The following is a 137,343-nucleotide window of genomic DNA, read 5'->3' as shown; positions in this document are numbered from 1 at the left end:
GCAGGATGACTGAGACAGGCTATTACATCACACCACAACAGAGATGAACCCTTTGGGCGGTGGGAGCAGCATGCTGGCCCAAGAACGTGAAGAAGACGGGCAGAGTGGGAGCTCCAAGGTGGAGGGGTGAGCCCTGAGCAGCCAGGGATGGTGGCAGTGGGAGGAAAGGTGCATTCCCTGGTGGAGGTGGAGGGCCCCTCTAGCAAACCACCTATTGCTCCAAGCACTACCCCCTGAACCTGACCATGAACTTCTTCCACCAATTTTCAAGCCCATCCTTCCTAGGAATCCCACTAATCCTCATCTCAATAACATTCCCAGCTCTCTTGCCACCCTCCCTAGACAATCCATGAATTACTAACCCTCCAGCTATGGTTTATCAACCTAGTCACAAAACAGCAAATAATACCCCTAGACAAAAAAAGGACACAAAAGAGCCCTAATTTTAACATCCCTCATAATCTTCCTCCTACTCATTAACCCTCTAGGACTGCTACCCTACACATTCACCCCAACCACCCAACTATCTATAAACTGAGCCCTAGCTTTCTTCCTGTGACTAGCCACCCTCCTAACAGGACTGCAAAACCAACCCTCTGCCTCACCAGGCCCCCTCCTGCCAGAAGGCACTCCACCCCACTAATCCCAGCCCTAATCCTAATGGAAACAACAAGCCTGCTTAGCACTGCATGTACCCCTAACAGCCAACCTCGCAGCAGGCCACCTCCTCATCCACCACTGAGGGTGTCCTGTCCTGTGCCACGTGTTTGGGACCCATCTCAGGACACCCTGGTGGCATCCCCTCCTGCTTTGGGAGGTGCCAGTGTTGTGGTGCGATGTAATAGCCTGTCCCAGCTATCCCAGTTCCTTCCCCAGGTGTGCCAATACCCTCTCCCTTCCCCTCCCTTGCCCCTGCTGACCACTGTCTGTCAATCCTGGCATTCCAGAAAGGGCATCGTGTGGTTGGTGAAGTTCAAAAGACGCCTCTCAGCCCGGGGGACATTGGGCCATCCAGGTGTCCTTTGTCCCTTTGTCCCTCCCCTCCTGTCCCTGCTTGGTGGCTCCCCACCCCTTCCCTGCCCCTCTCCCCGGGGTTCAAAGGAGCAGCAGCCACGGGCTCAGGGAGTTCTGCTGGAGCTGCTGCTGCATTCAGAGGCCTGTGGGCCAGGATAAAGCTCTGGATCCAAACCCTCCATCAGAACCGACTCCTTTCCTTCACCATGGCCTTAGAGCTTCTCCACCAAGGTAAAGCTGAGCTCCTGCAAGCCTGGGCTGGTCTCCATGCACCCAGCTGCAGCATCCAGCTGGCCAAAGGTGTCTCTGGGGTAAAACACCACAGTTGCTGCTTTTTGGTCAAGCAGCAAGGGCCAGACAAGGCAAGGCACATCCCATCTGGCTATATTGGTATTTAATTTCAATATGCCAGGGTTGCAGATCCCGGGGCAGGGCTCGGTGGAGGCAGTGCTGTGTGTTTGCCAGGCTCCCCTGGCACTGGCAGCAAGGGGGGCTGCTCTCAGCCTGGGTGCTGCTGGCTGATGGCAAGATGCCTTTTACAGCACCGGACACATGTGGAGATTACTCTCCTTAACAGACATGGGTACCTCTGGGAACTTGAGGTCCCTTTTTATCCCCCTCTCAAATACGTATGTGTACAATTTCACAATAGGTTCATACATATTCATTTTTACTAATTTAACGTGACATTTGATGCTAGTTTTTCTTTATCAGAAAGAGTTCCTAGGTCAGGTTCACCTGCTCTCACAGCAGTCTCTCTGTCCCCCCCATCTCTGTCCTTCACTGAAGCAGTTTCCCTGAGCCTAGGCTTTGCAGTCGGGCTAAACAGCTATGTTTTATAACCACAGACTCAAAGATGTGCATTTCACCTAAATCAAAATGGATTTCTCCTCTGGAGAATTTCTGCTCTGTCTCAGAACCGTCATCAGGAGCAAACCCTCATTATGTGCCGGGGAAGAGGGTTGCCAAGGCAGAGGAGGGTTTCCCAGGGCTTGCAGAGGCAGGCAGGGCAGCTGGCACCCGCAGGCTGGGTGCCCCAGGGTGCAGCTGCTGCTCTTGTTCTGCAGGGCAGCTCCCTGCTCTTCATGCCCAACGTGCTCAAGGTGTACCTGGAGAACGGGCAGACCAAGGCGTTCCGGTTTGAGAGGAGCACCACGGTGAAGGTAAGGAGCTCTGCAGGCTGCTCCCAGCAGCCCAGCCCGACCCATCAGCTGCAGGCAGGGCCCTTGCAGCCCCCAGCTGCACTGACCACTGCTGGCTGGGCTGGGCTCTCTGAGCTCCAGCCTCATTCTGCACTGTAGGGATGCTCCCCTCTGCAGACACAAGAGCTGATTCAGCCCCTCAGGTGACAGAGCAGCCCACAGGGAGTGATCCTCCTGAACAAAGGCTGATCTTCTCTCAGATCACTCCCCTGAAAACACAATGCTGCTCTGCAGAGCCCTTTCCATAACTGCTGTGCTTGGACACAGCCTTGCACACCTCCAGCTTTTCTGGCCTGAGCATTGGAGCTGCTCAGGGTTTATGTTGGATGTGGTAGGATTTGGCCAGGGCCAGTGACTGGAGGTCATTAATTACTTAAAGGGCACGTGGTGTCCTGCACAGAGCAGATGCTGTCAGGGACACTCACGATGGACAGACATTCTGGGGCTATCAGGCTGAAAGTATATTAAAGGGAAGCACAAAGAGATTTCATTTATCATGCAGTGAAAACTTTCCTCAGAAAAGGAGGAGTTTGTCTAGCTCCTTCAAGCTTCACAAAAACATTGTGGTCTCTCAGGCAAGTAAGTGTCTGCAAGTCTTCTGACTTGCAGGGTCTAGAAAAATAAAACACTGAAATAAAGCAAGGAGGTGGAAAGGAAAGGAGAGTTGTAAAGAGATATTTGAATGCCTGTCCCCAAGGGTTTAATTTCTAAAGGATGGATTTGCTCTTTGTGTTGAGTTGCTCAGCTCTGACATGGAATAAATTTTCCCAGTTTTTAAAGCAGCCCTCACAATTGCCCTCCAGAAATATCTAAATGAGTGAAATGCTTCCCAAGTTAGGTGTTTCCTGAAATTCCTCTGTGTTTTGAGACATCCTGGCTTAAAACTGAGGTGAGTCAAACATTTATGCTTGCCTCAAAAGGCTGGAGTGAGCCCAAGGGCTTCTGTTTCAATTTGTGCTCAGTCAAGCCTGAGGTGATATTTTCTTCTTGCCAAAACTATGCCTTGTTACTTCCATAACAGATAGAATATTGACAGAATTCTCTATTGAGAATTGACAGAATTCTCTATTACAAAGTGAAACACCAGTTTCAGTCAGATGCAGTAGGATTTTTACAGTTACGGTCTCAAATTCTTGTTTATTGGAGAGAAGTGTTCTCCACAAGTTCTTTTTAGTTTTTTTTTCACAAATCACAGACTGATTTGGGTTGGAAGGGACCTTAGAGACCATCCAGTTCCAACCTCCTACCTTGGGCAGGGACACCTCTCACTTGCTTCAGGTCCTGTCCAGCCTGGCCTTGGACACTTCCAGGGATCCAAAATGTTGCAGAGTTCTAGAAAGCAAGAGTGGCAAACACAGCAAACACCTGGGGTTTTTCTGTCACTCGGGGGTGGCAGAAAGTGCTCAACACCACCCAAAGCTGTGAGAGTGAGGCAGCTCAGGACAGGCAGTTCCAGAGATGGGTTTGGTACCTGTGACACCGTGGGGTCTGCAGCTTGCCCACCTTGTCCTGGGGTCATGGTGCTCTGCCTGTGCGTGCCCCCGCAGCTCTGCAGGCTGGGGTCAGGCAGTGGCAGCCCTGCAGCAGTGCTGGGCCCCAGCTGAGCTCTGTGTGGCCCTGTGCCCTGCCAGGACATCGTGCTGACCCTGCAGGAGAAGCTGTCCATCCGCAGCATCGCCCACTTCGCCCTGGTGCTGGAGGAGCAGTACAACCTGGCCAAGATCCACCTGCTGCACGAGGAGGAGCTCATTGCACAGGTGAGCAGGGCCCCGTGTGTCCCACAGCCCCACTGGAGAGAGGGCAGTGAGGGCACAGGGGTCACCAGAGGGGTGAGCCCTTGTCCCCAGTGCTGCCATCCACCTCTGCCATGGTGTTCACACCCCACAGCCTGGGGAAGGCACTTTGGGAGCAGCCCGAGTGCCCCCTCACACACAGCAGCATCCCTGGGCTGGCGCTGCCTGGAGAGCAGTGGTGGTGACACCCTTTGTGCCACCTGCCACGTCAGCCCATCTGCAGAGGGCTGCTTGAGCCTTGGGCAGCTTTCAGGCAGCTGTGCATGACCTCTGTGCTCACAGCTCCCTGGGCAGCCAGAGCATCCACCCCAGCAGGGGCCACTGGGTTAAATCTAGTTCTGAGCCAGCCCCTGTGTCCTGTGAGCCCCTGGGATGCTGCTGCCCCAGGGGTGCCTGCTCAGCTGCCCCAGCTCCCTGCTGCTGGGTTTGTTGGGTGGCAGCCACTGCAGAGGGTCCATGGGGTCACACAGGGTGGGAAGGCACACACAGGTATCATCCAGCTCCAGTCCTGCCTCAGGGGCTGGTGCTGTCACAGCACCGAAGCGCTGAGGATTTCTGCTGGGCAGGATGTGCCCAGAATGAAATGTGCTGATGGAAAACTCAGAGTCTTGACGTTGTGCTGGCATTACAGGGATGATTCGGGTCTGTTTAGGGCTGCTGCGTCTCGTGACTGCGCTCCGAAGCAGAGCAGGCTGCCCCTTCCCCTGCTGTTCTCACACAGCCCCTGAGCCTCTGTCCTGCTGACACTGAGAGTGTTTGGGATCAGTGGGTGTTTAAATGAGGCCTTGCTGCCAAAGGGCTCCTGGGCTACTGCAGGCAGAAGAAAAAAACAGATGAAGAATCAGAGATAAAGTTACAATCACGAGCCTTGCCTCCTTGTGTTTGTTCAGGACAATCTGCACGGTTCCCTTGCCCGTGGGGTTAACATTCCTGTGGGTTTGCAGAGCAAAGGCTCATTGTGCACTCTGGAGGGAGGGATGGTGGTGTGTGTAGGAGCATCAGGGGTTTAGGATGGTCGGGATGGATGGAGAGGAGAGATCTCTGAGGCCAGGGCTTGGAATTTGTGTTTATTGCAAAGGGCCTGGGTGCAGGGCCCTGCTGGGAGCTGCCAGCCACAGCTCAGAGCAGTAAAGAGAAGCAGAGAGGATGAGAGAGAGAGAGGATAAGAGGGTAAGAGAGCACGGTTCCCATTCCAATACCATAAATCTTCTTCTGTGTTGAATATTCTAACTCCCACTAACCAATCCAGTGCAACATACAAATCCTACAGCATTTCCATACAGCCTATAAGAATCATTACATTACCATACTGTGCTACATTTTAAACCCTACAAACTCCTCTTTGGGCCCCTTCTGCTGAGCTGGCAGGGTCTGCTCTGACCCTTGGAGCTGTCTGCAAGCAGAGGGTGTTGTTCCATCAAAAGGGGATCACCTTCAGTGGCCACACCATTGTTTTCCAGTTGTTCAGTAACTGAGGGATCTCAAAGCTTGCTTTGCATTTCAATCTCGCTTATAGTTTCCATATTCTCAAAATCTTTTGCCAGACAAATCATATTTATAAGGCTTTCCTGTTTCATCTTCCCCATCAGAGAGACACCCTCTCTCTCTTGCAGGTGGTCCAGAAAAGAGACTCTCACGACTACCGCTGCCTCTTCAGGGTGTGCTTTGTCCCCAGGGACCCCTTGGACCTCCTGCAGGAAGATCCAGTGGCCTTTGAGTATCTGTACCTGCAGGTGACACTGGGGTGTTCCGTGCTTGGGAATCCCTCCTCAGCCCATCCTCATTTGTGCCTTAAACCAGAGAGTGCCTCAGACTGGCTCAGCTGCATGGAAATGCAGAGTGTGACGGTGCTCACAGGGGTTCTTGGATGAGGGAAGAGACAAGGATCTGACTCCATGTTTCAGAAGGCTTGATTTATTATTTTATGATATATATTACATTAATACTATACTAAAAGAATAGAAGAAAAGGTTTCATCAGAAGGCTAGCTAAGAATAGAAAGGAATGATAACAAAAGCTTGTGTCTCGGACAGAGAGTCCAAGCCAGCTGTGCTGTGATTGGCCATTAATTAGAAACAACCACATGAGACCAATCACAGATGCACCTGTTGCATTCCACAGCAGCAGATAACCATTGTTTACATTTTGTTCCTGAGGCCTCTCAGCTTCTCAGGAGGAAAAATCCTAAGGAAGGGATTTTCCATAAAAGATGTCTGCAACAGCAGAGCACTTAAAATCAGGGCATTTCGATTCAATTTGCCTTGAACTCTTAAACAGCTGGTGTGTCTGGCTGGGGGTGTCCTTAGCTGGCTGTGTGGTGCTGTGCTGCGCTGGCAGCCCTGTTCTGCGTGCCTGCTGCGCTGACTGTGCTGTGTTTGCCCCAGAGCTGCAGCGACGTGCTCCAGGAGAGGTTTGCAGTGGAGATGAAGTGCAGCGTGGCCCTGCGCCTGGCTGCCCTGCACATCCAGGAGAGGATCTCTGCCTGTGCCCAGCCCCAGAAGGTGTCCCTGAAGTACATAGAGTGAGTGCCCGCAGCTCCCTGCTCCCCTGCCACTGACCCCAGGGACAGCAGCACAGCCCCAAAGGGGGGCTCAGCTGCTGCTTGGCCCCTGTTCAGCTCTGCACAGGGGGCCAGAGGGGACTGAGCCCCTTGGCTGGGCAGGGTGGCCTTGGGGGCCTCCCTGTCCTCAACCCCTGAAGGGCTACTGGTATAGGTGATATAGAGACTTCATCATCAGAAGGTGATAAGACACTTTATTATTAAGAGACACTTTATTATTAGAAGTCTACAGTTTTTGTAGAAATAATGGTGTATGAAAAGACACTTTATTATTAGAAATTTGATCGTTTTTTACAGAAATAATGGTGGATTTAAGACTTGATTGGCTTTTAGGATTTTTTTTTTTACACTATTGGTGAACTATTAATAGTACTCTCTGGAGAATCATATTTATAGACAATGGTGACAGAAAGAGACATAACAATGGCTTGAAGTCTTTCTTCTAAGTTTCCCACAGCTTCTACACAGCTTCCCAGGATTTTCCTGGGAGAACCATGTTTCTCTCTGTTCAGAGGGTACGTAGTTACTGCAAACCCCCTGACCTGCCTGACTAGTGCAGGCGGTGAGCTCCTGCGTGTGTCCCGAGGCACAGGGAGGGCCTTCTCTGTCACAGGGCCAGGCCCTTGAAGCTGCAGGTCTCTCAGGCAGTGATGGTTACCCAAGCTGCTCCTGCCAGTATTGATTGCAGTGTCTGCAGAGATTGCAGTGTCTGCTGTAATCACCAGCCTTGCACAGCCAGCACATCTCTGCGTCCGCCAGAAGCAGGCCACAAACGCCTCCTCTGGGCAGTGTGGAGTACTGGGATCTGTGGGGAAACCACCAAAAAATGCTTTCAGAAGGGGCAGGTGTGCTGTGCCGCACGTTGGTGCTCCTGGACTGCTCCTGCTGCACAGAGACCCTGCTCTAGGCAGCAGTGATGAGCTCCTTGTTAATTACCAGGCGCTGGTGTGGTGACCAGGTTAATTACCGGCACTGGCTGCCTGGTGTGCAGCCAGATGTGCCCAGCTGTGTGCAGGGAGGGGCAGCTGCACTGCTCTCACCCCACAGGTGTTTAATGCCTGCGCTGAGTAAACTCCAGCAGCACTCCTGGCCCACGTTTTGGGGGCAGGAAACAATCTGCTGCACTGTCAGAATCTGCTCACCCAAGCAAGGTGCACGCAAGGACAGACTCTCCATCCTGGGGACGGTGAGGGGAGATGGGGACTGCCCTGCTCATGCAGGTTGTGAGCTCCCTCCTGTGCAGCCATGTGAAAATGGCCATTCTGCACCGCAGTGCACACTGTGCAGTCCCACCCTGATCCCCTGGCAGGGGCAGGTAGCAGTGAATTCCAGGGGGTGCCACAGCCCCCCAGGGCTGCCTGGTGCCTCTGCCCTGCCCTGTGCTGTGGGCTCAGCGTGGCTGGGACCCCCTGTGCTCCCTTCCCTCTTCCTGCCAGGAGGGACTGGGGAATCGAGAACTTCATCTCGCCCACCTTGCTGCGGAACATGCGAGGCAAGGACATCAAGAAAGCCATCAGCTACCACCTGAAGAGGAACCAGGTGCTGCTGGACCCTCGGCAGAAGGTAGGGTGTGATCCCCAGGTCAGGTGTGCCCTCCCTGCGGCTGTTTTCTGCCCTCACACTCCCTGATCTCCCTGTGCTGTGCTTGCTGTGGGGTGTGTGGGGGGCTCCATGGGCACCTCTGCTGGCACACTGAGCTGGCTGTGCTGGTCACAGGCTGTGTGCCTGCTGCAGCTGCATGCAGAGCCTGTTTCTCACCCTGTTTCCTCTCCTGCCCACCAAGCACGCACTGAACGCAGTCCAGGTGCGCCTCAGCTACCTGCAGATCCTGGGGGAGCTGAAGATGTACAGCGGGATGATCTTCAATGCCACCATGATGGTAGGAGCTCTTTGTGAGCGGGATTTTCAGTGCCACCATGATGGTGGGAGCTGGTTGTGTGTGGGATTGCCTTGGGCACACAGTCCCAGTGGCCACACTGCCTTTCCCTGCCCTGAGGTGCCATGGTGGCTGTTGGTGAGCAGCTGTGCTGGAGGAAATCAGTTTAATTCCACTGAAGTGTCGATGGCACAGACCAGGCTACAGAGCAGTTTTGCATTTTTTCTGACTGGAAGCTGTCACTCTTGCTCTTCAGATAAACCCTGTCTATCCTTTGTGTGGTATAAAGTACTTGGGAAATCTGGGTGGGCTTCAAATTCTCGAGAAAATACTGGAAAGCCTTAAACCTCACTGTAAAAAAGAACTCTTCCCTTTTTACGAGAGGTTTCTTGGTTTGCTGATTTTTCTGCCTGTCCCCAGCTGGGTCTGTGCTGAGCTGCAGAGCACAAGCTGTGTCACACAGGGAGCTGAGCAATGCTGGGGGGCACCCACAGGTCACATTAATGCTAAACTTTACACCTACATGCAAATTGAACAATTTCTGCCCGGTTATATGTGCGTTAATTCATTTTTCATTAAGTGTCTCACCCTAACAAAAAGCACTGATGTATCTTCCAAGCCCAGAAACGTCTTTGTGGAGTTTCTGCCCTGCAGCAGGTCTCGCTGGGTCCATATGGGGACACCTGGGCTGCCAGGTGACAGGACTGAGAGTGCCCACCTGCTGCCAGCCCCATCACTGGGTCTGCCAGGTGGCTGCTGCACCCCTGGGGCCACGGGAGGCTGCTGTCCCTGTGTGGGGAGAGGGCAGGGAGAGGGCTCCTGTGGGAGGGGGTCAGTGCTGGGAGCCCACGGGAGCTCGGGGGGCCAAGGGGGCCCTGCCAGCACAGGTGAGGGGTCCCTGCCCAGGTGTAACCGTGTCCCTCAGCTGCAGGACAGGGAGTCGTACGTGGCGCTGCTGGTGGGCGCCAGGCACGGCGTGAGCCAGATCGTGAACAGCAAGCTGAACATCGCCAGCAGCCTGGCCGAGTTCCCCAGCATCAGCAGGGTGGAGCTCAGCGAGGACTCGGAGCGAGTCAGCACCGTCAAGATCTACCTGCAGGACCTGAAGGTGAGCACCTGAGGGGTCACCTGCACCATCAGCTCTCCTCAGAGGCCGGGGGAGTTCTCAGAATCTCTGCTGCTCACAATCACTCCAACATGTGTTAGAAAGTCTCTGTTCCCAGCCTGGCACTCAAAGAAGGAGTCAGAGCTCTTCATTTCTCAGTCTCAAGGTTGTTTATTGTTCCTTATCTATAAAATCCTTTCTCCTGTCCTGCCCAGGTCTGCTCAGCAGGACAGTCAGAGGCACTCTGCCTGCCCCAGGGAGGTGTTATCTTTTTATACTAAAAACTACGTGTACAATATTTACAGTGACTTCCCAATACCTGTCACCTATGTTAGACACTGAGCTTCTACTTTAAACCAATCCAAAAGTGCCAACATCACCCAGAAGATGGAGGCCAAGAAGAAGAAGGAAAAAGGACAACGCACGCCCAAATTCTTCCATCTCAGGTCCCCAAGCGCCCATTCTAAAAACCTCAAAAATCTATTTTTCACCCCATGACAAACTATTATTCTACTTAAACTTTTTTGACTTGGAATCCTTCATATAAAGGCCGGTAATTGTTATTTCCAAGGGCTAAATCAAAGGCACAGGGGTCTGGGGCTCTGTGCCAAGGTCTCTGAGCCCCTTGGGCAGGGGCTTGAGCCATCCAGGGCAGCCAGAGGAATGTCCTGGGTTCCCACAGGCAGTCACCAGGGTAAAAGGCTTAGAACACACTCAGCAGGGAAAGCTTGTAGGAAGAACCACAATAATTACTAGAGAGACACAATTCTTCCTGCTGAGGAAAAGTGGTTTTTTCCTCCATCAGTGAGACACAGCAAAGGCACAAAAGGCGAGAAAAATAAATTTCTCTTCTTTGTGCCTCCTTGTATGAGACAGAGGGGGTGCCTTGTCCTTGTGCAGCCTGTTCCTGCTGACTGTGGTACAATGTTTGTTTATTCTAATCTTCTTTACTCTTTTCTCCCCCACACCTCCGAAAATAAACCAAAAAAAAGGTGCTTACTCTGCTGCTGGAGTCGAACAGTGCAAAGGACCTCGTCTGCCTCATTGCTGGCTACTACAGGCTCCTTGTGGATGCAAACGCCTCCATATTCACCTGGGGAGACAAAAACCAGCAGCTGCACCGCGTGTCAGCTGAGGAAGGTTCATAAAAGCAGCCTTTTTGTGACGCAGGTGGGGAGGAATGGGTGGATGGCCCAGTTCCTGGAGCGGCAGCCCGGGGCTGTGTGGTGGCGCCTGTGCTTGTTTGAGGCTGGACCCGATGGTCTCAGAGGGCTTTTCCGTGGTTCAGGGAGAGCTGCAGGCTCGTGGGCACCAAGGCTTGGGGCTCAGCTGGGCTGGCAGCTCTGGGGGCTGGAGAGCAGCTCCCTCTGTCCGTGCCCTGAGCTGCTCTGGGCTGAGAGCACCCGCCGCTCCCTCTGTCCGTGCCCTGCTGGCCGGGGGCTGGCGGGGTCCGATCGCCCCGGTCCCGCGGGTCAGGCTCTGCCCGAGCCCTGCGCACCCAGCCCGGGCTGAGCGGCTCGTTTACACCGCAGGCTATGAATCCCGAGCCTGCAGCGACTCCGAGGATTCCTGTGAGCCGGACTCGTGCTCGGAGCGGCGCCCGGGGAGCCCCGCGGCGAGCGGCGGCGCGGCGGGGCCGGCGAGCCCCGCGGCCCCGGGGCGAGCGGCGACACGGGCACCGACAGCGCCTCCGAGGCCTCCGACTCGGCCAACACCGAGAGCCGCGGCTTCAGGACCAGCGGCTCCAGCGACTCCGTGGATGCGCTGGAGGAGGATGAGGCGGACGCGCGCTCTTCCTCCCGGCCGGGGCTGCTGCGGTTCTGCACGCCGACCGTGCGGGGAGATGAGCGGCTCCGGCAGCAGCTTCTCGCCGGTGACGCGCCGCGGGCAGCCCCGCCGGCACCGGCAGCGACACCGGCACCGGCAGCGGGGACTATTTGTGCTTGCTGCCGGTGCGGCCGGGGCAGGGCGAGGGTCCGGCCCGGCAGCCCGAGGGGAGCGCCGCGGGCGGCCGCGGCCCGTGCCCCGGAGCATCCCCGCGGGCAGCCCGGGGCACGGCGCGCCCGCCCCGCCGGGGCCAGCGGGACACGGCGAGCCCGTCCTGCGGCCGCCGCCGGGATTCGCCGACTCCAGCTCCGAGGAGGAGTTCTACGATGCTGCGGACCGGCTCAGCCCTCCGGCAGGTAAAGCCACGGCGGGGACGCGGGTCCTGCTGCAGGGCTGGGCTGCGGGGCTGCCTCCGCTGCCGTCCGTCCCGCTGGGCGCTCCCCTGCCCGCTCCTGGAGCTTCTGCGGGGCTTTGGAAGGACCTTTGAAGCCCCTGCAGGCCGCTCCGCAGCACCCTTACAGCGACATTGCAGGGGATTTATTATCACGTGCAAACACACGGTGCTGGGAAAAGTCAGTTTTCGGAGGAGTGGCATTCTGGAATCTCCCAAACCTGTAAAGCATTGTCACAGGAACCCCCGAGATCAAAGGTCGTGCTCAGGCCAGAGGCTGGGTTCAGAGCTGGGTCAAGGATTCCCGGGGCTGGGCAGCTCCCTGACCATTGTTTGCTCTCAGAAATGGGAGTATTCCTGTTCCTGGAGTAATCAGCTCTTTCAGTATTAACAGAACCTCCTAAGAATGTAATTCATGCCGTTACAACAGTTTTGGCTTTGATACTAATGTGCAGTCACTGTTCTGTGTTCAAGCAAAGCTGTCACTGTGGAAATTGTTACCACCTAAAAATCCAGCTGGGGCCCTCTGGCCATGTTTCTGTTTGGTGATGTGCCTACAGCTGTGGGCAGTGCTCGCCTGGGGCTGCTGCTGTCCCCAGATTCACCCCACACCTGCCTTCAGGTGGAGCTGCTCCCTCATCCCCCGCCCCTGTGCCACACACCCAGGCTCTGCCTTTTCCTGACATCCCACTCCACGTGGGTACCTGAGCACGAGAGATCGTTTCCTTGTGCCCTCGGGAACCAGGAATTGCTGCTGGACTTTTGTGCCTGTGGTTCCAAGGCTGTGGCAGGAGCTTTTTGGGCCCACTGTGTAGGCGTGAGGGTATTCTGCTGCCCGGGATTACTTCCTGATTTCCGTGTTTTTCTTGCCATCAGGCTATGATACAGCATCCTGGGAGGGCACGGAGAGATCCTCCTGCATCCCAAAGAGGCTGAGGTGGTACAGCTTGGGGGAGAACCCCTCGGCGAGGCAGAAACACGGCCAGGAGAGGGAGCTGACCTGCAGCAAGAGCCTGAGGAAGAGAAGATCCTTCCTGAAAACTGATTACACCTCACAAGTCAGCTTCCCTGCAGCTGTCCCAGGCTCCCCACAGCGCTGCTGCTCCTGGCCACCCGCTCAGCCCTCGGCAGAGGACACGGGGAAGGGCGTGGGGAGGGGGATTCCTGCAGCCCCCCGGGCCCAGAGGGACACTGCTGGCACAGAGCCCTGCTCTGCTCCGAGGGACACGCAGCCTGACACCACGGGGACAAAGTCGGTGATGGAATGGCTGGTTTCCTCCCTTCTGGACGCTCAGCCTGCTGGTGGCCAGGGTGGGGAGGAGGACAGCAGCCTGCAGCCACAACACGCCCCTTTGCCATCCCTGGAGCCCCCTCCCAGCTGTCCCAGTGGAGCTGCCCAGGAGCGCTGCCCAGGGGAGGCAGATCCCGGGTGTGTGAGCGAGGAGAGCCCTGTGCCCAGCGCGGGCTGGCAGGGCCCGGGGCTGCGGGAGGAGCGGGGTGAGGTGGTGCCTGCCCAGCACAGGGCCAGCGCTGTGCCCTCTGCTGCTCTGTGCCGCTCCGACAAGCTCGTGCCTCTGCCACCGGCTCCTGTGCCTAGCACTGCCCCTCCCCAGGAGCTGGCCCAGGGGCAGGGGCTGCTCCCGGCCAGGGTGGAGCCTCCCCTGGCTCCCTGTCGGGAGAGCAAAGCTGATGGCCAGAGCTCTGTCACTGGCAAGGGCGGTGCTGATGGCAAGGGCTGTGCCCACGGTCAGGGCTGTGCTGATGGTCAGCTCCATGCTGACAGCCAGGAGCCGTGGTGATGGTCAGTGCCATGGTGAGGGTCAGCTCCATGCTGACAGCCAGGGCCGTGCCGATGGTCAATGCCATGCCAATGGTCAGGGCAGTGCCAGTGGTCAGTGCCATGCCCCTGGTCAGTGCCATGGTGGCAGCCAGGGCAGTGCCAGCAGCAGCTGTGAGGGGGCCGTGTCCCGGGCCAGGGGCTGGCAGGGGGTGAGCGGGCAGACCCTGCTGAGGGTGCACGGGGGGCACACAGAGTTCCCAGACACAGCCCAGCTCCTGGCAGGCTGCAGCAGTGCCCCGGGGGCCCTCACCCACCTCTCCTGGCTGGCACTGGGGGTGAGGACAGCCCCCGTGCCACACAGCCCCGGGGCACACAGCCTGCAGGACAGGGCCAATGCCCCCCTTGAGCCCCCGGGCTGTGTGATGCCCAGCGGGTGCAGGGGGGCCGGTGCAGGTAGCAGGAAGGTGCCCGCGTCCCCTGCAGCAGGAGCAGGCTGTGCCGGGGCGCTGGTGGGCAGCTCGGGGCCGGGCGCAGGGCAGCCGGGAGGCGCAGGGATTGGGGCTCAGCAGCAGCCACAGCCTGCTCAGGCTCCCCTTCCCCGGGGGCAGGCGGCAGGGCTGGGCCGGGGCTCCTGCCTGCCTCCACCTGCAGGGCTCTCCGTCTCCTCGGTCCCCGCTCCCCCGGGGAAAGGAGCAGGAGACCACGGGGCTGTAAAACACCCGTTCCCCTGTTTTAACCCCGAGCAGGGTGAGCAGAGCCCTCTGCCCCCCATCCCTGCCCAGCCCTCCCCAGCATCACGGGGACTGGAGGGCTGCGGCTGCCACCTGCCCTACATCAGCTGCTTCCCGCAGCCCCACAACCAGGGGGAGGGTGAAACCAGCCCCCCCAGCTGCCAGAGCCCCTCACCTGCCCCCCCTCCGGCAGCTACAGCCTTGCCGGGACCGCCGGCAGTGGTTTGTGCGTTGCTGGGGTCAGGGCAGGGCCGGACCCGCACCTCCGAGCGCTCGGGCAGCTGAAGGAGCAGGCGTGGGCGAGCCCTGCGGATCTCTCGCGCTTCCTGGCCTACACCGTGGAGCTGCAGGAGGTCGTGGGGAAGCTCTGTGGGAACCAGGACACCCACCTGCACCACCAGTGTGCGGAGCAGGGGGCGGAGAGCAAGGGGGCCCTGGGCTGTGCTTCCCAGGACCTGCTGTCCAGCTGCCAGGCGCTGCTGAGCACGGAGCAGCCTCTCCCCGAGGTGCAGTGTGCCCTGAGAGCCACCTTCGACCGCCTGGTGCAGCTGGCAGTGACCTGCTTCCAGGTGACACACTGCCGGCGGTGCGGGCAGCGCCAGCAGGAGCTGGGAGCTGCGCTGGGGGCTGTGGTGGGCACCTACCAGCAGCTGGTGCAGGCCCTGCAGCAGCAGCTGCACGGGCAGGTGTGCCCCGAGCTGGGCACCAAGCTGCTGGCCCGCCAGCACACGGCCCTGGCCGCTGCCATCCTCTGCCTCCTGCAGCAGTTCAGGGCGTCCCCGAGGCTGTGACGGGCACACGGGGGCACTGGGGGGGACAGGGCCAGGTGTGTGCCCTCTGCCCACCTCAGGCTGTGCCCCAGGCGTTGTTTAGCCCAGGATGGCCGTGCCCACACCTTGTGTCAGGGCTCCCCAGGAGCAGCCGTGCCCCAGGTGCCCTTGGAGCCCTTCAGTGCGTGTGTCCTGCCCAGGGCTCGTCCCACGGGCTGTGCAGGTGGTCAGGCTCACCGTGTTCTCTCAGCTGCCTCTGCCACGCGTGGGGAAGAGCCCGTCAGCCTGCCTTTCACTCACGCTGCCCCCAGGCAGGCTCTGCGCTAAAGGGACACCGAACCCCACCCAGCCCGAATGTGATGGAGCCCGGGTGGCTTTCTCCACCTTGGTGGCCGAGGGAACACAGCGATTCCAGCCGCTTTTCCTCAGCCGTGCCGGCCGTGCAGGGTGTGCTGCTGCGCCTGCTGCCCCGCGGTGCCTGCGGCAGCCCCGGCGAGAGCGGCGCCGGCCGCGGGCAGGGCCGTGCAGGGACCGTGGGGGCTCCCCGGCCGGGAGCAGCCCCGTGGCTCCGCCGCAGGGGCCGCCCAGCCCGGGCAGGGGAGGGTGGCTGTGCCGCCCCGCGGGGCACCGGGCAGCGAGGGCAGAGCCGGTCCCGCCTGCTCTGACCCAGCCCGGGGATCCTGGGGGGTGGCTCCTCTCCCCACGGAGCTGCGGGGGTCTGCACTCGGCAGCTGAGGGTGGGCACGGTGGGCTCGAGTGATGGCAGCACCTCTGCCCAGGCACGGTGGGGACAGGGCTGTCCCCTGGCTCGGGGACACTGACGGGGATCATCTCCACACCCAGCTGGCCAAGAGCCCCCAGGGCTCCGCACAGAAACACTCGGAGCCCTGCGGTGGCTTAGCCTCAGCCTAACCCTGGCTCGGGTTAAAGCTCAGAGCTGGGTGAAACGCCCCTGCTCCTGCACACCCCTGTCACACACACCCAGACACGAGCCCCGGGCTGTGAAAGGGTTTGCTGTGAGACAGGAATGAAAACACATAACCAAACTTACCTCAGATGACCTGCAGGTCCTGCTGCCACTGGCCACGAGGCTTCAGGGCTCCTGTGGCAGCAGTGGCTGAGGTAATGCGTCAGCTCAGCTGCACCAAACACACTCCTGCTGCGGCCTGGCACCTGACCCTGCTCTGTGCAGGGCACAGCCAGGCCCAGGTGCCTCCCAGCAGGGACACGGGGCTCAGGGCACTGGTGTGCCAGCTGTGACGAGGCACCACCCATCAGCAGGGACACAATGGGGATCTAAACCTTTTATTTTACATTAGATGCGTACAACTAGCCAAAGGCTTCGACAACCCACCAAGTGTCAGTGGGTTTAAGCTGCTGGGCCACGGTGCCCTTGGGAGCTGCTCCCCATCCCGCCTTCTCCTGCAGGAGCAGCACTCTCCCGTCCCGTGGCAGGGCCTCTCCCTTGCCCAAAAGCTTTGCAACCCCTACTGCACCTTACTCTGTTTCAACGAAATGCAGAAAACACCCTAAAGCTCTCCTCCCCACCTCAGAACAAGCGTGGGTGCAGGAGTCACAAACGAACAGCTGCAAAGAAGCAAAGAACTGAATTTGTCAGTTTTCACTTGATCCCGGGCTCCTCCTTCCTGCTCGGGGGCACGGCCATGTCCAGCACCGCAGTCCTGAGGTAGAAGGTATTGCTCCAACGAGGTCCTGCTGCAAACAGCTGTCTGCTGTGCACGGTCACGCTGGTGCTTCCTGCCTGTGCAGCTCCGCTCCATGAAATAAAGCATTTCCTTGGGCAGCAGTGGTGCTCCGGGGTGTCTGCACCTGATCCGCTGTGTCCGGGAGGACGTAGCCCTTCCCCGAGGAAACCCCAGCCCTCAGGGCTGCCGGCCAGCTCCGTGTCTCGTAGAAGGTGCACAGGACATCAAACACTGTCAGGGCACAGAGGTGTTGGTCACACACGTGTTGTGACAGTGCTGCCAGCACTCCACACACCCACCAAACACGAGGGAGGTGATGGCAGCTGGCCCTGTGTGAGCCCCCAGTGCCCCCAGCCCCCTGTGAGCCCCCTGCCCCCTGTGTGAGCCCCCAGCCCCTGTGTGAGCCCCCAGTGCCATGTGTGAGCCCCCAGCCCCGTGTGGGCCCCCAGCCCCATGTGAGCCCCCAGTGTTCTGTGAGCCCCCAACCCCCTGTAAGAGCCCCCAGCCCTCTGTGTGAGCCCCCAGCCCCCCGTGTGAGGCCCCAGCCCCTGTGAGCCCCCAGTGCCATGTGTGAGCCCCCAGCCCCCTGTGAGGCCCCAGCCCCTGGGTGAGCCCCCATCCCCTGTGTGAGCCCCCAGCCCCCTGTGACCCCCAGCCCCAGCAGCCCCTCACCCTGGTTGATGGCCAGTGTCTCGGAGTGGTAGTTCCTGGAGTTGGGCGCTCTCACCATGTACTCGCGGATGGGAAGCCGGGCAGTCTGCAGGCGCTGCTCCCGCGCCTTCTGCAGGGTCAGCTGCTGCAGGGACACACGGACATGCGGACACACGGCCTCACACGCGGCCCGAGGGGCCAACGAGACACACCTGCCCCAGGGCTCGAGCAAAACCTGCCCCGGGGCTCACACTGGTGCTGCTGCAGCCTCTCCGGGCTCGCTGCCGGCTCCAGGCAGAATTTGAGGGAAATGGGCCAGGGGAGGCAGGCAGAGCAGCGGGATGTGCCTGCTGACGGGGCAGGCACCACGCACCTTGTGAATGCTCTCGTCCACCAGCCCTCCCAGCACGTACACCTTGCTCGGGTCGATGTCTTGCAGCACTGCAAAGAGCAGCAGTGACCCCACAGCACAGCTCTCCCAGCACAGCCCTCCCAAGGACAGCCCTGGGCAGAGCCTCCTCGCCTCAGGGGCAGCAGCCTGGGGCACACAGGTCCCATCAGCACAGATTTAGCACCAGATCCAAGCACACAGTATGGCTCATGCCATATGAGACAGCCCAGTGAGGAACAACTTGCCTGAAGCATGGAATGGCCTCAAACAGAAATTTCTAAAAGTCAGCCTTTTGCCCTGGCTCTTCCCTTCCTAAAGTGAAACACTTACCATTCTCAGAGTCAGGAGTGAGATAAACAATGGCCTCCAAAGGAAACAGGTCCAGGTAACTCTCTGGAGTTGTATCCATCTCGAAAACACAAGACAGAGTGAAGCAGCCCGTTAGCCTGAGGCACAGCTGCCAGAACAAAGCCCCCTCCCAGACACAGAGACATCCCAGCACTGACACTGCTGCTTTGGACACACAGACTGCTAAAGGTCCTGTAGATCCTACAGATCTCCAGTGACCTGGGGTTTTTCTTTTCCAAATGGACAATGTTTCTGTCCTAGGCACTGATCAACACACCTAACAACCCCATTACATTCTCTCCTCATCAGAAGTTCTCGGGGTGCTTTGAGACAGGGAGAGCAGCAACAACTGACTATTGTACACAAGATGCAGAGCCCGGGGCTGGGCTGTGCCCGACCCCGCGGCCAGAGCCTCACCAGGTACCGCTCGAAGCCGTCGTTCATGCGGAAGCACTGCTCGTAGATGGGCGTCCCGGCCGCGAACCCGGTCAGGCACAGCCAGAAGGGCCGGGCGGCGCGGCGGTTCGCCCCGTAGAGCCGCCGGATCTGCGAGGCCAGGCGGCCGCTCTCCTGGGGACACGGCGGCACGGTGACCGGGGCTGGGCTGCGGGATCACTGCCGAACTCGGCCACACGGCAGCGGCAGGCTCGGGGCGGCTCCGCCGGGCCCCGCGGCAGGGACCGGCACACGCGGAGGGAGGGGCAGCGTGTCCAGGACCCCCGAGCAGCCCCCAGAACCCCCGAGCAGCCCCGGGACCCCCGAGCAGCCCCGGGACCCCCCGAGCAGCCCCGGGACCCCCCGAGCAGCCCCCGGGACCCCCGAGCAGCCCAGAACCCCCCGAGCAGCCCCAGAACCCCCGAGCAGCCTGTCGGGACCCCCGCACCTTCTCGCTCATGCCGCCGCCCACGCCGAGGTCCACGCAGAGCCGCGGCCCCGCCGCCCGCGCCCGCAGCAGCCGCTCCGTGGCCAGGGCGGCCGGGACCCTCCCGCGGCGCAGGGACGGCGGCCCGGGCCCGCCGGGGCCGCTGCCGAGCGCCGCTCCCGGGCCGTCCCCGTCCGCCGCTGCCCGCCGTGCCCGGCGGCGCTGCCGCTCCTGCCGCCGCTTCCCGCGCCGGGCGGCGAGAACCCGCTGCCAGCGCCGCCGCTTCCGCAGCGCGTTCCTCTGCGGGGAGCGGGCACCGAGCTCAGCGGGGCCGGGGCGCTCCGAGCACCGAGCACCGAGCCCGGAACCGAGCCCGGTTCCGCCGCACGCACCGGCACCGAGCCCGGTCCCGCCGCACGCACCGAGCACCGAGCCCCGGTCCCGCCGCACGCACCGAGCACCGAGCCCGGTCCCGCCGCACGCACCGAGCACGGCTCCTCCGCGTCGCCCGCCCGCCCCGCGCTGGGATCGCCCACGGCCGAGGGCTCGATCCGCAGCAGCCGCAGCGCCTCCGCCACCACCGCCGCCTCCGCCTCGCTCGCCGCCACCAGCACCGCCGGCTCCGTGCCCGCCGCCCCGGCCTCCATCGCGCCGCCGGCGCGGAAGGGGCGGGCTCGGGGCGGGCTCGGGGCGGTCTGTCCGTCCCCCCGCGCTGCAGCGCCGCCCCCGCGGGCCGATCGTGTCCCCGGTGGCGCCGTGCCCGTTCTCCCGCCCAGCGGGTCGGCTCCGGTGCCGCTCCGTGCCGCTCTCCGTTCCCTGCTTGTTTGTCGCCGTGCGGAGTCACCAGCTCACACAACAGACGCCACCGGCCGGGTCAGCTGAGGACAGCTTCCCAGGGATGCTCCTCCATCGTGCACCCCTGCTTTGTATATTTGAATTATTTTATCGTTATTCTTCCTTTTCTGTCCCATTGTACTGTGCCTATGCAGACAGGCGTAAGCAGATGGAATTTGGATAACTATTGGCGTCTGGATAGGCAATGAATCACAAAAAATTACTTCTGATTTGGAAAAAGTGAACGAATTGCGTGACCAGCACAACCTTCTGGCTGGAACTGCAGGAAGCCGAGTGCCTGCTGGCTGGCCAGGTCATGAGCAGCAGCCCCCAGACAGCTCTGGAAATCTGCACGCCCACTCTGTGGTGTCAGGCTCAGTGTCTGAAATGGGGAGTGTAAAGGGAGGGGACACAAATCAAAGCTGACCCAGCTGTGACCTGCTGTCCTGGCTGCAGGCACGGCAGGAGATGGAGAGCCCTTGTCAGGGTCAGCAGTGCCAGCAGCAGCCACAGGCTCCACAGAGGATCAGCATCACCCTCCCCCTGAGAGCAGGGCAGGGAACCCAGCCCAGGGCACACCAGGGTGTCCAGGCAGGCCCAGTGCTGGGTGCTGGGGGACACAGGACAGATCAGGGACTCTGGACCGGGTTGACATCAGAGACTTGATAACAGGATGCCTTGGCAAAAGCAAAAGAACTTTGAAAATTAGACCTGTATTGCAAGGAGATTCAATCAAACAGGTTTACTGGAAAAAGAAAATCCCATCGAACCCTGCAGGCCAGAGATGCTGTTATTTGCATAAGTTTGTGTCTGTGACTGTGACCCACTCACTGCAGCACACATTGCTGGTCTCCCTAAGACAGCACATAAACATTTGTGTGTGGGGACGCTGGGGGCATCCCCTAGGCCCCTAGGACAGAAGCAGCGTCCCCAAAAGCTGTCATACCTTGGTTTTGGGCACAGGATTGCCCTGTCCCTGTGTCTGTGCCTGTGTCCCGGAGCTGCTCCCTCCCCATTCCCTGGTCTTTGCCCTGCCCTGACACCAGGGTCACCTGGCCCTGGGGACAGACAGACCTGGACCCTGCACGAGTGTGTGCCTGGGAGCTGCTCACCTCCCTGCACGGCTGCAGCAATCAAACACCTGTGGTACCATGCAAGGCCCTTTGTGCTGCCTTAGCTGGGCTTTAGCAGCAGCTGTGGGGGCTGAAACATCAGGATAAAAAAATCCCACAGGAATGGATTCTGATCACCGTAGTGCACAGGACAGGATTCTGATCACCATGTCCCACAGTAAAGATTCTGATCACCGTCAGTGTCCCACAGTAAATGATTCTGATCACCGTCAGTGTCCCACAGTGACATGGGATTCTGATACAGTTCCACAGGACATGGGATTCTGATCACCGTCAGTGTCCCACAGTGAATGGGATTGATCACCATGTCCCACAGGAATGGATTCTGATCACCATGTCCACAGTGAATGGGATGATCACCATGCCCACATTCCCAATGTCACAGTGAAATGGGATTCTGATCACCATGAATGTCCCACAGTGAAATGGGATTCTGATCATCATGAATGTCCCACAGTGAATGGGATTCTGATCACCATGTCCCACAGTGAAATGGGATTCTGATCACCGTCAGTGTCCCACAGTAAATGGGATTCTGATCACCATGAATGTCCCACAGTGAAATGGGATTCTGATCACCATGTCCCACAGTGAAATGGGATTCTGATCACCGTCAGTGTCCCACAGTGAATGGGATTCTGATCACCATGAATGTCCCACAGTGAATGGGATTCTGATCACCATGTCCCACAGTAAATGGGATTCTGATCACCGTCAGTGTCCCACAGTGAAAGGGATTCTGATCACTGTCATTGTCCCACAGTGAATGGGATTCTGATCACCATGAATGTCCCACAGTACATGGGATTCTGATCACCATGTCCCACAGTGACATGGGATTCTGATCACCATCAGTGTCCCACAGTAAATGGGATTCTGATCACCATCAGTGTCCCACAGTGACATGGGATTCTGATCATCATGAATGTCCCACAGTAAATGGGATTCTGATCACTGTCAGTGTCCCACAGTGACATGGGATTCTGATCACTGTCAGTGTCCCACAGTAAATGGGATTCTGATCACCGTCAGTGTCCCACAGTGAATGGGATTCTGATCACCATGTCCCACAGTAAATGGGATTCTGATCACCGTCAGTGTCCCACAGTGAAAGGGATTCTGATCACTGTCAGTGTCCCACAGTGAATGGGATTCTGATCACCATGAATGTCCCACAGTGAATGGGATTCTGATCACCATGTCCCACAGTGAAATGGGATTCTGATCACCATGTCCCACAGTGAAATGGGATTCTGATCACCGTCAGTGTCCCACAGTGAAATGGGATTCTGATCACCATGTCCCACAGTGAAATGGGATTCTGATCACCATGTCCCACAGTGACATGGGATTCTGATCACCGTCAGTGTCCCACAGTGACATGGGATTCTGATCACCATGTCCCACAGTGAATGGGATTCTGATCACCATGTCCCACAGTGAATGGGATTCTGATCACCACGAATGTCCCACAGTGAAATGGGATTCTGATCACCGTGTCAGTGTCCCCACCTCTCTCCATCACCCACAGCCCAGCACACACCTGTGTGGCATTCACATTCTCTGAAAAATCCCTTCGCCCAGGATTTTTCTCCTGGGAAGCTGAGAGCCCTCAGAGAAAAGGAAAACAATTCTTATCTCATTTGCTTCTCCTGTGCTGTGCTCATGTGGAATGTGTTTGGAGATTGTTTACCCACAGGTGATTGTTCCATTGGATTCTGCTGGGAGTTGTTTTCACTCTTTGGCCAATCAGGGCCAAGCTGTGTCAGGGCTCTGGAGAGAGTCACGAGTTTTCATTATTATCTTTTTAGCACTCAGTAAGTATCCTTTCTGTATTCTTTAGTATAGTTTAGTATACTGTTCTTTAATATAATACAGTATTATAAAGTAATAAATTAGCCTTCTGAGAACATGGAGTCAGATTCATCATTCCTGCCTTCGTTGGGCATTCCCTGCAAATAAAACACACCTGGCTGGCTGCAAACCCCTTCCAACACACCTGGCTGGCACTGAGGAGGCTGCACTGGCTGCAAACCCCGTCCTGCCCACGGGATAGGGCTGGAAGTGCTGGAAGTGCTGGAAGTGGTGTCTCTGCAGGATGGGGTTCCCTGAGGCAGGGGGCTGTGTTCCACTCACGAGGTTAGCTGCAACACTGACCCATCTTTTGTTTCTTTGAAAATGCCAATCACTTGCTTTTAAAGTTTTAAAAGTTTAATAGCAATAAAATGGTTATAGAAATAGTAATACAATTAGAGTAATAATAATTGGGACAATTTGAATTAGGACAACATGAGATAATAAAAACAAAGAGTTACAGATGGTTCGGGTATCTTTTTCTGGGCAAAATAAGCCCAAAAAAGACCCACGTTAACAGAGGATTAACCCTTAAAAGCAACAGCCTGTTGCATATTCGTACACCTCATCCATGATGCATAAATTCCATTCAAACACAGGATTCTGTCTGGGCACTGTCAGCTTCTTCCTCTCAATCCTGATTAAGAATGGCTGAGCAAGGCAGAAGAAGTTAGTTTATCCTGATAATGGAGCATAAATTCTCTTTCTCTGATAGATTCAGGTGTCCTGTGGCTGCTATCTCACTGTGAGTCCTTTCTTTAAAAAAGTATCCTACATAGCATAGTTTCTATTTTAACATTTTGTTATAATCTACAACTATATTTAACACACTACTTAAGAGAATTAATACAGCATCGGTTTCTAACACAACACATATAATTCTCATTTGTATATTTGCAAAAAGCCAATCATACAATACTCATTTTTCACAGTTTCGTAGCAGAGCGCCTGTGTTAGCGTGGGGCACCCTCAGGAGCACATTGCAGGAGCACATTTCACGCTCCCCACAAGGGCTCTGCTGAGAAAGCCCCGAGCTTTAACACCCGCTCTGTGCTCGTGCCCTGTTTCCCATGAACAGCTGGGCTCCAAGCAGCTCCCAGCACCCCTGAACACTCTGGGGCTCCTCCTGGCCCCACACCCTGCCCTGGCAGCCCCTCTCCCTGTGACTGGGCACGTCCCTGCGGTCACCAGGGTCAGGGCCCCAGGAATGAGGCAGACACAAGAGCGAGCTGGCAATTTGGAGGCAAAAGTGGTCGGTAGTAGATGGGCAGTGAAAACTTTGGGCTAAGAGCCAGGGTAACACGCAAGGGACAAAGAATGTTTTGAAGGAAACTGAGTTTGTCTGTAGGGGACAGAAGGAACATTTTGGGGATGAGACAGTCACAGTGGCATTCCCATCATGAAACAGACCCCAGAGTGTGGGAAATGGATTTGTAGTGTTCTCAAAGCCTGACAGAAGGCTCACACAGTGTGCAAACTTTGAGACAAGAAATGCTGGCTTGGAAATGCCATGGAATGAACAGACATTGCTGAGAGAGAAATGGAGCTAGAAACAAGTTTCAAAGGGTGGCCTTGTAAATGAGATACTTTGGAGAAACAGAACTGTGAAAGATGCACTGTAGTGACACCCACAAGGGGTGATTTTAGCTAATTGGCTTTAAGGCATTTACAGCATGGTGTGGCTAAAGCTGGCAGGCCAAGAAACTCTTACAGTGTATTGTAATTAGGAAATAGTTGGCTTCTGATTGTGATGGAGTGAATTATAACATCTGTACTGTCTCACCCTTCAAATGAGACTGAAAATGGAATCAAAGTTTTTAAAACACCTCTCAGTTGCCCCATCTCTGGGTCAGGAAAAGGCATTGTCCAGCACCACAGGAGGGGCTGCTCCTGCCCTGGGGCTGTGACAGACCCTGTCCCGCACCTTCCAGCAGGAGCAGACCAGAGAGGCCTCTCCCGACTCCTCTCTGCCATTCAGGGTTCAGTAGCAGCTTCCACACTCTCAGGAGACGCTGTTTAAAAAACACATTGATATTTATGAAAATATTATGTCAGTTATGTTTATATAAACTTAAGCAGAAATATTCACAGTCCACTGAAGCAGTGGTTTTTGTGGTGAGGAGGGACCTTGACCTTCTCTGGGTAGCTCTGGAATAAACCTGGCGCTAATCGTCTTTAGGAGAGCACAGGGTGCTGGGGCTGGAGGGGCTGTGCCCATGGAGGGCTCGTTCTGGGGCACAGCCCCCATCCACACCCCGTCCTAGACTGCAAGATAAATGTGTGTGTTCTATTCCCATCTGTCAGAGCTGGGGCAGTGCTGTTCTTGGGGCACTTTTCTTTATCTCTGCCACAGCCAATCCTCCCTGCAGGAGATCTCTGCTGTCCATGGGCCATTAATTATTAATTACCTTCTGTCCATGGCCACTGAGTGTCCCTGCAGGGCTGATCCAATTCCAGCATCCCATGGGGAGATGCTGCGCCCAGGGGAGGAGCCAAGCATTCCTACCTGGATCCAATCTGAGCTTTGGGACACCCCAGCAGCCTTTGCCCCCTGCATTGCCAGAGGAGCAGCTTTCTGCTGCCCTGCATTGCCAGAGGGAGCCCAGGCCCATCTGCAGCAGCCCTGGAGCTGCAGAGGAAAACACCCCCCTTGTGCAGGATCCCTGCTGCAGCAGCAGCACAGCTGGCACTGCAGGAGGGCTGAGCCCCCATGGGATGGGGCTGTGACACCCCCTGACACACAGGGGGCAGGGCAGGGTCTGACCCTGGCAGTGCTGGTTTTGTGTATTTTTATTTTTCCTAGTACAGAACTGTTATCTCCATTCCCATATCTTTGCCTGAGAGCCCCTTAATTTCAAAATTACAGTAATTCAGAGGGAGGGGGTTTGCATTTTCTGTTCAGTTCAGCTTGGCTCGGCTGCATTTAGTTCTGTTTGGTCCGGCTCGGCTCAGCTCAGCTCCGTTCAGTTTGGCTTGGTTCCGTTCAGTTCAGCTTGGTTTGGTTCGGCTTGGTTCCATTTGGCTCTGCTTGGCTCGGTTCGGTTCAGCTCAGCTCAGCTCGGTCGGCTCGGCACGGTTGGCCCGGCTCAGTTCGGCTCAGTTCGGCTCGGTGTCGGTTCGGCTCGGTGTCGGTCCGGTCCGGTCCGGTCCGGTCCGGTCCGGTCCGGTCCGGTCCGGTCCGGTGCCATCTCCCGGTGCCGCTCCGAGCGGGGCGGGCCCTGAGGCACAGCGCTTATGTAGGGCGGTGAGCACGGGACTGCATGGGCGGGGCCCGGGGCGGGGCCGCGCAGGCGCAGTGTCGCTCCTGCACGACAGGGGCGGGGCCCGGGGCGGGGCCGCGCAGGCGCAGTGCGGCGGGGCGGCCGGCAGGGGGCGGACGCGGGCGGGCGCTGCCGCCGCCGCCATGAGCACGGGCCCGGGGCCGGAGCCGGGCCCTCAGGCAGCCCCGAGCCGGGCCCGGAGCCGCAGCCCCGCAGCCACGCCGACCCCGCCGACACCGGGCCTGCCGCCCCCGGCGGCCTCTTCGCCTGGCTGCGCGGGCGCTGCCTGGGTCGCGGGGCCGCCGTGGACCCGGCGCGGGACACGTTCGGCGCCATGACCGGGCTGTACGGCGCCATCCAGCCCGCCGACTCCGTGTCCCTCAGCACCCGCACGCACGGCGCCGTCTTCAACCTCGAGTACTCGCCCGACGGGTAGGTGTGCCGGATCCGGGGGCGGCGTGCCGCGGCTCCCCGCCAGGTGTGCCCGGGGTCCCCGACAGGTGTGCCCCGGATCCCCGCCCAGGTGTGCCCGCCCAGGTGTGCCCGGGGTCCCGAGGCGCAGGGCCTGTTCTGGTGCCTAGGTGTCATCGCTGTCTGCATCAGCAGCCCCCTTGGGCTGTGCTTTAAAGGACTCGGGCACGCACCTGGTGTCAGGTGTCCTGCTGTGCCCCTCCCACCTCACCTGAACTGGGGCCTCTCCCTGTCCAGGAGGAGGGGCCCAGGGGTGACAATCCTGCTCCAGCTGCTTCCAGGGGTGCCCTGGTGGTGATAAATCTGTACTTTGCAAGGTTTTAGTGAAAAAACCCCACTGCTTTGCAGATAAACCTTCGATCCAGTGTCACCTTTCCTGTCTCAGAGCCCCTGGAAGGTGTGGGCAGAGGCAGCAGGTGACGCAGGTGGAGGGCAGGACCCGCCGCAAACGTGGGGTTTTGTGTTGTGCTCCCCGCAGCTCCGTGCTGACCGTGGCCTGTGAACAGACTGAGGTCCTGCTCTTTGACCCAATCTCTTCAAAGCACATCAAGACTCTCTCTGAAGCTCACGAGGACTGTGTCAACAACATCAGGTGGGTCGGGAGGGACCTTCTGGCACAGCTCAGCCTATGCTTAGGCATTGCAGTTTAGATCTTACTCTTTCTTGGAATAGAGCTGGGAATAGCAGGAGCAAACTCTAAATCCATCACTGTTTTTATCATATGGTATTTTTCCTTTTAAATTCAGGGGCTTTAAGTTGTTCTGGTAATAGATTTTGAGGTATGATTTTAAGCTATCTTCTAACAATATTCCAGCTGCTCTTCATATTCTCAAAGCAAAAAAAGCCCACTGCAAAACCCCAAACCAACAACCAACTACACAGCAGCAAAAAAGCTTCAACCAAGAACTAAACCCAAACAAAAAACCCCAAGAAAACTGTAGAACATTCTGAGTATTTTCACTCAGAAGAGCCAAATATGATGTGGGGTGCTGTGTCCATCAGATAAGTTGATGTTTTTCACAAGCTGGTTGTCCTTTTTACAAAGCACTGATGTTTTACATCAGCTGGGCATCTGTCAGGAAAGCTGCATTAAAACGTGTGTCTGTGTGACACAGAGGAGCTCCCTCTGTCCTGCGCAGTTTCTCAGCATTGCCTGGAGCCTTGCTCAGGTCAGTGAGCAGGACTGCAGGCACTGCAGGGGTTCCTTGTGGTCAGCACCAAAACTGCTTCCTGTTTACCAAAGTTTGGGATTTTTTCCTTGACAGTTGGTTGCTGTTGCTGTGGTGTAGCTCTGGCCCTAAAGGATTTTTAGTGGGTGTTTTTTGGATGGGTGTCTTGTTCCTTTTACCTCAGGCAGGGCTTTTCTTGGTGGAGTGCCTTCACCAAATGAATTCCAAACATGAGCCAGCGTGCCCTGTCCTTCTGAAACTGAAGGCATGCCTGAGTTCCAGTGGTGCTCACCTTTCGTCTGCAAACTCAGTGGTTCCATCCATTAATTTTCTCACTGAACCGAGTAATTTGTGTTGGTGTGTGCTCAAACAAGGCCTCATCCTCACTCAGCGTGTTTGGAAAGCCTTGCATTTGCCTCAGGAAGCTCTAGGCTGTGTTTATTCCGTTGATTTCCCAGCTGTGCTGCTGCCAGCCCCTGCGAGCTGAGTGCTGTGCGGAGGGGGAACAGGCTGAGTTACTGTGGGGCTCTGTCTGAGCACCTGCTCCTCTGCTGGTTTGGCTCTTGTGTGGCTGGCACACAATTCATTGGCACACAGACCCCTAAAAAACCCCAAACCAAACTTGTGCTGCGCCTCTGTGTTTGCTCCAGAGGCATTGCTAGTTCATACCCCAGCAGTTCTGCTTGCAGTGCAGCTGCTGCTGGTGCGTGCTCTGTGCCAGGTTCAGAGGGGTTTGTTTGGGCTGCCCTGCTCTCTCTGTGCTGAATTCAGAGAGGGTTTGGGGCTGCTCTCTCTGTGCTGGCTTGTTCAGAGGGGTTTGTTTGGGCTGCCCTGCTCTGTCTGTGCTGAATTCAGAGGGGGTTTGGGCTGCTGTCTGTGTTTTGGCTGGTTCAGAGGGGTTTGTTTGGGCTGCTCTCTCTGTGCTGGGTAGTTCAGAGGGGTTTGTTTTGGCTGCTCTGGTATCTCTGTGCCCTGGCTAGTTCAGAGGGGTTTGGGCTGCTCTGGTGTCTCTGTGCTGAGTTCACAGAAGGTTTCTTTGGAGCTGTTCTCTCTGTGCTGAGTTGGGGCTGCTCTGGTGTCTCTGTGCTGAGTTCAGAGGGGGTTTGGGCTGCTCTGGTGTCTCTGTGCTGAGTTCAGAGGGGGTTTGGGCTGCTCTGGTGTCTCTGTGCCGAGTTCAGAGGGGGTTTGTGCTGCTCTGGTGTCTCTGTGCTGAGTTCACAGAGGGTTTGTTTGGGGCTGCTCTCTCTGTGCTGAGTTGGGGCTGCTCTGGTGTCTCTGAGCTGAGTTCAGAGGGGGTTTGGGCTGCTGTCTGGGTTTTGGCTAGTTTGGCTGGTTCAGAGGGGTTTGTTTGGGCTGCTCTCTCTGTGCTGGGTAGTTCAGAGTGGTTTGTTTTGGCTGCTCTGGTGTCTCTGTGTTGAGTTCACAGAGGGTTTGTTTGGAGCTGTTCTCTCTGTGCTGAGTTGGGGCTGCTCTGGTGTCTCTGTGCTGAGTTCAGAGGGGGTTTGGAGCTGTTTTCTCTGTGCTGGCCTGCTGCCCTGAGGGCGCCCTGAGCTGTTCCCTCCTGGCAGGTTCCTGGATAACCGTCTGTTCGCCACGTGCTCCGACGACACCACCATCGCGCTCTGGGACCTGAGGAAGCTCAACACCAAAGTGTGCACGCTGCACGGCCACACCAGCTGGGTGAAGAACATCGAGTACGACACCAACACCAGGCTGCTGGTCACCTCGGGCTTCGATGGCAACGTCATCATCTGGGACATCAACAGGTATGGGGCTGGGCTGCGCCGTGGACGCTGTGCAGCACACCAGCACAGGTGCAACGGCACAGGTACCACCAGCACAGGTGCACCAGGCAGTGCCTGCCTCCCAGAGTGGGGCTGCACTGTGCTCTGAAACACTGGGACCACTTTATAGCCATTGCTGAGGTGTGAAAATTGCCAAGCACTTGTTTTTAAAATTTTAAAAGTTTAATAGTAATAAAATGGTTATAAATATAGTAATATAATTAGAGTAAAAATAATTTGGTCAGTTTGGATTAGGACAATATGAGACAAAAAAAACAAAGAGTTATGGACAGTCCGGGTACCTCTTTCTGGGCAAAATAAGCCCCAAATAAGACCCACGCTAACAGAGGATTAACCCTTAAAAGCAACAGCCTGCTGCATATTCATACACCTCATCCATGATGCATAAATTCCATTCAAACACAGATTCTGCCTGAGCAGTGTCAGCTTCTTCCTCTGAATCCTGACAGCTCTTCAGAGCTGAGTGAGGCAGGAAGAAGTTAGTTTATCCTGATAATGGGGCAATAAATTCTCTTTCTCTGAAAGATTCAGGTGTCCTGTGGCTGCTATCTCATTGCCAGTCCTTTCTTTAGAAGAAAAGTATCTTACATAGCAAAGGTTCTATTTTAACATTATGTTATAGCCTACAACTATATTTAACACACTACTTAAGAGAATTAATACAGCATCACTTTCTGACACAACACATGTAATATTCACTGTAATATTTGTCAAAAGCCAATCATAAAATATGCATTTTTTACAAACAGCTTGCATTGCCTCTCTGGCAACAGTAAATGGCTAGAAAGGAGCCTCTTGCCACGTGCCAGAACACAGTTCTTCGTTCTAGAGAAGGTTCTGTCCTCATTGCTGTAGTTGTGGGAGGATGTGACTTCACCCATTCCATTAAAAAGTAGGATAAAGACAGTGCTTTACAAAAGGGTTTTGGGGTGAACAAAATGAATGATGCTGGACACACCCTGGACCCTTGTGGACACAGTCAGGGCTTCGAGTGCAGCTGCCCACAGCCCCTCCTTGCTTGTCGTGCTGTCCAGGTGCACAGAGGATGGATGTCCCCACAAGAAGTTTTTTCACACCCGTTTTCTGATGCGGATGAGGCTGACACCAGACTGTTCCAAAATGCTGATCTCCACCTCCTCTGGTTACCTTCTGATTTTGCACGACCTTGACCTAAACAAGTCTTTAGAGGTTGGCAGCTACCCCATTTTACGGGCCAGGAGGAACACGTCGAGCTCAGGTGAGTGCTGGAGAGGCGTGGCAGGGCGTGTGCTGTGGGCTGCTCTGTGGGGTGCTCCTGGGCAACAGCCCACCTGTGCAGGGACACCTGTGGGCTCACCTGTCTGTGTGTTTGCAGACATCACGTCGTCAGGCTCCTCTGGCCCTCGAGCTGTGGGCTCACCCTGCCACCAGAACAACTCAGGGCCGCCCTCTGAGAAAACCCTGTCACGGCCCTCCCAGCGAGAAGGTAGGAACAGATCACTAAAGAAAAATAGAAACGAAAGTAAACCCTGGGCTTTGATTTACTGTATCCAAAAGAGGCCAGGGTACAATAGTGAAGATCTGCTTTTTTGTCCTGTGGTTTTTTAAGGATGGTGTTGCTGAGACTTGTATTAAACTAATCAAATCTCATTGCACACCAGAGCCTGGGGACCTAATCAGGTTTTATGTCTGAGAAATCTAGGAAAAGTAACAAGATCTGTATTTTATGTTAGTATGTTGTTGTTTCATGGAGGTGGTCCCTTTTCCTTGTGTTTTTCCGTGAACAAAGTTTGTGTGAATGGTCTTTCAGGGAGAAATCCAGAGAATCAGCGTGGATTTGGCAAATGGGTGAACACTTTGTGCATCCCTTGTAAATTGAAAGAATGTAATGGTAATTTTGAGCTACTCGTGGTAGTGAGATGCTGAAGCATACTGGTGAGAGGAGGTTTACCTGGATGCCAGGGAGTGATTTACCTGGGGCTGAGGGGAAGAAGGGAGAAAAGCTGCAAGCTGTGAGCAAGTGATGGGAGGAATTTGGAGGGCACATCATACAAGTTTGAGAATCAGCAAATCTTATAAGAACCTCACTCTTTAGATTTTGCTGTAATACCAATGAGGAGCATGAGTGTGGAAGGTTAGTGTAGTTGTCAGTGTGCTGGGTTCAGTGCAGGTTTGGCACTCCAGTTTCACAAAAAGGAGCTGTTTGAAGTGGGGACTGAGCCCATGGGTGTTGGCTTATGGTTCCTGTGACTCTCTGAGTCTCCCTGTCCTGACGGTGCAGTCTGTCCTGGCAGCCACGGGCAGCTGCCACTGCTGTGACCCCATTCCAGCAGCAGGACTGGTGAGAGAGCTGGAGGTCCCTGTGTGCATTTCAGTGAGACTCACGGGTAATTCCCTTGCAGGGGGATCACCTAGGAATAGCCTTGAGGTGTTAACACCAGAGGTTCCTGGAGAGAGAGACCGTGGTAACTGCATCACGTCGCTGCAGCTGCACCCCAAGGGCTGGGCCACGCTGCTGCGCTGCTCCAGCAACACAGATGACCAGGAGGTAACACACTGCCTCGTGCTCTTCTTTCAATTATGTGCTTTCGGGTTTTTGTCTTAAATTATCTTCCTGGTAGAGCCTGCTTCAAGCCTTTTCCTTGGTGCAGGAAGTCATAAGACCAGCTACAGTTCAGCTGCAAGCTGCAGATTCTGCTCCTCTAACTTGACCAACAGTAGACGATAGTACTGGACCAATAATAAAAGTTTTAGTTACTTTGATGGCTGATGTAAATTGAGGTTCATTTTGTTTTGGTGGGATTTTTTTTGTGCATTTATTTGGGATTTTTTGTTGAAGAAAGTCACTCTTTGTAAAGGTAACCCTTTACACAAGTGTAGAGGAGCGAGTGGAAGCTTAGCAGATTGGTTATAAATTTTAATGCTGGCTCTGCAGCATTCAAACTAATGTACAACACAAAATTTCTGTAACGTGCAAAATGTTACATTGGATCAATTGGTACTGATGATTGACTGAGTTATAATTTCTCTTAGTCCTAGAGTCTGCCTTCCTGTGTTTTATTAATATTCATTGGTACTTTTCCTGTTGTGGTTAATTCAGAAGAATGCATGAAACAGAGCTAGGAATGCTTGTCTTGGGGGTGAAGTAGAATCAACACAATATAAACTTTGTCATTGTTTTTTTTTTTTAACATTTGTTCTGATATTAAATAATGGGATGACAGACAGGGATCGTTAATGTGTCTTACAAATAACAAACTGGCTGCAGAGCTGTTCATAACCTTCCTTCAAAAGTCTGTTACCCACTTGCTTTAAGATTCCATTCCTTTTGAAATCAAAGGCATAAAATGCCAGTGATCTGCTCTGAGGTACAGTCAGCTGAATCTGACTTTATTGACTTAATTTCAATATTTACTAAATTAGAGCAGGTGCCTGGCTGAAAGATTAGGCCTTGCTCTCTGCAGATGAAACCTAGATAGGAAAGATTATATCTGGCACCCATTTAATCAGAGCAGCAGCTTTAGTGCTGGGCAGCTGCTTGGCTTGGGTGGCTCACAGGGAGGGAGATGGTGAGGCAGTGGGAGCAGGCTGGCAGGAGCACGTCCCTCCTGTTCACATGAGCTGCTGTCACCCGTAGAGGTGCAGGGGGAGGGAATGTGTGTTTGCAGTGCTTTACTTCTCTTTCAGTGTCCCTTTCTCTGCCTCTCCCTTTAGTGGACTTGTGTCTATGAATTCCAGGAAGGAGCCCCGGTGCGGCCCGTGTCGCCGCGCTGCTCGCTGCGCCTGACGCACTGCATCGAGGAGGCCAACGTGGGCCGGGGCTACATCAAGGAGCTCTGCTTCAGCCCCGACGGCCGCATGATCTCGTCGCCGCACGGCTTCGGCATCCGCCTGCTGGGCTTCGACGCGCACTGCAGCGAGCTGGTGGACTGCCTGCCGCGGGAGGCCAGCCCCCTGCGCGAGATCCGCTCGCTCTACTCCCACAACGACGTGGTGCTCACCACCAAGTTCTCGCCCACGCACTGTCAGATCGCCTCGGGGTGCCTTAGCGGACGCGTCTCCCTCTACCAGCCAAAGTTCTAGGCACAAAGTTCTCCCTCTACCAGCAGCCTCCCTGGATGGACCTTGGAGGGCTTTCCTTCAGCTGAGTGGAAGTGTGCTCTCTCCAAAACCTCGGAGCCCAGAGGAGTCACAGCTGCCGTGCCCTCAGGATGTGACCTGGAAGGATTTTTCAGGCCAGCACCGCATGGATCTAGGTCCTGCATCTGGGAGCCCACAGCCTGCCAGCAGACCTCTGCTCCTGCTGATCCTGTGCCATCGGGCTGCTGCCCTGCTGTGTTTGTACCCTGATACTTGATTGTTGCCTTCAGCACAATTCCAGTGGGCTGTCTGGAGCAGCACAGAGGGGCAGTGTGCCCAGGTACCTCCTGTCCCACAGGAGCTGGACTGCCTCACCTCTGCTTCCTCTTCTGTTGCTGAAGCAACTCTGTGGTGATTAGTAGATAATGGACTGCTTGTCTATGTAAGCAACACGGTTAGTTACTCTCACCAAAAAGAAAAAAAAAAAAAAGGAATTTTGCTTTCATTTCTATGTTAATGTGGTTGTCATTGGCTAGAAAAACGAGTCACGGTGTGGCTTAGGCTGGCAGGACCACTGGAGGTCACCCAGGCCCACCCCTGCACAGGCAGGCTCCCCTTGAGCCCACTCCTCTGCCAGCTGTCTATTGCAGGGAGCTTTCCACATCTGAATCATGGTAGCTTTTTGCTGATGTTTGGATATTTCCTACCTGGCTGTTTTTCCACACACACCTGGCTGCACTCTGTCTGTGGGGGAAATTCATTTGGATGTGTCCCTGGTATCACCAGGTGAGCCTTTCCTCACATGTGCTGTCAGTTTGGGAGGGGATTAAAAGCAAACCTGCCAACAGTGGGGTCTGCCTGGATCTAACCAGGCTTGTCATCAGGTGTGGAACACTGTACTGCTCACCCTGGAGGGGAAGCTGCATGGGGAGCAGCTGAGATCACTTGGTTTGTTCAGCTTGGAGGAGTCTGAGAGGAGATCTCCTGGTGCTCCTGAGCATCCCCCTGTGGGGCAGTGGAGGGGCAGCTACTGATCTCTTCACTGCTGTGACAAGGGACAGGAGCAGGGCACGGCTGGGGCTGGGACTGGGACTGGAGGATTTGGGATGGAGATCAGGGAAGGTTCTGCTTCCCCAGAGGGTAACTGCTGGCACTGCCCAGGCTCCCCTTGGAATGGGCACAGCCCCTGAGGCTGCCAGAGCTCCAGCAGAGCTTGGACAGCACTCCAGGGATGCCCAGGGTGGGATTGTCAGGGCTCTGGGCAGGGCAGGGGTGGCACTGCGTCATCCTGTGGGTCCCTTCCAGCTCAGGGGATCCTGTGGTCACACCCAGAGTATGAATGCCAGATTTCAGCCCTCGAGTTAATAGAGCTAACCTTGTAAATGAACAGGTGTTGTACATCCATATCAGTTCATAACATTCTCATCACTTATATGTTCCAAGATGAGGGTTTTTTAGTGTTTCACTGAAGTTTTGCAGACTAGTCACACTCAGTTCAGCAGGGAACTTTACCTGGAAAGACTGTCACCTACTGGTGTTCAGGTACACTCTCTGGCTCAGCAGAGCACACTTGTTCAAAGCTGACTCTTACAAAGCCTTTTGCAAAACGTATTTGGGGATAAAGACAACATTTATGGACGTGAGAGAGCTGGAAAGGTAAGCCTGAGGACCCTCCTGTAGCTTTGTATTTATGTGGGTAGTATACCGTGGTGTTGGTGCAGAAATCATTGAAACTAAAGCCTCCTCTGCATTATGACAGAAGGAGATCCCAAGTTTCTTCTTTTGGAGAATTTCTTTGGTAATGCAAAGCCTTCAGTTTTGTGTGTAGGGTAATCTGAGGGCAAACATCCCTTCTGCTGGCCCGAGCCTGCACTGGGGCAGGTGGGTCTGCCAGGTTGTGGAAGCCCTCAGGGCATTCCCTTGGCTGTCCCTGGGAGGGCAGCGTGCAGGAAACATGGGGACAAGCCTGGCATGCAGGCTTTTCGTGCAAAGGAGGAGCTACAAGGTGTTTGTGTGGGCCAAGCTGTTTGGGGAAAAACACCCAGGTCCTGCCCAGGACTAAAGCAGCTTTTCCCCAGGCATTTGCTGTCCCACTGCCAGGCTGCTGTTTTCTCACCTTATTTAATGTTTTATTACACATCATGGAAGGGACTACAGGGACACTTGAAAGAACCTTGGGGTTCTCATGGGCTTGCACAGTGATTTTTTTGGAGGTGAAGGAGCACCCAGAGGGCCAAGGCAGTTCTTGGGTGGCTCTGTCTGTGTGTTTCCAAGGCTGTTTTTGTTTTCCTGTCAGAACCTCCTCAGACTGGTGGATCCCTAGTGACTGTAACGCTATGCCTGTGAATATGCACTGAGTGTTACCTTTTTAATTCTACCTCATGATACGCTGTGTTTTACACCAGTATTGTGCTGAGCTTTGGACACTCACCTTTCTGTACAGAGGACCATGACCCCCAAGTGACAGATGTGTGACAGATGTGTCACCACCACTCCTTCATAGCACCTGTGGTTGGCTGGCAGGCCCTGCCTGGCTCCAGGACCAGCAGCTCACCTGGTGGAGGGGTTTGGTCACCTTGATGCTTTTGTAGCGTGTCCAGCAGATGCATAAAATGACAGAATCTGTACCTGTATGCTGTAGAAATGTTACTTAGTTTTTCTGATGACATTTGTAATAAGTTTGAATTAGAGTAAGTAGGTAGTCTTAGATTTTGGTCATTCGATTGATTACTCCTTTTCAACAAACTTGGAAGTTTTCCATGAAGGCTTTACCATGTTTTACCTGTGAAGGTCACTTCTCAGTGGCTTACAGCTGACATGCCTCACAGTCATGTGGTGGTGCAAGTGTTTTCAGTTCTCTCTCAGTAGCATTACTGGAACAATGAAATTATGTGTTGGTGAGCTTTGGGTTATTTCTAGGTAGTCAAACAAAAAAAAAAAAGCTTATCTTCTAGTTGTGTTTCAAAAACTGAATGCTCGACCTTGAGAAGTGTACAAAACTGTGAAACAACTGTAGGGAACCATTTCCAAGGGAGGAAGGAGTGCGCTGACGGCAGGGCGGGTGGCTCTGGATGGATTCACAGCGTGTCTCTGTGAGCCTTGTGGTGGTTTCGCACGGCGAGGTCCCCGCTGCCGGAGCCCGCGGGAGCCGGGCCGGGGCCGGTGCCGGTGCCGGTTCTGCTCCCGCAGTGCCCGCGCCGGGACGGCACCGCCGCGCCATGGGGATAGAGGACAAGCACAGCGGTGCCCACACACACACACACACATTGTTTGCACTCGTGGAGTCTTGGGGTAAGGACAGCTCGATGCCTACCACCAGAATTAGAATGTAAACATCAGTTTTTTCGGGGAGGGTGGGAGGGGTCTTGGTTAATTTAGTGGGCTTTGTTTCTGTTTGTTTGTGTTGTGGTTTTAATTTGGGTAGCACTGATGTGGAGAAGGTTCTAACATCATACATGGGTCTGTTGCTCTAGGACATATAAACTGTTGGGGAAAAAAGAAATACACTTGCCAAATGAAAGGTTTCAAAAAATTTAGTTTACAAGATCCTAAAGAGTTGGAGAGAAAGGAAGAAGTCAACGACCCATCATGTTTTTAACCTGCAGGAAACAGAAACTTCTCATTGGCTGATCTTAGTCAAAGGTGCATTTTCTAAAGCACTAAATATCCTCAGTTAAGTATAAGGTTTTTAATACAGAAACAAATGTGCATGTAGAGTATTTTGAAATACCTGAGATTTCCTAGTAAAAACTGTAGCCTTTTAATACTGTATATGAAGTATCAGAACTGCTTTGGAAGTATTGTACTTACAGCCGTACAGTAACTTACTATTTGTGGACAGTTTCTCTTGCTTGCATAATAAACATTTAATAATTCACTGAATTGAAACGTATTTTATATATGTTAAAATCAGCCATGCTGGCTCTTGCATGCCCCCTAAAAATTAAGAGGAAAAACACTGCCTAGTGCTTAGATGCTGCCGTTCACAAGTGTGTGTGTCACAGTAGTCCTTTTACGTTAAATTTTTCTGAAAGTGACATTTGAAGAGTCAAAACTGACTCTGAACCTCAGACCCTGGGCTCCACTATTTCATTTTTGCTGGGGTAGCTGGGCTTGTGCCAAACTCTCACCCTCAACACTTTGGCCTCCCCAGCATTACAGGAGCACATAACATCTTCCACAGAGAAACAGGATGCAGATTTTTGTTTTTATTCCATCAAGGAGTGATTACAAAAAGAAGGTACACTGGTAAAAATCAGATTCTGCCAGTAACAAACATCCAGTAAACATTTTATTTAGATGGATAATCACCACTGGGATGCAGGAACTCGCGCTTGTGCCCACCCATGCTGTCTGAAGCTCAGGACTGTATGATTACAACACACTGATTAGGATTGATTCCAGAAGACAGTTTTGGCAAATGGAAAACTCAAATTCAGAAAAGCAATAGCCTCTCCAAAACTTAAGAAAAGACGAAATTCAAAGTAGTGTCTGAAAGCTTTGCTGCTCCCCATCATCCAAAGTGTTTTGGTTTATATCTGAATGTATAGTTTAATTAAAAAGGAATCCCTCAGGGAGACTTAAACACTTTTGCTGGGACCCTCATCTACTCAGGGTTGTGCTCGCTCTTCTGTCCCTGTATCTAAAGCCTCAATTCTCCTCTCTCCCAACTCCTGCATCTGTTAAGACACAGATTTCTGTCAGTCCCTTTCAATGTTTGCCTACAGAAGTCCTGAAACACGTCTCCAAGCACTCCACCTTTCCTGCTCCCTGCTTCCAAGGTCATCTTTGGCTTTTCGTCTCCACTCTACCTACAGACCTCCACTGAAGCAGGTCACCCAGGATCTCACCTTGCCTGTGCCACTCCTGTGTTGCAGAACCTTTAACAGAACACACCAAGCAGGCAGAACCCCAAGTTTTGGGTACAAACACCTTGTGATCGGTAATTCCACAGAGGGAGCTGAGAAAAGACAAGACATGGCAGTGCAAAAAGCCTGTGAAGTGCTTGAGCAGCTGCAGGAGCTGGAGTGTCCTTACACACAGGGACACCTCCCTGATCCTGCAGCTGGAGGCAACAGAAAAAGCAGCAATTAAAAAATAAAAAGTCCTCAGAAAAAGCAGAACAAACTCCATGTTTTTTAACGAGGAAGGACACTTTAAAGCTTTAGTGAGTTTGCTGTCCCATTCCTTCCACTTTTCCCTTTTCACAGGAAGGCACACGTACAAACACGCACACACACACACAGATCCAGCCCGGGCTGAGGTCACACGTTCAGTGCCACGGCTGGAGGACATGGTCACCACAGGCTGCACCCTGCAGCGGCTGCAGCAGGCTGAGGTGCAGCTGGGAGCTCTGCACTTCAGCGATCCCCTTCTGTATCTGTCCTTTGAGCTTCACACAAAGTAATCAGGACCCCAAAACACCTGAAAATGCAGTTCCAAAATCGAGACTGGGAAGATGATCAGGCAATGGAATTGTTTTTCTTCAGCTCCTCCTTGATTCTCATATTCTAAACATGGGCAGTGGAGTGCATCCCACCACAAAGCATAGCGCAATTTTGGGAGTGATACAGACTACATCTCTTTCCTCTTTTACACCTTGTGTTTGTCTGGTAGCTCTGTTATGGGTAAGCTCACCTGCCAGCAAAGGAATACTTTAGGAAGTTCATCATAATTGCACCAAGGTTTAAATGCATCACCATTCACCCCATAAATACGGAAGGCTGGGAGGAATTACCTGTCACAGGCACAGGCACTGCTCCCTGGGACTGAGGACACTGAGTGCTGGTGCCCCGCGAGCAGGATGGCTCACAGCAGCTTCAGCAGGAACTCGTAGGTGGCATTGATGATCCCCCAGGACAGCAGAGAGCGGTGGTAGTTCAGGTGGGCTCCTCGGAACAGGTGGATCACCTTCCTGTCACGCTCCAGCCAGATCTTCACTAACACTTTGGAGAAGGACTGGAACTCGCCACCGATCTGAGCTTGCATGCGAGTCTTTACCACGTTCACAGGGAAGAAGAGGAAGCCCAGCAGGGCGCCCAGCAGCCCCCCGCAGATGAAGTCGTTGACCAGGTGAGAGCTGTGCGAGGTGGCCTCGGGCAGACACTGCTTGATGGGCCCGCGCAGCCCAAAGAAGAGCACGTTGCTGGGCCCGTTACGCAGCAGAATGGGCACCAATCCCCGGTAGTACTCCCGCACCCCGTAGGCCCTCAGCACCCTGAAAGCCTGGTAAGTGTTTGTGAACTTGTCGTGGTGCTTGTAGTCCTGCAGCAGCGTCTGCACACGCTCGAAGGGCGTCAGCACGGCCTCGGTGGTGCCGGCCAGCGCGGCGGCCACGCTGCGCGTCAGCAGCTCGGGGGCGCGGGCATGGCTCAGCAGCAGCGCCGAGAAATCCTCGTAGAGGCCGAACATGAGGGCCAGCGTGGTGGTTTTCTGCAGCAGCGGGGGCAGGATGCCGCGGTAGAGCGTGCGCAGCCCATCGCGGCGCAGCTGGCGCACGGCCTCGCGGGCGCGCAGCCCGTACAGCTGCTGCCGGAACAGCACCTTCTGGATGGGGAACGTCACCGCGATGTTGGTGAAGGCCGCGCACAGCCCGCACACGTAGTGCTTGCCCGAGGAGCCCAGCGCCTCCTCGGGGGCTGCCAGAGCCATGGCGCTGCCGCTCCGTGCCAGGAACAGACGGTGAGAGCAGCCGGAGCCGGCCCTGCCGCTACCGCATCAGCCCTGCAGCCCGCAGCAACGCCCCGGGGCCCGTGGGGAGCAGCAGCACACAGCCAGCGCCGGCAGGGCCTGGGCCATGCCTGCCCACAGCCAGGCAACCACAGAGAGCAGCGCTGCCTCCCTTCCGTGCTGCTCCAAACCTAAACAGAAACAAATCCCCTGGAATCACCGACTCCAACAGTGAAAGGTTGGCCCTCACGCTAATAGAACACTGTGAACAACAGAGAGGCTGCCAAAAAACCTAGGAAACACCAAAACTACATCTAACACGTGCAGCAGCATCACAAAGCCTGATCCTTACACTCTGCCTCTCCCTGTGGCACAAAACACCAGGTGACACTCGGCGTGGCTCAGGTTCACCACCACCCACAGGGAAGGCACAGGTGCCACACAGGTGTGACCTCACTGGCACAGGGCAGAAATTCAGAACAGTGCCAGCTCACTGCCATGCAGCCTCCTCTGCATCAGCCCCTGTGCCCGACATCCACGCTCTGCTCAGAAGGGTCACAGGTGGAATTCAGCTGGGCCCGGGCTCCTGAAGGACGTGGACAGACGCAGCTTGGCCAGACAGTCTGAAGGAGGACTGCAGAGATCTCTACCTGGCAAGCCCTGTTTGACAGAAGAATGGGATTATTTATTTAACAGTTACGAAAAAATGTTTCTGCAGGTGCCCAAATCCCACCCTTGATCACAGCAATGTCCGTGACAGCCGTGTGGGGCTGGGGGTGTTCCCGAGCCCCAAACGCTCCCCAGCATCAGCAGCACACAGGAGACCACAGGATCTAAGGGGTGCTTGGGGACAACAGCCCTGCCTGGTGTGAGGAGCTACCGAAGCGAGGAGGGGAGAAAGGAACGGAGAAGGAAAAGGAAAGGCCGGAGAGAGACACAGGAGCTGGGAGAAACAGGGAGGAGAAAAGGGAGAGAAGAGAAGGGCGGGGGCAGAAAGGCAGAGAAAGGATGGGGGAAGAACGGGAGAGCCGTTTGCTCTCCGAGCTCCCGCCGCCTCCGATGCCAGCAGTGTCTCCATCCCCGGGGAAGCCCTCGCGCTCCCGGTGCAGGCTCCCGGCGGGGCCTCCCGCTGCGGGCCGCGGCGGCCGGACCCCGCGCTGCCCGCGCACCTGCCGGGCCGCTCCCGCTCCCCCCGCACCATGCGCTGCCCCGCGGAGCCGCACCGCCACCCTCCAGCGCCGCCACCGGTGCCCAAGGTCAGCCCGGCGGCGGCTGCGGCGCGGCCGGGCCCAGCGAACCGCGGCCGCCGCTGCCCCGGCGCCTGCGCGGCCGCCGCGGGACGGGACGCACCTGCGGGCGGCGCTGGCATGGCGGAGCGGAGCGGAGAGGAGCGGAGCACACAGTGAGCGCACCGGGAGCGCACCGGGCCCGCACCGTTACCGCGATCGCGGCGCCACCAGCGCCCGGCACGGCGCGGCCTCGCGCCGCTCTCTGACGTCACCGCGCCACCGTGTGACGCCACCACGCTACCGCAGGGGCGGGGCCAGTGGAGGGCGCGAGGACCCGGCGGTGTCAACCATCCTGACACAGGCCACGCCTCCACGTGCATCCACCAATCAGAATGCGGTGATCCTCTAGCAACGCCCCTGGGGGCGGGGCGGAGGCGGGCGGGAACGGTGTGAGGGAGCTCCGGGCCGGGAGAGGCCTGAGGGAGCCGTGGGTCGGGGGAGCTCTGCTCACGGAGAGCTTCGCACGGGGCCGGGCCGGGCTCTGTGCCCCTCGTGCGGCCACAGGTGCTCTCCGGTGGGCCCCAGCCGGCCCCGGAGAGCTGGGTCCGTGCCGCTCCCCGCAGAGGCTGCCCGCGGTGCCCCTCGCAGCAGACGGTCAGCGCCGGGGGGTGTCTGTGCTGGCGCGGAGCTGAGTTGGTGTTACCGGCTCGGTAACAAACGGTACGGCCCGCTTTCCCTGCGGTGTGTGTACCGCTGCCCGAGGCCGCACAGCTCAGCGCCCGCTGCCCGCACCGGGCTGGGGCTGGGGCAGCGCGGGGCTCCGCGTCCCGCCTAACTCTGTCCCGGTGTCCCGCCGAGATCCGTCCCGGTGTCCCCCCGGTGTCCTGCCGGGACAGAGGCTCTCCGGCCGTGAGGAACGTGGCACCGCCGCCACGGAGCCCTGTCCCTGCCGGGGTTGCCCAGTGCGTCTGCATGCGGCTTGGGAACGGGGGCTCGGCCGTGGGTGCTGCTGCTGCCTGGTCCCTCTCCTGCTGGGTACAGAACGGGTTCTTTCCCAAGCAGCCCCTGAAGAAGAAATATTGTCCAATTGTGTTGCTTTTAAGTCTCATTTATGAATACCCATTGCTCTCTTTGCAGGGATCTTATACACAGACTAACAGCCAGTGCTGTGGTGCAGCACGTGTCCCCTGGTATTTATGGGTTTGGCTGTGAAGATTCTCTTAATGACTTATCAAATTAGGTGTGGCCCAATGTGTTTGAAACCTCTCCTCACGTCACCCAGGCAGTTGAGGGGGGCTCTGGAGGGCCTCAGAGCCGCTGCAGGGTGTTGCAGTAGTGTTCACAGGCACGGCCTTGTGTTCTGGGGCAGCAGAGAGCATTGTCAGGCGCGACTTCTCCTGAATGGTCCTTTCCCAAGGAGCCCCGTGTCCTCGGCAGGCCCCGCAGATGGGCGTGTTTGTGCCAAAGCCCCTGGTGAGCGATGTAGTCCTGACTGCCCTGAGAGGGCAGAAGGCCCAGGACAGCTCAGGTGGCCTTGCTGGCCCTGAGGGGGTGACAGGGGCCAGAGTCTGGGTGTGGGCAGCCCTGGTCAGCTGTGCCCTGCCCTGGCATGAGTCCAGCGTGGGTTTGCACATCCTGTGAGCCCTGGTGAGGCGTCGCCCTTCCTGTGCTGGCTGCACAGCCACTGATGAGAGGACACAGTCTCTAAGCTGTGCTGGGGTCTTGGGACTTCTGCTCCTCACAGTGACCCCGAGATAGGTTAGGAAGTCTGTTTTCCCAGCCCGGCGCTCAAAGAAGGAGTCAGACCTCTTCATTTCTCGGTCTCAAGGTTGTTTATTGTTCCTTATCTATAAAATTCTTTCTCCTGTCCTGCCCAGGTCTGCTCAGCAAGACAGACAGAGGCACTCTGCCTGCCCCGCGGGGGTGTTATCTTTTTATACTAAAAACTACATGCATAATATTTACAGTTACTTCCCAATACCTGTCACCTATGTTAGACAGTGAAAACCTGAAAGTGCCACCATCACCCAGAAGATGGAGGCCAAGAAGAAGAAGGAGAAAGGCTGGACATGCCCAGATCCCTCCCTCTTGCCCCTGGAACCCCCATTCTAAAAACCCCAAAAATCTATTTTTCACCCCGGGACAAAGTAATTATTATTCTGTTTAGACTTCTGTGGCTTGCAGATCCTCATATAAGGTTGGTAACTTTTTCCATGGGTCATAATCAAGTCACAGGACTCTTGGCCTCTCTGCCAGGGTCTCTGAGCCTCCTGGCAGGGGTTCGGGCAATCCAGGACAGCCAGAGGGATATGTTGAATTCCAGCACTGGGGAGGTTCAGGTTGGGTATCAGGAAGAGTTTTGTCTCAGGGTGATGAGACTTTGGAGTGGGCTGCGCAGGGAGGTGCTGGAGTGGCTGTCCCTGGGGTGTAAGGGACAGACTGTGTGTGGCACTCTGGGCTGTGCCCGAGGCCAGCTCGACCTTTGGTCGGAGGTTGGGCTCGATGACCTCAGAGCTGTTTTCCCTCCTCGGTGGTTCTGTGACTCTGTGACCTTGTCCTCACCTCCAGAGGTGCAGATGGATGTCGGTGTCTCGCTGCTGGAGCTGCGGTGGCTCCTGCTGTGCCCCTGTGCCTGCCCAGGCTGGGCTGCTGCAGCTGCAGGGCTGCCAGGAGCAGTGCCTGGAGCACAGGGGGGCCCAGCCAGCCTGGCACGGAGCTGTGGGCTGGAGAGACTGGGGAGACTGCAGAGAGGCCTCCTGGCAGCTCTGCTGCCCTCCAAAGCCAGGAGCACGCAGGGCCCGAGTCCTGCAGGTGCCTGTCCCTGCTCAGGGCTGGAGGGCTGGGGCCAGCACTGCCCCACAGCTGCTCTGCGCACCTGGCACGCTGTGGAGCCCCACGGGAGCAGCAGGTGACACAGCAGACGGGTGACAGCAGCCAGCGGCACGCCCCTCACACGCACCTGGAGCTCGAGTCTGTGCAGCAGGAGGAGCAGTCCAGGCTTTGGCCAGCTGGCCACTGGGCTGCACTGGCAGTGGCTGCCTGTCTGGCAGTGCCTCGGGGCTGCAGAGGGAGAGCATTCCTTTGCTCCTGAGGGCAGGTGGAACTGAAGGAAGCACCTGTAGGGACCTGGGCCCCGCTGGGCACTGCACACGGGGCAGCAGAAGGCTGTGAGGCCGCTGTGAGCCCTCCTCCCTGTCCATGCTGCTCCACAGCTCCTTCCCCAGTGCTGAGCAGCCCCGAGGAAAGGCAGCGTGCTGGCAGCTGCCTGCTTTCTGCGCCCGGTGGGGGAATCACAGGTGGAAGGATGAATGTGGGGGAGGTTGGGGCCGCCCACTCAGGCCCACTGGAGCCTGTAAAAGCTCAGCTGCAGAGGCTGGGGGCTGCAGAACCCAGCCCTGGCCCTGCCCCTCACCGTGGCCAGTCCTGGCTGGTGCCTGCCTGGGTCAGAGATCAGAGAGGAGGGCATTTTGGCTGGGGACATGTGGTGGTGTTCTCAGGGATCCCAGGACAAGGGAAGAGATGAGAATCTTGACTCCATGTTTCAGAAGGCTGGTTTATTATTTTATGATATATAGTATATTAAAAGAAAATTATATATTAAAACTATACTAAAGAATAGAAGAAAGGATTTCATCAGAAGGCTAGCAAGCAATAGGAATGGAATGATAATAAAATCTTGTGACTCAGACAGTCCAGGACAGCTGGACTGTGATTGGCCATTAATTAGAAACTACCACATGAGACCAATCACAGATGCACCTGTTGCATTCCACAGCAGATAACCATTGTTTACATTTTGTTCCTGAGGCCTCTCAGCCTCTCAGGAGGAAAAATCCTAAGGAAAGGATTTTTCATGAAGTATGTCTGTGACAGGGACACACGCTGGGCACTGAACTGAGGCTTTCCCTCAGCCTGCAGATGGCCACAGCGCTCAGATCTGTGCCCGTGCCAGAGGGCGCGGTGGTGCCGAGGGCTGGCTGCCCTCACTGCCAGAATCCCCAGCGCTGGCACTGCTGCGGGGCCGGGGGCTCCTCCGCAGGCCCCTGCCCAGAGCAGCGCTGCCCGAGGGTGGGGCACGCAGGGTTTGGGCCCCTTTCATTCCGCGGCTCTGCAGACAGCAGTTGTGCAGGCGCGGAGGAAGGGCAGCGCTCCCTGCCCAGCTCCACGGGAGCTTGGTGAGGCAGGAGCCCCAGCTGGAGCAGGATACCCTGCAGCAGACCGGGGCTGTGAGCGCTGGGCTCAGCCGCAGCAGGAGCAGGCCAGCAGGGCTGCGGGTCCCTGCACAACCCGGGCCCGCGGCGCCGCCGGAGCCGAGCGTGCCCGGGGCAGCCGGGCCACGGCCGCACCCCGCGGCGTCCTGCGCGGCTGACACCGAGCGAGGCACCCGTCGGAATGGGCACATAAAGGAGGTGTAATGGAATCTCCTTCTTGTGGGGCTTTCTGGGTCCCCAGGACAGAGGGGCAACTGAGAATCTGACTCCATGTTCTTAGAAGGCTAATTTATTATTATATCATATCATATCATGTATTATATTGCGGTCGCTCGCTGATCAAGCCCGGCACGCTCCACAGCAGAGCAGGGAGCCAAAGGTGCGAGCAAGCCGGCAGCCCGGTTGGGCCAGCGGGTTCAGCAGCAGCCCAGGGCAGTGCAACCCGCCGGCTGCCTGGGCCCTCCTGGCGTCGATGGCCAAGGAAGGCGTCCAGAGAGACTGGAGACTTGAGCGCAGCAGCAATCAGGGGAGCAGCGGAGGAAAGAAGATCCGGGAGCCAGACAGTCTTCTGTAGCAGGGAAGGGTTTATTGGGAGGGTAAAGACAGCGGAGGGTGCCGAGGGTACAGAAGACTACCCAACGCCCTCCCCTCGGTTGGGGCAGTTGTACAGAGCCCGAGGGGAGGGAAAACTCATACCTGACCAATCAGAACGGAGAACATAACAAGAAAGACAACTGGCTAGCGAATGAGAAAATAACTGGGGGTGGCCCCCCAACCTAGCCCAATCACCCCTCATCCCCAGGAGAACTTTCTAGACTTGAGGAGTGGGGAGAGGGTGATGGACAGGGGGCTTGCCGGGGAAACATAGGAGGGGACGTGAGATTGACATCAAAATTTTGAACAAAAGAAAGAGGGTAGTCATGGAGATGCATGAGTGGCAGCTAACTGCCTAGGGAGGGAACCCGGGAAATCCCCTAACTGCGCCATCTTAAATCAACTTTACAACTTATAAAATCAAACAGTAAACTTGTGAAATCTAACAATAAACTCTAAAACAACACACACCACAACATTATATTATATTATATTGTATTATATTATATTACATTAGAACACATTACATTACATTACATTACATTATATTACATTACATTACATTACATTACATTATATTACATTATATTACATTATATTACATTCTATTACATTCTATTGCATTATATTGCATTCTATTCTATTCTATTGCATTATATTATTATATTTACTTATTATATGGTATTAGTTATATTTTATTTATTATATTTATGTTTATTATATTTTATTTATTCTATTTATTCTATTTTATTCTATTTATCCTATTTTATTTATTATATTAGACTATACTAAAACTACACTAAAGAATAGAGAGAGGATCCTTACGGAAGGCTTAACAAGATGTTAATGAAAAACTCGTGGCCCTCTCTAGAGAGTCTGACACAGCTGGATGGGGATTGGTCATTAACTAAAAACAATTCACCTGTTGGATAAACAATCTCCAAACCACATTTCAAAGCAGCAAAACAGGGAGAAGCAAATGGGATAATATTATTTTCCTTTTTCTCTGAGGCTTCTCAGCTTCCCAGGAGAAGAATCCTGGCAAAGGGATTTTTCAGAAAATATCACTGTGACACCTTCTGATCTCTGCTGTTTGTCAAAGTGGGCTTGTCTTGGTTTGGAAAGACAGGAGCCTGCTAAGGAAGGCAGGAACCTCCCCTGAAATGGAGAATGTAAACCCTCCCCACCCCTCCGAATTGCTACAATTTTAAATTAAGGGGCTCTCAGGCAAAGATATGGGAGCAGGAAATAACAGTTCTTTAATAGGGAAGAAATAAAAAGAATAAAATAAACAATACAGTCCACTGGAACAACACTGACAGTGTCAGAACCCAACCTGACACCCTGTTGGTCAGGGTGTTGGTGGTAGTCCGATTGAAAATGTGGCTGCAGTCCTCTGAAGTATCAGGTGTGGTTCTGTTGGAGCAAGGGGGTTCTGTAGAGAAGGACGTAGTCTTCCTCTGAAGATCCAAGAGGAAAAGGTAGCTGCTGTTCCTCTGGGGAATCTCGTGGAGAACAAAACTGAACTGCAATTTCAGAATCTCGGAGTATATGGGGTAGCAGTGCTTGGCTCCTCCCTCTGGGCAGAGCATCTCACAATGGGATGTTATAGTTCTTATCAGTCATGCACTGATATTCAATAGTCTATTATCAGCGGAGGTCCCCTCCCGAGCAAGGTGTGAATGTGGTCATTCAAAGAGAGAGATAAGGCAAACTGCTCACTTGACAAGGTAATCAGCCATACAGATGGTAATGGAAAACATCTTGCATGCAATCTTCAACAGGGCTATGCAAAAGCAATTTGTAATTATTTCTTACCACTTGGGAGATGTGGATTTAAGACGTGATTTTGTTTGTCTGGAAAATATTGAACACCTCTGCTGTGTAAATATTTAACTGCTGTCTGTGAGGAGGCCGCATTGTGCTGGGCAGTGCCAGAGAGTCCAGTTTGGCAGCCCGGGAGGGTGCAGGGGCACAGGGCTGCTCTCAGAATCTCCGCTGGTCACAGTGACCCTGAGATACCTACAAGCTTCTTTTTCCCAGCCCGGCAGTCGAAGAAGGAGTCAGGACTTTTCTGTTCTCGATCTCAACATTGTTTATTGTTTCTTATCTATAAAATTCTTTCTCTGACCCACCGAGGTCTGTCCAGCAGGTCTGGTTGAGGCACACTGCTCACCTCAGAGGTGTTGTTATCTTTTTATACTAAAAACTACGTGTACAATATTTACAGTGACTTCCCAATACCTGTCACCTATGTTAGACAGTGAGCTTCTACTCTAAACCAGTCTAAAAGTGCCAACATCACCCAGAAGATGGAGGCCAAGAAGAAGAAGGAGAAAGGCTGGGCATGCCCAGATTCTTCCATCTTGCCTCCTGAACCTCCATTCTAAAAACCCCAAAAAATCTATCTTTCACCCCGTGACAAACTATTATTCTACTTAAACTTTCTTGACTTGGAATCCTTCATATAAAGGCTGGTAATTGTTTTTTCCAAGGGCTAAATCAAAGGCACAGGGGTCTGGGGCTCTGTGCCAAGGTCTCTGAGCCCCTTGGGCAGGGGCTTGAGCCCTCCAGGGCAGCCAGAGGAATTTCCTGGGTTCCAACAATCTGCAGAAGCGCGAGCTGTTCCCTTTGGTCACATCCTGCAGCCCCCAGGTGCTGGGGAACAACAGGCACCCTGCAGTTCTGTGCCTGTCCCGGGCAGGCTGACCACGGGCAGCACTGTCCGCTCCCGCTGCCAGGCCAGGCTGGCCATGCACAGGGGGCTGAGCCCTTGTCCTGGAGCGTGCCCCCTGCTCCACTCCAGCCCCAGGGTGCCCTCCCGGGACAGGTGACCCCAGCTGCTGCTGGCTGTGTTCCTCAGCCTGCCTGCTGCTGAATCACACCACAGCTAACCCTGTGCCCAGGTGCAGCACGGTGCCTGTGTCCTGCTCTGCTTCACGGGGCCTGCCTTAAAATTCCTGTGCACTCAGGGCACCAGGGACGGTGTCCTGAGCACAGGGACAGGTGTCCTGTGACCAGCCAGCCTGCTGAGCCAGCACTGCCCACCGGGGCTGCAGGCACCACGTTCCCTCTCCAGGCCTGTGCTCTGAACCAGGGGCTGAGGGTACAGCAGATTTTTCTGCTGGTTAGAAACTTGACCTCGACTCTCCAGTGAGTGGAGTAATGCAGTAAGTCCTGGTGCAGGGTGTGTGAGAGGACACAGTGGCACTGTGAGACTCAAGGTGCTGAAGGCGGTCAGGACATGAGGGCCCCCAGGCTGGTAATGATGCTCGTGTGGGGTGTTCCAGACCCCCAGAGCAGGACAGTCAGGTGGGTGAAGCAGAGACCACTCTGAGCACCTCAGTCCCACAGCTTCTCAGTCAGGATTCCAAACTCAGCTCCCTTCACGCAGTTTTTGGGCAGTCCCAGTATTGACTCTCCCTTTGCACACTCATGCCCAGAACTTGCAGTCCCTTAGAGCTGTTGGCTGTGCAGAGAAAGCAGTGTTCTCAAAAAAGCAGGATGTCCAATCCTTGTGGGGGTACCAGTTGTGGGTCTCTCTGGGTCTGGATTGAAGGCATTGAGGTGGGAGTTCATGTTCAGACTCAGGTGTTTATTATTTCTAATCAGTAAAACAGTCTCACTGCTGTGAGTTGGGCAGCTTTTCACTAGAAGGCACAAAATGGCCAACAATGTCTTGTTCCAAGGGCTTTTAAGAGTAAACTATCCAATTAAGAGCTGACACCTGGATTATTTCCCTTTTAACCCAGTAACTGATCCCACAGAGCCCCCAATGCAGACTTTTCTGCCCAATTACAAAATGCCACCCAAACCCATGGAGAAGGAGGAAGAAGAAACATGAAGAAGAAACCCAGGATGACACCCTGTGCCCTCCATCTTGCTGCCATCCACTAAACAGACTAAAAACCCCAAAACCTCAATTTCTCACCCAGTGACACACCTGCACTGCTCTCTATAATCTATTCCACACTTCTGTGGGTTCCAGTCTGTCTTGAAGTCTGGGAAACTTTCTCCATGGATGAGGGTCAGAGTCAGTGCTGCCCTGGGGGTCAGGGCACCCCAGAGCAGACAGAGAAATATTCCCTGTGTGCCCTGGGTTTCCACAACTCTCAATTTCCCAGCCGTGTCTGTGGCTGCTGGGTTTTGGAGCACCCCTGGCAGGGTGTGCCCGCCCTGCTCTGCCTGTTCCCCGTGCAGGGTGAGCCCTGGAGCCTTCCCTGGCTGCTCCGGCCCCAGTGCAGGCTGTCCCTCCTTCCTGTCAGAGACAGCTGCTCACTGTGAAAAGTTAAACAGGTTGATTAAACCTTAACAAAAGCACAGCAAAGGACTCCGTAAGGAAAAAGCTGCAGCGCTGGAGCTGCCCCTCGTGCACACCACATGGCCAGCTCCTCTTCAAGATGGATGCTCAGTGTCTTATACCCCTGGGGTTGCACCAGCCAGCCCTGGCCCCTCCCAAAGTCTGTCAGTCACTTTTCTTCTGTGCCATTTATCAGTGCAGACTGCTTTGTAACTGCATTGGAGCTCAGGTGTTGCCATGCTGCACCCCCTGAGCACCCCCAAGCTTTTCCATTCCCACCTGCCCCAGGTAAGGGAAACCTGTGCAGCTTCTTGTACCTGTCCTGGACAGCCCAGGCTGTCTGACGGCAGCAACACAGGGGGGAAAGGGAACTGTGGGAGAACAGAGGACATCTAAACTACAATAACATAACTGTGCATCACTAAAGCTTTTCTTAATATTCACACAATAGTTATCTTTTAATTGCAAGAACCAATCACCTCATTATCCGTCTATAATGTGAAAAATGCGTATTTTATGATTGGCTTTTGACAAATATTACAATGAATATTGTATGTGTTGTGTTAGAAACTGATGCTATATTAATTCTCTTACGTACTGTGTTAAATATAGTTTTAGGTTATATCAAAATGTTAAAATAGAAACTATGCTATGTAGGATACTTTTTTAAAGAAAGGACTAGCAGCCACAGGACACCTGAATCTATCAGAGAAAGAGAATTTATTGCCCCATTATCAGGAGAAACGAACTTCTTCCTGCCTCACTCAGCCCTGAAGGCGCTGTCAGGATTGAGAGGAAGAAGCTGACACTGCCCAGACAGAATCCTGTGTTTAAATGGAATTTATGCATCATGGATGAGGTGTATGAATATGCAACAGGCTGTTGTTTTTAAGGGTTAATCCTCTGTTAACATGGGTCCTTTTTTGGGCTTATTTTGCCCAGAAAAGGTTCCCGGACTATCTGTAACTCTTTGTTTTTATTGTCCCATATTGTCCTAATCCAAATTGTCCAAATTATTATTAGTCTAATTGTATTACTATATTTATAACCACTTTATTACTATTAAAGTTTTAAAATTTTAAGAACAAGCGATTGGCGTTTGTCACAGCTTTCCTTAGCGTGTACAATAACTTTTATTGCGCGGGGCTTGGCAGCTCTGTCACGGCCCCACAGCCCCGTTCGTCACCCCTCACAGCTGCCCCGGTGCCGCCCGTGGGCAGCCCCAAGCCCACGGAACCCCACTACTGCCCCCCGTTATTGCCCCTACACCCCCACGGAACCCCGATAGCCCGGCCACAGCCCCCGTTACTGCTGACCGCGGCTGCCTCTCACACCCCGCTATTGCCCCCGTTATTGCCCCCCACCCCCAGTGCCCCCCGTTAGTGCCCCCTACATCCGCATTGATTCTTCTCGACTCCATCACCTCCCCATCCCTCAACCACTGCGCATGCGCGGCCACAAGCGCCAGCACCGCCCCGCCCACCACGTGGTCCAGCCCAACGCTGCCTCCCCATTGGTCGCGGTGACACAAGCCCCGCCCAGGAAGGCACGGGGTCGACACGACGCGGCGCCGCCATACTCGGAAGGTCGCCAGCTGCGCCGCCATCTTGGGTGCACCGGGACTGTGTGGCGGGAGCGCGGCACCCCGGAGCCGCCATGTTGGGTGCCCCAGCACATGTGTGGCACCCTGGGGCTGCCATGTTGGGTGTGCCTGCACATGTGTGGCACCCCAGATTCGCCATGTTGGGTGTCCCACTAGGCCCCTGCCCATGCCCTGCCCGTGTGCCCCACTCCAGGGCTCTCAAGAGCCAGCAGGCCCTGGGACACGTATCCCCAGGAGTGTCCCAGTGTGTGCCCCCCTCAGGAGGCCCTGTGGCACAGGATGGACTCAGGAGGCAGAGTGGAGGGAAAAGGGTCCTTTACTGAGGGCTGGGGGCCCAGGCCAGTCCAGCTGCCCGCAGGGTGTCCCCGGCTCAGTTCTTGGAGTAGCGGCGGCGCACGGAGTCGCGGTAGAACTGGAAGATAGTGCTGGCTGCACGCTGGGCCGCGGCCAGGCACTGCTGCATCTACACAGACCGGGGAGAAGGCTGGCTGTGAGGGGCCCCCTGTGAGGGAATCCCGCACCCCAAACCTCCCCGGGGAGCCCCTCACCTCCTCCACAGAGCAGCTGCCCTTGGTGGTGGCCATCAGCACCTTCCTGTCGCTGCTGGCGATGGCGAAGGTGAGGACGGCGCGTGCCTCCTGCGGGGACAGCAGTCAGGAGGGCTGGGGGGCACACCCAGAGCAGGGCCCCCCGCCCACGCAGGGCTCACCTGCTCCTGTCGGGCCGTGGGGTCCAGCAGGATGGCGCCGTCGGGCTGCAGGGCGCAGGTGACCCCGCAGAAGAGGGCGGCCAGGGGCAGCCCCGCATCCAGCAGCGCCATGCAGGCAGCGTTCAGGCAGCACGACAGCAGCTGGGCGTGTCAAGGGACCCACAGCAGCAAGAGCTCCCGTCTCCCCTGCCCCCAGGCCGCCCCACGGAGGGAAGGATACGGAGCCGGCGTCGCTGAGCACCTGCAGCACCAGGGAGATGGCGGTGCGCGGGTGCAGCACGCCCAGCAGCACGGCCTCGCACGTCTGCCGCAGCAGCTGCTCCCGGCTGCGCTCCAGCACGCCTGCACAGCGGGCAGCCTGTCAGCTGGCACCCAAAGCCCCTGCCCTGGCAGCCTGGGGCACCTGGGGCCCAGCAGAGGAGGTGTAACCCCAGCCCCGGGCGGGCAGGGAGCTCACCGCGTGCCCAGCCTGGGCAGAGCCAGCCCGGCTCCCCGGGGCTGCCCGGGGCAGCGCAGCAGCCCCGCACACGGAGCTCCCTGCCGGGGACACCCGGGGCCAGGGACACCCGGGGCCGCCAGCACGGCGGGGACAGTGCCAGGAGAAGGGACAGACTGCTGGGGACAGCTGGGCTGGGCACAGGGCAGGGCAGGGAGCCCCGGGCACGGCAGGGACAGAGCCAGCTGGCCCTGGGCAGTGACAGCAGCCAGGGGCTCGTTACCAGCAGCAGGGAGGGCACTAATTACCCACAGAACCGGGGCACTGCAGTGCCTGTGATTGGTAAAACGTGTCAGTAGAGAAGGGTTTGGTTGTGCTGCAGCTGTGGGTTTGCCACCCAGCAAAACTGAAATAAAGGCTTGTAAATAAACCAAATATCTCGAGTGTGGGGGAGGAACCTGGACTGGGACAGGGACAGGATAGCGGGTCCCCACCTGGCAGCCCCACCTTGGGGCGCAGCAGCACCTCCAGCGCCGCCCGGTCCGGCAGCTCCTTGCTGATCTTGGCCTCTGCAGGACCGTAGAGCCCGGCCAGCACCGAGGTGTCACCTGGGCACACAGAGAGCAGAGCTCAGGGGAGGAGGCCGCTCCCGGCAATGGGAGCCCCCGGCACCCTGCGGGAAGGGTGGGAATGGGACTTGGCAAGGGGAGCAGGGGAGCCCCGGGACATGCAGCGAGGGAGCTCTGTGAGGCACAGGAGGCTTGGGACAGGCGGCACTACAGACACTGCGAGAAGGGCTGGGAAAGAGCGAGGAGCCCCGGGAAGCAGAGCCGGGATGAGCTGGGAAGGAAAGCTCGGGAGGGGAAGGCTGGGAAAAGAAGCCCCGGTAAGGAAAAAAGGAGAGCTCCGGTGAGCAGAGCCCCTCAGACCCCACGGGAAGCGAAGGAAGGGAAGGGAAGGGAAGGGAAGGGAAGGGAAGGGAAGGGAAGGGAAGGGAAGGGAAGGGAAGGGAAGGGAAGGGAAGCCTCGGGGAGCGGAGGCCCACAGACCCTGTGGGAAAATAAGGGAAGGCAAGGGAAGACCCCAGGAAGCGCAGTGCCACAGACTCAGGGAGAAGGGATGGGAAGCCCCGGGGAGCGCAGCCGCACAGACCCTGCAGGAAGGCGGCCGAGCCGTCGGGCCGCGAGAGCAGCCCCAGCTCGCAGGAGAAGGGCCGCAGCCGGCACTGCCCGTCCGCCACCTCCATCTCCACCGCCATCACGCCGTTCCGCCGCTTCCGCCGCCGCTTCCGCTTCCGGGCCGAGCGGCAGCCAATCAGCGCCAGGCGGCGCGACAGCCAATCAGCGCCGGGCGTCGCGCTGGGCCGCGCCCCTCGTTACAGGGGGCCGGGCCGGCAACGGAGGGAGGGACGACCCCGGGGAACAGCCCGGGGACAGCGGGGACAGCCCGGGGACAGGGAGAGCGGAGACAACGGGGACAGCCCGAGCTCACGGAGAGCAGGGACAGCGGGGCCGCTATGCCTGCGAGGGGCCCTGAGGAGCCCGGGCCGCGGGGACAGCCGGGGCCGGGCCGAGCCGAGCTCCCCCGGCCGGGCAGGGTCCGGCGGGAGTTGGGCCGTTCGGAACAGACACCGTCAGCCCGCGGATCTGCAGAGCTCGCTGCTGATCCGTTCTCCATGGCCTTTGAAACCGCCTCCGGGCTGTGTTCTGGGATCCTGCAGAGGGCCATGGATGTGCCTGTCCCAGGCTCCGGGGCTGTGGGACGCGGGGCAGGGAGCCCCTGGTTGCTGTGAGGGGCCGTGCGCTGGGCTCGGGCTGGGGCTGCCCACAGCACACGGGAACGGCCCGCGGCATCGCGACCCTTCTCTGTTCAATGCTGGCACACGGAGCCTGGCCATCGGAACGGCCCCAGTAGAACGGGGAGACTGTGTCACAGAAATGGCACAATTTTATTTCCTCCTTAGTTTCCTCCTCCTGATCCTCAAAGGGCGCCGGGATTTGCGGGCCCTCCTCCCCTCAGAGCGCCGGGTGACCCGGGGCCGGGCCGGGGGCCGGCGGCTGCTGTCCCGGCGGGGCGCGGAGGGGCCCGGGACCAGCGCGTCCTCCTGCGGCCCGCCCGGGGGCCCGGCGCTGCTCGGGGCCGCCGCGGGGCCGCTCCTGCCCGGCGGGGCCGGGCGCGGCCGGGGAAGGCCGGGCCCAGCCCCGCGTTCAGGCCGGCCGGGCCGCTGCCCCAGGCCGGGCCCTGCGGGGTCCGGGGCCAGGCCGGGGGTCCCGCCCGGCGAGGAGGGCCCGGCGCTGGCCGCGGGGCTCTGGGCCTCGTCCGGGCCGTCCTGCGGGGCCGGCGGCGAGCGCCGCCGCAGCCAGGCCTCCCTGCAGCCGTGCACGGCCACGTGGACGAGGCCGCGGATCAGCGGCGCGGTGTAGTCGCCCAGGTAGCTCTGCAGCATGTGCGTGAGCTCGGCCCTGTCCGGGCCGCAGATGCACAGCGTGGCCAGCGCGATGGTCTCCACCTGCCGCGCCTCCCACCAGTGCGGCCCGTAGATGGTGTCCAGGCTGTGCCGCAGCCAGGGCCGCACGGGCTCCAGCAGCCGCTCCTGGCCCTGCAGCAGCTCTGCCCACAGCTCCACCGGGAACTCCTCCTCGGCCTCTGCGCCCGCCGGCTCAGCCGGGGCCAGCGCTGCCCGCGGGGCGGCCGGCCCGGTGTAGACCAGGCGGAACAGGGCGCTGGCGGGCCCAGCCCGCGGGCCGCGGCGGTGCTGCGGCCGGGCTCAGCAGGCACTGCAGGAAATCGTTGCGGCCCAGCACGGAGAAGCGGGCGCTGAGCACGGGGCTGGCGCACAGCGGGCACGTGGCGCTGCCGGCCGTGTGGCGCAGCAGGCAGCCCAGGCAGAACTGGTGGCCGCAGGGCACGGCGGCCGTGTCGCCCTCCACGCTGTGGCACACCGGGCAGTTCCAGTCCGTCTGCGTGGCCTTGCTGGCGGCGGCGGGGCTGCGGGGAGGTACAAGGACAGCACGCTCCCCATGGCTGGCACCGGCCGAGGTGCTGGGCCCGCAGCTGCTCTTGGGGGTCTTGAAGGTCTCTTCCAGCCTCGGCGATTCTGGGATTCTGTAGTGCTTCCAGAGCATGTCACACACTGCGGAATGGAGAGAGGCCGTGGGCGCTGTGCTATGAGTAGAAAAGTTGCCCATTTTTTTAAAAGGTTGCAGAGTTCACATGTTGGGCCAGTTGCTGCCAGGGTGGATTTCTAACCCTGTTTGTTGTTGTAATCACCTGTTGTTAATAGTTTTTCGTTAACTACCTGTTGTTGATGGTTGGGAATTCCTCTTTTTTGTCGAGTAAAGCCCTGCTGCTTCCTGGAGAATGGCAGGCCAGGCGGGATGGTGAAGAGGAGGGGACAACATTTGGCATGCAAATGAAAAAACCCCTCACCAAACCTAGCAAAAACCCCTAAAAACAACGAGCCAACACGGAAATAAGGCATCAAAGTGATGCCTAGAGGTGAGGAACAGAATCCAGTATCCGCTAAGACCCTTTTTTACCCCTCACCCTAACCTAAAAAGATGTCAGCTGGACAGAGGAGCCCGAATGTCAAACTGAAAAACTGGGAATCTCTTGGTACTCTCGTGAGTACAGAAGCCCCAGCTCTGTCCGCAGACCAGCAGACAAAGCTGCATTTTCCCTTCTCCTCCGTGCCATTCCTGGGAGCAGTGGTAGCAAGCGCTTGACCTGTCGGTTTTCCCCACCTGAGCCGATTTTTAATCAAGGCATTAAAAAGGAGCAAGGTCTCCTGCCTTATTTATTTCACACTGGCTGGGGCATGCAGGGCAGGAAGAAAGGCCCAGGCCCTGGAGGACACCCTCGCTGCTCCCCCAGCCCCAGCCCGCCTGTGGGGAGCATCCCCACGGGGCTCACCTGCGGTGCTGCAAGCGCCAGGCAGGGCTCGGGACGCGGGCAGGGAATCCCAGTGTCAGCCCACGGCTCCAGGAGACGCCTGGCTCCACTCCCCAGGCCCCAGAGCCTCGCTTGGCAGCAGCCCAGGCTGGAGCCACGCTGGCCCTGCCAGTGCCCAGCGCAGTCAGGGAGGGATGTGACATCACAACACAGCCCCCAGGGATGTCACAGACACTTGGTTTGTCACCCTCCACCAGCAGGTGACTGTGACCGTGTTCACAGGGGCTTAGGATGAGGGAGGAGATGAGGATCTGATTTCATGTTTCAGAAGGCTTGATTTATTGTTTTATGATATATATTACATTAAAACTATACTAAAAGAATAGAAGAAAGGATTTCATCAGAAGGCTAGCTAAGAATTGAAAAAGAAGGAATGATAACAAAAGCTTCTGTCTCGGACAGAGAGTCTGAGCCAGCTGAGTGTGATTGGCCATTAATTAAAAACAACCACATGAGACCAATCACAGATGCACCTGTTGCATTCCACAGCAGCAGATAACCATTGTTTACATTCTGTTCTTGAAGCCTCTCAGCTTCTCAAGAGGAAAAATCCTAAAGAAAGCATTTTTCATAAAAGATGTCTGTGACAGGTGACATCACAACAGGACACTGGTCCCCACAGCATCAGGGGAAGAAGGAAAATACTGCTTCTTGTGTTTAACTGTTGTGTTCCCCTGCTGCTCTCAGCCACCTGCATCTGTGTCTGTGTGTCCTGTCCCTAACCCTGGCCGAGGTGCCCAGTGAGGGGCAGCCCCGAGCCCACCCCCAGTCACAGCTTCACATGGAGACAGGGCTGGCTGCTCACTGTGGTATTTTCTGACAAATCCCTCCGCCAGGATTTCTTCTCCAGGGAAGCTGAGAAGCCTCAGAAAAGAATGGAAATAATAATTATCTGATTGCTTTGGAATGCGGTCTGGAGATCGTTTACCAACAGGTGCATCTTTGATTGGTTTCATGTGAATTGTTTTAACTTAATGACCAATCACCATCAGCTGTGTCAGACTCTGAGTCAGGGAAGAGCTTTCATTATCATTCTTGTTAAGCCTTCTGATGTATCCTTTCTCTTTTTCTTTAGTATAGTTTTAGTATAGCATCATATCATATAATATATAATATCAATCATATATATATCATATCATATATCATATCATATCATATATCATATATCATATCATAATAAATCCACCTTTTGAGAACATGGAGTCAAATTCTCATCTCTCGCCTCGTCCTGGGGACCTCACGAACACTACACTGGCTGGTTCCAGTGTGAGCCACGGGGCTCCCCAAAGGCACCCAGAGCAGTGTCAGCTCTCTGATCACACCCAGAAAGCACAGGCACCCTTCCTTCTGGGGATGCTCCTAAATCACAGACTCACAGCATGAGCCAGGTTGGCAAAGACCTTTGGGAGGACCATCAAGTCCCAGCTATAACCCAGCAGCTCCTCATCAGCTAAACCATGGCACTGAGTGCCACATCCAGGCTCTGTTAAACCCCTCCAGGGCCAGTGACCCCACACCTCCCCATGGGTTGGGCAGCCCATGCCAGTGCCCAACCCTCTTTCAGTGGAGAATTTTTTCCTGATGTCCAGCCTGGCCTTCCCCTGGTGCAGCTCAGGCTGTGCCCTCTGGTTCTGCCCGTGTCACCTGGGAGCAGAGCCCAGCCCCACCTGGGCACAGCCACCTTTCAGGAGCTGCAGAGGGTGAGGAGGTGTCCCCTGAGCCTCCTCTTCTGCAGGATAAACAGCCGCAGATCCCTGAGCTGCTCCCCCCAGGAGCTGTGCTCCAGAGCCCTCCCCAGCCTTGCTGCCCTTCTCTGGACACGCTCCAGCCCGTCCATGTCCTCCCTAAATTGGGGGACTCAGAACTGCACACAGCACCCGAGGTGTGGCCTCACCAGTGCTGAGCACAGGGGAAGAATCCCTGCCCTGCTCCTGCTGGCCACACCATTCCTGATCCAGGCCAGGAGCCATTGCCCTTCCTGGCCACCTGGGTGTCAAGAACATATTTTATGAAAAATCCTTCCATTAGGATCTTTTCTCCTGAGAAGCTGGGAACCTTCAGCTTCTCCCTGTTTTGCTGCTTTGAAATGTGATTTGGAGAACTGTTTACCCAGCATGTGCAATAGTTTTTACTTTATGACCAATGACAGCCACCTGTGTTGAGGCTGGGAGCAGTCACAAAATTTTATCATTCTTTTCTTTCCTTTGCTAGCCTTCTGATGAAATGCTTTCTTTTTTTTTTTTTTTTGCTATAGTTTTAGTATATAATTTTCTTTCAATATAATATATATAAAATAATAAACCAGCCTTCTGAAACATGGAGTCAAGATTGTCATCTCCTCCCTCATCCTGGGACCCCTGCGAACACCACCGCACCTGGGCACAGTGCTGGCTTCTGCTCAACCCCTGCTGGCCAGCACCCCCAGGTCCTGTTGTGGGATCCTCAGAATCAGAGGGTTTTGGGAAAGCTGCAAAAGGCAGGCCTCAGAGACAGCAGAACTGGGATTGGAGCTAAGCACCAGCCATGAGATTGATTGGTCAGCAGAAAAATTATGTAAAAACTAGAAAAGCAAGGACAAATAGAGCAATGGTGTGTGTATCAATACTTGTCTAGAATAACTCTCTAAGCTACAGAAAGTTTATCTAGCAAGATATTAGGAAGGTTGAAGCTTAATAATGGAGCTCTGTGTGTTGTGTTTGAAGGCCCACAAGCAGGTATTGCATTTGAAATAAGCAAGCATTGTTTAACCACAGGTACCTGTGCTTATAGTGGTTGGACAGAACTACTGTCAATATAGAACAGATACTGTACAGATATAAATACTGTCAGTGTGCTTTTGCCTTGTGTGATTGGGCAAAAAACTCATCAAGTGAGTTGTGCCATTGAGTTCTGTGTCTGCTGCCTGGGATGTGAGCTGCTGGCAGCTTCCCATTGTCATCACCATGGAATGAGAGTGATGCTGGAAAATCAAACAGCTCAAGGCACCTTCCCTGCAGCCCTGTCCTGTTTGGGATTTGTACACAGACCCTGGCTGGTGATACCTCTCAGCCCTGTGTGAAGCCCAGCTCTCCTCTTTCCCCAGCTCGCAGGTGGGACAGTGAGGAGCTGAGATGGCAGGGGGGCTGCACTGACTGTCATTCCTGCCCCACCTGTGCTGCCAGGCCAGCCTCAGCCTCACCTGGAGTGCTGTTACCTGGGCACTGCAGAGCACGCAGGCTCCAGACAGAACAATGGGGGCTGTGTGTGTGTGCCCAGGTAGTGTTTCCAGGTGAGAGGTTTTGCACAGCAGCTCTGCACCACGCTGTAGCTCACAGTGCCAGGTGGGCTTGGCCAGGTGAGCATTCATTTCTGCCCTAACAAGGAAAGACCAGCACAGCAGCTGCAGTTACCTGGTGCTACTGTAAAGAAAGCTGAGAACGAGGGTGACAGTGTGCTTGCAAGATAAAAATCAGTATTTTGTGCCTGGAGGCACCCCAGGAAAAGCCCATCCAAACCACCCTGGAAAAGGGTTAATGGTCATGAACAGCCAAAGACATTCTGATTTTCTGTAATGAGTACAGCTGTAACAGAATTTCAGACTTAGGAGAGAAACTTCCCGCTTCAAAATTAAGCAACAGCTGCAGATGAAAGGATACACCTGTCCCTTGACAGAGGACAGGTACGGACTCTTTAATAGCTTCAAACCAAGGTCAGGGTGGATAAACATGTTTTCTGTCACTAAACTGGCTGTAAGCAATGCAGGAATGCCAACGTGCATCACACAAAGCTGTTTTCTGCTCTCTGCTGTGGCATTAACCACAGCACTCAATTGTGTCAGTTATCAAACACAGATCAGTTTCCTCCACCACAACTGCAAGTCAAGGAGAAAAACATTTAACTTCCTACAAAGTACAACTTGTGCTTAATTGCTGCCTTTTCCCCTCTAAGAGCTATGAAAAAAATTTTTCAAGAGGAATACAAAATAATCCAGGGTGCAACACCAGTTCCACTTATAAAGACATGAAGATCTTATTTATGTCTTCTGTAAGTCAGAGTACAAAACAGTATGAATACAGCAGAAGTTGTCTTTACATCATCAGTATGGTGACTTTTTAGGTGTAAATTTCAGCCTCCTCTTTCCAGAAGGGCTCAACTTCCAAACAGCAGGTTTTTTTGAGAGTGTGAATTTGAATAAACCCTCCAAATGATGACAAGTTATGGAATGTGTCCTCAGGAAACACACTCCACAACTGCAAAGTATATTAAAACGCGTAAAAATACAAGTAATTTAAGACTGACAACTGCTCATCTCTAGTCTCTTTCAAACTGGTTTCAGTCCTTTATTCTCTCTGGTGACCGCCCTCAGGCAGTGTCATGGCTCAGGAGAGGCAGGAAGTGGCTCGGCCGGCCCTGCAGAGCAGGAGGGCTCCGGGAGCTCCCCGGGGGCTCAGAGCCGGCCCGGGCTGGCTCCCAGCCCCGGAGCCCGGCTGGGCAGCGCCGCGGGCACGGCACGGGGCGTGTCGCGGTCTCTCAGTCGCTGTCGTACTCCTCGATCCTCAGTTCCTCCTCCTCCAGGAGGGCCTGGGCTGCCACGGGCTGGGGCTGGCTGCTGGGCAGGTCGCTGCCGCTGGACTGGCTGGAGGGGAGCCCCTCGGGGTCGCCGTCGCCGTGGGACAGCTCGGGCAGGCCGGGGTCCTTGTCACCCAGAGCCTCCAGCTGCAGCCTGCAAAGCACCGGGGAGCACCGTGAGCAGGGCACAGGCTGCTCCAGAGCCCCTGAGCAGGGCACAGGCTGCTCCCAGAGCCCTGTGCCTCATTCCCTCCGGCAGAGGCACTGCCCAGGAACACTCTCTAGCAGGACACCTGCATTTCTCTGTGCTACTGAACAGATGGAAAAGGATGACGGTGCTGCCAGCAGCAGGGCGTCACCCCTCGGATCAGACATTGTGACACCCCACCAACTTATTAATGCAGATACAAAATGTCAGTATCCACTGGCATGCTGCAGGGAAACTTAAAAGGGATGAGGAAGTTACAGTTAATTTGAGAAACGTCACACTTTGTGGCACAGACAGGGGGATTACAAAGAAATACACCCCTTAGGGACACTGTCCTTCCTCCCTGACTAACAACCAAAATGTCTTTTAATGCAACAGCTGGGTAACAGGGAAATAAAGCTTGGAAATTCACAATTAAAGTCAGCAGCAACACCAGGGATAAGCAGGAGATGCTTTGTCAGATGCCTCAACAAAATATATCCTAGTTAGGAGATGACAGTTTGTCTCACTGCAGCTGTGAACTTGATTCTTTGCTAAAACCACACCAACAAAGGTTTACTCTAAGTAGCCTTACAGGCAAAACTTCTACCAGATTAAATCAGTGCAGCTATCTGATTTCAGATTAAATAAACCTTTGAAAGTACTTTTGAGTGCCACATGACAGACTTATGTAATGAAAGGGTTCTTCCCCTTCATATATGACACAGTCTCACTTTTTAACTGCAGACAGAAGTTCAGCTTACCTCCCAAAATGTCTTTTCAGAGGCAGCCTCCCCACGTCTTGGATAAAAGCAATCTGAGCTAAGAACAAAGAGCCACCAGAATCATATCAGGTAGATCATAATGAACACAGCTGAGCATACCAGGAAATAAACAATTACCTTAGTCAGTATTCCTGTCTATACTTGAAATATTTTAGATACCGAAACACAGTGCATGTAACTTTTCCCCCCCAAACTGTTGCAGTGTACCACAACATATTTACAGATGGCCTACACACAAAATTCTAAATCCCTGACATTCATTCCCTGTGTATTTATCAGGCAGAGCTGTTATTCCACAGCCTACAAAATTCACTCATGCAGATGTCAAGGCCTTAATTAAGACATGATGCTTTTTATTATAAAGAATTAACAACAGCATAAGTGACCCAGCTCTCTAAATACTAATTTTTGCATACTGTACCACACAAAGTAAATTTTTCTGCATGAATTGTTTGCTAATGGATTATCCCAGATTTAGCTTTTGTTTTCATGCACTGCAAACTGGCATTTTGCTTCTTTTATCTGTGAAAGGCCTTTTTGAGCTGTTTTAAGTGTGCTGTTGTTACTGGAAAGGTGTAGGATCATATTCACACGAAAATGGATGTGCACTAAATGAACCCACCCAACCTTCTGGAACAAAGAACGAGGTCATCTTTGTGGATAAAACAGCTGATGTTGCAAGAAGAAAGAAGAGGCAGAACAGTTGCTGGCAGACATAGGGGTAGGGCTTACAGCATGTACCAATTGGGTTAATAAAAGGATGTGTGCTGCCTCATGGACAAAGCAGAGCTGCCAATCAAACAATGCATGACTGTGTAGACCAAGACAAGAAGGGATTATAAACTATGTTTAGAGGCACAACAAATGGCTTTTGCTTCATTCACATGGAATCATGCAGAGTCCTTTGTCTCCTCAGAAAGGTATCATTAAGCAATGAAGATCTAGTCAATACTGGCTGCTGGGTTTACAAAACTCTTCTCATCAAATCCTCCAGCAAATATAATCAAAGCCCTAAGCCTAGAGAGCACCTTAACCACTGCAGTTTGAGCAAGCTACCAGGGCAGCTTTAATTGTGGAGGTGGTACTGGAAGCATCCTTGGGTATCACCTACATAACATCTGCCAGGAGAATGTTTTATGCTGAGGCAAAAACATAAACAGTATTGACTTGTGGCTTATAAAATCTGTCAGTATGTTTCAACTGCAAAAACACTTCAAGACCGGAGTTACCTTGATCCATCTTACCTTGGTTTCTCATAGGGTTTGCTAACATAGCAAGATAAGGCAGCAGCTCTGTCTGAAGGCACTCAGGTGGTAAACAGAAGCTTGAGAACAGGGATTTTGCAGCAATGCAATTTTCCTGATACTGTAAGAAGTGAGGGGGGAAACACAAGTGAAAAAACAGGTAAAACATTAAGAATGTAGATGTTCTGTACCATAACACAGACTTTCTTGCTGCCTGTTACAGGGAGCTACTGAAAAATGAGACCAGATAAAGAAAAGGTAAGCAGTTAACATGCCAATCTTAAAAATTGTAGAATCCTTCAACTTTGCCTTTTATTGGGCATTAAAATAAAAAAAATTATTCCTTGATTACAGAATTCCCAGCCCAGCCAGGCCAATGCTTTTTGCCAAAGTATTAGTTCAAAAGTAAAAAAAATGCCAAGACCTGCTGTGTCAACTGAACAAGCTATTTCTGATAAACACATAAACTACAACAGCAGGCATTTTTTACACTTATACAACAGTTCAATGTGCTTCAAAGTGCACAAAACCAGACTCAGTTCTAGGAACACTTAACAGCACTTAGTGGTCCCTCTATTAATTTAGGATTAACACTCTCCCAGGAACATGCCAGCTTGGACACTGGCATCAGACTTTGTCACTGCCCTCCAATTTATTTTTACATTAAAGGAGTGATGCAAACTGCTCTTCTAGCAAGTGCTTTATAGAACCAGATTATCTCAAAATACAGTATCTGACAAGTTTAGCACTGCGATCAAATTTGATCTATACTACTCAATAGTCACACCTCAGGGGAAAAGGAAGAAAAAACAAATCAAGGCTTTACCTTTTTGTTGATCAGAAACCACTGTGGTTTGTGTAAGGGTCGGAAGCCCATGCCCCCCTGCTGGTGGGCAAAGGCCCTGGAGGTGTTGGAGTGGATCACCCCCCGGGTGGCCACGGAGGCACTGTAGCTCTCCATCACCAGCCGTGCCTGAGGGAGAAACAGGGCCTTGGGTGAGCTCCAGGCAGCTCATCTGCACTGAAACACACACAGTGGCACAGCATGCACAGCTTTCTGGAGTTTCGATTACTGCAAAACTTGTATTCAAAGCAGCTGAGAAAAGAAACAGCTTGATTCCTTGTTAGCAGAAATCTCTTCTACTCAAAAATACTTTGTAGAGTATCCTACAAACACTACAACCCATTGTAGTAAAATGCTGACAGAAGATGGACAAAACATTGGCTCTGCATCTCTTCTGCAGCTGATGTACTTCAGCATTCATTACCAATTCCAATCACTTACACCTTAAGTTTGCAGCAAATTCCCAAAAACACCGTGAAGAGTTGAGAGACTCAATGTCAAAGTACTTAAAGACAAGTGTGTGTCTATACAAAGATGACACTTACACTCCAGTTACTGCAAAGGACATCAGCAGTGCTCAAATAGTCACTGGCTCTCACTATATCATCTATGTCAGAAAAAAAGTCCACGTAGTTCTGGTGAAGGTATAGATTGAACATGTTTCCAGACATATGCGATTTCTCCACAATTTCCTGTCAGGAAGTAAGAAGAGTTTGGATTTTACAGGTGGGTAAGGAAAAGGACCCTTGTACAAAAAGCTGTGATACATGGAGGTGAGGGCGCTGGAACACAAGGGCTGTGCAGCGATGCCCAGACACAAGGGGCTGGTTTGGCCCAGTGCTCCCTGCCAGGTGAGTGATTCCCTAACTCAGACTGAGGGCACACCAGGTGAGAGCAGAAAGGAGCCCCCTGTGGCTGAGGATCTGCAGCACTCCTGTGGGGCCCAGCTGAACTCCTGGGCCATTCCAGCAGTACCTCAGGCTGGATGAGCAAGGTGTCGCGGCGGTGTCCGGACAGGTGGGCAGGCAGCTGAGGGCACTCTGCTTCTGACACGGCTTCTCCTGAAAAGGATTGCACAGGCTTTATGTTCACAAATGTTAGCAACTGTCAGCTCCACCAGCAGTTACATTATAGCCTTTTCCATTCCCAGAAAGCTCTGGGACAGGCACAGGTAATTATTACAGTCAATACTACACAATCATCAACACAGAATTAGCTGCATTAAAGCTTCATACAACAAACCTAACAAAATAATTTTTGTATTCCCTCACCTCAGTACTTCTCCTCAGTTGGTTTTGGAGCCAATACTGGGAATTAGTACCAAAATGTGCCCAGCCAGTGGCATGAGGGACCCTGATGTAGCTGATTTTGTGCTGTTGCTACTGACCAAACATCCCAGATAGAGCCCATCCAAAGCCTTACTTTAGCAACTCCAGCTAACAGCAGCTGACATGCTTTGGCCAGTGAAAGGGAGAACAACTCAAAGTCTTCTTACTTTTGCAATAAATAATTTTCCCCAGAGCATGGAAAAGAAAAATGGATGCATCCTTGCCACCAATCGCTTGTATCTCCTGGTCTTCTGAGGTATCACATTTACTTTTCTTTCTTACTTTGGATACTCCTGTTTCATCACATTTTATTGTGGAGCTCTTCTTCTTCTTTGACCAAAATTCTTTCTCCAATGAGCAGCCTATTAATAAAATAAAAAATAAAATCAAGACGGAGTACATGAATCTGCAGAAGTTTTCTATTATGCTACTGCTGATGTTCTGTGTGAACAAGCAGTACTAATAAAAGGAACAGAACAGGCTATAGAAATGGGAGCACTATGAGAAAACTAATTTATTAGTCAATCACCTAAATTAGCATCACTCACTACCTTCATTCCACTTCTGTCCCTTGAACCACAGCTGAGGTATCAAGTACTTTTCTGAACAACAGCTGTCTTTGAAAAAAGCCTTCAGGCTTATCCCTTCTAGCTCTGATACATTCCCCTTGACCACGTTTAAATTTCACATTTTTAAAGCACAAGTACAAATAATTGTAAATGATATTTCAGTTACACACTGTTATTTCAGTTACATCCTGTTTACTTATCAATTTTGTCTTCTACTGGCATTATCTGTACAACAACCTCCCTCCCTGAAATATAAAGTGGCAAAGAAAACCTTTCATTTAGGTGATTCTTCCAACTGCCTACTATCTTCCATCTACTCTAAATTAATAAACTTGAGAATTTTCACCCACAATTTAATTTTGTGGCATTTGAATGTTCCTTACTGAGCTAAGATAAATTATCCTTTCGGTATTTATTTTCCTTTTCTCCCACACTCACCATGGATCTATTCTACCCATTAATAGTATTACAAAATGAATGTATCAATGGTGCTCACATAGATACACACATGAAGAAACACATTTTATGTACATAAAAACAAATGCTGCATGCTCAGGAGACCAGCAAGGAGATGGGGAATCTCCCAAACTTGCACAGTATCACCCAACTCACTGAAATACCAGTCATTCACCTCACTGAAATACCTGCACAGCCACAGATGTTCTGCTCAAACACCTTCTCAATGTTAGGGAAAATGTGAAAGGAGAATGCTCAGTGTGCTGTGACTCCAACAGTCCACACACCAAAGCTCTGCCTTTGTTTTCTCCGCAGCTCTAACTATCATGGTTTTACATTTCTAAGGTAACTTATTAAAAACTACACAAACTGTTTATTTTAACATTATTTAGATTTTCTGGAGGATGTGTCCAGCAGTGAGATGCTGCATGCTTTTCTCAGATATCTCCAATCTAATGTTCACTCATTCTAATGGCATAATCAACCCACTGAGAGCAATCCTCTGTTTTTCTGATTCACACAGAACAATCCAAGCCTGATACACCTGAAGACATCATCAGAATAATTGACCTTCAACATCTGCAAGCTAAATGTAGAAACTTTACTCTCTGCCTTGTGTAACATAACTAACAGTCCCCAGCTAATTTCAATATACCCTAAAACCCAAAGTAAACATTCCCTCTTGAAAAATGGACTTGAAACTACCTTTAATCTTGTATTCCATGAGCACATTTGCTATTTGCAAAGCAAACAGGAGGAAACAAAATTGTGACAGTAACAACACCATTACTAGCTGTACCACATAGAGCAGAGGACAATTGCTGAGTCTGTTTCCTTAGGCCTAAGTTTAATGTAAATGATGTCACCATTTCACAGTGCTGAGAATGAACAACACACACCAGAGTGCAGCTTTTAAAAATGCAACTTACAAACACTGGTTCCTTAACAACTACTGACTTGTAAAATGCTCATAAAATCAGCAGTTCAGGAAATGCAGAAACCAAGCAATGAAAGTATCCCTGTCAAACTAAGGCTGAATCATAGAAACTCTGAACAGCAAACACAAATAGCAGAGATTCCAGGAAGAAAAGGGGGAATTTAATCAAATCACATCAGCACACGCACATGTGTCATGGTTTAAGCCCAGCCTGCAGCAGCTGAGCCCCACTCACACCCCCACACACCCTGTGTTTACTCCTGCTCCACAGAAGCGTGTCCAGAATGTCTCTGCAACTCACCCACCTGTGCTGCAGCTGTGCACAGAACATGCTTTCAGCAGAAATGCTCGAAATATCACTTCACCTAACAAAACCATAATTTTTACCTTTTGCAGAGGAAAACTGAAGGCTGTTTATTGCACTTCTTATGTCACCTGAACAACCTCTGCAAAGCAGCTCCAGAGAACTTCTATCAAGGGTGTAATTCTCTCTGTTCTACAAGGAAAAACAGCAATAGAAGAAACAGGAAAAACAGCAATCTTCAAAGCAATAGAAGAGCAGGAAAAGGAGTATTTAAACATGGCTCTGAGAACCTGCCTATGACACACACCATGAACAGACACATGAGCACCCACCATGTGCTCAAAGCATAGAATACTTTGAACTTTAAAAACTTAATTTGTTTAAGCACACTTATAGAATCACAATTTATAGAACAATATTAAAGAGAAAAATGCACATAACTCTGCAAGGTGTTGCTCAATAATGATATTGAGTGTAATCAAAAGAGTTCAGGAACAATATAAGATTTAGGTTCATGACCCCTTCTGGCCTCGCTGGATACATGAAAGATTATATCTCTTCCTATTATTTTTTTCATTTATATAGTTACTGTAATAACCAGAGTAATTTTCAGAAGCAATTTTGTAAACTTGGGCCACAGATCAAGTGAAACTAATCTTAAAAACAAGTTGTCCTTCCAGCTTGTGTCTTGGTTCTGTTGCCCTGGGGAATTTTTTTTTTTTCCTTTGGGGAGATGTGGGGTTCTGCAGTCAAAGATCAAATACAGCAACAAAAATAACATATGTTTATATGGTCCTAGCCCTGCCCAGAAGTTAAAGAGATTTGACAGCTTACCATACTGGCTTCTGCTGCAGCTATTCGATTGAGAACTTTCATCATATTTGTTGGTGCAATAGGCTTGAAACTGTTGAATTCCATAAAAAAAACAACAAAAAAATTAGTTTCTAACCTCTCAGTTATTTGAACCATGTTTTAATGAGGTAGAAGGTCTCACCTAATATTGCATATACACAACTCCTCTACAATTTCAGTGGGGAACAGTGACCTCTGGTTGCTGTCTCCACTGAAGTTATCTGAGATTATAAAGACCAGGGGGCACCTACTCCTGCGAACAAAACTCCTGGAGAGCAGAACAACAAAATCTGATTAATGTCAAACTGTAGCTTTGCAGGTTGCTAAAGCTCATAATTAACAACTCATTTGCCACTGACCTGAGGATTTCATGCAGGCTGCCAGGATCTCTGTAGAATTGGTTAGGAATGTCCTGTCCAAAACAAAGAGCTGCTGTCATGGCATTCAGATATAAATACTCTCCTCCACAGACTGATCCTCATGGCACACTACATTGCCATACATTTTTAACTCACGGTTTGCTTGCTGTCAACTACATTTAAACACAGCTGACATTGGACAGAGGAGCAGCAGAGGGAAACAAACACAAAGCACAGTGTGTCTCACTAAGGAAAAGGATCATCTACACAGAATGTTTTCTTGCTGTCTCAGTTCCCTAAGACACAGCCTTGGGTGATAACACTGCCTGTGGACAGGAGTTTCACCCAGAGGACAAACACTCCAGGAAGCAGCTCCCCTGGGGAAGAGGGCAGGGCCCATGTGAGGTGTGACAGGACCTGCACAAGAAGATGACTTAATAAAGACAAGTCTCAGGGAATCTGCTTCCTAAATTCTACAGTACATCACATTACCCTACCAGAATTTCTGTCTGTTTTGGTATTGAAAGTTTACAGACAACCTGACTACCAATTTCTAAAATTTCTCTTGGGAAAAGAATTGAAAAGTTTGAAAACAAATTGCTATTGAAGCACACTTCTACACAAGTACAAATAAAGCCTTGCTCTGTACCTGCCCACAAACCCTCAGTTCACACCAGTGCCCTAAACAACACCACCTGTGTAAAACCAGGCAGAAAGTGCTAAATTGCAACTGCCCCTGTTTGTGTTAATTCTCAAGTGTCCCCTACACTCTCCTGCATCATTAAAGAACAGGAACAGTGGTGTGTTTTCCACTCTTCCTGCTTATACACATACATACTTCTAGAAATTAAATCATCCAGAAATGTGGGAATGACTTCTCAATATGGATCTGTTTTTTGATACTCTGTTAGCATTTCTGTGCTGACACCAGACTCCCATTTCTGCCTCACTACTTGCTTCTGTGTCACAACTAACTACAGATAGGATGTGGCTCTGGAGTGCTGCAGAGACACAAACAGTAATGAACATCTCATCTGCAGTAAAGCAGGCTAACTTTGGGAAACACCAATCCAGTATCTGAGGCTAGTCAGCAAGCCAATATTACAACAAAAGGTACTGTTTGAAACACAACATTGCACAAGTTTTCACTTACTTCAATAAGAATAAGCTTTTTATCATTTTCTGAGGACTCCCCAAGCATCTGAAGTTTGTTATACTTATTTGCTCTTAATAGAAAATCTTGAAAGAGAGCTGCTTGGGCCTGACTCGGAAACGTATGAAAATTTGAGTCTGAAAAAGAAAACTAATTAAAAATATGTATTCTCTATTATGCCAAGTAAAATATAAATACCCACACGAGCTAATACCCACCCGTGCTATTTTCTGACAGCAGCACTGAACAAGCCCTTTGGCAAACATGTGACAAACAGGAGAATTTTTAAGGGGGTGTAATTCAACTGAGAACCCAGACCAAGATACTTACCTGTTTTCATTTATTTGGTTCAGATTACATCCAGGCTATTACAGCGCTCTCTATACTGATTTGAATTGTCAATTATTTTGGACTAAACACTGTAAAAAAAACCCAAATCCCTTTCCAGATAAAAGCCACAGAAAGATTCTCATTAAACACTAAGGAATGGACTTACATGGATGTGGATCTGATTTCATACATGACAGAGAGAAATGAAGCAAAAATGCAAGACAGGAAACCCACAAAAATAACTGGAAGGGGAACTAAAAGGTTAAAAAGACAAACCCCCTACATACTTACCATGGCCAAACATGTTCCTCAAGTCTTCCTTTGTGAAGTCTAAAGAGAGTGGATTGGTCCATTCTTGCACCTGAAGGCCAAGATCTCTGGCTAGAATTTGCAGAGTTGCAGTTTTCCCACAGCCAGGAGGGCCAGTCAGCAGCAAGACAGAGCCACCCTGACACAGAGATACAAAACATAATCACGGATGTGACAAATAAAGACTGACAGTTGCCTAAGGATGAATACTGGTTGGGCTTTTCCTGTTTCTCTGGTAATGATGCTCTCTCCCAGTGAAACCCCAGTCACACATCTTCTGCTGTTAATTTACCTGCTGAGTACTCAGACAGAGAGAACCAGGCCAGGACTCTCAGAGCCTTGCTCAGTTCTGAAGCCTCTGGTAAATAAACTGCATGTGACTGCCAACACAGCAGACATTCACCTGAAGAACCAGCTCTGGAAAACATTAAGCAAAGCTGGCAATTTGTGTCTAAGAATGGCCCTTATCAATTGAGATTAAAAACATCCTCACCATCCTTACACCAGCTCAGCGCAAGTGGAAATTTGTCCTGAGACTTAAAAATCACCCTGGCAGATAAAATGCAGCTTCAAGCACATACTGAAAAGTTGTGATTTACAACTGGATGCCAGAACACAGTATTTCTGAGCAAAATCAGAATCTACCTCTTAGGAGCATAAGCCCAAAATAAATGTATGAGCTCTAACCTATGTTCTTAGAGTATTTCTTACAATGATACAGAGTCACTATCTCCCTCAGTTGAAGTTTCTCTCTGAACCTGAAATAGCATCCAGCTCGTTTGTATGGTTTGATGCCTCCAGTTACAATTTCAGCAAGTTTACCTGCTTTGGCTGCCTCTGAAATATGTGCGTTTTTAACCAGGTTTCAACTTCCTCAATTTTCTTCTTTTGCACAGCAAGGTCATTCTGAAACAAGGTTAAAATACGTGAAAGTTACAGATATATATATATAAAAACTCTTGGTTTCTAATGATGAAATTATAGAACAGAATAAATGCTGGATAAAATATCAACAGACATGTTGGTGTATGTTCCAGTTACATGTGTGCCCTGCAGAAGCAATGCCACAGTTAAGGATGATCATCTCATCCTCTTTCCTCAAAACAATCAGTTTTTTTCTTGTAGTCAGGAAAGAATGAGCTATTATTCCTTGTAGTCAGGAAATAATGAGCTATTTATTATTCTTGAAGTGGTAACACTATAATCTTGTCTGTGTCAGGATACTTCATGGCTCCTGCTGGAGCTAGTCCTTTTTACTTTTTTTACTCTGCTAGAGAGGGTTTTGTAACTTGTGCAAATCCCACATTGCTGGAGGTAGTCCTTTTTACTTTTTCTACTGTAATTCTGCAGAGGTTTTTGCAAGTTCTGCAAATCCCACATAGCTGTTTCCCCAGTGTTTGGAATACCAGATGTGTCTGGAATTCAGTAACAGGTCTGAGAGTTTACAAGTGGACTGACAGGAAACAACACCTCCTGAGCAGCTTTTCCTGCTCAGAAAGCCAGGGGGAACGTGTCTGCTACAGACAGAGAGCTCCTGGGGTGTGACAGGCAGTGAACCCACCAGCCCTGTGCTCTATCAGCAGGGTGTGGTGGCAGGCTGGGGCAGAGGCAGCAGCTCTCACACCTGGCTCTTGGGCCTGTATCTCTCCACCCACGGCAGCTCCTCCAGGGCCTGGATGCAGGGCGGATCCGCAGCTCCCGGCTTGGCTCTCTTCCTGCGCGGAGCTGCGGCTCGGCTCTTCCGCCGCGGGGCTCGGGGCTCTCTGCTGCTGCTGCTGCCCGCGGGCTCTGCCGGCGCCGCCCCTCCGCGGCCTCACGGCGGCGGCGGCACACGGGCCCCTGCTCCCGAGGAAGCCATCGAAGGGATGTGCCAGCCACTCTGCCACCTGCAGGAACACAAATCTTTGGGTAGCAATGCAGCGCCCTCCTGCCCTCAGCCGGGCACAGCTAGCCCTGGAAAATGGCACATTTTGTCAGGTGTACGGTGCCCAAGGCCAGGCTGGACACTGGGGCTGGGAGCAGCCTGGGACAGTGGGAGGCGTCCCTGATGGGCAGGGGTGGCACTGGGTGGGATTTGGTCCTTCCAATTACAGCTGGTATGGGGTTTTGGGATTCTTCTGTATGAAAAAGAAAGCTGCATCATTGTGCCAGGAGTATTCTGCAGCAAACTGGCAAAGGTGAGAACTCCACGAACACACATCCAACCTAAAGAATTAAAAAATTAATGGAAAAGCAGCGTCAGCTTGCTCAGACCGCTTTTATATGATGGTAATGCTCCCATTGCCTCTGTGTAGTCTTCAGTGTGTGGCACTTTTCGCCTGCTTTTAAAAAATATTTACAATGCAACCATTTGTGCATAAAGGTTAAAAACATTTGGCAGAGGACAGTTACTGAGGCAGCACAGTAAAATCACGGAGTGTTTGCTGCCCTGGGCAGCTCGGGCTGAGCCAGAGCCCGTGGCAGGACAAGGAGCAGTGCTGAGCAGCAGCAGGGCTTGGTTCTGGATTGGAGGAACACCCTGCTGGGCCAGGGAGGCAGGCTCAGCCCCTTGGAGTGGGGCAGCAGGCTGGGTGCCAACACCCCACAGTGAACATGTGAGCGACAGCACAGACACCGCACCTCCCCAGGAGGGCTGCAGAACCCAGAACCAACACAGCAGAGTGCGGGCACACAGCACTCTGAGAGCTGGCTGGAGCACGAGGCTCTGACTGCAAGGGGCTCACACAACCCCAGCAAGGCCCTGTCTGCAAAGCCCCACTGGGAAATGCATCCAAATGCTGCTTTTGGGGTGAATAATGCTGAAACCAGCCTGACTCCTCCATCCCAAAGTTCCACATCCTCAGAGGGAGCTGAGGCTGTGGCAGGACTGGACAAATCCCCAGGGAAAGGAAGAACCAAGTGACCCCAATGAGAGCTTCTGCAGAGCTGCTGAGCTGGCCCAGCCTGGCAGGGCAGCACTTCAGACTGGCAAAGCCCCATCCTGTTGGGGAAGGTGAAACAGGAAAGCCTCATAAATATGATTGTCTGGCAAAAGATTTTGAGAATATGGAAACTATAAGCGAGATTGAAATGCAAGCAAGCTTTGAGATCCCTCAGTTACTGAACAACTGGAAAACAATGGTGTGGCCACTGAAGGTGATCCCCTTTTGATGGAACAACACCCTCTGCTTGCAGACAGGCCCAAGGGTCAGAGCAGACCCTGCCAGCTTGGCAGAAGGGGCCCAAAGAGGAGTTTTTAGGGTTTGAAATGTAACACAGTATGGTAATGTAATGATTCTTATAGGCTGTATGGAAATGCTATAGGATTTGTGTATTGTACTGGATTGGTTAGTGAGAATCAGAATATTCAACACAGAAGATTATTTATTGTATTGTAACGGGAACCTCGCACTCTTACCCTTTTACTCTCTTGTGCTTTTGCTCTCTTACCTTTTCACTCTCTTACCTTTTTTACTCCCTTATCCTCTTACTCTCTCACCCTCTCATCCTCCCTCTCCCCTCTCTTCTCTCAGCCCTGCTCCAGCTGTGGCTGGCAGCTCCCAGCAGGGCCCTTTGCAATGAACCCCAAATTCCATGACCTGGCTGCAGAGATCTCTCGTCTCTGTCCGTCCCGACCGTTCTACCCCCCAACGCTCCTACACCATCCCAAATTTTCACAGCAGCACCTCTTGATGTTTCCCTTCCTGCTGCAGGGGGATGATGTGATCTCCGGGTCACTCCAGGCTGAGCCATGGGCACACAGCCGGGGTGAGCAATGTCTGTATGTGGTCTCTGCTCTGTGACTGCTTTTGCAGCTGTCACACAGCCACCCCAATGCCCAGAGTCACAGAAGCACTAAGGCCTCCAGGAAGTAAAGGCCAGCCTTTCCTTCACATTCCCACTGCTCATACAATTCGCATTTCAGCTGTGGCTGCACAGTGCACTAGAGCAGTGGTTATGGTGCCTGTGAACAATTTTGGCTAAGATCTCTTTGTCTAATCATTATCAAATGTCTCTGTTTGGCAGCCCCAGTGCTGCAGAAGGGGCTCAGTGCCCCCTGCACAGCCCCATCCCTCTGGCCAGCTCTGGGGCTGGCACCACACCCAGCTGCACTCTCTGAGGGGCTGGGAAGCCAGGGGTGTGGGGTGGATTATGGGAGGTTTTGGGGTCTCTCCTCCTCACAACATGACCACCCTGGGCTGTAATGGGACCCCAGGCCCCAAATCCCCCCGGGCTGGGACCCCAGGGAGCCTCTGTGAGGCAGGGAACATTGTCAGAGGCAGTTCCTGCCATCTCAGGGGAGCAGCAGCCTCTGCAGGCTCCTGTCTGTGCCTAGTGAAAGGAAAAGGAAAGGAAAAAGTCCACTTTGAAAGGAAGAGTGCACTTCAAAGAGTACATTGCATGGCTGCTTCTTGGATGTTTTTGTGTGAGAGAGGCAGGTCGTGCCCTGACCTGGTGCTTCCCACCCCACAGACTGCACCCGGAGGATCTGAGATTCCCTCCTGTGACTGAGACCGTGTCCAGATCAACACCCTGTCCTGGAGATCCCTTTCTCAGATACATCCTTACATGTCTCACCCTGTCTTGCCCGCTACCTCCAGCACTGCTCACTGGCACTAACATCTCCCAGCACTGGTTTCAGTCCCCTCTCTGAGAGTTTGGGAAACCGGGGGTGTGGGGCTGTTTACGGGAGGTTTTGGGGGTCCCTCCTGCACCTTGAGACTCACCGGGAGCTTCTCTAACAAGCTGTGACTGTCCCTCGCTCCGTGCCCGGGACAGAGCGGCGGCCCCGGCACCGTTACTGCCACGCTCACCGCATAAGGACGATTTTGCAGCCAGCACCCGCAGCACGCCCGTGAAAGCGGGGTGTTCCCCCACACGCAGTGACACCAAACCGAATCCCTCCCAGTAAAAATCAGAACAACCCCCCCTGAAACAGCACAAACACAGAGCCCACGGAGGAACGACTGGGCCGCCGAGACCACTTATTTATAAAGAATAAACACTCTAATAAATGACACCCACCTCCGCCGGCCGTCCTGGGCCGCTGCCGGACATCCTCGGCCGGGGGAGCCCCCCGCCGGGGCCGGCCGGAGATGCGAGGCCAGGGGACTGGGTGCCGCGGGACTCGGAGTGGCTCCGGGGGCAGGGCGAGCCCCGTGTGACCGTCCCGGTGTGCCGGTGTCCCGGGAGCTGCCGGCGCTGCGCTCCCGGCCCGGCCCGGCCGCGTCCCCTCACACGGCGCCCAGGGGTCCTTCCTCCCCGCCGGCCCTTAGCTGTCCGCGCCGCGCCGGGCGCGCGCGGTGACGCCATCGGCGCGCGCGGTGGCGGCGGAGGCCCCGCACACGTGTCTCCAAGGCGACGGGCGGCGGCCATGAGGCGGCCCAACCTGCTCATCACCGGTGGGCACCGGGGGCACCGGGGCACGGCCCGGGGAGCTGCGGGGTGTGGGCTCCTGGTCCCGGCCCTGGCCCGGCCCGAGGAGATTCGGGGCGCGGGGTCTCAGCCCGGCAGGATTTGGGGTCGGGGCCCGGGCGCCATCACAACCCGGGGCGGTTCCGGTGTGAGGCGGCAGCCTGGCTGCTCCGGGGTTTGGGTGCAGCCCGGGGTGCCTTTGCAGCTCCCCTCCCTCATGAGAGCGTGCAGCTCCTCCGTGTTACCTGGGCGTTTTCAAAGGAGTGCAGATTTCCCTTGGGTCCCGCACTCTGTGAGTGGCGTTCCTGCCCACAGTCCGAGTTCTCGCCCTGTTTTCCCGTTTCACTGTCCTCGTTTCTTTCTCTTTGTCCTGCAGCTTTTTGCCCCTTTTCAACCCATGAACTCTCCGATGTGGGCTGTCAGAAGGCTCCAGGTCACCTGGCAGGGGCTCTCCGTGGGGACCTGCAGCTCTCTCCCCTTACCTTTGGCTGTGGTTTGTTCTGCAGGCACACCGGGAGTTGGGAAAACCACGCTGGGAAAGGAGCTGGCCTCCAGAGCTGGGCTGAGCTACGTCAACGTGGGAGACCTGGCCAAGGAAGGTGCTGTGTGACAGCAGCCCTTGAGCTGTGACACGGGGACAGAGAGCCCCTCTCTCTCTCTGTGGGGCTGCTGGCCGGGCCCCTGCTGGGCTGCCACGGGCACTGGGAGCCCCTGCACACCTGTCTGGGACACCTGTGCTGGGCTGTGAGACAGGAGAAGGCTCTGGGAGAGCTCAGAGCCCTGCCATGGCCTGAAGGGGCTCCAGGAGAGCTGCAGAGGGACTGGGGACAAGGGCTGCAGGGACAGCAGCCAGAGAATGGCTGCCAGTGCCAGAGGGCAGGGCTGGCTGGGATCTTGGCAATGAGGAATTGTTCCCTGGCAGGGTGGGCAGGCCCTGGCACCCCGGCGGTGCCCAGAGCAGCTGGGCCTGCCCCTGCATCCCTGGCAGTGCCCAAGGCCAGGCTGGACACTGGCACAGTGGAAGGTGTCCCTGCCATGGCTGGGGTGACACTGGGTGGGCTCTGAGGTCCCTTCCAGCCCAGACCAACCTGTGGTTCTATTCAAATTAAATTACTTCATCAGGTGCGTCTGTAGCAGCACACGTGGTGCTAAGTAATAAATGACAGACCCCTCCTTGTATGGATTTCTAAACAAAGTGTGCCCTACCCTGAACTCTGCTTTTTGCCTGCAATCTCCCGAGACAAGAACAGAAATGTGAATTATTGTGGTAAATTAATTGTGGCAGCTGCTGTGGTGCCCAGCAAACACCTGTGACTTCTCTGTGCTGCAGGGGAGCTCTATGAAGGCTTTGATGAGGAGTACGACTGCCCCATCCTGGATGAGGACAGGGTGAGTGCAGCCCCAAGGCCACCCCTCTGCTATCTCTGTGCAGTGCAGGTGAGCCCCTCTCGCCAGCCAGGGTCTGTGCACAAATCCCAAACAGGACAGGACTGCAGGGAAGGTGCCTTGAGCTGTTTGATTTTCCAGCATCACTCTCATTCCATGGTGATGACAATGGGAAGCTGCCAGCAGCTCACATCCCAGGCAGCAGACACAGAACTCAATGGCACAACTCACTTGATGAGTTTTTTGCCCAATCACACAAGGCAAAAGCACACTGACAGTATTTATATCTGTACAGTATCTGTTCTATATTGACAGTAGTTCTGTCCAACCACTGTAAGCACAGGTACCTGTGGTTAAACAATGCTTGCTTATTTCAAATGCAATACCTGCTTGTGAGCCTTCAAACACAACACACAGAGCTCCATTATTAAGCTTCAACCTTCCTAATATCTTGCTAGATAAACTTTTCTGTAGCTTAGGGAGTTATTCTAGACAAGTGTTAATACACAGACCATTGCTCTATTTGCCCTTGCTTTTCTACAGTTTAAATAATTTTTCTGCTGACCAATCTCATGGCTGCTGCTTAGCTCCAATCCCAGTTCTGCTGTCTCTCAGGCCTGCCTTTTTGTCTTGGTTTAGAGCAAAATTTTGGGAGAGAGAGTCCCCAGAGGGGCTCTAGTAGGAAGATAAATTCAATCGGCCCCTCCCCCCCAGCCAGTCCGGGGGAAAATACCTCCTTGGAGAAAAGTGGAAAAAAGCTGTTTATTAAACAATAGAACCTAACAATATTAAACAATAAAACCACTTGCCGCTCTAAAAGAGATGACCAACTGAGAAAACCCCCCGGGTTGCAGCCCAGCTCACTCAGTCTCTTATCAGTCCCTCTGGTGCTGGAATTCTCACAGGCCAGGCCCGGCCCGGTGGCCACAGGTGTGAGCTGCCGGTGCTCCCCTGGGTGTTCAGTCCAGAGCAGGTTCCAAGAGGTCCAAAGAAAAGGAAAAGAAAAACCACAGTCCAGGGACTCTTCTTTGCCTCAGCCAGCTAAAACTAACCAAAAGCAAAAGGAGAGCTCTCTGTCCTGCCGTCTGTCCGTCCGCAGACAACACAGTCCTGGAGCAGGAATGCGGGGGAGTACGTGCAATGTCTGAGGGGAAAAAAAACTGTGCGAGTCTTCTCTTCCCCCTTTCACTCTCTGCAACAAGTCTTAAAGGTGCAAAACTTATTATTATTCAGCATAAACCAATGAGACGATTTGGGGATAAAAGCATCATATAGTCAACCCAGGACACTTTTGCAGCTTTCCCAAAACCCTCTAATTTTGTACATTCCCACAAGCCCTTTCCCTCCCTCTCTCTGTGCAGTGCAGGTGAGCCATCTCTCTCTCTGGGGCTGTGGATTTCCAGGTGAGGCTGATCTCCCTCTGGCTGTGCAGTGCAGGTGAGGTTGACCTCTCCCCCTCTCTGTGTGCAGGTGGTGGACGAGCTGGAGGCCAGGATGAGCGAGGGAGGGGTGATTGTGGATTACCACGGGTGTGACTTCTTCCCCGAGCGCTGGTTCCACATCGTGTTCGTGCTGCGCACAGACAACTCCTGTCTGTATGACAGGCTGCACAGCAGGTGTGTCACCTGTGCCACTGCACTGACCCCAAAACCCCTCCTCAGCCTCCCTCTGTGCCTCTCACTGCCTCTTGCTGCTCTTTCTCCAGGGGCTACACGGGCAAGAAGCTGCAGGACAACATTCAGTGCGAAATTTTTCAGACTCTGTATGAGGAAGCTGTGTTGTCCTATAAAAAGGAAATTGTGCACCAGTTACCCAGCAACACTCCAGAGGACCTAGAGAGAAATTTGGATCAAATTATGCAATGGATTGAGCAATGGATGAAGGACAACAACTGAGTTTTGGTGAAACAGTAACTGCTGGATCACTTCTTGGCGGGGAGGGTTTAATAAATTATATTCGTAATTCTTGTATTGTAAATGAACATGAGTTTTGTTGTAACTGGCTGGGGAGTAGGAGAAGATTCAGAGTAGCCGGGTTGTGAGGATGTGTAACAGCACCCTGAGAGGCAGCAGGGAGAACCGATACTGATAAAACTGATACAACGGGAGAAGTGACTGAAAGGATGAAAATGAGGTGGTTGTCCTGAGTAGCAGGAGATGTGTTCAGTAACAGAATTCTTTAGACCTTGCAATTAAAACCAAACCATGAATTCCCTGCGAGAAAACTGTAAAATCCTGATAACAGGTGGCAGTTGAGGCAGTTTTGACTTCAGAGGGTGGAACAGTGTCCTGGAAAGGAGGTGGTTTGATGCTGAGTTGTGGGACTAAAACCTGCTGTGCTCCACTGTGGGCGTGTGAGGACAATGCGGACTGAGAGGGTTTGGTGCAGGGTGAGGTGTTGGAGGGAAAAGAAGGGATGTTAGAGTTATTTTAAAATGATTGCAAGGAGCTTTGGAGATTCCTTCCTGTGTAAGGAGACATCAGCTATGTGAGCACTGGTCTGGAGTGTTAAACAATAAACTTCATTTTTCCTTTTTTCTCTGTCTTGCCCATCCCCTGTCCCAGTGATGGGAGGATGACCCAGGAGCTGCATGCCGTGTCGGGACAGACCCGCAGGGATCCCGAGCATGGTCACAGTTGCAGCAGGATCTGTTCTGAGTGCTGTTAAAGCCTGGGCCCCAGGGGGGCAGGGCTGCACAAGGAACAGGAAACCTGTCCTCGCAGAAAAGCTGCTTGGAACAAAAGCCTTGTGAAAGGTTCTGTAGGAAGTACTCGCTTATAAACCCTTTATGTACACGGGTTTCGGTAGTAAAACAACTTTCTTGAAAAGTTCTGTTGTGAAGAGTGTTGTTGTTACTTATTTACAGCTTTATTTTTTATTCCAAATTCGCTATTGGGTTTTTTGGGTTTTTTTTTCCGTGACACTTGTGGAGTGATACTGCAACCGAAAAGTGATGATACTATAAACCAAAACGGTGAAAAACAGTGTGTTTCCTGGGAGAATTGGGCCAGGCATTGTGGCAGCCGGGGCGGAGGTTGCCGAGAGTAGGAAACGGGTGGGGAGCGTTGTGTGGGGTGTCCAGACAGCCCCGGACAACGTGAGCACATTGGGGTGCCCGCTCCTGGTCACCGCAGCTCGCGTTCCCACGCGGGTCCGCGCCGTGCAGGGGACGGGGATAAAAACCATGATAAAAGAGCAAACCGAATGATAAAAACCAGAAATGAGCAAACCCCTCCTTCCGAGCCGCTCCCGGAGCCGCCCCGGGGCGGGACCGCTGCGGGAGCCGCCGGCGGGCGCGCAGGTGGGTCGGGGTCCCGGGCGGGGCTGGGGGGTCCCCCAGGTGTGTCCCCCAGGTGTGTCCCCCAGGTGTGTCCCCTCCAGGTGTCCCCCCGGGCCGGGGTCTCCCCGCGGGCGGCAGCGGGGGTTTCAGCAGCCGCGGCTCCCGCAGCCTCGCGTTTCCCTCCCGGCGCTCGCCCTGCTGCTGTAAACGCGGAGCTTTCCTGTTTTTCCAGATGAAATCTGGCCTTGCGGGAGGCGCTGTTCACCGGTAGGTGACGGGCCCTCGGTCAGGAAAAAATCCCCAAACCAACGGAAAACCCGAAAAAAAGCCAGGAGGAGAAGATGGAGGAAGCAGAAGAGGATGACATGACGTGTGGAGACCTGGGAAACGGTCTGGGGAGAAGACCGGGAGGTGTTTATGAAGGGGAAAACTTACAAAATTCCTATTCAGTTAGATCTAGGAAGGGATCTGGAAAGACTTGTAATTCCCCCTTGTCAGCAAAGGTAGCAGAAGAAAGTGATGCTGCACCTCTTCCTGCTCCAAAACGAAACAGCTTTTACGATGGATCACTCAAAAAACCTGCCTCTAGTTCCGCACGGCAGAATAGCTGTGGTAAGAGTAATTTGGAAGTTAATTATTCACCATACGAAAAGTTTTTGTTAGTGGAAGTGAGCGGTTCAGCTGCCTCACGAAGTGTCATCAAGTTTGATTTGATCCACTTGCCAAAATCCCTGAAGGGCTGGGATCCTCCAGCTTCCTCCCAGAACATGAGCAGCAGAATTGCTTCTCAGTGGTGAAGACAGTGACCATTCTTAGTGTAAAATGTCCAGTTTTACGGTGTTTAATTTTGCAATTGAGGGTGACATTTATCAGAGAGCATCCTGTGGTGGGTGTACCAGCATGGGTTTGGCTGTGTCTGTGAAATTGGGTGGCACTGCTTAGATTCCTGCTTTGAGTCAGTTAAAATCTTCCTAAAGACAGTTCCTAAAGCTTGTAGCTAAATATTCAAACTCTTATTTGCTCTTTAGTTGAAATTAGTGACTTGGCTTATGTTAGGGGTTAGGAAGTGGCTTTTAGAACCTGCATTGGCATTCATCTTCCTTTCTGTAAGGCAATACTGCTGTAAAAACAATTAAATGTAGGCAGTGCTGTTCATTACAGTCTGGATGCTTTCCTCTCAATCTTTAATATTTTGACTGAGGTATTTCTGTGTAACTTACTTATTTCTCTCCTTTAAACAATTCCATGTTATCCTTTCCACAGTAAGCTGAGCTATCTCTGTCTCCTGAAAATTGCCCCTAGTTCTAAATAGTGCTAGCTGCACGTTGAAAAGTTATAATCAGAAAATAATCTAAACAATTAAGGTTTTTTTAATCATGATGACAATTTTGTTGGCTTTATTTTAAAGAAAGTTATAAAATGTTTGCCTTTACTTTATATCTCTCTACAACAGACATTTTTCCCCCATTTCACTTCTTCAGCTGTGAGGCAACATGTTTGAAGCTTGTATTGATGTGTTTCTTAAATCCGTTTCTTAGCTCCACAAGAAAAAACACGCACAACACAAAGATGAAAATTCACCTTTTTTGTTACCTGTTTTCAGGGTAAAATCCTCGCTTTTTTTTTTTTAATGTAAATGTGACAATATCTTATCATGTATTATCTTCTATTGATCCTACAGAATCTAATACTGAAGTGTCAAATGAGGAACTGAAGCAACAACTTCGGGAAGCTCTGGAGGTTGGTAACAGTGCCCAGGGTGCTGCTCTCCAAATCTGTATTTCCCTTCCCTGTAGCAAGAGAATCTGGGCATGCTGAGAGACTTGGGTGCACCCAGGTTCTTGGAATTACAGCAGGAGTTGGAAGCTTCATTAAATTTTATGTCAGGAAATCGTAGTGTGACGTGTACTTTATATTCTGGGGGGTTTGTTTACGAAATATTTTTAAAGATGGAGAGAATAGTGAAGGTACTGCTGTACTTTACTAGTAGATGTTTATGTTTAATTAAGCTTTGGGGCTTGAAAATGTGTAGTGTAAACAATCTTTGGATTTTTAGTCTGCATGTTTGTTGAAAAGTAGTTAACAGTACATTTGGATTTTACTGTGGTTAAATGTGTTGAGGTGTTGGCATCACAGACGGCTGACTTCAGCTGTAAAAACACACATCCCGCAAGAACTGTGTTCTCTGACCTCAGGTGAGCCCATGGAAAGACATCATGCAGGTAAAACACAGGTTTGTTTTTTGAGGAGGGCGAATTTACATTGGTTTTACAGCCGAATCTTATCAGGATTACCTTGGCTTTTACTCAGTGTGTCTACTTTGCTTTACCTCAGGAACTGGAAATGCTGAAAGTTGAGCTTGAAGCATCTCAAAGACAGCTTGAAGGAAAAGATGAAGCCCTAAGAATCCTGCAGAGCATGGTAGGAGCTGTTCAGAAATCTCTTGGTGGTAACAAGGAAAACAGAGGAAATCTTCTGCTACTCCTCATCAAAACCTCAAAAACCTTAAGGCCTTCCCAGGGCTGCAGTTTACATCATTGAGTCTGCAGGTGTCTGCAGACTTGCCTCTACAATTTACTGCAACTAGTGTGTTATTTAGGAAGACTTTAGTGTTGTAGCAATTCTTACAATTTTAGCTTTGACAATCCTTGAGGATTTATCTACTAAAGATAAAATTAAGACCTTTTTGCAGTCCCTTATATTGAAGATTTAGGCAGTGCTTGGAATCCTGCTGCAAAGCATGAGTATTTCGAGTTGGCTGCTCCATCTGCTGCCCTAGAGGACAGTGTGCCTTAAATGTCAGGTCATTCTTTTGTTCACCATTTGTAGTATTTTTATTCTCTTCCATAACAAAATCTGCTGAAATCAGTTCCTGGAATTTAGCCTACTTACATAACCCATTTCTGGTCGAGTTGTTTCTGCCGTCACATATTTGTAGCCAGTTAGGCCTGAATCAGAGCTTAGGAGAACAACCCAGTTGTTCAAGGTGTGATTTCCTGCACAAGCCCTGAAGAAGACACGGTCTCAAGGTGAATGATGCAGCAGAGGTTCTGGGATTGAAACCCAAAAAGTTTGTTGTGCCAGTTAGACTTGAGATCAGAACCCTCTGGGGATCACGAAGAGGCTGCTGGTGTTTGTAACTCTACTGTTTGACTATGAGTGTGAAACTGAAAATTAACTCAGTTTAATCACAGTGTTTGACAGAGTTGCATTTTGGGGTTTTGCTTTGGTTGTTTGTTGATTTTGCAGGCAGTATTTGATAAAGCCACGTGCCATACTAAAGCAATGCTTCAGAAAACTGAGGAAGAAAAGAGGACTCTAGAGAAGGTAAGTGTGGGTTTTTCCTTCACACAGAGAAGCCCATGGCTATTAAAAAGGGGTTATCAGACTATCTATTTAATGTGCTGTCTATTAACTGACATTAATTCCACGGATTTTATAAAAGGAATTCCTGTACCTTTTCAGTAGAAAGGGGAATATTCATTTATCTCTTTGGATCTAGGCCTTTTCATGCTATAATAATAATAATAATGATATTGTAAAATCACCAGAGCTCCTCCTGTGCTTTGAGCTGGTGTTGGTTGAGGGTTTCAGTTGCCCAGAGTGAGCTGCACAGCTCCTCAGGGATTCAGCTGAGGCCTCCCAGGGACCCTGCAGAATGGCTGGCCAGTTTTAGGAGGGAGGTGGTGTAGAGCTCCCTTGTTAAACTGAGTTCTTTGCTTTGTTGCTCCTACTGCTGCTCTGTTCCACATCATGGGAGGGGGACAGGGAGGTGGGACCGAGTGGGTTTGTCTCTGCTGGAGGCCTCTGGAAGGAGCAGTTCTGAACAGAGACTGGAGTCCCTAGGCCAGTGGTGCAGAAACTTTGGTGTCTGGTACCAAATTTGTTATTTGTTATTTGATCTCAGATTGTCTCTGAGGTGTCTGCCAAGCCCAGCACCCCTGGCATCCTTCTGGGGGGAGCCCTGTGATGAGCTGATCCAAGTTTGTTTTGTTTCCACAGGAAATAAATATTTTGCAGTGGGAAATTGAATTTGATCAAGACAGATTTAAAAACATAGAAGACACCTGGACGGAAAAATATGACAGGTATTTGACTTACACTGTGTATCACTGGGGTTTTTGTTTGATTTTAAAAATTTCACTGTGTGCTCTATGTCATCTGTTCTGTGTTCCAAACTTGCTTCCTCAGGTTCTTTGGGGATTTTGTATTTTCCCAATTCCCTTCCAAGTTCTGGAAGACTTTGATTTTTTCACGCCAGTCGCATTTGTATTTTTCAGCTAAAATTTCTAGATGTATTGTCCTGATTTCTTTTATTTTTAGGTGTCTGTAGGCTGGCTTTGCTAGGCTAAGTTTTTTTAAATCATATGATGTTAGCCAGCTGGGGATTGATTATCCTTATTTACCTTAACCATAGATGAGGCAGAGAAAGTAATGGTATGTTCATGCGTGTGGAAATATAATTTCCTGGTTAATCATTTCTTTATTGTCTGGCACAGTAGGTCTGGGCATGAGTACAGGTGAAATGCAGTGCCTGAGAGAGAGAGGCTGATCAAGAGGTTCTTTGTTAAACAGGAGTCACTCTGGGTGGACAGCAGGTGTGGCTGGGCAAGAGGAATGTGCCAGAGGCACTAAACTAATTATACATAACAGACCTTGAGAAATGGGACCAGCAGGCTCACTCATTTACATGTAGGAATTGTATCTCTGAAGTCTGCCCATCAGAGTTGTTATTGTCATTATTTGTTATTATTGTTGCTGTCATTTTTACAATTCAGAATGTGTTTTTATTTCAATATGTTTCAGCTTTGAATCAAAGAATAAGCCACAAGTTTACACACTATTCCAGAGACACATTTGTCAAGGGATGCCTCTTGAAAGGCTCTCTGGCTTTCCTGACTGAGTAGGTTGGAGATGTGGCTGTGCAGTTTGGAGCTACAAAACTGGTGTTGGGTGGTGGAAGACACAGACACAGCCTCAGGAAGCTGACAGCCAGGGGCTCAGTCTGCTTTGCACAGTATCTCATATTTTTCTGATAGTTTTCTGACATCTGAGGCAGCAGGACAAGAAGAACGAGCATTTTCCATTGTTTTTTTCCAAGTGAAACAATTCAGACTAGGCTGCGTTTACTGAGAGCTGAGGCGCACCAAATAAATTGTATTGCTTTGACGTTTAGGACGCTGGATTGCCAGTGTTCTGCTCAAGAGGGAAATGCTTCAAGGAAAAATGCATTATCAGTGTGTTTTGTGTGCTCTCACATTGCAACACCTGAAGGCACAGCTGTTCCTGAAAACAGGATTCAGACTACAGGAAGTTTACAGACCAGAGCTGTCGCTCCTCAAATGTCACTTTTGTTCCTTCAAGGAAATAGGAAATTTCTAGCAAGTGTTTTAGAGGTTCATAATTACCAATTTCTTTGCATTTCTAATGGAAATGTGGCATTTATACTTATCTCTTGTTAAAGCTATGGGCACTGCCTACTTACACGTGAAGGGTTGGGGTTTTTAAAAATTTATATCTAGTACTCAGTTCCTTTCACTTTTGATTTTTTTTATTCCGTCTTTCAAGTAATCCTAATTTTAATTTGCAGAAATATTAGGTACCATGTTTTAAGTGGTTACTTGTTAAAATTACTGAGCGCCCACTTAAAAACGTTTTTTAAGAATATAATAAAGCCATTTTCTGACTTCTACAGGATATACTGTGAAAATGCAGCTCTTAAGGAAGCATTGAAACTGAGGACAGAAGAAGTTAAAACACTTAAGGCTGAAAATGCAAGTAAGCCAGCAGCAGCTATTCCTCTGAGTACACCGTTTTTCAGGAATAAATCAGATTTTAGCTGTGATGGAAGATTCCTGTGGGGATCAGTGTCTTGTTCCTGGCAGCTGATCTTGGTGATATGCAGAAGCCTGGAAATTAAACTGGAAAGCAGCCAGGGCAGCCACTGAATCACAAGACTCAAGTCCCTTTCCTTTACTTTTGCCTTCCAAAAAGCTTTGAAATCGCTGAGTTAAATCGTCACTTGCCCAATGTTGTGCTGTTCTAAATGGGAGGCTGCCTGACTTTTGAGTATACAAGGAGATGAGCACTCAGTCCTGAGGCAGAGCAATACAGGAAATGCTCTCTCTCTAAGTGGGCCATTACTTCTGGGAGAACACACAAGGAGAAACAACTGGGAGATGAGTTTCTCCTTCTACACACTCCTCTTGTTCCCAAACTGATGCTTGAGCTGTAAAGCTGCTTCATTCACGTGTAGTTGAACTCAGAAATTAAGAAGTCGGAGCAGGAGATATTTGTAATCTCTTTCTTTGTTTTATTTTGTAGTCCTGAACCAGCAGTGCTTGGAATTCCTTGCAATGCTAGATGTGAAACAACAGAAAGTTTTTCAGGAGAACATGTTGAACAAAAGTGACATCACTGATTTTACAGGTCTTGAAGTAAGTATTGCCTGGGTGTTTTTCCAAATGGCTGCTTCAGAGAAATGTTTTTGTGTGAAAAACGCCAATCACTTGTTTTAAACATTTTAAAAGTTTAATAGTAATAAAATGGTTATAAAAATAGCACTATAATTAGAGTAATAATAATTTGGACAATTTGGATTAGGACAATACAAGACAATAGAAACAAAGAGTTATGGATGGTCTGGGTACCTCTTTCTGGGCAAAATCAGCCCAAAAGAGGACCCACGTTAACAGAGGATTAACCCTTAAAAGCAACAGCCTGTTGCATATTCATACACCTCATCCATGATGCATAAATTCCATTCAAACACAGGATTCTGCCTGGGCAGTGTCAGCTTCTTCCTCTGAATCCTGATTAAGAATGGCTGAGCAAGGCAGAAGTTCGTTTCTTCTGATAATGGAGCAATAAATTCTCTTTCTCTCAAAGATTCAGGTGTCCTGTGGCTGCCATCTTGCTGTGAGTCCTTTATTTAAAAAAAGTTTCTTACATAGCATAGTTTCTATTTTAACCTTATGTTATAACCTAAAACTATATTGAACACGGTACTTAAGAAAATTAAGACAGTATAACTTTCTAACATAACACAGATAATATTTATTTTAATATTTGTGAAAAGCCTATCATAAAACATTCATTTTTCACATTGTGTAGAAAATACATAGAGATAAATCATTGCTCATTAAACATCCTTTTATTTGAACTCATTTTTAGCTAATTAGCACATGCCTTGCATGCCTGTTAATCAGTTTTCTTCTTCTTGGTCCACCTTGCAAAGAAAGATTAGTCAGGAGAAGGCATCAGGCTATTTTTCACAAGCTGTGATGCTTATTTTTGTTCTGCCTAGCACTTGGACCGTGCTTGCTGGTGCTGTACCGAGCCCAGTGAGGGCTGCAGGGTGTGGCACACCCATCTGTCAGGTTTTGCCTGAAAACACAGCTCTCACTGTGAGTCATTCCCCTCCACTTCCCGCAGCTGCTCCCGGTTCCAGGGGGTTTCTGCTGGTCCCTCTGTGAAAAACGCGTGTTTTATGATTGCCTTTTTGCAAATATTACAATGAATATTATCTGTCTTGTGTTAGAAAGTGATGCTATTGATTAATGTATTAATTAATTAATGTATTAATTAAAATTAATGTATTAATTTTCTTAAGTAGTGTGTTAAATATAGTTGTAGGTTATAACAAAATGTTAAAATAGAACCTTTGCTATGTAGGATACTTTTTTAAAGAAAGGACTCTCACTGAGATAGCAGCCACAGGACACCTGAATCTATCAGAGAAAGAAAATTTATTGCTCCATTATCAGAAGAAATGAACTTCTTCTGCCTTGCTCAGCCATTCTTAATCAGGATTCAGAGGAAGAAGCTGACACTGCCCAGGCAGAATCCTGTGTTTAAATGGAATTTGTGCATCATGGATGAGGTGTATGAATATGCAGCGGGCTGTTGCTTTTAAGGGTTAATCCTCTGTTAGCCTGGGTTCTTTTTTGGGCTTATTTTGCCCAGAAAGAGGTATCTGGGCTGCCCCTAACTCCTTGTTCCTATTATCTCATATTGTCCTAATCCAAATTGTCCAAATTATTATTACTCTAATTATATTGCTATTTTTCTAACTATTTTATTACTATTAAACTTGCAGAATTTTGAGAACAAGTGATTGGCATTTTTCCCAGCTCTGTGGGCAGATGCTGACCTCTGGCTTGCTTTGGGTTTCCAGCTGGCAGTGCTGGGAGCCTGCACCTGCAGTCCTGCCGAGGGGCAGCCCTGCCCCTGTGCCAGAGTGGCAGCTCTCACTCGGAAGCAGCTCCTTCATCTCAAGCAAGAGGTGAGGAGGCCTGGCAGGGTGGGCATGAGGAGGGGGTGCTCCTGCACCAGTCCAAACAAAGGCAGAAACACCCAGACACTGCTTACACAAACTCTCACAACCACAATGGATCTCAAAACACTGTAAAGTTTGTTTACGGTGCTTGTAATGCCATAACTTCTGCTGGTAGAAAAAATTTTATCTACTCAGTTTTACTAATTTAAAAAAAAAAATTTTTGCAGTCTTTTTCTTTCTCCTCATATTTTTTAATCTGAAAAAACAGAACACACCCTAATTGGGTGCCCTCCATGAATGTACACACTGTGCATGTGGACTGGCACTGAACCTTTCCCTTCCTTCCTGGCAGTGCATTTCACCCCTCCTTTGTTGGCATCAGCTCCGACAGCCTACCCACTCGGCTAGGGCAGCAAGCTGATCTTGCTGGAAAATACCTGTTTACCTCACACTTAATTATGTGAATTCCAGGCTCCTAATTTTTTTCCTATTAGTGAAATTGTGTGGATTTAGAATTTTTCTTCTATTTTGTATTTGATTCTGCAAATGTGGTAGGCATCATTGTGGTCCTGCTGCAGAACTTCCAGTTGGCTAACTGGTTTTGAAAATAGGTGCTGGCCTGTCCCTTAAGATCCCTCATATGGGTTCCAATCTCCTCTCCTTTTTCTCTTGGCCTGGCTGTGATGGGACATTATTTCTCTCCTCGAGCTCTTGTACATGTGCAGAGATAAATAAATACACAGAGATGATTGTGTAGGTGGCTGGAGGTGATAACATTTGCAGACAATGAAGAGTAAGGACTTTAATACACGTTTCAAAATGTTTCTTTACGTGTCAGGAAAACCCTTTGGTTCTTGCTGCTTCCTTGATTATATTTACTTGCAAGCTGTCTGTGTCTTAATTTTAAATCTACTTTTTCTTCCAAATTATCTAACACGCTTTAAATTTTCCCTGAACTAACACCAGATGGAAAACCTGAAGAAGAGTAAGGATGAAGCGTACATCATGGCAGATGCCTTCAGGATTGCGTTTGAGCAGCAGCTGATGCAGAGGCAGGAGCAGGCCCTGAGGCTGGCAGAAGTGATCAATGTGAAGAAGGAGAGCAGATTTGCGAGCTGGAGACGCCTGCGGGGCGCTGGTAGCTGGGCTGTGTGTCCGTGTGTCTGTCTGTGTGGTGGGGGGATGCAGACCAGGGGCTCCTCTGCCCCTGTTGGATGAGTGCTGGGCAGGGCTGGGGCACTGCGCTGAGAGCAGCTGACATCTGGCTGGTTTGTGTGCTACCAGCAACTGCCCTCATGTTGGGGTTTTGTCTCAAGTTAGCTCCGTGGAAGAGTTGGGGAAGGGGGAGAAGTGCAAAAAAAAAAAGTGTAGTTGGAGGTTTTTTTAGCTCCAAATGAGGTATTGAGCAACCTGGTCTAGTGGAAGGTGTGGAACAAGATGAGCTTCAAGGTCTCTTCTAACCCAGGCCACTCCAAAATTCACTGGCGTACTAAACAGATTTTTTTTCCTTAAACATTTTTAGCCTTTTATAATGAGTGTGTATCAATATTAGTGTTTATTAGTGTTCTTACACTAATACAGAGTTACAAAGCCGTGTGTAAAAGAGGAAGCATTCTAATCGGTAAAGTAGGAATAATTCTAATAATCTTTTATTATTGAAAAAAAAATAAAGAGAAGTATTTAAGTGCTTACATCATGGTCAGAACCACTATAGAATTTAGGAATGGCACAATATATTTGTTTTGACTGTTGGCCAGGAGGTGCCAGGTTTAGAAGTGTGGTGTGTATCCCAGATCCCTTGGGCACTCCTGGGGTGTAGCACTACAGCAACATAACCTTGAATAGCTGCCTCCCCTACACTGACAGCATTGCTTTCAGACTCCGTTACCTGGCACATCTGTTCCTTAATTGTAATGTGTTGTACTATTTCTGGAATTATCACAAACCTGTAAGTTTGTGGCCTGTGTCAGAGAATCTTTCTATTATTTAAGCTACTTATGGCTTAAAAACAAACTACCATCAATTATTGTTTAACTAGAGCATCAGAAGTGTATGTTCCATAGAGCAAAAAGAATTCTCAATGTGCCCACATGTAAGGTCTGTGCAGCCTTTGTGGGACAGCAGGAGCAGTGGGAACCTGCTATGTCCTGTGCAGTGGGGGAAGCTGCAGCTTGTATTGCCCTTTTTATGGGATTGTGAAATTAAATTATTCTTAATTAGTAAATTATTTTCTATGGGATCCAGGTTTACAAGCGTCTGCTTTCTCCCAAAGTGGTTTTTCCCTACCTCAGCAGTTCTGCAGCTGACACACCTGTGTTTTTCCACAGAGCACATCAAGTTGGAGGGCAGCAAGACTAACCTGGGGAGGAAGCTGTCCAGCCTGCTCTCGTCAGAGGGGGACTGCAGGAGGGTGGAGGAGCTGGACAGTGCCCATGAGATCCTCAGGATGCTGATTGATCTGGTCAGTACCTGTGTCAGCAGTCAGGAACACACAATCATGGAATGATTATATGCAGGTGCTTTTATTAAGAGCTCTGGGTGCCAGGGGTACAGACTCAAATCTGACTCCGACATGGGTTCAGACTGAACATGTTTTATATTCTATCATTATATAACTTGCATATTAATTACTAAACTTACATAGCTCTATTGTATACATTGATTTCATCCAAGCATGGATTTCTTGTGATCCTCTCAAACCTCTAACATAGTTTCTCATGATTCTTTAAATAAAAATTGTATCTAATCACACCTAACAATTATATCATTTATCACATACTGACTACACAGGTGCAGTTTCCCATGATCTAACAAACACAAGACCTAACATTCCCCAGGGCCTACCTTTAACATTTTCCCAGGGCCTACTAAGCCTAACTTTCTTTCTAGCTCCCCAAATTTTCTTTTTCCCGAATTTTCTAATTCCCCGAATTTTTGATTTTAAAATCTTTTACTATCACCTGGTTCACCTCCCGGAATGCGTGTGTTAGCCAGGTTCACAGTACCCCGAGCTGACCGTGGCCTGCTCTCCTTCCTCTCCACAGGTGAACGACAAGGAGGAGGCCCTGGCGCATCAGCGCAAGGTCAGCTACATGCTGGCCCGAGCGGCGGAGGCCGGCCTGGGGCAGGCGGGGGGGCACACGGCGGGACAATGTCAGAGCCCAGGAAGGTGTCGGAGCCCAGGGAGGCTCGGAAGGCTCGGAGCCCAGCGTCCCCCGGCCACCCCTCAAGGCGACGGCCATCACTGCCTGGCCTGCCCACCCCTCACAGGAGCGGCCGCCGCGCTGCCGAGGCCGCGCTCCTGGCCCTCGGGCATGGCTGAGGGGCTGCGTGCGCTCTCGCCATAGTGTGGCTTTGTGAAAAAGAAGATTGTCGTGGAAACGCCTGGAGCTGTGTGTGATGGCATCACTGTGGGGCTGATGTCAGAGTGTGGGCCCTGGGGGGAGAGGGGCGGCCTCACCAGCTCCAGCAGGGCAGGGTGTGCTAGGCCCTGGGCCTCCCCTGAGCCCAGTGCCCAGGGATAGAGTGAGAGTGATGTCACTGTAAGGGGTGTGATGTCACCAGGATGGGCACAGACAGGAGTCTGCATGGGCAGGGCTGATGGAGTGGAGTGACATAGTTAGGAGGGGTATGATGTCACCGGAACAGGCAAGGAGCAGGGCATGAGGGGGCTGATGGGGTGGCAGTGACGTCACTGTGGGGATGTGATGTCACTGGAACAGGCACGGAGCAGGGTCTGAGCGGGGCTGATGGAGAGGCAGTGACGTCACCATGGGGTCTGAGGGTGTGACATCACAAGACCTGGACGGCAGGGGCGCCCCCTGCCGGCTGGGTATGGGACAAAGTGGGGGGTGTGGCCTGCACAGGAGGCTCCGCCCCTCCCACAGGCCCCGCCCCAGGTCAGGCCCGTCGGCGACTCGGCCCTAATGTGCTGTCAATCACAAGCAAAACCACGCCCATTTCAGTATGCCACGCCCTCTCGCGCTGTCCGTCAACCGCATGGCCCCGCCTCTGCCCCAGGCTGCGCCCCACGCCGGCCGCGGCGGGAAGCGCACGCGCAGGGTGGGGATGGGCGCGGTGACGGTGGCGTCAGGCGCGGGTGTGGCCGCGCAGGCGCGCTGCGCGCAGCGGAGGGTCGAGGCCGCCGCCCGGAGCCGCCGGCGGGGCCGGGGCGGGCCCTGAGGGGAGACGGCCCCGAAGCGGCCGGGTGAGGTCGGGGCGACGCGGCTGTGGGAGTCTCACCTCTGACTGAGGTTACCTGGGTGGGTTATTTACCCCCGGAGGTTTGTGGGTGTTAGTGATATTATTGCTTACTGCTGTTCTTATATACGGTATATCGAGTGTAGTATATGTACCAAGAATACTTTGTAGGGTATATGGAGAATATATACGGTATATGAAGTAAAATAGACGAGATTATTTTATAGATTGTATAGAATACATGTGTGGTATATAGAGTAGAATGGACAATCGAACACTGTACACTTAGGGGGTGTAAATCATTTTGAGTCTGTGTTTCAATACGAGCAGAGAATGGTCCCTGACACCTTCTGGGGAGCACGGCCGAGGCCCCAGCCGGCTGCCAGAGCCCGTGCTGTCGGTGCTCTGTGGCCGGCGAGGTGTGATGCGAACCTCCGCTGGTTAATAATGCAAAGCAGAGGAGCGGGGTGGTGAGCGAGCAGTGGTTTCCGCCGAGCACCGAGGGCTCTGCCGGGCCTGGTCCCGTTTCAGAGCCATTTTCTGTCCCGGCTGGCAGATGCAGGTGGGTTGGGTCTGCCCAGCCCGCTCCTCCCGGCGGGGCTGGCTGCTGGTACTGCTGGTACCGGGAGTCATAACCAGTCTGTTCTGCCTCCAGTGTGCTGTGTCCACGTCTGGGCTTCACAGCAGAATAAAGAAGAACCTACTGGAGGGGCCCAGGGCAGGCCCCAGAGAGGATCTGGACTGTGCAGCACCTCTGGGAGCTGGGCTGGGCAGGCTGGAGATGGGAACGCTGCCAGGGATCCCATCAATGCACCCAGACATCTCCAGGGCTGCCAGAGCATGGCCGGGCTCTGCTCGGTGCTGCCAGCGCCAGCAGCAGCAGCAGGGGCCATCAAAGAAAGGGCAGCGAGGTGCAGGGCAGCAGGAGGGAGAACTTGTGTCCATGGAGGGACAGCAGAGCCCTGGGACAGCTGCCCAGGGAGGGCCTGGAGTGTCCCTGTCTGGGGACATCCCAGCCCCAGCTGGACACCTGCCTGTGGGATAGACCAGGGCAGTTCCCTGGGCAGGGCTGGGAACTCCAGAGGAACCTTCCAGCCCTGTAATTCAGGGATTCTGTGATTCTCTGGGTGGTGTGAGTAATGCTGTTCTCATTTCAGAGGAGTAGGGTTTTATGGGTGGATAAATGAACAATAATCCTCGTAAGCTGAAGGTGATGTGGGATGGAGCTCTGAGGGTGGCAATGTCCACAGTCCTGCTGGAGTTCTGTCCGTGTTTAACAAACGGGATGGCATTCTTCAAACAAGACAATTTGTTGTGGTGTGTCCTGTAAGCTTGTCCTTATATGTCTGAAAACTTATGCAGCTTTTTGTTCACCCCGTGATTCAGCTCCTAAACTTGCTGTGGCAGCAGCCACCTCAGCTTTTGGTTTGGACAATGGGTTGTTCTGCTCAGCAAGAATAATTTTTGTTTTTATTTAAATTTTTCACGCAGTGTTTGTTCAGTTGTGCTGAACTTCTCCATCGGGTTGGTTGCTGATCTGTGGGCACCTGTTCCCTTAAACTTTTTGTCTTTAAGGCTTCAGGCCTATGTGTGGGTATATGATGTCAGGGAGGGATAAACAGCTGGAAATTAAGTCCTTCAGTACCCTTGATGCCTTTTCCTTGGCCTTAGAATTCTGAGTTACAAACGGGTAAGGGATGGAGAGGTTTATATTTTGGTATTTAATAAGGATTTTTGTGTTGTAACAATTTGTCAAAATGGAATCTAGCAAAATGCATACATACGTTAGATGGTGTATACAATTTTACAGATTTTGTAAATTAGTATATTTAACAAATATGTTTCAATGAGAGGTTTAAATAAATAGTGTGATTTTTTTTATTTTAAGGTATTTTTTCCTCAGATAGGTGTAAGTTTACTGGATGTGTTTTAGAGGGGGTGTTGGTTTCTCAAGATAGTGTAACATTTTCTGCCTTCTGACTTTGAGGCTTTTAGGAGTTGGGTCTTTTGGCTTAGCAGAATACCAAGATTATGTTAAGATATTAGGCCTAAAGAATTACAGGTATGTATGTTAAAGGTACTGAGAACATATAAAAGGTATATTAAAGAAAGATAAAAGTCATCATGATGGCATCACCCTTAGTGAGGGAGAAGGGGCACACTGTACTCCGTGAGCATTTCACTGTGAATTTAGTGCTCAGTGCTCGTGTTTGTATTGGAGGTTTTGCTCTGCCTGTGGTAACTGCTGGGGTGCTAAGGTGGAAAAAAACCATTTCAGTGCTCCCACCATCCTTAGTTCAGCATTCTGCTCAGGCTAAATCTGATAATTAAACACGGTGATGGAGCTGAAACAACGTGACCAGCGAGCAAAAAGACTGCAGTTGTGGTGCTCAGAATTGAGGTGGTGGTCATCCTGTGGTCATCTCTCTGGAAGGGAGAGATGTTCCCTGTGCCCCTGCTTGTGTTCTTTTCCCTCTAAACCCCAGCTTGGGCTGTTTGGTATGTTTGGTGTAAAATCCTCTGCAGTGGAGATTACCTGTAGCAAACTGCGCGTCTGGTGGTGCCCATATGTGTGAAAACTACAGAGAGTAGTTCTCAGGGGTGCTTAGCCATCAAAAGGTAGCTTGTCTTCAGACCTTGGATTGGCTACTTGGTAATAATTAACCTACCAATTCTGTTTTGCAAGTTATCCCCACTGAGAACTGCTCACTGCCTCCATTTACAGAGTGTATCTGGGGAAAAAGCCCTGACAATCCGTCCTGTAAGTTGGCCACCCGGTGTCCCAGCAGCCTTGTGTTATCTTCTCCTTTAAATAAAAGTGTGTTGAGAAATCCCCAGTGGAATGTTGGTTTTGAACTCTGGAACATGTGCCTGTTACGTTAGAAGGGATAAGTAATTCATGAAGGATTTAGAGGAAGTGTGGAAGGCTGTGAAGTGTTTTAAACGCCCTGTCACACCTGCGGTCAGTGCAGTCATCGAGATCTCAGGGTTTGCATTCCACGGTTAATAGTTAACAGTTTTAATGGGCAGGAACTATTGCCTGTGATTCTTAGGTCTGTGTGGTGCTGTGCTGGGAGTGTGTCAGACCATTTGTTGGGGATCTAGGATGAGCCTGCTTTGAAGTTTATCTGGAGAAGTGACATGTCCAGTGTGCATTTTTGTGCTTAGATTATTATTTTCCCATTTTGAGACAGACTGCTATTTTATCTTCAAGTCTCCTCCTGCATATTTATAGTTAATCTATCTTTATCTGAAACCATATAGTCTTTAACAGACAGTGATTTAAATATCACTTAAAAGTTTTTTTTAAATCTATAAAATTGAGCTGGTGAGAGCCTAAAGTTGTATGTCTCCTTGCACTATTAGGGACTTATTGCCTTAGGTAAAGTTATAAGCATAACGTTTATTTTTAAAAAATGCTAATCTGTGAACCAGTTTAGAGAGTGTCTAGTGACTGTATTCAGAGCTCTAAAAAATAAAATCAGAAAATAAGAGTTTGTGTCTGCCTAAAAAACATATACAGTGGTGATGCTCCTGTTTTCTGATAGAATATATTGTAATTCTTTTGTTACAAGTATAAGTCTTAAAAGAATATGCTCTGAACAAATGCATTTTGCTGAAGCATGTGGTTCCTCCAGACCCTTCACTCAGGGAAGCAAGCAGCCATTTAATAAAAATGTGTCACCAGGGCTTTTTCATAGCTTCTAATCCAATAATGTAAACACTGGGACAGGCTGCAGGCAAATCCAGGCAGCAGAAAATAAAACTTGTAAGGCTTTTACAATTCTTCGGATGCAGACACATGGAGTTGGGACAGAGAGGTGTGCAAGGGACAAGGAGGCACTGCTGGTCTGCCCTGTTTTGGGGGTTTTGGTTTTGTTGTGGGTTTTAGGTTTTTTTTGCTTGTAGGTCTATTGTAGAAAGATAAAAACATATGAAAAGTTTGAGGAAAGAGTAATGAAATTAGGAGTAATGCATATGCTAGTTTTTCAAGGTTAGGTTAGTTATTCAAAATACTTTACCAAGTCAAATAAGCATTTTATTTTAAAAATAGATTTAACTAAACAAAGCAACATTTCTGGGTTAGTAGACTGAGGTATGATAGTTTTGTGGGCTCTCTGTAGAAGTGGGTTAATCTGTATTAAATAGATGTAAATATTGGTGTGTGGTTTTAGTTCTACAGTTCTATTCATTGAGTTCTTCCTTTTTCTGGAGACTTTAGTGGGCCAGTGCTGTACAGCATCAATGCACCCTTCTAATTAGCATTATAATCTAAAAGTAGATAGTGTTGTCATCTAATAATGCCCTTATGCTTAAATCACAATTTGTTTGTGTCTCTCAAGAGTGCAACACAGTGAATATTCCTTAGGCCTTTTTAAATAAAAGACAAAGTTAGATGAAATAATTACTTGGCCTCTCGTCTGTACTTTTTTCCAATGGGGAAGGTTTTTGTTATTTATAAGCTTCTGTTGTTATTGATATCTGTGATAAGTGGTGAGGTTGTATAATAAATACCTACAGAGGACACAAACCAGCATTACGCATCCTCTGATGCCCAGTTTTCTTGTAACCCTTCAATATTTCTTGTTTATGTGGTCTATCTGAGTATTGACTGCCCACAGATACGTGCTTTAGGGACGGGATCTGCACTTTGATGTCTCTCAGTGAATCACCAAAAGCTGTTAATCGTGTAAGGCTCTTAATTGAAATAACTTCCAGTTCATGTTGTTGCATCCCCCTTGCCGGGAGGTTGTGATTGTTACAGGAAGGAGCTGTGCTCAGATGGGCGAGGAGAAGGGGCACCGAGTCTGTGCTTGCTGCTCTTCCAGCCCTCCAGGCGACAGTCAGAGACTTGTATTAGAGTGCAGCCCGAAGGCCTTGGCTGTGACTAATTAATGGCCACAGATATCCAAACAGTGATATATTCGGGTTGTTCATTTTTTTGTGAAAATTTTTGTGATCAGTTGTTCCAAAATTTTAAAAGTTTAATATAAACTAAAATGTAAAAATAGTAGTACAAATTAGAGCAATAAGAATTTGGACAGTCCGAGTTAGGACAATAAAGAACAATAAAAAAACCAAAGAATTATGAACGTTTGGATGCTTTCCTCTTGAAGGCATTGGTCGCTAACAAAGGATTAACTCTTAAAAGCAACAGCCTGTTGCATATTCATATATCTCATACATGATTCAAAAATTCTTTTCAAACAAAGGGTGTTCTCTGGTTATTGTCAACTTCCCCCTCATCTAGTAAATCAGTCATCTCGGTCCCCACCAAGTCTGGTTCTTCCCAATAAGGAGGCAGTAATTCTTGTCTTGGGGATTTTGGTGTTTTGTTGCTGTTACTTCTGTGCGAAGAATTTCTTGAGCTACTTAGAAAAAGTATCTTACATCACATTGTTTCTATTTTATGTTATAGCCTAAAAACTGTATTTAACACACTACTGAAAAGGATTAATGCAGTATAACTTTCTAACATAACACGTATAATACTAATTTTAATATTTGTGAAAAGCCAATCATATAATACGCATTTTTCACATTTTTGGCTTACATATGGGCACAAAGTACTGTGTTACTGTGTATTTGTTTCACCTTTCTTAACGCTTTTGCAAGCCTCTGTTTGAACTACACATTGCCATGAAGTGTTCTTGTTCCACGCATATTAATGTGGTAAATAGTTGCGTCACATGTGGTGAACAGCTACACATTGACGCAGGTTAAAGCTCCTGATCTGAACTATTCAGTGAGGGGAAACCTTAGAGCTTGGGGGGAAGCAAGGCATGGAATCTAGATCTGTAGCTGCAGGGTGGCATGAGTGGTATGAGAGGATTGATTGTTTGTTTGGGCTCTGAGCTTTCAGGAGGATGGCTGGGCATTACTTGGTGGCCAGAGCTCCAGTTGCATTGGGGTAGGCTGTGAGGACAGCCAGTGCAGAGGCTGAATGCACTGATGAAAACAGAAGGAAAACTGGACAGCTCTCCACCACCCGGAGCTGATGTCTGGTTTACAGACATCAGACTAAATGGATCCCAGTCCCTTCAGTTTGCTCAGAGGAACTGTAAATATTGATTTTTGATTGGTAGTTCCACTGTATGGGTGTTCAGCCATTGAAGAAGATGTGCAGTTGGAAGGCAATTCTGAGTGACCAAAAAGGCATAAAATTGAGTGGCTGGAAATGTTCATTAAACAAATAAACCAGGGTGTTTTGCAGTGGGGGATGTGATTGATAAATAAACAGCTTTCTGATGACCTGATAAGTCTATAATAAGAGTTTCATGTTCTTGGGGTCTCAGAAGCATAGTTAGTGTGTTTTGAGTAGAACAGAAATTATGAGCTCAATTACAATGTTGGATTTTTAATTATTATTTTTATTTACAGTTCAGTTGCATTGAAAGGTAATAATGACCTGTTTTGTTTTTTGCCTATGGGTTATGTGGCATAAAATGTTAATGGGGTCAGACTAGAAGATCCTAATATTCCTTCTGGTTTTAAACCTTTGTGCTGACATTGTAATGCCATAGCACTTTCAGATGCTTTGGTTTTGTTTGTTTGGTTGGTTTTGTTTGTTTGTTTGTTTGTTTTTAATAAGTAGACTCAATTTTGCAGTTTGAAGTGAATTTGGGGATGTAATGCTGAGTACACTGAGCATATCCAGAATACTTAGAGGCTGCAACCCTGATTGTGCTTAGGTTTTGTTTACATGGAGAGAGAACGAAGTATTAATAAAAATAAAAAACCACCTCATATGAGCTGCTGTCTAATACGAACACTTGGACTTTGTAAACAAAAATTGCCTTGAATTAAATGCTGTGTTTTTCTCTGTAGGTTTAAGAAGGCTAAAGCTTCACTAGAACTGAGACTAGAATGGACAGTTACTTTAAAGCTGCAGTCTGTGACTTGGACAAACTGCTTGATGAATTTGAGCAGAATACAGGTTGGTTTCTGCATTGCCTTTTTAGTGGAAGTACATGGTCAAATGACTGTTACCATGGAGTTTGAAAGTAGCATCTGCTAAGTAAAAGCTTGTATTGATGAATAGATGGGGTTGAGAGGAGGGAGTACACTGTGGAAAGACAGGAGTCTTATAAACTTTGCTTTTGATCTGTTCTTGCTTAAAATAGATGAATATGAGTGCTTCAGAACACCTCAAAATCCATACGACTCAAAGCTGTCTTCAGTCCTGGATTGCTTAGAGCATGCACACCCCACAGCAGAGCTGCCAGAGGATCCTGCTGGATGTCATGCCCCAGAGGAGAGCTCTCCCTGCGCCCCTGCAGGCACAAGGGACGTGCTCAGCTTCTCACCACCCAAAGAGAGGGGTGTGGCTGGACCTGACCTCTTGTCCACTGTGGACAGTAGTTCCCTAAATGAAGCTGAGGCTCTGAGCCTGGGAAGGTGTAGCGTGCCTGTATGTGATCTTGTCAGTGACACAGCAGATTTAATCCCCTCAGTGGCTGCTCCAGAAGGGGCTCAGGAGCTGCAGCCAGATGAGTTCCAGGGCAGCCAGGGGCCCTCTGGCTGTGGCGTGTCTTGTGTCCCCACTCCTGTTTGTGTGAGTTCACCTGGCTGCAGCGGGGTTGCCAGCACACAGCAGAGGGATGGGGACTCGGTGTTACAAGATTCAGGGCATCTTACAACAAAACAAATTAATGATTTAGCTTTAAAACCAGAGAGTTACGCTGCAGGAACAGTCCTGGGCCTGTGTGACGATCAACATGGGACAGAACCTGTAAAGTGCAATGAAGTACTCGACCACCCTGGACAAACTGCTGCCCTGGATCCTGAATGTGTCACTGTAACATCACAGAGTTGGAATTCACACAGTCCCAAAGATGAAAAACTGCCTTTTGAAACACAAGACCGCAGTGCATGCTCTGCAGCAAGCAAAGAAGTGTATGGAGGAAATGCCAGAGGAAAAGTAGACCCAAACAATGGGAGTAATGCTGATTCCATGTCTTCAGTTCTGCCAAAGAGGCACCCGCTGCACAACAGCAATGCAACAGTACCTGGAAATTGTGTCTTGCCAGGCTCGTCATGTCAAATGGGAGCTGAAGTAGAATTGGAAAAGAAAGGCACAGAAGAGAATGCAGATAGTGAAGAACTTAATAGCAGTGAGATACCAAGCAGTGTTTCCAGTTTGTGTATGTCAGCTGAGGATGTCCAGACATCTCTGTCTTGTCTTTCCCTTCCTGTGTCCATGTGTGGTTCCTTAGTTGTATCAGAAGAAAAGGTTAATCCTCTACCTCAAAATGCAGTGGTGGAGGTTATTAGTGATACTGTAAGTGTTCATGCTGGAGAGTCTAAAACTCATCTCCCTGGCAGGGAATCCTGTGAAAGTACTAGCTGGCATGAACAAGAAGATGTAGCTGAAATCAGTGAAAGTATTGCAGAAGAAAGTGGAGATGGAGAGAAATACAGTACTGAGAATGTAATTGATGATATTGACTCTCAGCAAATCAAAGCTTTTGCTTCTGCTTTTCTAGACGTTGGAGCTGAGCCATATGATGTTGGTGTAGATACTTTTTATGATGAGAGCATGAGCTCTGTTATGGCTGACCTCACTGTTGAGGACAATGTTATTAAAAGTGATATTCTAATAAGCGACGCTGAGCTTGATGATTTCTTGTATGGACAAAGTCTGCAGTCCAGTATGTTGAAGTCTTCAGACAATGATGGTAACTTGGTGGAAGCTGATGCAGATGGAGGGAGTTTAACAGATCTGAACAACCTGGATTTCACAGAGGTCAATGAAGAGCTTATGCAAGCAAAACTGGAGGAGATAATGAGCATTAATAGTAACCTTAAAACATCTATTCCTGACAATGAAGTGGAAGCTGCAGCAGAGGTCACCATGTCTCAAAGTCAAGGCATGACTGAGAGTGGCAGTGAAACTCTGGCTTCTGATGTTTGTGTGAAAGGTGCAAGACCAAAGCAGTTGCTTGACCCTTCCCAAGGAGCTCCTGGTCAGAAACAACTGAATAGAACTAATGTACTTGAAAGAGAAAATCAGGAATGTGGTTCTGTTAGCCCAGAAGCTCCCCTCTCAGACACCAGTGTAAATGCTGGTAATACTGACCCTGGAGAAAGCAGCTCTGAGGCTGTAGGAAATCAAACATCTGAAAGTGCTGAGCCACGTAAAGCACCTGCAGCTCTGTCGTGGAAGCAGCCCCTGTGGGTCCCAGACTCAGAGGCACCCAACTGCATGAACTGCCAGGCCAAGTTCACCTTCACAAAGAGGCGACACCACTGCCGGGCCTGCGGGAAGGTGAGTCACTGGGGAGGGGTCCTGTGCTGCTGCAGGAAAAGGACATTCTCATTTAGCCATAACCAAGATAGAAAAGGGAGAGAATGTTGACAGAAGTGTTGTAGGCTCAAAGTACTTTATTTAACAAAGGCCAGGTTCTATTTTCCCTCCACAGGAGCCTAAAGACTGTTGGAAAAGACTGATGTTAATTAAGAAACATGTAGCCTTTTTTGTGAAAATTGTGATTAAAGAGAAGTACAAAGTATGTTCTTATCTGCCATTACTGGATAATTTGGTGTGTTTTGCATAGAGTAGGGGAGATGACATGATGGACTAATTCATCACAGTTGTATTGAACCGGCCCATTACTGAGCTTTTAACTTAAGTGTTTATGTTCTAAAAAATTGAGGTGGTGATGATGAGAATCCAGTGTCTTACTAGTTATTATAACTGTGGAGCACTGCCCCTGAACCTGAAAGGATTGCATTTTGTCAGGAGCTGTAGCAGCAGTACCAATGCAAAAAGATTTATGGTCTAAATCTGTCTTCCAGTATGTTTAGATCTATCACTTTCTAAGGAACTCATCTCAGGGGTAAAGTATGTGATTCACCAACAAAGTGAGTAATTGCAGAACTTTTTTTCAGCCTGAGGTCTTCTACAGAGAGTAAGTGATGCCAAAACTGATATTCAGTTCAGAATTCCCTTGTGATTTACTGTGGCTCGTACTAGTGCATAAATGGAAATGCTAGGAGTACTAGTGACCTCACTGTTCAGTGTTGCTCTGTAAGCTCTAAGGATGAGGAGACAGAGCAAAGACTGATGTCAGCACTAAATTTTTGCATCCCCAGTGTTAAGCACCACCTGGAAAGGCACGGTAGTTTCTCTTTCCACCTCTCTTGTAGCACTGTGTATTCAAAGCATGATGCTCATTTACTGAGCTGCAGCCACTGTGAACTAAAATGTAGGTCTGAATTGAGGTGTCCAGGATATGAAGAACTCCTTGTGCTGACCTGGCATCCATGGAACTTACTGCCAGAATATTCTGGTGAGGTTTTGTGATGGTTTAAGCACAGTCCTTCACAGTGGGTTCCATTTTAGTCCTAAGCCTGACTGACTTCAGGTTCCTGTTTTACATTTGCTGTGAAGTTCTCACACTTTGTCTAGAGGTGGGGATGGGACACCCTTCACTGCACAGTGCTGTTGACAGCTGTGAGTGTGTCAGCTGAGGGGCATGTGGCAGAGCAGCAGTGTAATTAGGGAGCGTCACAATGTCTCTTCATTAGGAGAGGGAGTGAAGGCAGCATGAATTGTCTAAACCTTACAGATATGGGAGTGCTGTGCAATTACAGATTTTCTGAACGTGCAGCTTAACCTTCTGCCTCATAAGACTTTCTGTCCTTTTGATAGCAACTTTTTTTGTCTTAGAAAATCCCAGATCAGACATTCCTTGTGAAGCTGTTGTTTGTTGTGTTTTCAGCCATTTGGGAACTAAGGGAAAACTGTTTGGAATTCAGAGTTGTCCTCTAGGGACTGTTCTAGAAGACAGTTGTATGGATTCCCATAGCTCTTTTTTATCCATGAAAATAGCAACACTTGTGGACTCTGGCATCTGTGGCAGAGGGAAGTGTGAAGTCAGTGGTCCCTGTTTTCTCTCCCCTCTGCAGCCCTCACAAGGCCAAACAGCTTTGCAGTTCCATTGTCCAGGTGTTTGTCTCTTGCTGTGGTACCTTTTTTCTTCCTAGTTCAAGCAGGACCCACTTGTCTGCTCAACAGCCTGCTACTCACCTCCTTTCTCCTGTGCCTCAGTTTGCCTTCACCTTTCAGGTGCATTAGGATTAATCCTCCTGCAATCCCCTGCAGGTCCCAGTGTCACCAAGGGTATGAGGAGAACAGTCCTTGCTGGGGATTGTGCTGCTTGGCATTGAAGCCCTGAAGTGGATTATAACTGATTAGCAATTAATCCTCATCAGTTACATTCTTAACATATGTACTGAGCATGCATGTTTCCTGTTGAGGTAGATTACATGTGGCACTAATCCAGAGGCTGCTGGAATAGTTTCTTTTTTTAGCTCATATTACACTGATCAATCACTGCTTTTGCAGTGAGTTTTCCTGCTTGGAGGAGTCAGTTGTAATAACTTTCTTTTTTCCTATGCCACTCATGTTTGGGATTCCTCTCCCACCTTCCCCCCTCCCCACCTTGATCTACTTTGTTTTTCTGGACTGGGAGCAATTAGGAGTAGAGAACACCTTTAGGGGGTTTCAGAAGACCTTTTGTAAAGGGTCCAGAGTCTGCATATAGCTAAAAATGGTGTGACTCGTTAAAAACTTGCAGATCATCCATGAAAGAACATAAAGGGAAAGTGACAGAACCTCCAGATATTTATGGCAACTCTTGCAAAACACCAGCTATTCTAAAGACATAATTCTTTGAATGAGATTGTGTAGATCCCATTGTAGATTGTCCAGGCTAATGAGGCACACTTTCCCCCCTGTTTCTGCTTTAAAATAGAGAGGATATATACCCTGTTGGAATAGAAGAGCATATTCTGTTCTTCCAAAGCAGCGTTCTTTGCAAATACTTGTCTGAAGGGAGCTTATCCCATGCAGGCAGCACTGCTTGTTCTTGCTGAGGGAGCAGGAGAGCCACTCAGCAGCTCCAGCAGCCTGCAGCAGGGAGCTCTGGGCTGTGCCAGGCTGGAGAGGCAGCCCTGAGTGCCTGGCAGACTGGTAACAGCTTCCTGAGACCTGTGCTGAGCACACAGGGCTGCAGACATGGTCCTAAAGCGCCAGAGCAAGAACCAGCTCTGCACCTCACTCCTTGTGAGGCTCTGTTGCCTGATGTAAAATACGTATGGCAGGATACATGTAGGATTGAGAAGAATTTCAGATGGGTGGGGCAAGAACTTGGGATAGGTGGTGCAACCTGAAATTCTTTTCATCACTCCAGAGAAGAATTTTATTATAATTTCAGTTGGGTCCTCCATGTTGCTGCTTTCTGCTTGGTGTTTCGAGGGTTTTGTTTTTGTTGTTCTTTTTTTTCCTGAGGATTTCTTTGTCAGGGGTTCAGATACAGGCTTGAATACAAGGCTGCAGATGGTTTAGAATGAAGCAAGTGTATTTTCCTATTTGCTGTGCAATATGTCTACAATATTTAATGTGATCCTTTTCTGATCCAGGTTTTTTGTGGTAGCTGTTGCAAGCGAAAATGCAAACTGCAGTACATGGAGAAGGAAGCAAGAGTCTGCACTGGCTGTTATGATGATATTAATAAAGGTAAAGAGTTTTTTTTTTGAGTAATTGCAGTAATCATTGAACTGTCTCTTTAACCCTTATTCTTTTTGGGGAGCTTGATTACTTTAATTGGTGTAGGTTTTCCTATTTCTGAGATGGAGGATAAAGAGAATAACTGTTCCTTAGTTGGATTCCAGTTCTTATTCTGAACTTTGAGGCTCGAGTTGGTTGTTTTTTATTAAAAAACAAAAAAAGTAGCTTTTAACTCCATAGAACTAAATAGAAAGTTACAGAAGAATACAATTTGAGTCATCTGTGACTGGAATCTAGCAGAAGTTATCCTCCCTCCACAGTAGCCCTGTGTGTGTTTAAAGGCTACATCCCTCCTTGTTCTCACATGTTTGCCCACTTTATGTTGCTTCCTGTCCTGGTGTTTTTAAAGTCACTTACCAGGGCTGCAGTAAATGACTCATCAGATAACCTTTTCTTAGCTGGAAAGCTAACTATGGATGCTTATGAAAACATCAGGAGAAACAATTGAGGTCCTGTTGATGAGTATGTAAATAACAACTTGAAAACATGTCAGATTTTTAATAGGCACCTCAGTGGAGTTCAGATGTGACATGTGTTTGCCCCAAGGGCCTGGGGTCACAGTGGTGTAGCCACTGCAAGGAGAACAAGGGGAGGTCTCTCTATCTCATGAGAAATGAGGCAATTATGCAGGTAGAAAATCAGTCTACATTTTCTTTCGTACAACAGTGTGGCTGTTTATTTTTCATACCTCAATCACAAACTTTACATTGCCTCTGCCAAAAAACCTCCACCCACCTACAGTACTGCTCTGCAAAAGAAATTTAATAAATTGTGCGATCTTAAAAACTAACCACATTATTTTAGCACAGGCATTTGAAAGGATGATGAGTCCAACTGGTCCTGTCCCCAATTCCAGTGTCTCCTCTGAGCGTTCTTCCGCTGTTGCACCTGTAGAGGAGGCCCAGATACCCGGGGGTGCCAGCTCTCCTTCACCATCTGCACTGTTGCCTACCTCAGCACTTAAACAACCTGGTCCTGAAGGTACAGATCCTCAGTGTAACACACATCTAACACTTTGAAAGTCTCTTTGGAAAGAGCTGCTAGTCACATCTGGGATTTATAGTTGGTATTTTTTGTGTGAAACAGGAACGCTCTGAATGGAAACACTTTCACTTCCCAGTCTTGGTGCCTGGCCCCAGCTGGTCCTAAATCTCCATATATGAGAAGTGGATGTTACTTTTTTCATTGCCTTCTCTGTTTACATTGTAAATGTTTTTGTGTAGCTGTTCATTCTGTAATTTTGACATTTCTTGGGAGATCTCTGGCTTGCATTGGACTGCCATTCTTAAAGTGAAAACAAAAAGTAGCTGTTCAGGGAGAAGTTACAAGGGAAGAGCAAAGCTTAATCTCAGTGTAAATACAAATGATTGGTAGCTAACTAGTGTCTTTGTTCCACCTTTATTAAACATCTGACCTTCTTTGAAGAAAACACATTGTTAACAAAATGATAAATCAACTTTTTTTAGACTGTATTCCATCTTTTAGTTGTGATATGCATTTCATTCTTACGTCACTGTGGAGGGGTGATTGAGGAAGTAGCCTTTTGTAATACGAATTGATAGATTTAACTGTAGCAGGGCAGCTTCCTCTGCAGGTGAGAGGTTACGTTGCCTGATTGGAGACTGGCTAATGTCACCCTGTGCTTTGTTCCAGTGAACAGACATTCTCTGTCCATGTGGTGGGGAGAAGGGGCTTCATTTCTGTCCCTCTCAGCTGTTGGAGTGGCTGTAACTCGCGATAATACAGAGTTGTTGTTCTCGCCTGTCACAGGGCTGTGCCCCAGAGAGCAGAAGAGGGTCTGGTTTGCAGATGGTATTCTGCCAAACGGGGAGGTGGCAGACACAGCAAAGCTGTCCTCAGGAGCAAAGAGGTCGCAGGACTCCAGCCCAGAGAACACAGACCTGCCTGAGACGCCCGCGGTAGGAGTCGGGATGGGTCAGCTGCACAAATTACCTGTTGGGAGAGCTTTGCTGGCCAGGCATGGGGTTCTTACACACCATGGCTTCTGAGTCACAGCCTTTGGAACCTGAGACAATCATTTTGGCAGTGGCTGTGAAGTCCTTGGATTGGAAAATATTGTAGTAATTTTCAATTTGAGTAAAACCGAGCAAAGTTTTCCAAGGAAAACCTTCTTCGGTTTGAGGTGTCTGTGAAATTCAAAATCTGTGTGGCTGAAAATTTGCCAAAGCAGTTTTTTCAGTACACAGTGTTTGATGAACCACTTTTGTGAAGGTGACCTCAGCCACAGTTCTTAAGGCTGTCATTAGCAATATGCTTATAGTACAAGTTTGTGGTTGTTTGTTTTTATTTCCTGTGGCCTGCTATATTTTAGTTTTCTGTATTGTATAATCCATCAGTTTATATATATATAAAATATAATTTTATTTATATTTCTATAAATATAATTTTATTTACATTTCTATAAATAAATTTTATATATATGTAATTTTACATATATATGTGTAATATAATCCATCAGTTTGCCTGCTGGATCAGACTAACCAACTTGCTTAGTGCCCTGCAATTATAGGGCATTATAGGGTGTAGCATTATAGGGTGCAACAAAATCTGTGTATTGCTTTTAGTGTGAACTAATACTGAACCAAGAAGGGGATTGGTTTTCTAATTTTGTGTCGCATACGTACTAGTGAATGAACTGCCCTTTAAAAAAAAGTCCACAGAAGAGGTGTAAGTTTACTGTGGAAAGACTTAGCAATGTTCCTCAGGTGAAGTCTTTTTAAGATAAAACATAGCACTGAAGCACTGTTTCAAGTAATAACTTAAAATCCATGATTTTCACAGCACTAAAGAGTTTTTAAAATATATTGATAAAGTTAAAAAAACCAGATAATTATTATTTGTATGTAGAAGATCTGAGCACTTAACAGGTGTATAGCATTTAAACCAGCTTATAGTCATGAATAACTGTAGTAATCAAATAAGAAAAGAGTTAGAGTAAACAAAAGATACAGCCTGTCTCTCATTTTGGGGAAAGAATGAGATATACAAATACAAATACACAAAAAGTATTTGCACTTGCAGAAGATGGGCAGTGTCTAAAATTAAAAGCAGCGTGGATAAAGTGAGTGGAAGACAATTAGTTGATGGTTCTCCTGTGCAGCCTCAGGAGCTCAGACAAAACCAGCACAGTCCAGCTCCGAAGAAAAGGCAACAAAAATCCTGGAAGTGCTGCTGCAGGTGTGTGAAGGGCAGAAAATGCCAAGTATGAAACACCCATGAGCAGATTCAGGGAAGAAATCTGTTATTAGCCAATTTAACCTTGTTTTTGTCTGTGTTTTTGCGGAGTCTTCCCTTTGGAGTTGGTGGCTTTTTTTTTATTTTGTGGCAGCATATTTGTTAAATGGAAGATTTGCTGGAAGCTGATGGGACACCAGAACTGCTACAGGGCAAGCTTAAAATTGCCAGGTTTTTTCTTGTTGTATGGACAAAGTCTTCCCTCTGGTATAGGATGCAAGGCTAAAGAAAGATACTGTGCATGTCTGTTTTTTTTGGAGGAGTCTTGGGGGATTGGTTTTTTCCATTTTATTTTATGACAGCTGACATCCCAGTGTACCTGTGTTCATGGCTTGTCGTACCTGTCTTGCTGGGGAAACAGTGTGGGTTGGACTCCACAACCAGAAATTAATCAGACTGAGCAAATTTATATTCAGCTATTAGTAGAACAGTAGAAATAGTGTAGAAATGTTTGCAGCACACAACTGCTGATCCAGTTTGTGTTACCAAACAAATATATTAACTATATATTCACCCATCTTCACCTATATTCACAGCATCTTCACCCATGTAACTCCTAAACAAAAAAAAGAAAGCAGAGGATCCAGGAGAGATTTGATGGCTTTCTTCTTATTAGGAGGAAATGTATTTCCAACTTTTGTGATAGGTTTCTTTCTCTTTTTGCTTCTAGAATACTAGTAATGAAAGTTTAGCTGGTTATGAGACAATGTAGATTTTTTTTTGTTGTTGTTATTTCTTCTTCACAGGCTGCAAACCCAGAGGAAGATGACCTGGTAACTGATGTAAATCAAAAACTGAAGGAAGACCTAGATAAGATGACAAGAATGGAAGAATCACATCCTTCTGTTCCTTCAGATGGTGCACAGCAGGCCACACCAGGCCAGAGTGAGGTGGCACCTAGTGACAGATCTGTCACTCTAGGCACTGAAGAGTGTTCCCCTGCAGCAGCAGAGAAGAGCAGTCCCAGTTCAGTGGGACAGAGCACACAGGCTGTGCCTGTCTCTGCTTCAAGCTACAGAGCACTGTGTGGGGTAGAGAACTGGGTGCGACGAGACATCAGCCTTCTTCCTGATGGTGATCAGCTGCCTCCACTTCTGCTTGCACTGGGTGAAAAAGGGAAAGGTAAAAGCTGCTGACATCTTGAGAAAATTGTTACTATTTACTCATAGAATCCTAGAATTGTTTGGGTTGGAAGGGACATTAAAGCTCATCCAGTGCCACCCCCTTTCACCCACACCATCTACTATCCCAGATTTGTAAATACAGACTCATCTGTAAATACAGACTCAAAAAATTGTATTTTATTACAAATCTCATGTAATTTATTCGTTGCATACTGGATTGTTGTGTAATGACTGTGCACTTTTAACAAGATCAGTATGTTATGAGAAGAATGGGTCACCACTTAGTTGCATGATGGTGGTGGCTGTGCTCATCAGAGGTACCTGGCAGAATCAGGGTATGGATGAGGAGTCAGCACACTTTCAGTCAGGATTTCCAAAGGAAGGGCAGCCCTGGTTGGCACCTTTCTTACAAGCTGCTGCTTCAGTTCTCTGTGTTCCTTGAATCTTAGGGTAAGCTGTTCCCTGGTTGATCTGTAGCTATTCAAATCTTGGGAATAACCACAGGGTAAGAGGATGGGATGACTCTGTCATACAGTGAACTGATTCTTGGTTTGGGTCATTGGCTGGTATTTTGAACTAAATCATGTGTCAATTTATTTAGATCTTCTGGTGGAGGAACATCCATGTCACCAAAAGGTCACCTTGCTGCTTGGGGAAGGAGGTCCTAATCCATTGACTTTTATTCTAAATGCAAACTTGCTTGTCAATGTGAAGCTAATAAAATGTAAGTATTGCACATTTTCTTTTCCATTTAATCAAGCCTTTTCTTTTTTCTTTTTTTTTTTCTGTCTGTAAAACAGCATTACTGTGGTATCTTATCTTTTTAAAGATTCCTCAGAAAAGTGCTGGTGCTTCTCAACAAATGGACTGCATGGTTTGGGTCAGGCAGAAATTGTCATTCTGTTGCAGCGTTTGCCAGATGAAGATGTTTTCCCTAGTGAAATATTCAAATTATTTCTTGACATCTATAAAGATGCAATGAAAGGTGTGTCATTTTAATGTCTAACTTTTTCTTGTGTAGAATATTCTTGCTGATCTTTAGGTTTTAAAGTTGATAGGTAATTTTTCTTGAATTATTTGTCTAATGATTCTGTTGAAAGAGCTTGCAGTGTTAGACTAGAGTTCTAAATAACCAAAACAAATGAATTTATGTTTGTTTCATTTGCTTCTGTAAACATCCTGTTCGCAGGTTTTTTTGTTGTTTAGTCATATTGTGGTGGAGATTCTGGGTATGAGCCATGAGTTTGTGGTTTTTAGGACACCTGCACTTCATTTGTAGAAGTATAGTGCTCATAAATGAAAATATTTTAGGTCTGTTGATCAACACTCATCCACTGATATGTTTAGGACTTTAGGCACTTATTTGGAGGAGCTTAGCTCGATAGTCAGGTTCATTGGGTGATGAAGTACAGGCTCATATTCTGTGGGTTTAGACAGCTGACAGGCTGCAGGAAGATGTGAGGGGAAGGGTGGGCTGGCAGCTCTGTCAGAGCTCACTGCTTAGAGCAGTTCTCTTGGCACGGAGGGGTGAGTGACCCAGCCCTGTAAACACTCTCCATTCCTCTTTCTACAGGAAGGTTCATAAAAAATATGGAGAACATTACGTTTACAGAAAACTTTCTCAGCAACAAAGAGCATGGCGGATTCCTATTTGTTTCACCAACTTTTCAGGAACTTGATGATCAGATTCTACCAGATAACCCTGTTCTTTGTGGCATTCTTATCCATAAGCTGGAAATACCCTGGGCAAAAGTGTTTCCAATCCGTTTGATGCTGCGATTGGGAGCAGAATATGGGGGTAAGTTTTAACAGTGCCAGTAGCTGCATAAACTGTAAAGTTCCCTTTGGAAAATACGAGTAGTTTTTAGACAAGCAAGCTACTTTAAAATCATCTTTGCAGTATTTTATATTATACTTGTATAAGCCCAACATGTGGAGCCATCTGGGAGTGCTCACTGTCCTGATAGACTTCTTTGATTTTTTTTTCTCTTAGCAGATGAGAAAGCTAAGAAACCAAAACTGGCAGTAAAGTTTAAAGATCCTTTTTTTGGTTGTAGGAGAAAGGTTTGAAGGGATGTTCACATGCCCAGTTTGCAGTTCTGATAAAATGGTTATTTTAATTACATTATTTGAGTTAAGTATATTGGCAAAATATTACTGCTTCATTAACCAAATAAAGATACTGATTACTTAAAAGGATAACTTATTAATACATTGGAAAACTCTAGGCATGTAAAAAGGCTGTAGCCCACCACTGTAGAAGCTGCAAGTCCATAAATGTGAGAAATGGATTTGTAAGGGATTCTCCAAACCTGACTGAAGGCTCACACAGTCTTGTACATCTGTATGCAAACTCTGAGATAAGGTGTGCTGACTTAGGAAGGCCATGGAATAGAGATGACATTGTTGAGAGAGATTGAACTGGAAACAAATTTCAAAGGATGGCCTTGCAAAAAGACCAGATATTTTGGAGAATTAGAACTGTGAAAGATGCATTGTAGCAAAATCACATGGGGTAAAATAATAGGTGGTTGGTGCTAGAAGTATTAGCAGCACTGTGTGGCTACAGCTAATAGGCTGAAAAACATTCATAAGGTATTGTAAGCAGGAAATTAGTTGGTTTCTGATAAAATGGCATTGGATTTTACATCTCTTATATCTCACCCTCTAATGAGACTGATATGGAATAAAATTTTTTAAAATGCCTCTCAGTTGCCCCGTCTCAGTAAAGCTGGGAGTTGTCCAACACATAAACCTGTCACCTGTTCATGGACTTCTGGAGCTCACAGTGGACCTCTACCAGCCAGAAACTGTCTGCATAGTGACAGGGTGGCAGCTGCTTTGTTGTTGTTCATTCTCTTACTAATCCACTTGCTGTGCTTGGCTTTTTTAACCAATTTTGTCAGATATAACCATGGAGGGAGAACCACACAGTGCTGAGAAGTAGAGAGGGGCTCTGTTTCCTTTGGCTGGTCAGATATTGAGGTTTAGAGACAGCTTATAGCTGAAAGAAACCTATAGAACTACTTGGAATAGCAAGTTGTAGAGCTGTTGGTAGGTAAATGTGACCTTTTTCTTCCTAGCCTATCCAACTCCCATGGTAAGTGTCAGGCACCGGGAGCCGCTCTTCGGAGACATTGGACACACGATTATGAATCTGCTTGTGGTGAGTAGATGCTTCATTACCTGCCCTTCCTGTTGTCATCAAAATATCCTCCAAACAAATGCTGAATCTTGAAAGCAGAGCTAACATTTCTGTTCTTCATACTTAAAACTCGTGAGAGAGTTAAAAAAGCAGTTTGTTTCAGCTTGTACTGTTATGCATTAGTTCTGGTAGTGAAAAAAGGCTTTTAATGAGTGAGAGAGATGTTGGCATTTGCACTGATGCTGGCAGTCATCATTCAGGTGCATTGCTTTCTTCTGAGCATCATTGTGGTGCAGGGATTCTGGTCTTAAATCTGACAGTCTTAAATGTGAAGAAACATTTGACAGGCAGATGCTGTGGACTAACTGCAGTACTAGTTGTTTTGTCAGACAAACTTAACCTTGCCACAGTTACTCAGCTTGACTGTCTTTTGTGAAGGACTTTTTGGCAAAATCACAGGTGTGGAATTCATGCCATTTCCTGTGGAAGCTTTCCCTCTGTTACCCAAATGATTTGATTTCAGATTGCAGTAAGCCTATGTTCCTGACCAGTGACCTTCCTCTTCTGATACTTACGCAGAACTTCCAGCCCTTCCCTCCCAGCATTCAGGGCAGGGCTGTGGAAAGCAGAGCCAGTCTCATTTGGGCAATCACTGCATCCTCTCTTGGGTCTGGAGACCATCATAGCTGAGATGAAACTGCAGTCTTTGCCCCTTTTTCCTTTTTGCCAGCACAGGTGTGCAGATCACAGCTGGAGGAGGTGCCCCATCAAAGAACAGCAGGTTTCCTCCTCCTGTAGGAGCCTCCCACTGAAATCCACAAGCCACCACCAGCCTCACTGGTGCTGTGCCAGTGCCACTGTGTATCTGCACCCCGAGGCTTTGGGCAGCCTTCCTGCAGTACTGCTGCTGCTGGATGGGGTTTCTGTGGAGCTCCTTTCCAGGTGGATCAGAGTTTCCTGGGTTCCCCTTGGTGGCTGTGCCAGCCTGAAGCAGGCAGGGGCAGTATGTGCTCCTTGCAGGAGTTTCAGTGTCTGCATGGCTGCAGAATGTTCTCTGGGTGGTGCCTTGGCACCTGTGATGCAAATGCTCAGTGAGAGATCATGCAGAGCCTGTCCCCACACAAGTGGCTGAGGCAAAGGGCACCTGTGATTTACATCCTTAGTGCTGGATGCTGTCCCATGGAAACCTTAGTGCACTTAGATATTTGTAAATACCCTTTTGCTGCAGCTGTGCTGATGGAGGAAGGCACTGATTGCCTGGCTGGTGAAAAGAGCCTCTTTATACCTTTATTTTCTAGCTGAAGTAGTAAAAACAAAGTAGACCATTTCATACCTAATGTTGTTGTTCTGGAAATAAACAGAATTTTGCAGTAGTGGCTGAGGTGATGGGAGATTACTTCTGTCACAGAAAGGGATAAGAAACGCTGCACTATTCAATCTGTGAATCAAATTAGATCTGTAGAGGACAGGCTGTGAGCCTGCAAACAAACTCATCTAAGTGGTGGCTTCCACACTTCTTTTCTATCAGAGAAGGGAGAATGTTGAAGTTTTTCCTTCCTTAAATCACTGGCATTCTAATGTGAATGAAGTAGCCATAGAGTAAATAACCCATTGGTTAACAGAGCTAATTTGTCAGTGCTCTGAATTTATTAATACATTCACTGAGATACCTGTCACATACACGTGGTGGGCAAAAAGGGATCCCTAAGTCTTCAGCCACTCTAAATACTACTGTTTTTTGGAAGTCCTACAGATGCATTTAGAGTACTTTCATCTAATTGATGAAGGTAAGGAAAAGGTAATAGAACAATACTTAATTGTCTGCTAACATAAATACTTTGTCTGTTATAGGACTTCAGAAATTACCAGTATACTTTGCATACCATAGAAAACCTGTTTGTCCATGTGGAAATGGGTAGAAGCTGTATTAAAATACCTCTGAGGAAGCACAATGAGGTGAGTACCCCCATCTTAGCTTTCTAATCCAAGCTGCTTTAGTCTTCCATTTTTTTGTATTGCACCAGTCACACCTCTATCACCAGCTCTTTGGAAAAACCCTCTCTGAACTTCATACTAACCTAAATGTGTAATGGGAAGGGCATGTAATTACCTGAGCACACACTTCCTTCTGTGATACACTGGAAGGTGGATAATGAGGAGTAGAGATTTAGGATAGCTGTTAAGTACTGAAAGATCTGCAGTTTCTTCAAAGTCCTTCAGCATGTATTTTTAAACATTCCCTCTTGCAAATTTCCTGATTATGATGTTTTGCTTTAGTAATAACAAAAAAAAAAAAAAACAAACCCAAACAAGCAACAACCAAAAAAACCCTCCTGGTGAGATTTATCAGTGTAATGACAAACTTTGTGTTGACAGGTGATGAAGGTGATCAATTCCTCTAATGAACATGTAATTAGCATTGGAGCCAGTTTCAATACCGAGGCAGACTCTCACCTGGTGTGTGTGCAGAACAAGCAGGGCCTCTATCACACACAGGCCATCAGTGCCACGGGACAGCCCAGGGAAGGTAAGAGGTCTGAGGGACAAAAATCACATTTCTAGACCAGAAATGGAAGTTCAGTGTTAGGCTGCATGGAAAATGCATCTCTGGTGTCACATTAAATTGTGTTTTAGGAGGAGTGCAAGTTTAATGTCAGTTATGACTGACTGGAGTGACATGAAGTGGTGCTGACTTCCTTCCTACTTTGTCTAGTTACAGGTGCAAGTTTTGTGGTGTTTAATGGAGCCTTAAAAACATCCTCAGGATTTTTAGCTAAATCCAGTATAGTTGAAGGTAAGAATTTTGTTCTGTTCTCCTCTTAAGAGACTTAAAAAGAAGAAAAAAAAATAATAGCAGTTTTGTGCAAGATCTTTATGTCTCAGTAAGCTAAACGTTTCTTTTCAGGTTTTTAAATTTTGTTTGAAACCTATTGCAAAGAAGTGCTGCATAAAAATACATGATAGTTCACCTACTTGTTTTAAAACATTAAAATTTAAACTCTGATTAATCAGTACAGGTCTTTCCTGCACTGTTTTCATTGCCATATTGCTGAAATATATATATTGGCATATATATGCAAAAATTTTCAAAAATTACCTTAAAAATTATCTTTTAGTTTGAGTTCTGTTGACAAAATAGGTTTTCTTCCTCTTTCATGTAACATTTAGTGCTGTAGGTGGGGCATGCATTACTTCTGTGCATTTATTAATTAGCTGTAGGAGATGGTTGGTCTCAGTAGAACTTAAGCCAAGATTCTGTAAGAACGAGATCATGAAGCTGGGCTGCTTTTCCTGTGGATAATGTGGAATTTTAACTGGTTTTCTTCTAGATGGGCTAATGGTACAAATAACACGAGAAACCATGGAAGGCCTACGTCAGGCCTTAAGAGACAAGAAGGACTTCAGGATAACCTGTGGACAAATGGATGCTGGGGACGTGAAGGAATACGTAGATATTTGTTGGGTAGAAAATGAGGAGAAAACAAACAAAGGGTAAATGTACTACCAAAGCCAGACCTCTGAGAGAATTCTTGCTCCCAATGTTCAAAATTTTCCCTTTAGCTTCTTGAAATTAATCTGAAGTATTCTTGTGACAGAAAGTGCTTGATACCAAGGATGGTTTATAGTGTCTTAAACCTGCAAGATTAGGTTTCCATTAATGCTGTTAGTTCCCTGTTTAGGATATTTCCTCTTGTACCATCTGTATTTTCATAGTGCAAGTCCCGTATTGTACTTTGTTGTTAAGGTGTTTAAATAGCCTTAAAGGATAGGTAAATATTATTGCATAGAAGTTACTGTATCTAAACTATAAGTATTGTTTAAATTGCTAATCACACTATTGTTTTCCATAGAATTTTGAGCCCAGTTGATGGAGAATCAATGGAAGGAACTCAGAGTGAAAAAGCACTACAATACAGAGACTTCGAAAGAGAGGGAAAAGTTATGAAGTGCACTGAAGTTAGTGAATTACATAGTTCTTAAGCCTTTTTTATTACTTAGGGAATATTTAAGTGGTAATGTGATGGTACTAAGTGAAGCTGTTAAAATGAGCTGATTTTATGTGTAGCCATTCTGCCAGGCAGAATGTTCTCTGCAGCTGCTTGGTGAATTTACACACTTGTAATTTTTCTCCTCTGCAAAAGACTCAAGTCTGTTGGCAGTGACAGCTCTGTAAATGCCTAATGCAGGCATTCCCATGGGTCCTGAAGTATTTTGATTGTGTGGAAGAAATACTCAGATGCTTTTCCAGCAGACAAGCATCAAAGCTTGCCCTGTGTGGTGTTACATGATCCTGAACTACTGTTTTTCCTAACTTTGGCATGTACCAGGCTTCTGACTGCCCTTCCCTTTCTCTGATCTCAGGTTTACTATTTTGGAAAGGATCATGAACCCTCCAGTGCTGTTCCCCACCAGTTTGCAAAAGAGATTGCCATTGCCTGCAGCACTGCTCTTTGCCCTCACCTTAAAACCTTGAAAAATAACGGGATGAATAAGATAGGACTCAGAGTTTCCATTGACTCAGACATGGTAAGCTTTCAACTTTTATTGCACACACTCCATTTCCACTGAAGTACCTTCCCTTGTAAATACCTTGGATCTCTCCTTGAAGGTTTAGAGTTTTGCCCTACCCAAGATCCACGCTGAGGATGACATTTGGGGAAGAAGCTGTCTTAGTCATTAATTTCTCACTTCATGGTAGCTGAAATATTCTTTTACTGTGATACAGCACATTTTGCATATAATGTTAATACAAGAAGTGTTAATATCAGTATGTTTCCCTCCTAGGTTGAATACTTAGCAGGATCTGGAGGGCACCTTCTCCCACAGAACTACCTGAACGACTTGGACAATGCTCTGATTCCTGTGATTCACAGTGGAATGTCAGATCCTACAGCTCTGCCACTGAAAATGGAATTAGCATTTTTCATTATAGAGCACCTGTCTTGATGAGGCCGATTACATGCATATACTGATTTCCTAGATCTGAACACCAAAGTTGTAATGCTACAAACACTAAAAATGTTAAAGTTTCTAAACCTTTTATGTTTTAATAGCTTTTCAAACTGTTTTTTTTTTAAACCTCTCAGATCCTCTCTGCTTCCTCTGCCACAAAAGAGTCAGTTTGTGTCAAGAAGTTCTGAAAGCTGACACTTAAATCAGGTGCAGAAGAGTGCAGGTTTTGTTACTGTCACACAGCTGCAGCACTTGGTAGGTGTAGTGTGACTCCAAGTCATAGGATCTTGCCTCTCACCCTCTCACCAGTGTGTAACTAAAGCTGCTGGGGCTCCGTGTGATCTCTGCAAGAGCTCAACACTGGAGCAGGGCTGGCCCAAAACTGTTTCCTTTCCACAGCAAAGGGGTTCAGAGCCCAGAGCTGCTGTAGCTGCCTGGAGCCCCCCGTGTGCCAGGGCAGCTCTGGCAGCTCAGGGGAACGCTGTGGCTGTGTGGATAAACACCTCACTGAGGTCCTTAACCTGGGGATGTGATGCTGGTGCTTCAGGAACATACGCTCTCAATGTTTTATAGAGTAACTAGTTTCTTTCTTGTATTTATAAGGGTTTATCTAACTTAAATGGATGCTATTTTTATAAAAAGTGCTTTTTCTTCTTTACTCTCGTCAGAATTCCATACACAATTTGACCTTTCAAGGATTAGGAAAAAACAGATTACTATTGATGTGATCTACATGTAGCAATAAGTGGGACAAGAATTCTGCAGTATTTTTTCTGCTCCTGTCTACTGCTCTTGCCACATTTTAGTAGCCACCTTTGCTTTCAGGGAGAACAGATGTATTAAGTCTGAATTTTCACAAACAGGTTGATTCTAGTGGAAGGTGCCCCTGCCCATGGCAGGTGTGGTTGGGACTCTTTAAGGTCCCTTCCAACCCAAACCGTTCTGGGATTTTTAGTATACCTGAGGTTCTTGGTAGGATGTATTTTTTATACTGGGTCATGTAGATCTATTTATGTATTTGTGATGCATGTGGTTTGTACTGAGGTTCATCAAACTGCGGTTGGGGTTTGGTAGCAGCCACACAACTGCTTGTCGAGAACAGAACCAAAACTAAATATATACAAGATCTATATTGTTTTCAGTAAAAATGCTGGTACAATTTTATAATGAGAGTATTAAAACTTGGATGCCTTCTTGATGCTAATAGGGGATATTTTATGTTTTTGTATCAAAAACAATTTGTAATTAAACCTAATCTGCTCTGCTATTATCTGTGCTTTAACACTCCAGTCCTAGAAGGGTTCAGGCCTTGAGATCTAACCCTGGATGGGGCTGAGCTGCATTTCAGCCTCTGTGCTGACTTCTTCTGAGAAGCTGCTGTTAGGGAGAAGGGCTGAACCCACGCACAGTACGAACAGAACTGTCCTTGTTGAAAACAAGCTGCACCCAGGCCCTCGAGGGAGCCCCCCAGCAAGAGGCTCAACAGTGTTTTGGGTCTGTGACAGGGCCGGGGCACCTGAAGGAACAGCTGCCTCTTGGGACTTAACCTCTACTAACTCCTTTTCAATAATTATCAATAAAGTTAACTACAGTGCTTGCAACCTTCTGCCTCTTATTCGTAATGAAACAAAGATTTGGAATGCGTGTGTCCTGTCTGTGCAGCTTTCTGGGACTCCTGATGTTGCCCCAAAGATGGGATTCCTTGCTCAGCGTGCCACAAGCCAGCAGTGACACCCTGCAGAGAGACCCCAGTCGGGGCTGGGTGCCCCCCGGGCTGTTCCAGCACCGCCCTGCCCTCTCCCTGCCATCAGCGCCATTGCTCACACACAGACAGAGCCGGGGCTCCCCCAGCCCTGCCCCTGGCCCGCAGCGCCCCAATTGCCCCGCAGGCTGGGTGAGCGCAGCCGGCTCTGCGTGACCTGCAGGGCACACGGGGGCCCTGAGCCTTCCCACGAGTCTGCCAGGCATGCAGGGATGTACACCAACATCCTGATCTCACACAGAGCCACAGAATTAATCAACTGCAGAATCCCCCCCCAGCCCATGGAGTGCCAGCTCTGTCCCATCCCCACCCTGTCGCCAGCCCAGGGCTCTGAGTGCCACCTCCAGGTGACACCTGCAGGGCTGGGCACTGCCAACCCCCCTGGGCAGTGCCAGGGCAGTTCCTGAGCCCCCTTTCCATGGGGAAATTCCTGCTGTGCCCACCCTGAGCCTGCCCTGGCCCAGCTGAGCGCTGCGTCCTCCCGATTTGTCTCCAGCGTTCGGAGCCCCGCGTGTCCGTGTCCCCGCCTCAGGCCTGTGCCGCCGCTGCGGCTGCAAAGGGCACGGCGGCGCACCGCCCCTGCTCGGCGTCGTTCCGACACCCTCCCCACCGAGCCCCGGCCCGGCTCCGCCCGGAGCGACGGCGGCGGGACCCAACGCCCGGCGGGGCGGGCCGGGCCGGGCCGGGCCATGGCGAGCGGGGCGCGGGGTGAGCGCCGGGGCTGGACGAGCCGGGGCTGGCTCGGGGCTGTCAGGGCTGGGCTGGGGCCGGGCCGGGGCCGGGCCGGGGCTGTCTCGGGGCTGTGTGGGGCCGCGCTGAGGGCTGCCCGCCGTGTCCCCGCCGTGTCCCCGCAGGCGCCTGGAGCGAGTGGCCCGTGGATCACTTCCTGCGCTCCGGGCACATCGCGGCCAGGGACGGGGCCGCCGTGCGCTGGTTCCACGCCGCCAACAGCCGGGCCCGGGCCGCGGAGGCCGCGCGAAGTGAGTGAGGCACAGGCCCCTTCCTCCTCCTCCTCTTCCTCCTCCCCCTCCCCTCTGCCCCAAAGGGTCCCCACGGCTGTGAAATCCCGCCAGGGCTGGTCGCTCCAAACCCCCCTGGGCAGTTCCAATCCCTGAGCCCGCTTTCCATGGGGAAATTCCTGCTGTGCCCACCCTGGCCCAGCCTGAGGCCGTTCCCTCTCCTCCTGTCCCTGTTCCCTGGGCTAAAATCCCAAATCCCCCCTTTGTCCTCTCAGGGAAAGGTTGTGCAGAGCCAGAAGGGCCCTGGTGCACCAGCCTGGGCAGCAGAGAATTGTATGTAAGCCTATGTGAATATTTGACAAGCACCTACTTGTGTAAATGTATATATTATATCCTTTATCCTGAATACCATCGCTGTATTTCAGCCGTCACTGTGTGTAGTGGGCTCTCTGCAGAGCTGGTAGCACTGCCCAGATTCCTTACATAAAGCTGTTTTCAAGAGCCTGAGCACTCCTGAGACTCCTCTTTGCCTGTCGTGTGTGTGAGCTAACATTTTCCTTGTCGGTTTTGGCAATGAGTTAAGGGGAATGCTCATTCTCTGCCAGTATTAAATCCTGCACTCATCTCTCCTCTCTCAGGAACCCTATTTACAGAGGAAAAGATCCGAAATTTAGCAGCAGTGGATTCACATGTTGGATGTCCGTTTATCTGTTCCCACGAAGAAAAAAGCCGCACGTGGTTGCTTGGCCAAATGCCCCCTCAAACATCAATTTTCACTTGGCTGGAGGCTTGCAAAGACTTTAGTGGGTGGGAACCCCCCAGAATGGCATCTTTTGTGTCACAGAGAGCAGCTCCCGCTGGAGTGAGGGTGCAGGGCTGGTGTGGGCAGACTTGCTGGGTCATTGTTGCCCTGGAGCACTGAAAGCTGAGGTGTGATTTCTCAACCCCCAGGCGATGTGCACATGGTGGAGGTGGATGTTGTCCTCCGGGGAGGGGACAGGGACCCCATCCTGGCCCACCCCCCGGACACTGACAGCGACATCACCCTGCAGGAGTGGCTGGCACAGATGGGCAGCACCAACAAAGGCATCAAGCTCGACTTCAAGAGGTACCTCAGCACAAAGATTGTTGTGTTGTTTGCGTTCTTACCTGTTACAATTCTACAGCTGGTTGTCGACCAAACTCCTCCTTATTGTGCAGTGTAGCATTCTGAAGTGTGACTGTGTTCGCAGGGGTCTTGTGCTGAAGGAAGAGACGAGGATCTGACTGCATGCATCAGAAGGCTTGATTTATTATTTTATGATACATATTACATTAAAACTATACTAAAAGAATAGAAGAAAAGGTTTCATCAGAAGGCTAGCTAAGCTAAGAATAGAAAGGAAAGGAATGATGACAAAGGCAGCTGTCTCGGACTCTCTCTCCGAGCCAGCTGACTGTGATTGGCCATTAATTAGAAACAACCACGTGAGACCAATCACAGATGCACCTGTTGCATCCCACAGCAGCAGATAACCATTGTTTACATTTTGTTCCTGAGGCCTCTCAGCTTCTCAGGAGGCAAAATCCTAAGGAAGGGATTTTCCATAAAAGATGTCTGCGACACTGAAGCATAATCCGTGTGGAAACATAGTCCATAATTCCCAAAGCATGGCAAGAACAAAACCTTTGAAAGAGTTTTGAACTACAAGTAGTGATATTTTTTTTACTCAGTGAGTTAGGTGCTGTGAGCAGAACTTCCCATGGGGCAGGTGAAACCCTGGTGCCTCTCTGGAAGGCTCCTTTCTCTGCCCTTGCTAACTAAGCATTCAGAGGTTCAATCACAGTTTGAGCCATTAGCTGTTTCGTTTCTCGGAGGGCAAACACACCTGAAAGCCCCAGGAGATTGCCTGGGAAGAGTTTGAAATGGGCTGTGATTTCCAGACGTGCATCCCTTCAGCTCCTCTTGCTTTGTCTCAGTTTCCGTGTGCTCAGTCTGTTTTGGCAGCAAATTGCAAGGAGCTTCATCAGTGCTTAAGTACTCCATAGAAATGCAGAAACCCCCCACGAGATAGTTGTAAAATGTGATTTTTGCCTGTGGTTCTGTGTTACACAGTCACGGTTTTCATGTGAAAGTTCATGAAAGTAAAAAGCGTGGGCAGGCTAAATCCTTTTATTGTCACAGGATCTGTGTGTGTCCTTCTGGGCAGAGAAGGGGAAAAACAGCAGTAGCCATTTGTTTGTGAGTTTTGGTGAAGTTGCTCCTCCATGTTAATTATTGTTTAAATTAATTTTAAACTATCTTCCTTTCATTTTTTTTCCACAAGGAGTTTACAGCCAAGTAGAGTGATTCAAGAAAACTTTTAAGAGTACATGGCATTATAAAAGAATTATTGTATAAAAACATTTATAAGTACATCACGCAGTGCAGATAGAGTCAAATAAGTGATAACAGAATTTGATGTTCCTTTGCATAATAGTTAATTGTATGCCATTGGTGAAGTTTTGCAGATTATTTCAATTATGCTTTAAAAAGTACTTTTTATATCTCTGCTCTATCAGCCCGATTGACCACATAATTACATTTCCTGCTGGCTTTGGCTACTGAAATTAATGTATTCTGCAAAAGGTCTTCAGTGTCCCACTTCAGAAATGTCAAAGTCATTTCACATTAAGTCAGCTCTAAGTCTGAGTTTTCTAAATGCTCTGCAACAAAACCAGTGCTCTGGGGTTTGCAGGTTTTTGGGAGTGGATTTTTTTGTTGTTGTCGTTTTGCTTTTTTTTTTTTTCTTCTTTCTTTTTTTCCCCAGTGTTGCCATTTTGCTTTGTGCTTTTTTTTCTCACTGCATTACCTTACACTTTGCAGTACAAGGGGAAGCATTCCTCTGGCCCTGACAGTCCCGTGCGTATGTGAGGATATCAGCTGTCCTGGCCGCAGACTATGTGAGAAATGCTGCAGCCCACACCTTAGCACCATCACTGGCTTTTCTCCTAGAGAGCCTGAGCTCAGCTCAGTGAGTGGAATTCCTGCCTCTGTGCAGCCTTCCCAACAGCACGGAAGGCAAAATACACAGAGTGACTCTACAGAGGAAACAAGACAAGCAGCTCAGGGGACTGAACTAACCTAATTCCAGAACTCTGCCCATGGTGATTTTAAATTCCTCGATGTTACACATGCATTAATTAATGGGCTGTGACAGAAAGATTTTTTTCTTGGTGTTCATTTCTTTTCCGCACTGTTCCCCATCTCTTTTCCTTCCACAGTGCTTTGAAAGTTTTGGTAGGCTAGAAGTAGGAAAAAGCTAGTTGTGCTTTTTCTTGTGGCTGGACAGGACAGTAGGAATATGTGAGCATAGGTTTTGTTAAATGCTCACAGGGTGTCTGTACTGTTTCCTCAAGTGATGCCAGCTCATATGTAACAATTCAATAATTATCTGTCAGATGATCACTGGACAGGCAGGCTTGTGTGTGCTGCCACATTTTGGAACTGTGGGACAAACTACAACCAGGCATTAAATGTTCAAGTGGGTGCCTTTTCTCTCTTTTAGTTGCCTTAAATTGGTCTGTGTTGGGCTTTTTAGTCTCCTAGTAGGGGTGCATCACCTTGCATGGATCTGAAGGTAGCTTTGAGTCTGGATTTGACATAGTGATAAAATCTTTGCCACTTTGAGTGTGGTTAAGGTAGGGAGAGGTGGCTTTCCCTCTTTGGGCTGGATTTACAGCATTCGTGGCTGATGCAGCGCAAGTGCTAGAGACTGCAGTGGGTTCCTTTGTTAAAACCCTTCTCTGGCCTGAGGTGAGGAGGTGACAAGGTCAGGGGTTGTGAGGTGAGGCCAGGAAGTGCTGGCAGCAGGGGTGGCACTCGGGGGTTTTACTCCTGCAGGGGCAGTCAGGGGATGGCAGCGGGCGCTGGGTGCGCCCTGCCCGGCGCGGAGGCTGCGGTGACACTGCGGTGACACTGCGGTGACACTGCCTCCCTGACCCTGCCCTGTGTCCTGCACAGCCTGGCCGCCGTGGGACCCTCCCTGGAGCTGCTGGGGCAGGTGGGGCAGTGCCTGGACAGACCCGTGTGGCTGAACGGGGACATCCTGCCGGGGCCCTGCGGGAGCTGCGCGCCGCTGGACGCCCGCGCCTTCCTGGGCGCTGTCACCTCCTCCTGCCCCGATGCCACCCTGTCCCTGGGCTGGACCACGGGCTGCCACCGCGGGCAAGGTAAGGGCAGGGCTCCTTTGCTTCCTTTGCTGCAGCTCGCAGCAGCCCCAGCTCGTGTCCTGGCTGGGAACTGCAGCGATTGTGGGACCCTGTCCTGTGCTGCGGTGTTGGACAGAGCGCTCTGCGGCAGTGGCACCACAGATGGGTGAAGATCGCATCTTTTTGTTCCTAAAATAAGTTGGTTTGTGCTTCAGCTCCTTCTCACCTGCTGAGCACCTCTGAGGGACAAACTCCTTAGCCTCTGTTTCAGGGAGGGCTGTCCCTGAAGCCTGGGAGCATTGATCTGGTGGTCGGAGCCCTGGCATGCGTCCTGAGGAAAAACAGATCAGCTGAAAATGTGGAATTTTATCTCGGCTTTTTTTGATCACTGAAATCAAATTGTGGGTCAGCCTTATACCTAACATTTAATTTCTCTTGGAAACTTGAATTTTTGCAGTAAACTTCCCAATTTTCATTAATATAGGGTCTTTTTCACAGGCTTCCTCTTGCAATTCTCGTTATGAGAAGCAGAGTCCCCTCCAGTATTGTCTGGGGCCGCCCTGTCAGGGTTATACACTACTCCCATTGCTACTTACTCATTAGCAAGATGTAGTATTTTGTTGTATGATATACTGCAGTGTTATTAAAGTGTTCAGTGGTTTCTCACAGGTATTTTAAGTGCAGGAAAAAATTACTGGAAAATGCATTAGAAATACTGGGCAACCCGTGAAAACAATTTCATTTTATCTCCATTCCAAATTTCAGTTTATGGAAATACTAAGTGAGGTTCTACTATAAAACTTAAGAAAACCAGCTCATTTGAGTGATTTCATCTAGACGTTGCTGCTTGCCCCAGAAAACTTTTTTTAATATTTAGTGCATTTTTACTCTTTTAGTCACTACGTTCTGTCTGAGTAATCGAGGAAAAAGTTATTAACTATTGTCATAGGATTTTCATAGCCTGTAGAAACAAAAGAACAGGTAAATATAACTTGAAATAGCTCCAGTCCTTATAAAAACCCCAGGACAGGCACTTTCAGTATTTTAGATTGTTGATTGTAGCATTTTTAGGCACAGAATATTTTTGTCTATGTGTGTTGATTTATGTACATCTTCATTCCTAGGATTAACTTAAGTTTTTGTCCTAATTTTTTCTTAATGCTTTTATTTTTAAAGGGTCCCTGACAATGTTAAACTAGGCCATATTGAAGTCAGTGGCAGCAGAGTTTTTTAGAGAAAGGGCAAAGATACCTTAAAAATGCCACGTTCTGTAGCTGTATGTAAAGTAAGTAAGCGTGTATGTAAAGTACGGGAAATAAAGGTTTTCACAGCAAGTTCATTTTCCGTGTAGATATTGCATTTATTGCATTTTTCCTCTGGGACATTTCCTGCTCAGAGCCACGCAGCAGTTTCGGGGTGGGATTGTGTAGTTTTCAGGAACGCTGGATGTGCAGGTTTTGGGCTGTGTCTGTCCCCAGGGGCGGTGTGAGCTCTGAGTGCCCTCGCTGTGTGTCCCCAGGCTACGAGTGGCCCGTGGTGCAGGAGATGTGGCGGCTGTGCCAGGCGCTGTCCCAGCCGGTGACGTTTGCGGTCAGGGCTGCGCTGGTGCCCAGCTCCCTCCCGCAGCTGCAGTGGCTGCTGCAGCAGTGCCACAGGTCAGTGCTGCTCCCCCTGCATCCCTCAGCTCCAGGGGCCAGCAGTGCCAGCCCCTGGGCCCTGGCCTGTCCTGACAGCTCTGCGTCACACACAGCCCGCTGGCATTGGAAATGTGGAAATTCTTCTTCTCCCAGCGCTTCATCTCCCACAGGCCTCAAAGCGTTTGAGTCCCCAGACAGAAGTGGCCACTATTAATTTCTCTTAAAGTAGTTAAATTCCAGAAGCTTATTTTTCATTACCTACTATGAGGACTTTTAAATGGTGCGTAGGTGTGGAACCCAGTTCTGCTGCAAACATTTCCTGAGACTAACATAGTTAAATAGACTAAATAGTTTGATGTTGCAATTGGGAATTCATCCAATCCAAAGACTTCATATTGGATTCGCTATTTATATCTTTTGCAGCATTTTTGAGAAATGTCAAAGATGATTTCTAGATTGGAAGTCAGGTGTTTCCCTCCAAGCTAATTAATTTTGCTGAGGCACTTGAAATTTATTCCGTGGTTTTCATACAGGAATTACATTTTCCTTTCAAAATCATTCTTGCCAACCCCTAAGCATTTCATTATAAAAATTATTCACATGTCACAGAATGAGAATAAAACCAGCTTCCCACATATTGCCATTTACTCATGTTTTTCAACTGCTATGCCTACCCAGAGTTTGATAAAACTGTTCCAACCAAGGTCAAAGCCCAAGACAGAAAACTTAAGGGAATCTCCAAAAAATTTCTAATTATTCAGAAAAAACAGGGTGGACAAATTAAGTGCTGATATTCTTTTTTATGATGAAGACTCAAGACAGAATTAAGCTGTTAAAACTGGGAAATTGATTTTGAAATGTTATTGCACTAAGAATGTATCTTATGAATTGTGTCAGCCTCAAATATCATTGGATACAAACATTCCAACTGAAATACCAGGATTTTCTCTTTTACCTCCTCATAAATCTCAGGGGGGTTCTTCAGTGGCATGATTAGAAGGCAGAAATTCCTGAGCCAGTTTTGCTCACATACAACTGAATGTTCATTTATCCATTTTTAAAATGAATACAGTTTTATTAAACGAAAGGGAAAAATGAAGTATATGTCATGTGGAGGATGTGGAAATAATGCTTTAACTGAATACTGCTTTGGGGGATTTCAGTGTTTTTTGAGAAGTTCTGTGCAGTTAATGAGAATTGGGTTAGGTGGCATCTCTACACATTGCTGATGTGACAAAGCACAACGATCACCTGCGTCTGGGATTGCATCATATTTCCTGTTTTGAGGCTCAGCTTGTGACTGTTGATTAATTTATCAAACCTTAAATGCTCAGTCTGGCAAATTTTGTTGCTGGATATTTACCTGAGGGTTTTTATTTAAATCTCTCTGAGGTTTGGCAGAACCATCACAGATAAATTGGTCTGGGGGTGCAGTTGTTTTTATTTAGTTACATTTCTAAAGTTAGGGCGCTGTAATCCTGAGAATTTTTAGGAGTCTGTTAGTGCAATGTCTTTCTGGTTTACATGCTTTATCTTAACATACTCTTTTTCTCTTTGTTTTGTTTGTTTCCCCCTTTTTCTGGACATAGGTACAGCCTCACTGTTTGGACAGGAAAGGCGGATCTGTATTCTGTAGAAGACTTGCTTCTCATCCGAGAAAATTTTGATAAAAGTAGGGTTTATTACGACATTTTTGAGCCACAAAATTCTGAATTCAAAAAAGCCATTGGCATAGAATAGTAGATGCAAAGCAGGCAATGCCTGACCTTATAGTGCTTTACATTGTAAACCCCTGTAAATGTGAGGATTTTTTTATTCAAAGAAATGCAGTTTCCTTGCCAGAAGGGCCGTGTTGAGCTCGCCTGTGCTTACTGGAGGAGTTTTGGTTTGGCACTGTGTAGAAAGGCCCCTCAAACAGAAATGCAGTGCCTTTCCCATTGTCCCCGCTCACGGCGTGGGACCCTGGTGCCACACTCCAGGAGGGGAGGATGGCACTGCCAGCTGCTCTGCCCGTGCTCACTGTGCCCAGGCAGTGCCAGAGCAGTGCCAGCGAGCAGCCCTGGCTGGTGCTGTGCGCTGGGCTGGGTGTGGCAGCAGTGACAGCGCTGTCCCCATCAGTGCAAAATTCACACAGATTGAGACACCGGCCCTGTGGGATTGGCTTCTGCCAAACACCACAAATGATACCAGAAAAAACAAAGCTTTCTTCCACAATCACAGAGGACACCTTAGCTTCTGAATAACAGCTAATGCCCTGAGAGGCATTACTTTGGCAACTTCTTGTCCTCCTTTTCCCATTCCTCTCACAAGGCTCCTGTGGAATTTTGTTAAATCATCTGTTAACCTAACAGATACTGTACATGACATTTTACAGGCTGTTAGTGCTAAAGTAAATTACAGTAATTTTTACTGCTCTCACATGGCATTGGTACAGCTGTGATAGAAAAGTTAGTTGCATTTCTTAATCCTACATTTTGAATTATCGTCTTCTCACAGTAAAATTCAAGACTCCCTTTTGTAACCTACTATTCCTTTGAGAGATTTATCTAATAGTTGTTTTCTATTATTGAGGGGTAGAGCTTTCTTCATTTTGGTCATCTGCTAAGGTGTGCTTGGCCAAAAATTAGGAAAAGATTTTTCCACATAAGGAAGAAAACTACCTGATTATACTTGCGATAACTAAACAGAGTACGTGATTTAATTTAATCACCCATAAAGTGAGTGGCAGTAACCACCAAAGGGTCGGGCTTGGCTGTGTGATTTCTACAGTGAGTTTAGAGAAGTGAGTCATTCCTCAGTTGTGGTTTGTTGCAGGCGTTGCATTCACTGATTTGCAGGACTCCATCTCTCAGTGGTGGGCCTCCTTGGGACCACAGGTGCACATTGTTCTGCTGTTTAGAAATCCTCCCACTGACCAGTTCCCACCTGAAGTACTGGGATTTATTAAAACTCATTAAACTATTAAGTAAAAACACCAGCAACTGACAGAATTATTTTTAAGTATATCTGAGCAATATCTGTGGGTGTCAGTAAACAGGATAATCAGATAAAATAAAGAAGACATCATCTGGATTACCAGGAAATGGCTATGTGGTGAATATGATTATTCTGTATGGATTATTCTATATATATGAATTTCTGTAAGTAATTTTACCTATGTATCTTTGCTAGTCCCCTGTGAAGTTGTTTATGTCAGTCTAGTCTGACTTGCACATAAATAAATTAATTTGATTTTGTTTCTCTGTTATTCAAATGCTCTCCTAAAATAAAATGTGTTGCTGTGGGGCTGGCAGGGAGACATTAATGTGGTTTTAAAATATATGTACAGGTCAGGTTTATTTTTAAAAACCAAGACGTTCTTGAGAGAAGACAGGCTGTAACTCACTCCGCTTGCAAAACTGTCATGAAAGTGTTCAAAATTGCTGATGCTTTCGGGGAAAAAATACACTAATTTACTCCAGTTCCTCAGCGTGCCTGTGTCTGGGTTTCAGGAACTTGAGAATAAATAGCCTCGTGTACATTTCTAGAAAATATTGCTGATATTCAGCATAAGATCCCAGCATCATTTTTAACTAGCTGGACATAATTTTGGAACAAAACCCTTGGATTAACAGGAGCTCTGCAGCTGCCTGCGTCATCAGTCCAGGAGATGCCTGGCTCAGGTAACAGGTGCTGCTGAGAAACAGGAATTTTGCATATTTATACATATACATATATATGGGTGTATATATATCTGTATGTTGGGGAGCTTTTTCCACAAAAAAGATCAACTGGTGTACAGGAGTAAAAGACCCATTGTCTTTCCTGGAGGGTTGACAGCTGGGTGTTTTATGGGAATATTTAGTGATGACAACTGCAATTTTATCCCTTTGACTCTGAAACCTCCCCGAGCTTCCTCAAGGTGTTTCGTTATGAAACCTGATTTCCTTGAAGTTAGTGCAGTGCCAGTAGTACTTTACAGTGAAAATGGAAGAATATTTGTAAATCCCTTGCTTTAGTTGGGAAAGTAGTTAGTTGTGCTGTATATGGCATGCAGAGAGATAAAGGTCTTACATGGGATTGATGAGGAGAAAAAAGGAAATTTAGTGCCTACTTAGGCACTGCTTTTCTTGTATAGCTGCATCAAATTATGGCAATACTCTTTTGGAAGTGCTGTGTAGTTGTAAAAGACAAAGATCACAACAAAGCAATTACTCCTTAAAAGCAAAACCAAATTAAATGTGCAGGAAAAGATATTTTGAAGCCTATATTTTGAACACTGCGCCTTAAACACAACCTTGAAAACTGCTACTTTACGACATTTTTGTGTAGTGACTTGCTGCTCTTAAATCTCTTAAACCAAAATAATGGGAGTTATTATATAATCACTGCTTTTTGTGAAGCCTCCAGTATTTGTTTTGAAGTTCCTTTCATTGTGTGGTTTCACAGCATTCTGCAGAGAAAATGAAGGCGAGAAGGGAAAAACCCGAATTGTTTCCCACCTTTCCCAAGCCAGCAGGTGGGTTTGAAATCCTGCCTGCCCTGGGGGTGTGTGGCTGTCGCTCAGCGCGGTGTCACTGTCGCCTGTGGGGCCACAGCCCTGCTCCCCACCAGCCCCGGTGCAGCCAAGGACACCGAAAAGGCTTGTTTTTAACCCAGGATTTAACATCAGGCACTCGGGTCGGGCTGACCGTGCTTTGCTGAAAAGAACATCGGTGTGGCTGGGAAATGTCATGGATTCAGGCTTCAAAGATAACACAAGTGCATCTCTGCTCCACAAGTGGAGCCGCAGGAAGCTTCCGGCAGGTGGAGAGAGCCTCTCTCGCACCATACTCTGGACAAATTTAGCTGTATTGGATTAAATCGAAGTAACTGTTCCCATTTTCTTGTACAGAGGCAGCCTAAGAAACACTTCTGAGTACCTTTTGCAATGACTCATCATTTCCTGAGTAGTGAATAAAAGCATGTGCTTATTTCCATGTTCCCTCTGAGGGGGAAAAATAACTTTTATTTATTCAGCATAACAGCAGCAAGAGAACAAAGCTTTTTCCTTTGAAGGTCACTTGTAACAGTAACACAAACAATAATATTAACACTTCACACTATTTTGCATCACAATCACACAATACTGGTAACACTACCAAAAAACTTTCCTTTTCAAGACACTTGCCACTTCCCTCCATTGTCTGAGCATTTAATAGAAAAATTATGGTTTCATGTAAGGGAGCCATAGTCCCATATACATAATTAATTTTAAAATCAAAACAGCATAAATTGGGCTTCATACCCTCAGCAAAGATACCAGTTAGAACTCCTGGTGATAGTCAATTTCTTCTACGAAAGAATTTCTATTTTTTAAAGATCTATTTTCCCCTTCAAATATTTAACTTCACTATGAGATGAATGGTTGAGAACTTGCCATTTCCTTTTGTATTATCATAAAAACATTTGGAAAGTGTAATCTGTGTAGGGACTAATTTGTACTCAGTTAATACTGACATATGTTGTTCCACATAATTTCTGTATCACAAAAATATGTCCACATAATCCTTTTTTGTACCTGGTGTGCACAGGGCCTGATCCAGGAAAATCTCCTGAAGGAAAAGGCAGAACCTGAATGGAAACAAATACTCCAAAAAAGTTATTTACAGAGAATATATGTTGATAATCCCCTTTAAATGGTTTAATGTTTAGAATCCCCATTAAATTGTTTTATGGTGATGATCCCCATTAAATATTTGTATGTTTATGATCCCCTTCAAATTGTTTTATGTCTCCGATCCTCTTTAAATTGGTTTGTGTTTAAGATCCCCTTACCACTGTTTTATGATTAAGATCCCCGTTACATTGTCTCCTACTAAGTGCAAAGCTAAATAACATTACAGGCTTTTTTTAGGCAATGTCAGATTTGGTGAACTTTGACTGAAGCTGCAACATACCCACTCAGTATTTTCAGGAAATAAATACCTAATTTCAGTATACTGAAATTCACATTACACAGACACAATTTCAATACAACTAATTTCTGTAAATTACAACAAAACAGAACACATTCACTTTTTCTCAAAATTTAGAAGATGAGATCGAAATGCTAAATGCAATACCAGAAATCCAGCATCAACGGGATGCACACAAAGACAAGGGAGATACTTGGAATCACAAGACACTAAAGGAAAGAAAGATTTTTAGATAGAGATACTTAAAAATACATAGTAGCTTGGAGGCTGCAGAGGACTGCTTTCCCGTTGTGGGAAATTCAGCCCCCTGTTTCAAATTAGGCAGAATGTGGGCTTCCATCTCCCAGGTGAGTTTCATAATTAGACTCACAGGATCACAGAGTGTTTTGGGGTGGAAACCATCTGAAATAAAAGTCCATCTCATTCCAAGGCCCCTGCCACGGCAGGGACACCTTCCACTAGACCAGGTGGCTCCAAGCCACTGGAACACTCCCAGGGATGGGGCAGCCACAGCTTCTCTGGGGAAGCTGTGCCAGGGCCTCACCTTCCCTGAAGCTGTTGGGTTATCTTTTTTGGGTCTGTCTGAAGAGGAGGACAGAGCTCCTCCCTGCTCCCAAATGTGTGTGTGTGCAGACACGCCGGGTGTGTCCCGGTGTCCGTACCCCGGTGAGGAGCGCTGTCACTGGGGCAGATTGCCCCAGCCTGCCGGGCAGGTCTCCTTTTGGGGGCTCCAGAACTGCAGGAGGCTACAGAGCCTGTTCCAGGTGCAGGCTCTGCCCCCCGCACCCTCGCTTCTCCCAAATAAAAGCGCTTTTTCTCGCTTTCCTGAATAGAAGAATCTCTCTGGAGCGGATTCCAGAGCGGGATTCCAGCCCGCGGTGCCCGGGACAGCCTGAGCGGGGCTGGCTTGTGGCACACCCCGGGCAGGTCGGTCACTCGCCCTGCCGGCTCCCGGCAGCGCTGCAGAGCTCCGGGGCTGCCACCGCCGGCTCCCGGGGCCAGCCGGGCTCGGGGCACGCTGCCAGCCCGCAGCCGGGCTCGGCGGGCAGCACAGCCCTGCGACACCTGTGTCACCAGCTGTGACGTGTCTGCGAGGCTGCTGCGGCCAGGAGACACGGCCGGCGTGCGCCTGCTGCCACCCGCCCCGCCGCACGCCGCTGTCTCTGGGTTTCTGTGTATATACAACCTGGACACAGGCAGTCCGGGGTCCGGCATCACAGACAAACGCCTCGGGGTCCCAAACTCCATGTGCACCGCCTCTCTGGGTGCTGCAAGGGTGTGTGTTTGGGGAAAGCCTGCAGGGGTAGTATTTACAACCTGCAATGAAAACTGCAACGCTTAAGGACTGTTGTGGGTTGTCTATCACAGGCAAGCTGAAAACTTTACAAAACCAGCAAAATAAACACTGCTTAGCTTGCAGAGGACAGCCTCATTAGATGTCTTTTCATTTAGTTTCTGAGCTGTACCACTCATCCTGAGGCAGACACTACATCACAGACCTGCTCTATTTTGTGATACGTACCATTACAGACAAGAACTGCAGTGAATATTTACATGTCATAAAGATCCCCTTTGCTCTCCTGTTAAAGATTCAGTGACTGCTGAATCTGCTCAGACTGTGATCTGCTCATAGGGCCTCCTCCGCATCAGATTCGTCTCTTTGGTCCCCTTAGGGAAAGCAGATCCTGGGGGGGCTAAGTGAGTTTGTCCATAAGAAATCATTCCAGACACTGTGTTTATGACAGTGAGCTCTGGAACTGGGGGGCGGGGGCTCACATTCAGTGGAGGCAGAAAACCTGGCCTTGTCTGATCCAGCACTAAGGCTCCTGATCCCTCTTCCCCTAGAGGAGCCTGATTTCTGCCTCTTGGAGAAACAGGAGACATCTCCAGACCTCTTCTTGGACTTGGTAACAAAGTCTGGTACGTAGGAAGAATCTCTCTATTTCCTTGTGGTGACTTACTACCTTTGGTATCAGCAGCAGGAATCAGACTGTTGGTTAACTGAGAACCAGAGATGTTGTAATTTGCTTCTCCACTTCCCTTCTTGATAATGCTGCCAAGGTTTGAAAGTAAGCTGATTTGTCCCAAACTGGCATCCATGCCCATGGGAATCTCACTGGGGTTATGTTTCTCTTCAACAAAAGGAGGCTGATAGTTTATTGCATCACGCAGTGCTTTCCTTGACATGGTTTGATCAGAGGTTCTCAGTACCTGAGCAGTGTCCTTCCTGTCTCTACTTTCATGACTGGAGGTGACACTCTTGCATAAGTCAAGGCCACCGACTTTACAGGAGAGCTCTTCCATGGGACTGATACACTGGAGTTCTTGTGGAGAAGCAAGTTTCCTCTGCTGGAACACTGCTGGACAGCACTTCAGCCACGGATCACACTGCAGCACTTGTGTCAGCTTGAACCGTGCTGGTGTGGAGCTGGATTTGGTCATCAGTGGCACTCTTTCAGAGGAGCTGTCCCCCTGCTGCCCACCATACAGCTCTTTAAAGCTGAATGGGTCTTCTGGACCCTCGTCTGGTTCTATCTGTGACGGGGAGGTGCAGTCAGCTGGAGAAGTGCATTCCTCGAGGTCTGGAGGAGGCACGTTCAGGTACTGCTTTGTCTTCTGCCTGCCCGAGGCAGACTTGTCGGTGGTGATGATGATGACCTCTTTCCCTCGCGCCTTGCAGGCCTTCAGCAGCAGCTCCAGGGTGTCTCTGTCGGCAGCGTTGATGGCATACACCAGCGCGGAGCAGTTGGAGTGGTCCGGCAGGCTGGGGTCAGCGCCGCTCATCAGCAGCAGCGACACCACCTCGGGGCCTGCCTTCTCCAGGCAGGCGTGCATCAGGGCCGTCTTGCCCGACTTGTCCTGGATGTTGGGGTCAGCCTTGTTGTCCAGCAGGTACTTGACCATCCTGGCCTTGCTGGCGCTCTGCAGGTCGGCGTGCTGGGTCATGCAGGCCACCATGAGCGGGGTCTCTCCGCGGCTGTTGCTCTCATTGACGTAGGCGCCGCCGTCGATCAGCAGCCGCGTCAGCCGCAGCCGCCGCTGGTACACGGCCTTGATCAGCGAGTAGCCCTCGGGCGGCACGTCCGCTGCCTCCATGGCCCTGCTCTGCCCTCGGCACCTGCCCTGCCCTCACAGCCTCACTGGGCTGCCTTAGAAAGCACACGGGTCCCCAGGGAAGGAGAAGGAAATGGGGAGAAAAGAACAGAGGGTTTAACTGCGCTAATTGCTCCTGGAAACACCCTCGTATTTTGTGAAAAAACTATGAAGGGAAGAAAAGATGAAAGGTTTCCCCCCTCCCTTAGACTTACAACAAATGTGTTGAAAACTTAAAAAAACCCTTCAATATAATTATAGTGTTTATGTAAGATTAAAGCATGACTGTCACCTTCTTACTTTTTGACTGTCCTTTACACAGTCTTCTGCCTGAGTAGACAGTATCAGCTCTACAACAAAAGAAACATTTGACAACATCAAAGAGAATCAGGAGGTTTCACACAAAAAATTAAGAGCCTAAATAACATTAAGCATAAATAACATACATAACAACATACATTCATAAATAACAATACACAGTCATATAAGTTTGCAGACATGCAGCTAAAACTTCTTTGTCTTGTATGTGCTTGCTTACCTGTGTGTAGGGAAAACCTTTAGAGAGAAAAAAAAAATCAGTCTTTAATAATTGGCACAGCAATATTACTTCAATACAAGATTAGATATGCATTAAATTATTACATTCATTTATTTAAAATGTCTTTCTAGAGAAATAAAAATGTTTAACTGGTTTAACT

At 49.7% G+C, this 137,343-nt stretch overlaps 11 protein-coding genes across 12 annotated transcripts in view; 6 read left to right on the top strand and 5 right to left on the bottom strand.

Moving 5' to 3' along the window:
* Positions 1 to 15,174, top strand: part of FRMPD1 (FERM and PDZ domain containing 1) — a 23,696-nt gene extending 8,522 nt beyond the window's left edge. Inside the window, 16 exon segments of the mRNA XM_030969011.1 lie at positions 2,082 to 2,177; positions 3,848 to 3,973; positions 5,623 to 5,742; positions 6,394 to 6,530; positions 8,006 to 8,132; positions 8,353 to 8,448; positions 9,371 to 9,553; positions 10,543 to 10,690; positions 11,083 to 11,180; positions 11,183 to 11,389; positions 11,391 to 11,429; positions 11,431 to 11,569; positions 11,626 to 11,733; positions 12,645 to 13,555; positions 13,557 to 14,424; positions 14,427 to 15,174. Of these exon segments, the coding sequence (XP_030824871.1) occupies positions 2,082 to 2,177; positions 3,848 to 3,973; positions 5,623 to 5,742; positions 6,394 to 6,530; positions 8,006 to 8,132; positions 8,353 to 8,448; positions 9,371 to 9,553; positions 10,543 to 10,690; positions 11,083 to 11,180; positions 11,183 to 11,389; positions 11,391 to 11,429; positions 11,431 to 11,569; positions 11,626 to 11,733; positions 12,645 to 13,555; positions 13,557 to 14,424; positions 14,427 to 15,070 (4,047 nt within the window). The 3' untranslated portion in view covers positions 15,071 to 15,174.
* A 1,171-nt stretch (positions 15,175 to 16,345) lies between these two features.
* On the bottom strand, positions 16,346 to 19,654 carry TRMT10B (tRNA methyltransferase 10B). The gene is made up of 7 exons (XM_030968674.1): positions 19,493 to 19,654; positions 19,029 to 19,307; positions 18,563 to 18,715; positions 18,128 to 18,206; positions 17,780 to 17,847; positions 17,428 to 17,551; positions 16,346 to 16,986 (listed from the first exon to the last, which is right to left on the bottom strand). The coding sequence occupies exons 1-7, from the start codon at positions 19,652 to 19,654 to the stop codon at positions 16,793 to 16,795; spliced, it is 1,059 nt and encodes a 352-aa protein (XP_030824534.1). The 3' UTR covers positions 16,346 to 16,792.
* A 6,558-nt stretch (positions 19,655 to 26,212) lies between these two features.
* Positions 26,213 to 37,481, top strand: DCAF10 (DDB1 and CUL4 associated factor 10). The gene is made up of 7 exons (XM_030968725.1): positions 26,213 to 26,520; positions 27,038 to 27,151; positions 29,297 to 29,494; positions 30,568 to 30,770; positions 30,888 to 30,998; positions 31,915 to 32,060; positions 33,227 to 37,481. The coding sequence occupies exons 1-7, from the start codon at positions 26,423 to 26,425 to the stop codon at positions 33,593 to 33,595; spliced, it is 1,239 nt and encodes a 412-aa protein (XP_030824585.1). The 5' UTR covers positions 26,213 to 26,422; the 3' UTR covers positions 33,596 to 37,481.
* Positions 37,482 to 37,783: 302 nt separating this feature from the next.
* Positions 37,784 to 41,752, bottom strand: SLC25A51 (solute carrier family 25 member 51). The gene is made up of 2 exons (XM_030968726.1): positions 41,612 to 41,752; positions 37,784 to 40,921 (listed from the first exon to the last, which is right to left on the bottom strand). The coding sequence occupies exon 2, from the start codon at positions 40,241 to 40,243 to the stop codon at positions 39,401 to 39,403; it is 843 nt and encodes a 280-aa protein (XP_030824586.1). The 5' UTR covers positions 40,244 to 40,921; positions 41,612 to 41,752; the 3' UTR covers positions 37,784 to 39,400.
* A 10,744-nt stretch (positions 41,753 to 52,496) lies between these two features.
* Positions 52,497 to 54,622, bottom strand: EXOSC5 (exosome component 5). The gene is made up of 6 exons (XM_030968934.1): positions 54,496 to 54,622; positions 53,838 to 53,951; positions 53,128 to 53,249; positions 52,908 to 53,048; positions 52,747 to 52,836; positions 52,497 to 52,661 (listed from the first exon to the last, which is right to left on the bottom strand). Exons 1-6 carry the CDS (start codon positions 54,599 to 54,601, stop codon positions 52,569 to 52,571), a joined length of 666 nt encoding a protein of 221 aa, XP_030824794.1. The 5' UTR covers positions 54,602 to 54,622; the 3' UTR covers positions 52,497 to 52,568.
* Positions 54,623 to 60,336: 5,714 nt separating this feature from the next.
* On the bottom strand, positions 60,337 to 76,730 carry RAD17 (RAD17 checkpoint clamp loader component). Its single transcript, XM_030969391.1, is given in 17 exon segments — positions 60,337 to 61,996; positions 62,794 to 62,851; positions 64,059 to 64,179; positions 64,885 to 65,031; positions 65,448 to 65,594; positions 65,878 to 65,963; positions 66,398 to 66,592; positions 68,580 to 68,688; positions 69,331 to 69,400; positions 69,491 to 69,616; positions 69,708 to 69,760; positions 70,861 to 70,997; positions 71,482 to 71,638; positions 72,322 to 72,405; positions 73,124 to 73,241; positions 73,243 to 73,385; positions 76,504 to 76,730. Coding segments are annotated over 17 exon segments (1,977 nt in total). The 5' UTR covers positions 76,537 to 76,730; the 3' UTR covers positions 60,337 to 61,803.
* An 88-nt stretch (positions 76,731 to 76,818) lies between these two features.
* Positions 76,819 to 81,072, top strand: AK6 (adenylate kinase 6). Its single transcript, XM_030968790.1, has 5 exons — positions 76,819 to 76,880; positions 77,400 to 77,492; positions 78,224 to 78,282; positions 79,750 to 79,895; positions 79,985 to 81,072. The coding sequence occupies exons 1-5, from the start codon at positions 76,853 to 76,855 to the stop codon at positions 80,172 to 80,174; spliced, it is 516 nt and encodes a 171-aa protein (XP_030824650.1). The 5' UTR covers positions 76,819 to 76,852; the 3' UTR covers positions 80,175 to 81,072.
* A 470-nt stretch (positions 81,073 to 81,542) lies between these two features.
* On the top strand, positions 81,543 to 93,209 carry CCDC125 (coiled-coil domain containing 125). Its single transcript, XM_030968982.1, has 12 exons — positions 81,543 to 81,580; positions 81,792 to 82,171; positions 83,241 to 83,299; positions 83,894 to 83,980; positions 84,809 to 84,886; positions 85,562 to 85,647; positions 87,255 to 87,337; positions 87,884 to 87,996; positions 89,736 to 89,843; positions 90,804 to 90,975; positions 92,165 to 92,298; positions 92,882 to 93,209. The coding sequence occupies exons 2-12, from the start codon at positions 81,901 to 81,903 to the stop codon at positions 93,182 to 93,184; spliced, it is 1,494 nt and encodes a 497-aa protein (XP_030824842.1). The 5' UTR covers positions 81,543 to 81,580; positions 81,792 to 81,900; the 3' UTR covers positions 93,185 to 93,209.
* A 746-nt stretch (positions 93,210 to 93,955) lies between these two features.
* On the top strand, positions 93,956 to 120,681 carry ZFYVE16 (zinc finger FYVE-type containing 16). Of its 2 annotated transcripts, none has more exons than XM_030968803.1 (18): positions 93,956 to 94,044; positions 100,866 to 100,974; positions 101,162 to 103,305; positions 106,464 to 106,560; positions 107,416 to 107,592; positions 108,382 to 108,530; positions 110,613 to 110,988; positions 111,592 to 111,714; positions 111,820 to 111,975; positions 112,564 to 112,788; positions 114,074 to 114,156; positions 115,987 to 116,091; positions 116,512 to 116,662; positions 116,849 to 116,929; positions 117,465 to 117,627; positions 117,987 to 118,092; positions 118,498 to 118,662; positions 118,921 to 120,681. In XM_030968803.1, the coding sequence occupies exons 2-18, from the start codon at positions 100,905 to 100,907 to the stop codon at positions 119,080 to 119,082; spliced, it is 4,533 nt and encodes a 1,510-aa protein (XP_030824663.1). In that variant the 5' UTR covers positions 93,956 to 94,044; positions 100,866 to 100,904; the 3' UTR covers positions 119,083 to 120,681. The 2 variants fall into 2 exon arrangements, with proteins under 2 accessions (XP_030824663.1, XP_030824662.1); XM_030968802.1 differs by having other exon boundaries at positions 93,962 to 94,099.
* An 802-nt stretch (positions 120,682 to 121,483) lies between these two features.
* On the top strand, positions 121,484 to 130,854 carry FAM151B (family with sequence similarity 151 member B). Its single transcript, XM_030969415.1, has 6 exons — positions 121,484 to 121,558; positions 121,705 to 121,830; positions 122,761 to 122,917; positions 125,792 to 126,000; positions 127,499 to 127,634; positions 129,206 to 130,854. Exons 1-6 carry the CDS (start codon positions 121,540 to 121,542, stop codon positions 129,354 to 129,356), a joined length of 798 nt encoding a protein of 265 aa, XP_030825275.1. The 5' UTR covers positions 121,484 to 121,539; the 3' UTR covers positions 129,357 to 130,854.
* Positions 130,855 to 135,163: 4,309 nt separating this feature from the next.
* On the bottom strand, positions 135,164 to 136,648 carry ANKRD34B (ankyrin repeat domain 34B). The gene has a single exon (XM_030969080.1). The coding sequence runs from the start codon at positions 136,646 to 136,648 to the stop codon at positions 135,164 to 135,166; it is 1,485 nt and encodes a 494-aa protein (XP_030824940.1).
* Between the last annotated feature and the right edge of the window lie 695 nt (positions 136,649 to 137,343).

The sequence above is a fragment of the Camarhynchus parvulus genome, chromosome Z (genome assembly GCF_901933205.1).
Source record: "Camarhynchus parvulus chromosome Z, STF_HiC, whole genome shotgun sequence".
Lineage (NCBI taxonomy): Eukaryota > Metazoa > Chordata > Aves > Passeriformes > Thraupidae > Camarhynchus > Camarhynchus parvulus.
Note: the sequence above shows the minus strand (reverse complement) of the source record. Positions and strands in the feature narration are given on the sequence as shown.

Bases quoted from the DNA above. Each gene is read 5' to 3' on its own strand.
- TRMT10B (XM_030968674.1), bottom strand. From the start codon at position 19,654: ATGGAGGCCGGGGCGGCGGGCACGGAGCCGGCGGTGCTGGTGGCGGCG. The intron at 18,207-18,562 runs GTGAGGCTCTGG...TGTGTTTTCGAG, and splicing joins ACGGCTTCGAGCGGTACCTG to ATGGATACAACTCCAGAGAG. The intron at 17,848-18,127 runs GTAAGTGTTTCA...TGCTCTTTGCAG, and splicing joins CACTCCTGACTCTGAGAATG to TGCTGCAAGACATCGACCCG.
- DCAF10 (XM_030968725.1), top strand. From the start codon at position 26,423: ATGACCGGGCTGTACGGCGCCATCCAGCCCGCCGACTCCGTGTCCCTC. The intron at 26,521-27,037 runs GTAGGTGTGCCG...TGCTCCCCGCAG, and splicing joins CTCGAGTACTCGCCCGACGG to CTCCGTGCTGACCGTGGCCT. The intron at 27,152-29,296 runs GTGGGTCGGGAG...CCCTCCTGGCAG, and splicing joins GACTGTGTCAACAACATCAG to GTTCCTGGATAACCGTCTGT.
- SLC25A51 (XM_030968726.1), bottom strand. From the start codon at position 40,243: ATGGCTCTGGCAGCCCCCGAGGAGGCGCTGGGCTCCTCGGGCAAGCAC.
- EXOSC5 (XM_030968934.1), bottom strand. From the start codon at position 54,601: ATGGCGGTGGAGATGGAGGTGGCGGACGGGCAGTGCCGGCTGCGGCCC. The intron at 53,049-53,127 runs GTATCCTTCCCT...TGACACGCCCAG, and splicing joins TGCTCAGCGACGCCGGCTCC to CTGCTGTCGTGCTGCCTGAA. The intron at 52,662-52,746 runs GTGAGGGGCTCC...CGGTCTGTGTAG, and splicing joins GCAGCTGCTCTGTGGAGGAG to ATGCAGCAGTGCCTGGCCGC.
- AK6 (XM_030968790.1), top strand. From the start codon at position 76,853: ATGAGGCGGCCCAACCTGCTCATCACCG. The intron at 76,881-77,399 runs GTGGGCACCGGG...TTTGTTCTGCAG, and splicing joins GCCCAACCTGCTCATCACCG to GCACACCGGGAGTTGGGAAA. The intron at 79,896-79,984 runs GTGTGTCACCTG...CTCTTTCTCCAG, and splicing joins TATGACAGGCTGCACAGCAG to GGGCTACACGGGCAAGAAGC.
- CCDC125 (XM_030968982.1), top strand. From the start codon at position 81,901: ATGGAGGAAGCAGAAGAGGATGACATGACGTGTGGAGACCTGGGAAAC. The intron at 82,172-83,240 runs GTAAGAGTAATT...TTGATCCTACAG, and splicing joins CGCACGGCAGAATAGCTGTG to AATCTAATACTGAAGTGTCA. The intron at 83,981-84,808 runs GTAGGAGCTGTT...TTGATTTTGCAG, and splicing joins TAAGAATCCTGCAGAGCATG to GCAGTATTTGATAAAGCCAC.
- ZFYVE16 (XM_030968803.1), top strand. From the start codon at position 100,905: ATGGACAGTTACTTTAAAGCTGCAGTCTGTGACTTGGACAAACTGCTT. The intron at 114,157-115,986 runs GTGAGTAGATGC...TGTCTGTTATAG, and splicing joins CGATTATGAATCTGCTTGTG to GACTTCAGAAATTACCAGTA. The intron at 116,092-116,511 runs GTGAGTACCCCC...TTGTGTTGACAG, and splicing joins CTCTGAGGAAGCACAATGAG to GTGATGAAGGTGATCAATTC.
- FAM151B (XM_030969415.1), top strand. The intron at 126,001-127,498 runs GTAAGGGCAGGG...GTGTGTCCCCAG, and splicing joins GGGCTGCCACCGCGGGCAAG to GCTACGAGTGGCCCGTGGTG. The intron at 127,635-129,205 runs GTCAGTGCTGCT...TTCTGGACATAG, and splicing joins CTGCTGCAGCAGTGCCACAG to GTACAGCCTCACTGTTTGGA.
- ANKRD34B (XM_030969080.1), bottom strand. From the start codon at position 136,648: ATGGAGGCAGCGGACGTGCCGCCCGAGGGCTACTCGCTGATCAAGGCC.